The following is a 121896-nucleotide window of genomic DNA, read 5'->3' as shown; positions in this document are numbered from 1 at the left end:
CCCATCTGCTTACTGGGATAGATTACAGCCTCGGATGAAACAAACCATGACCGGTATTTTCAAAATTGTAGTTCTTAGTTTGTATGGCCCCAAAGCAGTGGCGTGGGGGAAAATTCGAAGCCCGAAATAAAAAAAACATGATACATGTATATCAATAATACGTGTCTAAGAGTCAGATATGGATCTATGACAACGTGTGATTGTATTATCGTATAGTAAATAAAGGTATTTTCATTTCATATCGAAACCAAAATGATTTTGTTGCTATATTAGTATCAAAATAATTTATATATTAGTATCAAAAATAATTTAAATGTAATGAAGACTTTTTTAATCACAAATCTCTTGGTGTATATAAATATAAGATAACTAACATAGGAAATCCTAAATGTGTCATATATACATTTAAGAATGTCACCAATTGTAAAATCATGATTAAAGTAAGCATCACTTCAAAAAAATTGAAATAATATACATTCGAGCATAAAAAGTTTAGTATCTTCAAATGGCTCTCCACATGGACAAGACGGATCGGGGAAGATTTGCCATTAGTATCGCCGTACCTTATTTCACAATTGCAAGTTGTCTGTTAAGATACTTAAATTATATGAACTATATGATCGTTTATGATACTGTGTTATAGACTACATGAACACACAGCAAATGTTAAGTAATTATACGGAGGTGATTTCAAAAATATCATTTTATCCACAGCTTATTCTGTTCAGTTAGTTTAATTCCAACGGAAATGTTCATGCATCAATGTTTTATGAAGATATGTACAAACGTAGATTTGTACCCTTCGTAAATGCACATAGCTGTACTTCTTCCGTATTTGCAAACAGACAAAACGATTACTTGTTACACTGAAGCAGATGACATCTTTACTACCTTTGCGTTACAAAAGAAACTGAGCATATTCTATCCCAGTAGATGGAGAAGAGGATAGTCCCACTGTTGTCTGGTCAATTAAGAGAACTGTTACATGAGAATCATTTGCCAGACATTCTCATTCACAACAAACCAAACACGAATGTCTTTTAAAACACATAAAGTGCATATTATTTTATTATGTAAAGGGTGTGGAGGCGCCGTCATGAACGTTACGCCCAGTGTTGTGTACAGAAAGTTGACAGATTTCGAGGCGGAAGTGTCATAGTGTGGGGAGCTTTCTGTGGCAATGCACGTTCCAGGCTTCTTGTCATCCGTGACACCTCAACGCTGCTGCTTACTGCGACCAGGTACTGGCACCGGAACTTCTGCCTTTTATGGCAGCACATGGACCCGGTTTGATCTTCCAACACGAAAATGCCAGACCCCACACAGCAATTTTGACAAGGAATTTCCTTCAGAATGCGGGAGTCAACGTCATGGACTGGCCGTCAAGGTCTCCCGACGTCAATCCCATCGAACACGTCTGGGATGCTCTTGGCAGAAGTCTGCACTCTCCAGATTTGCAAGATCTTGGCACCATTTTACAGCAACAATGGCGTCGTCTTCCCAATCATGTGTTCACAAGCATCACAAGGTCCATGCGGAGGCGTTGTGAGGCTGTTGTCAACGCACATGGTGGCCAAACACGCTACTGAACTTGTGTGCCATCAGATTTTCGTGCTTGGGACTTATGATTTAAACTGTTGATGTTATTACCGAATACCGTAGGTGCTTGGAACAAATTATGGTTACCACCGTTAATTAAAATCCTTCTTAGGACATTAATGATTAAAAATTACCTTCTCTGATACATTTGTCCGTTGTATAACATATATGGGATTACTTTTAAAAATGTGAAGTTTTTAATTTGACTCAGTATATATAAGCGTGTAGAAGAAACGTCGACAAACTTGTAACTATGTATAAAATAATAAATAAGCAATGTCCTTCATATGTAACTGATCTTATACCACCAGCTGTGTCACAGAACGTCAATTATAATTTCAGAAACCGCCATGATTTTGTAGTTCCATTTGCACGGACATCTACGTTCATAAGGTCTTATATTATAGATACATTAGGCCAATGGAATAATCTATCATCAGGAATGAGGGATAGTCCGTCAATATCTTATTTTAAAGCTGTCGCATCTGAGCAGCATACTTCACCACCTATGCACTATACTTGCGGTAAGAGATCTACAAACATATTGCACACTAGATTGAGACACAATTGTAGCACACTAAATTCCGACCTGTTTTGTGTTAATTTATCTGATACTATTTCCTGTAAATGCGAAGCTCCTTGTTAAAATTCATTCCATTTCTTCTTCGAATGTACCTTATATGATGATTTTAGGGAGACATTACTGACAGCTATCGATTATCTTGGAGGACAAAAAACTCTACATAGTATTCTTTTGGGTTATCCAAACTTAGATGTTTTCCTGAATACAAAAATATTCTTGTCTGTACACAAATTTATAGAAACGACTAACAGATTCAGTAGCTAGCACATTATTGTTTACAAACTGTTAATCATTAATATTGTTAAATCTATATACAACACTAACATGTATAATATTTGTATATGTATGAGATGCACACTGTCTTCACTTTCCAGCACATTGTACATATCCTACATATGAGCACTGTATATATATTGCGCACTATGTTTCCACAATGTGAAGCTTCAACTGTAAATTGTTCATTTTCATTATGCAATATTATGTATAACTGCATCTGGGAGAATGCGGTAATAAGTGCTGCACTTGTGCCCAATCCCTTTGTCTTTTTGGACAATACAATATGTTTAATAATAATAATAATAATAATAATAATAATAATAATAATATGTTCAATAATAATAATAATAATAATAATCAACCAATGTATTATGATCAGGGTCAATTGGTATCCCTTCAGCAAGTTCGAATCAGGTCCTAACACATCTGTTTTGTCATGTATCACGCGCTATACAGTCGAACCGGACAATTGCTTTTTGCAAAATGTTGTCCGGATAAGCGAGTTTTGGGGTATCTGAATACCTTGTTAACTGAACAGAAGTCCTTTCCCAACCTCGATTCTACCGAGGCATATGTGAAATGAATGGCAAAAATATGATTTATGAAGGATCGATCAATTACTAATAAAATACATTGTGCTGTACAGACCTACACAGCATGCTGTGACAGCGCACTGCATTATTGAAACGGCTGAAGAAATGCATATGTAGCCAAGTTTAGACTATGCACTTGTTTTGTGTACAGATGTGACGGCGATAATAATAATAATAATAATAATAATAATAATAATAATAATAATGATAATAATAATAAAAAAATTAGACATCTCAACGTAATAATGTGTTCAAATGTATGATGAATCTGGACAGATGTTTCAAAGTGGATATATTTTTAGGTGATAACGTTTTACGCAATTTACACATATTTGGCCAGATATAACAATTCTTTGGGATGTAAAGAAGTCGTTGTTGGAGAAGTGCTTCACGCCTAAAAAGACAGTGAAGTTCGTCTCCAACAGCAGATGAATTGCATAGTGTGCAGACACGGTCTTCTCTCAGCAACCCTCTCCATCGGCCGGTTTCAATGGACAAATGATGATTGGATGTGGCAAGTACCCCTATTGAAGAAAGAACTTGTAATGTATACAGAGATACAATTGAGGATGAAAAACATGTTTTATTACACTGCCCACAGTACCAGTCTTACAGATGTCACCTACTTTCAAAGTGCAATTCAATCTGTCCTGATTTTAACAATTTTAGTGATAACCACAAGCTAGGTTTTATAATTTCTAGCCCAGAAATGATTTTCACATCTGCCAGAACCTGCAACAGAATTTTATTAGAACGAACACGGGCTTTATACAAATGATTTTTACGATGAGTTTTATTACGGTTTTTAGGATCTTTTTTATGTATTTATATGTCATACGTTTTACCCAATAATTTTAGTCCCTCATAACTCTGCTTAGAGTGTGGCTTGTGCTACACCTTCATATTGTTATACCTTGTAAATATTTAAGTATTTGTAGCAAACGAGGTGAGACTCTAATAAATCACCTGTCTGTCTGTCTTCTCTCGTGCGCATAGCAGATTAGCCAACTGAGCGGATTGCACAGAGAAAGAAAGCTATATCATTATTACTTAAAAGTGTTGAAATTGGTATGTACGGTTTAATTGTACGGTATACATTGTTATAATGTGAAATCTCCGCGGAAAATCGCGTTTTTTAAAAACAGTAGCTGTCGGAAAAATCATCTTCTGCGTAAAAATATTATCAAAGATTTAAAAGTACTCCGAAAAACCGTCGCGGATTGTCCTGTTTTTGATCAGAGCTTTCAGCACCAAACATGCCTTTATTATTATTCATAACACAATACTATTATTGTCTGATCTTAAGTTTCCGGACATCATACGTTTTCTATCATGAATACTTGCACTATAACGAGGGGTGTGGCATCACGCAGAAATTGTAAATACTCCGATCATGGCTTGTGTTTGTGATAACGTTGTCTTTTATAAATGAATGAGATGTTTTACAGTTGTTCATATGAATGTTATTCAGCGTCCGAAAACTCATAACACGGGGATATATGTTGTATTAATGTCTTATGTTTCACAAAAGATAAGTAAGTACAAGGTAAGCTTTTCTCAATATGCTTTAACATGGGAAAGGGTCAGACATTGCACATTTGTAGCAGTGTCGTAACTGCTTTCGGGCGTCCAGTGCGACCCTGCTACAGTTACTAATTGTATTGCCGTTCCTGGTCATCATGGTCAATTACGCCATGACTTTGCCCCTCGCCTTGTCCGCAGCGGCTCGACTCCGTCAAGGAGTGATTGGTCTAACGACGCTTACTCCAAGTCGTCTCTATCAGCATTCATACTCGCATAATAAAAAAACGCAACACCAGCTTTATACTCACATAGTTTTACTTACTCTCAGCCCATCTATCAATACAGGACAGGATCAGACCGGCCAGACTCGTCACTAAGTGGTGAAAACTTACAACGATCGGGATTCGACTCGATCGATTGCAAAACGCGCTCTCCTCTCCTAATGTTGTAGATATCATTTTATAGTCTTCTGGCCTGTCTTTGTCACATGTCATAATACCTCATTTTGATTCGTTAAAAGTTAGATCTGACCATGAACTCGTGTGTGTCGTAATCGGAAAAATACAGCAACCTACGCGCCAGATTGCTCATCTTTCTATTGATTTTGTGACTCTCCCCGGATGCTCCAAATGAAATAAATCTTGAAATTCTCTCCTTGGCCGATAACATGGAACCAATCCAATGACAAATATGAAATGTCAAGAATACACTTGTGATAAATATGAAATGTCTTTTATCTATTGATTCCTTTCGAACAAAAGGTTCTCTGTCACAAACTGTATCTAATGCAACTCCTCATTGCAGCTATAACGGTTTTATTTGTGAGATGCATTTTTAACCTTATGACAATACCAATGGCGGGGTGGGGGCTCGGTGACTTGGTTGATTGTGTGTCATCGTACCTAGAATTCGAAGGCGTAGATCGTTGCTTACAATCATTTCAGTTCAGTTCAGTTCAGTTTAAATTCAAACGGTGGCACATGAGATACATTATAATATAAATTCATAATTTAATAAAAAATATCAGTATCAAGATGACAGGAGAATTGTGCAAATACATACAAATGATCAAATTTTACAATGAAATATGATGGAATTTATTAAGTAACAAAAATCTCATACACGTTTTTGAACAGCTTCAACATTTCTAAATATGGCATTGATGAATTGGACAAGTTTTTCATATCTTTTACTCTAATGCTGGATAAGCATTTTTTAAATATATATACTAGTATATTAGGCCATTCAGAGAAATCTTTAGGTATGTACATAGACTGCCCCTGGTGAAGAGCTTCACGTCTAAACAGGTAATGAAACTCGTCACCAACCGCGGGAGAACTACATAGATTACACAAACGTTCCACTCTTGGGATATCAGACCAGCGACAAGTTTCAATTGGTAAGTTATGGTTTGTGGTTCTAAATTGTAAGATTGGGCACGGACGTATATACGTCTTTGGTTTAGTTAAGGAAATAGTGACGTAAAAAGGACACAGACTGACCATATGGGGTCTAACAGAAGTCTTATTGTACGTAGAGCTTTTATTACGAACACAGGTAGGCACTGACCAAGAGTGTGACAACAAACTCAGGTCGACAGGCTCTTTATATACATGATAATAATTGCATCAACAGAAGTACGATAACCATTGGCTATCGTTCGAATATAAAATGCTGCGTTCTCATTGGACAGTATATGCAATGACTTTACTTTACTCATCTATATTGAAGCGGAGACTTGCCCTGCATGACACGTGGCCTGTCGCCTGGGGCGTCAATCATCCATGCTTAATTACAAATGACGGACACTTTCGCAAAGGACGGACAGACATTTAATTATCTGATAGAACTTTTATTGAGTGACGTCAGTGCGCCAACTGTGCTGGACGATGCGGTTTTACTTTAATGGTTAGGCTTCTAACTTTATATTTCTTTATGCATACAAAGTATGGACATATGCATGCACATAGTAAATATATATACATAAAAGGTGTCTGTATGACATCACCCGGTTGGGTGTGAGTCATTGCTCCGCTGTGACAAAAGATTGACAATATCCATTTAATGAATGAAGGCAATAGAAGTAAAATACACGCAAGTAATTGTATGAATAAATTGACTATACACACCGTCACAAAGGACTGACGGGTCAAGCTGTGAGACTTAATTATCTGATAGAACTTTTTTTTGAGTGACGTCAGTGCGCCAACTGTGCTGGACGATGCGGTTTTACTTTAATGGTTAGGCTTCTAACTTTATATTTCTTTATGCATACAAAGTATGGACATATGCATGCACATAGTAAATATATATACATAAAAGGTGTCTGTATGACATCACCCGGTTGGGTGTGAGTCATTGCTCCGCTGTGACAAAAGATTGACAATATCCATTTAATGAATGAAGGCAATAGAAGTAAAATACACGCAAGTAATTGTATGAATAAATTGACTATACACACCGTCACAAAGGACTGACGGGTCAAGCTGTGAGACTTAATTATCTAATAGAACTTTTATTGTGTGACGTCAGTGCCCCAACTGTGCTGGACGATACGGTTAATGATTAAAATTCTGACTTTATATTTCTTTATGCGTATAAGTTATGGAAAAGTGTATGCACATTGTAACTATATTTACATATAAGGTATATATGACAATATCATAACGCTTTTTAGAGACACTAGATAAAGCATAATATATATCCTAAAAATATATCCTAAGAACTAAGATCTGATAATAATGAGATTTGTTCGAATCCCGGTTGGCCCTGATGATAATTCGAGGTCTGTTAGCGCCATCCGTGGGTTCTCCATTGAGGTTTTCTGATCGGTAAGGGGGCACGGGTGGCCCAGTCTTCTAAGGCGCCGCGACTCGCTGTGCAGAGTTGTGTCCCGTGGGCACGCCAGAAACCTATGATTGTGGTTTCGAATCCCCGAGCACCATACCAGTGCTCGTGGGTTTCAGTAAAGTTGTAAACGTCTGAGACCTGCATCATTTCGGGCTTTCCCCCAACATTAAGCTGGCATGCCGTGATATAACTGGAATACTGTTCAAAAGCGGCGTTAAACCGTTGTTATTCACTTGTGTTTCAATATCTGAAAAAACAACGTATCAATTATTTTTAAGAAGAAAATAATTAACGATCGAGTCGACAGCTGCACTGTTTACGAAAGCACACATACATGACATCCAGAAATCAATGAAGGGCACCAGATGTCGAAAATTTCCACATAAGTACATTCCATCTAAATTAAATCCGCTATTTAGTACTCCCACTGGTATTGAGGTCATTACCCGAACGTCGGGAGGGACAGAGACTGTGATTGAAATTCATACGTTTCTAGTCTGGTTGCAATCTCTGAACCAGAATTGTTTGTTAACTAGGAGTGGCGCACCATGCAAGAGACAGAGACACGGCATTAACAAGAGAAGAGCACAGGCCGTTAACGTCAGGTAGGTTCATCTCCTTGTTCCCACACGTCATATTATATAATATCCGTGTTTGTTGTTTAACGCCGCACTCAGAAATATATCAGCGGCTGCATGTACATTATCATCGAGTAATGACCAGATAATCCAATGATAGATATTGCGAGCAACGATCCACTTCGTCGGGGTGTGATGGCGCCGCTATTAACCAAGACACCGAGCTTACCACCCCCGCGATACGACCAGCATATGTTGCTGGAGATCAACCCCTCCTCGGAATCTCTACGTTGTCCTGTGTTAAAATTTTAATACAATAAGTTCTGTTTGATAGCTGGAAGCTTCAGTGTGTTGGCATTTCCAAGGTACCATGCAGTTTAATCAAACTAAAATTGATATATCTACATAATTATGCACACGTGAAGATTCGGGTTAAAATAGGTCTTCAGCAACCCGTGCGTTACGTACAGGTGACTTTGCTTGTGGTAATAGGCGACTAACGGGATCGGGTGGTCAGATCTGCTGACTCGGTCGATGCATGTCATCGTATCCCAATCGCGTGGATCGATGCTCATGATGTCCGTCACTAGATTGTCTGCTCCAGACTCAATAATTTACAGACCGCTGTCATATACCTAGCATATCGCATATCATATTGTGATCTAATACACCCAGGTTCTGTTTGATAAGTGGTAGGAATGTATATTGATATGCATTGCATATTGAGCCAGTAAAATGAGATTAGTGTAAATTGTACAGAATTGTTAAAAACAGTGTATGCTACACGGGAGATTTATTTAGGATAATGCTTTAGCAAAAGTAGATGCTGCACCATTGCAAGAAAAAACACAAAGACTTGAGTTGGATGTAAGGCCACAGGTTTATATACAGAAAAGTACAAGGACTGGAGAACACTCCCGGGCTGGGAAACGCTAAACACGGCAGACTGTCAACCCGAAGGTGCCCGGACAGAACAGCAAACGCGGCTCCGAGGGTACAAACCATACGGAGCCAAATGATGGGACCCCCCAGGGAAAAGCGCATAGGGGGTCTGCTGTAGGCTCTACAACCACCATTATACAATAGGGCCTAGAGGGTATGCCTCAAAGACCCCCAAAACACCAAAATCACTACTCCCAGCCCCAGAGTGTTACGCCATGATACAAGCCAATTGTCGTGCGTTTAAATGTGTAGAATGTGCTAGTCCAGGATCTTCACCTGTTATGCATATACAAACCCCTGTGACTTGTTCGACGCATTTTTATGCCAGGACACCCCTTCCTCGCATATACTGAATTGTCCAAAACTTGCCACAACTACAATGTAAAGGAAAACAAGCAGCAGTACATGTTCCTGATACATACAAATACTTGCAATTAGATTAACTATCAACTGAGGAAATGTGATACAGATATGTACGTTTGAAATGAGAAGTAATGGGTGGGATGGGAGTAAAAAACGTGTTACTTGGGTGGTTGTGTAGATGAAAAGAGGATGTAGCAACTAAATTCGGCTGCAACATGGGTTACTTCCCTTTGTTTAGAGCATGTGAAGGACAATCCTGAATAATACACTGATAAGGTGCCTTGCACTATTAAACCAGGAAGAGTAGCCTCCCTTGCACTATTAAACCGGGAAGAGTAGCTTCCCTTTGACCGTGGAACACAAATGCATAGGGAGAAAGCCCCTTGAATTGGAATAATGTAAGATTACCAAAATAATGCATTTTATTAATTAATAATAAAATTAACTATCTGAACAGGCAGGGAGGAAGGTATCTCAGCATTACGATTGCCATTCTACAGAATTGTTATCAGATTGTCATTATTTGATAATGTTTGAAAGATGCGGGTTTTATTATATTCTGCAGTGAGTGAAATAAGTTGTGAAAACGCGGGGTTTAAATGCGTCTGGACCAGACAAACCAATGATTGACATTATGTGGCGCGGCCAACGATTCAATGCCGGGGTTTCCCACACAAGGGTTAATGGGATTGTAGGAATGCAGATATCTTAACCATTTTTTGAGTACAGCGATTTAATTTATTTAATTTAACATTAGATCCTGTAACTAATTATTACACATTTCAAGGGCTAGGAATGCTCATTCCACTTATCACTGTTCAACAATGACAATATACCCTCTAAATGTTCCTGGTATTCAAATACGTACAAGAAAAGCAGTCTCTTGGATTTCGGGCGTAGTATTGGTCCCCATCATTACATGTTTGTGTTAAGAGGCGCTTCACATATGAGGTTCGAATCTATTGTGTCACCGCACCTTCGACGGCCTATGTCATTGCTCATGATATCAACCACTGTTTTGTTCTGGCCCAAACTGCCAATCATGCGAAACCCTAGAGACGGGTAAGGTGCTGACAAACCTACAGTCAGCGCGAGTTTTGTATTCGAAAGTAGATAACTTTGGATAACTATCCCCCCTCACCCCCTCATTTGATGACGTCACAAGTGCACCTAGTAACCCCACGTGACTGATGACGTCACATAACCTTGACCTTGGGGTTGGGGTGGGGGGTGTTGTCAACGTCATTGCCTCATTAATATGTAGAATAACTCATTAATATGCAAATGTATGCATGACGTCACAGGTCGATTAGGTTAATAAAGGGTCAACTGACCATATGCAATCATGCAATTAATGACTTGACCATTCGTTAACCGTAGAACATGGGATAGTAATGAATGTCCCTATATGCACATGATACTACGACCGGGGGTTGGGTTGGGTCTTGACTCACGCGGAATGGAATGTCATTGTGAGACCATTTTGGCGCGAGAACATGTGGTGAACATTTGAACCTTTTGCATTGAAGACATTTCTCTGTGGGCATTCGGTGGCGGGCTATGTGTGGTAATATTAAAAAGCCCAGGAACAAGTTTACATAGAAAGATCTCCCGATATTCAATTACGTTAATTAAGGGTCAACTGATTGGATGCAATCATGCACTTGACCATTCGTTAAACGTAGAACAACATGTGTCTAAAAACAAGATGGCCGACGTTGCCATGAACGCTCACGGGTGTCACGTGTCCTCGGTTTGAATCTCGCGCCTGACCTACAAGTTAGTTCTATGGGGCCCCCGTTCCACAAAGCGATATGAGACTAAGTTGATCCGCAAGTGCATTAACTCATTTATAGTCAAATATAATCATGACGTCACAGGTCAGAAAGGGTAATGAGAGGTCTGTTGTTCCAATGCACGAATGCAGTGTGTTAATGAGTCCTTCATTAAGTGAGAACAAAGCATAGTAATGAGTGTCCCTATATGGAAGTGGCTACTACGAGGTCCAAATGTGATTCACGGGGAAAGGAATGTCATTGTTAGACATATTCCATTGATGCATGGATTTCGGTAGTAATGACTGTCACATGTGGCAAAGAGGGGTGTGAGTTGAATTTCCATAGAAACCACATGTCCAGTTCTTAACTCTTCTCGTGTTACCCATTATAAGTTCCTTTTAACAAACAGTTGCCATGACAACTATAAAAAAAAATAAGGGTTAACAGTCTTGACTCCTAGCTAGAGGTTAGCTCGGAGAAATATAGAGTCGGTATCGCGAAACCCGTGTGTTGAAGACTGTAATGTATGCCAGTCTGGTATATGACGTTTTAATACTGTAAAATTCTATTCTTTTTTCTCAAAGATGTTTGAGTTCAAAATGTCGGTTCAGTTTCCTATTTCAATGGAAAAAATACTCGTTTAACCCATACCCAGAATCATTTTCATGGGAAAAAATAGAGTGAAATAACGTAGTTTAGTAGATAACTTCTAAGAGATAAGATTACTTGAGCATTCATTAACAAAGAACAATGGATAATAATGGGTTAATGGGATTGTAGGAATGCAGATATCTTAACCATTTTTTGAGTACAGCGATTTAATTTATTTAATTTAACATTAGATCCTGTAACTAATTATTACACATTTCAAGGGCTAGGAATGCTCATTCCACTTATCACTGTTCAACAATGACAATTTACCCTCTAAATGTTCCTGGTATTCAAATACGTACAAGAAAAGCAGTCTCTTGGATTTCGGGCGTAGTATTGGTCCCCATCATTACATGTTTGTGTTAAGAGGCGCTTCACATATGAGGTTCGAATCTATTGTGTCACCGCACCTTCGACGGCCTATGTCATTGCTCATGATATCAACCACTGTTTTGTTCTGGCCCAAACTGCCAATCATGCAAAACCCTAGGGACGGGTAAGGTGCTGACAAACCTACAGTCAGCGCGAGTTTTGTATTCGAAAGTAGATAACTTTGGATAACTATCCCCCCTCACCCCCTCATTTGATGACGTCACAAGTGCACCTAGTAACCCCACGTGACTGATGACGTCACATAACCTTGACCTTGGGGTTGGGGTGGGGGGTGTTGTCAACGTCATTGCCTCATTAATATGTAGAATAACTCATTAATATGCAAATGTATGCATGACGTCACAGGTCGATTAGGTTAATAAAGGGTCAACTGACCATATGCAATCATGCAATTAATGACTTGACCATTCGTTAACCGTAGAACACGGGATAGTAATGAATGTCCCTATATGCACATGATACTACGACCGGGGGTTGGGTTGGGTCTTGACTCACGCGGAATGGAATGTCATTGTGAGACCATTTTGGCGCGAGAACATGTGGTGAACATTTGAACCTTTTGCATTGAAGACATTTCTCTGTGGGCATTCGGTGGCGGGCTATGTGTGGTAATATTAAAAAGCCCAGGAACAAGTTTACATAGAAAGATCTCCCGATATTCAATTACGTTAATTAAGGGTCAACTGATTGGATGCAATCATGCACTTGACCATTCGTTAAACGTAGAACAACATGTGTCTAAAAACAAGATGGCCAACGTTGCCATGAACGCTCACGGGTGTCACGTGTCCTCGGTTTGAATCTCGCGCCTGACCTACAAGTTAGTTCTATGGGGCCCCCGTTCCACAAAGCGATATGAGACTAAGTTGATCCGCAAGTGCATTAACTCATTTATAGTCAAATATAATCATGACGTCACAGGTCAGAAAGGGTAATGAGAGGTCTGTTGTTCCAATGCACGAATGCAGTGTGTTAATGAGTCCTTCATTAAGTGAGAACAAAGCATAGTAATGAGTGTCCCTATATGGAAGTGGCTACTACGAGGTCCAAATGTGATTCACGGGGAAAGGAATGTCATTGTTAGACATATTCCATTGATGCATGGATTTCGGTAGTAATGACTGTCACATGTGGCAAAGAGGGGTGTGAGTTGAATTTCCATAGAAACCACATGTCCAGTTCTTAACTCTTCTCGTGTTACCCATTATAAGTTCCTTTTAACAAACAGTTGCCATGACAACTATAAAAAAAAATAAGGGTTAACAGTCTTGACTCCTAGCTAGAGGTTAGCTCGGAGAAATATAGAGTCGGTATCGCGAAACCCGTGTGTTGAAGACTGTAATGTATGCCAGTCTGGTATATGACGTTTTAATACTGTAAAATTCTATTCTTTTTTCTCAAAGATGTTTGAGTTCAAAATGTCGGTTCAGTTTCCTATTTCAATGGAAAAAATACTCGTTTAACCCATACCCAGAATCATTTTCATGAGAAAAAATAGAGTGAAATAACGTAGTTTAGTAGATAACTTCTAAGAGATAAGATTACTTGAGCATTCATTAACAAAGAACAATGGATAATAATGAATATCCTTATATGGAAACTTAGGTCACCAATCCCTCATTAATATGCAAGATAACTCATTAATATGTAAATGTATAAGTGATGTATCAGGTGAATTAGATGAATACAGGGTCAACTGACCAGATGCAATTTACTTACATTAACAAAGAACAATGGATAGTAATGAATATCCTCATATGGAAACTTGACATCGCACGCGAAATGGAATGTTATTGCGACTGAATTTTGCCGCCTTTTTGCCCCCCCTCTACATGCTCATTCGGGGGGCTGCGTCTGCTGAGATTATCAGCCCAGGAATAAGAGTGTGATTTATGTCAATATGTACTCAAAACTCAACGGTAGTGTTGAGTGACTGACATTTTCACTCTAACCTTGCTGACAGTATTGAAGACGGAATGAATGAGGAGAATGGAGGTCACGTGCTACTGTGTCAGAGTCGTCTTAGGTGAGTAATAATTTTAATCTAAATATTTTTACAAATTATTTACTGATATGTAATTAGTTACATTGAAATCTGTTTTCTTTCTTTCTCATCTGTCTACCTCTAATGCATATTTGTGTAAAGTATTTTTGTAATGTTATGTATGCATTTGTACACCATGCTTTTGATAAAATAATTCATATTATTTAACAGTTAAACTTAAAACAGATTCTTACTTTACCAATCCATTTGTAGAGTTTAATACCCAACAGAAATTAGATATTCTTCTTCTTTTTTTGTTGTTGTTGTTGATAAAACATCACTCGTTAAACATTTTACAAAGCAAGAAATAGAACACTCATAGTGATTTTATGAAAATTTACTTTTTATGAAATGTAACAAAGTGATTTCTGATACAGACTATACTTTGGTGTGCGAGCGGCGCACAACTTTTGGGTACATGCTATGGCATTGCGATTCCTGGCTGTAGATGTTATAGTCTGTTTCTGCATGATGTATGATGTGTATGAAAAAAAACCTTGATTGAGTTTATTATGTTATCATGAGTCCAACGAATTCTCATTTAGGAAAAAAATAGTACATGTTCAAATTCAATGTTCCCTTTGTTCAAGGATGTGTGCACCACAAATGGCGTCCCATTGAAGAACCATCATAATTAAGAGACATAGTGATGTAGTTACCTTTACCTATGTGCTCTTTAATATAGTCAGACATGATCGATCAATGTATTCTTATATTGTCTTTTTTTTATCTCTTTTTACAAAACAGTTACGATTAATCTTAAGGTTTTAAAAAGGTGATCTTAGCATAGTGTTAGTTAACCATTGTCATGATACATTTCTATGACTCGAGATAAAGTTAGAATATTCTGAATTTAGCATGATTAGTTTTTTAAAACCTTAAGATTAATCGTTTGGTGTATTGTGTCCTCTGTCAGTGGTCAGGAAGATAACCCGATGATCAATTCAACGCAAGCTTCACCAAGTACATATTCGCTGAGGAGTCACGTGATCACCTTCTTTACAGCGCTCAATGGGCATAGTAATATTTCCATATTTAGTTAGTGTACTATGTACACAGTTGTCGACGCATCTAACAGTAGATCACATTGCTTATATTGTTACAAGTGAGGTTTATTTTACAACACTCCGAATGAGTTCGTATATGCTATACACATAACACCTTGTTTTGTCCGTGTTCTATGAGGCACCATTCCACATCTCAGGCTACGTTGATCCATAAGTGCAATAACTCATTCATTGTGAAATATAATCATGACGTCACAGGTCAGAAAGAGTAATGAGAGGTCTGTTGTTCCAATGCAAGAAGGAAATGTGTTAATGAGTCCTTCATTAAGTGAGAACAAAGCATAGTAATGAGTGTCCCTATATGGAAGTGGCTACTACGAGGTTCAAATGTGATTCACGGGGAAAGGAATGTCATTGTTAGACATATTCCATTGATGCATGTATTTCGTGTAGTTATGACTGTCACATGTGGCAAAGAGGGGTGTGAGTTGAATTTCCATAGAAACCACATGTTCAGTTCTTAACTCTTCTAACTCCAGAGGAGGAGGAGGAGGAGGAGGAGGGTGTTTATCCAGAGGAGGAGGAGGAGGAGGAGGAGGGTGTTTATCCAGAGGAGGAGGAGGAGGGTGTTTATCCAGAGGAGGAGGAGGAGGAGGGTGTTTATCCAGAGGAGGAGGAGGAGGAGGAGGAGGGTGTTTATCCAGAGGAGGAGGAGGAAGAGGAGGGTGTTTATCCAGAGGAGGAGGAGGAGGAGAAGGGTGTTTATCCAGAGGAGGAGGAGGAGGAGGAGGAGGGTGTTTATCTAGAGGAGGAAGAGGAGGAGGAGGAGGGTGTTTATGCAGCCTTTACTTTCGACAGGGGTTGCATTTTCAGTATAGTCATTTTCGCTTTCTTGGTTGTCATCTTTTTCTTCTTAGATGCAACCAGTCTCTTCGGCGACCCCTTTGATGCCATTGATTTTCTCCGACATGTTTTTCTCGACTTGGTCTTGCTATGCTTTGTGAAAATGACTGTAGGTCCAAATATATCCTCTGAAACTCTCTTCATTTTGAAAACGGACGTCTTATCTGTCAGCAAGGTTAGAGTGAAAATGTCAGTCACTCAACACGACCCTTGAGTTTTATAACACATATTGACATAGATCACACTCTTATTCCTGGGCTGATAATCTCAGCAGACGCAGCCCCCCCCCCCCCCCCGAATGAGCATGGAGAAAAGGTGCAAAAAGGCGGCAAAATTCAGTCGCAATAACATTCCATTTCGCGTGCGATGTCAAGTTTCCATATGAGGATATTCATTACTATCCATTGTTCTTTGTTAATGTAAGTAAATTGCATCTGGTCAGTTGACCCTGTATTCATCTCTTTCACCTGATACATCACTTATACATTTACACATTAATGAGTTATCTTGCATATTAATGAGGGATTGGTGACCTAAGTTTCCATATAAGGATATTCATTACTATCCATTGTTCTTTGTTAATGAATGCTCAAGTAATCTTATCTCTTAGAAGTTATCTACTAAACTACGTTATTTCACTCTATTTTTTCTCATGAAAATGATTCTGGGTATGGGTTAAACGAGTATTTTTTCCATTGAAATAGGAAACTGAACCGACATTTTGAACTCAAACATCTTTGAGAAAAAAGAATAGAATTTTACAGTATTAAAACGTCATATACCAGACTGGCATACATTACAGTCTTCAACACACGGGTTTCGCGATACCGACTCTATATTTCTCCGAGCTAACCTCTAGCTAGGAGTCAAGACTGTTAACCCTTATTTTTTTTTATAGTTGTCATGGCAACTGTTTGTTAAAAGGAACTTATAATGGGTAACACGAGAAGAGTTAAGAACTGGACATGTGGTTTCTATGGAAATTCAACTCACACCCCTCTTTGCCACATGTGACAGTCATTACTACCGAAATCCATGCATCAATGGAATATGTCTAACAATGACATTCCTTTCCCCGTGAATCACATTTGAACCTCGTAGTAGCCACTTCCATATAGGGACACTCATTACTATGCTTTGTTCTCACTTAATGAAGGACTCATTAACACACTGCATTCGTGCATTGGAACAACAGACCTCTCATTACCCTTTCTGACCTGTGACGTCATGATTATATTTGACTATAAATGAGTTAATGCACTTGCGGATCAACTTAGTCTCATATCGCTTTGTGGAACGGGGGCCCCATAGAACTAACTTGTAGGTCAGGCGCGAGATTCAAACCGAGGACACGTGACACCCGTGAGCGTTCATGGCAACGTCGGCCATCTTGTTTTTAGACACATGTTGTTCTACGTTTAACGAATGGTCAAGTGCATGATTGCATCCAATCAGTTGACCCTTAATTAACGTAATTGAATATCGGGAGATCTTTCTATGTAAACTTGTTCCTGGGCTTTTTAATATTACCACACATAGCCCGCCACCGAATGCCCACAGAGAAATGTCTTCAATGCAAAAGGTTCAAATGTTCACCACATGTTCTCGCGCCAAAATGGTCTCACAATGACATTCCATTCCGCGTGAGTCAAGACCCAACCCAACCCCCGGTCGTAGTATCATGTGCATATAGGGACATTCATTACTATCCCGTGTTCTACGGTTAACGAATGGTCAAGTCATTAATTGCATGATTGCATCTGGTCAGTTGACCCTTTATTAACCTAATCGACCTGTGACGTCATGCATACATTTGCATATTAATGAGTTATTCTACATATTAATGAGGCAATGACGTTGACAACACCCCCCACCCCCAACCCCAAGGTCAAGGTTATGTGACGTCATCAGTCACGTGGGGTTACTAGGTGCACTTGTGACGTCATCAAATGAGGGGGTGAGGGGGGATAGTTATCCAAAGTTATCTACTTTCGAACCACTGATCATAACATTCTGGTACGGATACTTCAATAAGGACAATTGAACAAAATATGCTGATTCATTTCTGTCATGTAACAGACACATCTGGGACTCCGGCTAAGAATAGATCCCCAATAACCTGAACTGGTCGTTCGCGGCGACTTAATGGATCGGGTGGTCAGACTCGGTGACTAAGTTGATGTTGTATCGTGATTATCACGCCAAAGACACGGGCTCGATTCTCCACTTGAATACAATGTGGGAAGTCCATTCCTGGTGTCCCCCGTTGTGATATTGCTAGAATATTGCAAAAGTAATGTAAAATCCTACCCACATTCAATTGTTACTACATGCGATCGTCACAGGGCCACCTGTTGCAAACGTACGTTTGTAAACGAATGAGTTAAAATTTAAAGTCACATCGGCAATATTTCACAGCAATATTGTGACTTTCAAAGGTTGTTATAAAATAAATACATGTAAACTATAAGAACCTGTCAACAACGGACAGTAAAATAACTAGACTTATCAGAGATTAAGATTTAAAACTAGCATCGAACCGTAAAAATACATCACTAGACAGAACAACACATTATAAAAACGAGCTAAAGATCGCCAGCAACTGAAGGTAGATCACCATACTAGGGACCATGGGAACTTACAGTACTTTTGCTTCCTGCATGAACCCCAGCAGGATTTACATCATCCCTTCAGGTGTTAGCGTTTTTGACAATTTAGCCGAATTAAAAGAACACATATTCTGCAATTAAAACCATGGCAGTAATAAATATGCTGTGAATGACATGGACTCATCTCTGGGTGACAATCTTTTTACACTGCTTCAACCCCGTCGAGGTACAGCCACTAACAATCTTATTTATCAAATTTATTCTACCAATATTAAAATATCATTAATTAACTACAAAACACATGTTTGAAAACTTATTTAACAGTTCTATTTCTTTAAAAAAAACAAGGATTAAACGAGTGCTGAGCCACGAAACTTTGAAATATTAATCCTTTGTGATGGAAAAATCGATACAGTCAAACAGGACAGGCTATACTGTGATTCTCTCATCACAAGGGATGCAGAATGGAGGATCTTCACTTTTCAATATATATTCATGGGTATATCTTGAATGGCCAATACGACATCGTCGCATAATGACCTCATCAAATCTGGACTGGCAACCCAAGTAGGTGTAACCGATATTTGGTTTAATTTCATGTAATTTATTAATACTTACTTGGGTGTCCCACTTCTTTTGCATTAGATCTCGGATGAAAGATCTAATCATGGGTTTATAATCAGAGTAGGGGATCAGAAGTGGTGACATAGATTTGCTGAGTGCTGCTTATGCAGCAGCATCGGCCATTGTGTTACCAATGATTCCAATATGACTGGGTAACCAACTGGCTACTGGCCAGTAGCAATATTATTAAATAATTCAAGAATTTGGATTATAAGTGGATGTTTACATGACATATTTATAATAGCCTGAAGGCACGAAAGGGAATCTGAAAAAATTATGAATGGTTTATATTTAGATTGGTTATTGATATATTTTAGAGCTGTTAAAATGCCGTTTGCTTCTGCTGTGAAAATTGAACTGTTAGCTGGCAATCGTGAAGATATTGCTCTGGATCCAATGACAGTGGCACCAGCAACTGCGCCACCATCCTTTGATCTGTCTGTAAGTATAGAGTTATAAGAGTCATAACAAGGTACAACAAGGCGAAAAAGCTCTGTATATTTTGTTTGGATTCTTGAAAAAGTCTAAGCTTAACATTAAAGAGTCCTTGTTTCTATTTGATAGGATGGTTTCTCCAGTCTTATATTATGCATCATGTGTTTGGGGATATGAAAGTGTTCAAGTTATAGAAAATGTGCACTGCAAATTTCTTAGAAAAGTTCTCCATGTTAATTTAAACACTCCAGCAGCAGTCCTGTAGGGGGAGCTAGGACGGTATCCATTACATGTAACAACCGTGTTGAATTCAATTAAGTATTGGCTGAAAATATTAAACATGTCCACAAATAGGTATCCTAAGGCTTGCTATCTGATGTTATATCAGTTAGATGGGGCTGGTAGAGCCACATGGGCAACTAGAATAAAATATCTGTTGAACATACTTGGATTTTGTCTAGTTTGGTTTGAACAGGATGTTGGTGACATAACCCATTTCCATAGAATTTGTAAGGAAAGGTTGCAGGATTGTTGGAAACAAATCTATAAGTGACACAAGTAAGCTTAATAATTATTACATTATCAAATCAGCGTTGGAGCCTGAAAGGTATTTGCACAATATGAAGAGTAAAAATTTAAGAATTGCTCTTAGTCGATTCAGATGTGGTAACCACTAACTGGCTGTTGAAATTGGGCGGTGGGGAGGAGTTGCTAGAGAGGATAGAGTATGTAAATATTGTTTTGATAATCTGAGTGTATCAATTGTGGAGGAAGAAGTTCATTTTATTACATCATGTTACTTATAACAAATTCAGAAATATGCTTTTGCCAAGTATTTGCACCAGTAATCTTTGTACTCTCGACAAATTTGAGAAAGTTATGACAGATAATTCTTTGTCAGAATCTTTAGCACTGTATATTGTTTAATGCACACAGGCAAGGCAGGTTTAGCTCAGAGGTTAAAGGGAGACAACTCTTTATATAGTTTACGAGTGCTTCACATACTTTTAATGATTACGGTAGATCTTTTCTTAATGATTGTAATTGTTGTTTGTAATTTAAAATTGTTGTGACTTGATTATATACACATGTACTCTGGGCTGGAGGCCTTTATTATAGAATAAAAGAGTCTTGAAGTCTTGATAAGAGTCATAAGTGTTTCTTAATTGATTGTATTCTTGTTTATAAATTAGTGGGTTTGTGTCTTATTTCTAAAGTTTAGTTAATGTCAGGTCGACAGTTGGCTTTACCATTTGCCAAGGAGGTGATGATAAAAGTTGAATGGGAGCTGTATCCTGTAGGTTAATTTTAGCAGCTGAAACAACAGATTTAATTCTTATTCCAAGTGGCGGAATAAGAGTTTATTTCTTAGTGTAAAGATCTTCGTAAAGAGGATAGAACATGCATTCAAAAGCTGGATTTGACTGATTAGAATATAATTTAGTGACCTACTGTAAGGATAACTTCGGACGGCGTTGTTTAAGGGATGGCCCATCTGCTTCGACATAGAGACTTTGAATGGGAGAAGTCCTGAAGGCTCCAAGGTAAAGCCCCAGGCCCTGAGGATGGAAAGTATCTAGTTTTTGTAAATAACTCTTACATGCTCAACCATAGACGATGGAGCCGTAATCAAGTTTGGAACGAATCAGTACTCTATACAAGTGTATGAGGGTTGTCAAATACCAGACTGATCTATTATTTACTATTCGTTACATGGAAATGCAAACACAACTGGTTAATGATATAGGGCGACAATTTGAGGGATCTGTGTGATCCCGGCCAGGTTTTGGTATGGGGACCACAATGGCATTATGCCATGAAGGAGGAAAATTCCCCGATGTCCATATTTGATTAGATATATCTAAAAGTGTCTCAAGACATGATTCAGGCAAATGCTTGAGTAACTGATAATGGATATTATCATCACCTGCTGCAGTATCTTTAGCTTGCTCATGACCGGTATGTAGCACATGCAATGAAAATACTTCATTGTAATCTTCACCATTATCTGTTTTCCTTTCCTGATGTTTCTGATATCTCTGAAACTCGGGAACATAATTTGATGATGAAGAATTTTTGGCAAGAATTTCAAGAAGTTTTTTTCCAATGGCAGATGTATCAGTTATTAATTTGTCACCGTCTTTAAGAAGTTGTACAGACGATTTGGAACCTTTACCTTTTATTTTTTAACCATATTCCTCAGCTTGGACATGGGTGTGCGTGAATTAATTTTGGAGACATGATTGACGCTTATTATGTTTATAAGCACGTCGTGCCTTGGCACTAGTAATTTTAACATTATTCAAGTTATGTACTGTAGGATGTGTGCGGAAATATCTTCCCGCTTTCTTCCTACACTTTCTTGCTTGTTTGCATTCAGTGGTAAACCATGGCTTATGAAAATTTGGATTTGCAGTGGACTTAGGAATTTTGGTCAGCAATATCATGGAGTTGACTCGAAAACAACTGGATAGGACCTGGTACATTTCTTAAATTGTCAGGTTTCAAGTTTTCAAGACCAATTCGCCTCAGTAAAATTCCACCGAGATAGGGTGGTTCATAATCCGGTTTTACAGCTTTTAGTACAGTGGGGAAGTGATTACTTATGTCATCATGTACATACCATTCAAATTCAATGTAAACATTTGAATCTGTGAGGGACAGATCAAGGGCAGAATAGGTTCCAGTTGCAGGATGTAAATACTTGTTTGAATTATCATTAAATACACATAAATTATTATCAGAAATAAAATCTTCAATGACTTTCCCCTTATTAAATTGTTTGTATTTGTACTTACCCATAGAGGGTTATGCCCATTTAAATCGCTCATGATGATGCAGGGCTTAGGGAGCTGATCATATTGATTATGAAGATGAGACTGTCGAAGTGCAGATGAAGGTAGTATATATAAAGGGCACAAAGTAAATGCAATGGGCAAGGTAAGGCGAATAGCAACAGCTTGAAAGTTAGTATTCAGATGAACAGCACTGTGAATGACATCATGCCTGGCTAATATATAGTAGCGCCTCTAGTCGCTTTGTCACCCAGAAGAGAAAATGAATGATGACTATTGTATCGCCGTTTCAAAAAGAGTTGATTGCACGATCGTCTCTTTTATGAACGCTCTCCTAAGGGTTGCTCATCTTAGGACCACTCACCTCACTGTGTCAGGATCGACATTCTGGTTGGCCTGGTTGCTATCGGAATCGACATTTTTAGGATTGACGGTCAACGGATCGACACCCTCATGATCGACTATTTGGAGATGCACCTTCTAGGGATCGACGTTCTTGTAAGGACACAGTCGATTCTTCACGTAACACTGCTGTTTGACGCGACTCAGAGGATGGTTCCTATACAGACTCGGTCAAATGTTCTTCTACTTTTGGTCGCTCCAAGTTCTCCAGTTGCATTAACTGGACTTTCTTGGGATCCCTATTGGCACAGCGATTTTGCAAACCACCCATGTGGCTGGGGGAACTAACCCTTGTACTTGGAATCGTATCCTCCGCCGGGTTTTCCTTGTGCTTCGTCCTATCGTGACTTCCGCTCCCGCACTGTCGTCAGCATCATGAAGAGCCCCACTCCTTTCATAGATGTTCATCTCTGTCGGTCGATCATGTGGATCGCTGTTCTCCGAACCGCTCCTGATTATCATCTCCGTTTCCGGTTTGGGTTCCTCCTACCTCGTCTGTGCCAACCCCTCCTGTGCCGCTCCCTTCATCCACACAACCGCTACCTACCTCATGGGACCATCGAGACCATGCTGACTATCAGGTGTCGAACCTAGAGTTCTGAGTGACCTCTGCCCTATCCTTCGAGGCTACTGGTTGTACCTCCTTATGTTAATTTGGCTTCTGCGCTGGCAGAGGATACTAGTCTAGGCAAGGATACAGTATTCAACACCTGGCGCAGGGATGTGTCAGGATGACTTACATTGACGTAACAGTGAGTAGATCTATAATGATTTTTACATCGAAGTAACTGCATCGCTACTTTTATTTCAACCTCGATGTCGTGACGGCACTCAGCCCCCAAGACGGGGTTCCCGACAGCTTCCTCGCTGATGACATTCAGCCGTACCATTACTAACGTCTGTCCCCAGTGCATATGGGTCCACGCCTACGTGAGAGCGACCAGCAGCTTCAGACGTCCGCAGGGTACCCTCTACGGAAATTTCGTCCAAGCCAGATTCGACAGCTCCAGCGTTGACGATCCTAGTGTTTCCTGACCATCAACCGACAGTCTTTTCTTGTCTCCCGCGCTTTGACATGTTGTTCTGGTCGGCGTCAAACCCACCACTTTGTTCCAAGGACACAGCCGCTCCCAAATCTACGATTGCAACCTTAACCCAGATTGATCATTCGAATTCGTCAACAAGGATCGACGTAGCTAGGATCGATCGCGTGATTCTGACAGGGGATCGAACTTCTCAAGATCAACGTTCGACTGATAGATCCCAAATTGAACCTACCGATTCATCACGGACCACGCCTGCTCTTCATGATAATCACCATCTTTCAGAAGAAGATTATTTATACATTCTTTGGATATGATAGTTGACCTGCTACCATTCCCTTCTACAGCTATGCAGATCGTTGGCGTCTCTGGGATTGGTCCAGCCTTCGTATGGAATATCAATAAATGGGCTCCACTAAGTCAACGTCCCTCTTATCACTGACGCTCGACTTCCGGATTGATCATTAAGATGGCATCTCCAGGTTCAATGCTCAGCTTCCAAGGCTCGTCTCTCCCAACCCAGAGTTGCCAATGAATTGGGAGTACCGGGGCATTTTCAAAATGTTCCAAAAGAGACATTCCATGATAAATAGGGAGACAAACTTCAAATTATTATGGCAAGGAGGAGAAGAATATGAAATGTCACTCTTCTATAAAATAATTAACCAACTCCTGACTGGGTTTTCAGTCTTAATCCTCAAAATGTTTGTAATGCGAGAACCATAATCAACAACATCAAGATACAGGCTACAAACATTAGGTGTACTACCAATCTTATTAAAATCAGATCTTCGTTCTCACTCCGCTACACGTAGATTAGAGGACATTGGGGGTCACGTCACAAATATCTATCGCGACACTTGACCGACCAATGAAATGTCTTGCACGAAGTTGACATTAGCCAATCAGAAAGCTTTCTCTAGTTTTACGGCAGAAGTTTCAAACTTGCGCCCTCCGATCCGAAGTACACTTCGAAAACTATTTCAATGAAGTCCTCGATTCAAAATTTGAAAAACTGGAATGTCTAAAAGATGGCTGAGATTGTATGGCAGTACTTCCCACGGGTGTTCGAAAGCCTCTTACGTTTCAAATGGTTATCCCATTGAAGTGAGACGATAAGAAATACTTCAAAATCGTCTTTATGTAGTTAATTGATGCATCTGACCGTTTCTGGTCATTAGCTGACATTATTAAACCATTCATGTGTAATCCGATGTGCTTTTTTTCCCCAATGACTAATTTTCTCATTTTCACGGTGTATACAAAAGAACTGTGCTCCGGAGATCGTAAATTACAGCATAATTAAAATTATGTTCTGAATATGCTTATTCATGAACAACGACGACATCTCAATTTAAATGTACAAATTCCACATTCTACACACCACACTTTTGATTGTTTGGATGCTCATGTTCACTGGAAATATTTGGAATAGTTATATTCCGTATTTTGAATTAACCCAGTCCCCTGTGTTTGTTTTAATTAGTGCACCGTACATAGCCAAATGTGAAACGTTTGGTAGCAAAGTCAAAGCAAAATCGGAGTAGTGTGTCGGCGAATTTGCATCAAGGCTGTAGTATTTTTCAACCGTTTAATGGAATTCAATGTACAGCCGTAGCTCTGGTCACTCATATATCTTGTGTCCTATGGCTCAAATCTATTTGCGTCTGTACCGTGTTCCACTGACCTCGATAATCTGTTGGATGAATGCACAGCTCTCTACAGTCGCATAGTTAACACCGAAGGCTATGAGGGGTATTTAGGTCATAATCAGCTCCCAACAGCCACTGCCTCAAGCGATATTGTTTACATAACAGATCAGTTTGATGGCTACGTCACAGGTGCTCCAAATATTGAAGCAGGGAAAACAAATTTCATAGAATCATTTCAACAAGCAATATTGATATCCCCGTCACTTTTGGTAACTTTTAATGATGTCTCCATTGCAATTTTTACGGATTTTGATTCGTATGCATTATTTGACTCTCATCAGCGGAATGGTTTGGGTCAGATTGATCCGAATGGACAAGCGGTTTTACTTCTGTTAAGTAGTATGGATGAATTATTATGTTACATCTTAACAGTATATCAGGCGACGATGCTTGTCGTAAGAGGCGACAAACGGGATCGGATGGTCAGGCTTTGGTTGATGCATGGCACCGATCCCAATTTCGTGGTCTGTGGTGCACCTTATCTAATATGACTTTCTTGCCATATGGAGCCCTTAGTATTTTCATTTACATTATTATAACCAAATGCCAAGTGTAAAAAGAATGTGATCTATCATTTGAGTATGTGCATCTGCCAATGTTGTTTGCAGTTTTGATATTATTTCCACATGTTTACATTTGTTCCAGAAATTGCTTCCATTTCATTCGATCTACTTTTTAAATAAAGACCCAGGTTAGAATAGGTCTACAGCAACCTATGCTCGCCGTAAGAGGAGACGAACAGGATTAGGTAGTCAGGCTCGCCGATTTGGTCAATGCATAACATCATATTCCAATTGCGTAGTTCGGTGCTCTTGATGTCAATCACTGGATTATCTGGTCAAGACTGAATTATTTACAGACCGCCGTCATATGGGATACTGCTGAGTGCGGCGTTTAACAAGAAACTATTTTTAAATAGACCTACCCTATGCAAATGTATCAACCGTATTGCCAAATACTCAAAAAAAATATTATTTTTTTCCACAACAGCATTGTGTTATTTGTGGTTAATATAATTATGCTCCTTCATGCCTTTCAGTAACATCATATTTATGCGTTTGTGAGGCATCACATGTGGCGGGGAACTTTGATGCTCTGCATCAATGTTTTCTTGTCAGTAGTAAGGTTACAATAAAACACCGGACACAAACAAATCTTAGTTATTGGCTTGCACAGCGGATCTTGGTTTTGTCAAATTGTAAACTGTCGCTTCAGGCTCGGTTGTAGTGATCTAGATGCAGATATATGTAAGAGGTTCATTTCTTATAATACAGCTTTGCTTGTGGTCACCTTCCTGAAAATGCCTTCAGTTCCTTTTACACGTGCCCAAAATATATTGACATGGAAACGTTTCATTTTACTATACTTGTATGCTTGGCTACTTGTACTTGTGCGGAGTTATGCCGATTTTATAGTGCTAGTCCACTGATATACCATGTCGCAACCACGGGTCCTTGTGTCGCTACTTAGCTATTTCTGGATCAATTCATATCACGGGTGTCATAAATTCACTATCCTATTATTTATCATTTACTTCAGTGTGAAAGAGTCAGTCTGTGTGTTTTTTTAAGTTGATAAAAGAGATATTTCTATTGCTTTGAAGATAACACTGGCTACGTCATTCGTGAAAATATCTCCTTCACCCGACACTCGATGAGAGAAACATGTTATTTCATTCTACACATGAAATCTCCTCGAGGCGGTCAACCAATTATTTGACATAAATCATAGATAAAACGTGAATGTATAAAATTCTGAGTAAAGGCCTTCAAGCGAATAACACTACTTGGAAGAGATGAAAAGCAAATATTTAGAAAATGCACAATTTCATATTATACAGATTAAGGATACACTAATTACAGATACATTCGAAATGTGTAAAATTCTGAGTAAAACTTTCCAAGAGATCAACACAAAAAAGTTAAGAATAGATATAAGCCCTAACCGATATATTGAAGATATTACGAACGCTTCCGGTAGAGATGCTGACAGAATCGGATTCTTTGTATTTACAACGCAGCAATAGTCAACGATAACGATTCATCATTTTTATTTCAGTTGACGGAGAATACGGCCAAGATGCGGGTCTTTATTTGTTTAACATGGCTGACATTGTTAACAAATGTCCAATCCGTGCCGGCGTGGTATAAAGCACCTAGAGAGGCAATACTGGCCACAGAGAGACGGCAGTCCATCGGGGGGATGCTGACTCTCACCTCTGAAGAGGAAGCTGTCAACAAAATAATAATGGCAGCCAAACAGACGGAGATCAACAGTGCCATCTATGACCACAGCAACTTCATTCCCGCAGTCCACTTCTTCCAAGGCCGACACCTAATGGAACAAAGCAAGGTATTCAAGATTATACAGCAAATGCCCAAAGGTAAATGCGAATGAGAGGTTTGGTCGTTTCCTTTGTCATAGCTTCGTGTCTGTGTAAGTTATAACACTGTTATGAAGCAAGTGCTTGATAACAGTGTTAGAACCCACATGGAAACGTCTCTCCTAATTATCCACCGCCCCAACTTAGTTGGCGGGGGATATAGAAATGGGTTCCGTCCGTGTGTGCGTGTGTGCGTGCGTGTGTGCGTCCCGAAATCGTTTCCGGAGCATAACTCAGAAACCGTTAACTATTTCTCTACGAAACTTTGCATGTCTATCAGACTCATGCTGAGCTGGTGCCTTTTGCTATTTAGGAATTTTATAAATTTTTATTTTTTTATGATTTTTATGAACTGTGATCCGGAATTGAACCCAAAGGTGGATAACTCTCAAGTATTCTTGTTGACGCAGACCGCCAATAAATGATAATTAAGAAACACATGCACTTGATATTTTAATATCTTTTAACGGCCCTCTTATGCCAAATGAAAAAATATACTTCATTATCTTCAAATGAAATATTCTTTCCGTGTATGGGGGCGGTCGGGTAGCCTAGTGGTTAAAGCGTTCGCTCGTCACGCCGAAGACCCGGGTTCGATTCCCGACATGGGTACAATGTGTGAAGCCCATTTCTGGTGTCCCCCGTCGTGATATTGCTGGAATATTGCTAAAAGCGGCGTAAAACCATACTCACTCACTCACTCACTTTCCGTGTATGATATATACAGCCGCATCTGTTTTTCCCGAGATTATGACTTTTGTAGACCTTTAATATGATGCCACATCGTTTCAATTATGCCACATCGTTTCAATTATGCCACAGGTGCGGCTCTACACTTACACTACGGCTCCATTACAAGCAATGACTGGCTGGTGAAGAACGTCACATATCGTCCCGACTGTTACATGTGTGTGAAGCAGAAAGTTATCACAAAGACAGGGTTTTATGTTACACCTCCGTCAGATAAAGGTAGGTCGTGGTGGTGATGACGTCATAATTAAACAAACTTAGGTCCATATGTTCCATGTGACAATCTAATAGTAATCCGAACCGCCACCAAAATGGGCCTACTTCCGTGGACCGCCTCCGTGGTGTAGTGGATAGAGCGTCCACCCGGAGAGGGGAAGGTCAGTGAGTCGAACCCCGGCCGCGCCATACCGAAAGACGTTAAAACATAGCACTGCCTGGTACTCGGCATTAAGGGGATGAAACAAGGACTGGTCGGCGCGGATTCAGTATACTGTATCTGAGTGGGGTATCCATGTTAAACTGCGTATCTCAGTGGACTAGCTAAATAAAACCACACACACACACACACACGCACACACACACACACACGCACGCACACACACACACGCACACACACACACACACACATACGAGCATACACGTCGCTATATAAGTTGAACGCAACGTTACACCTCGTTTCACCTCGCCTACCTCGATACGTGGGCTGTTTGTTTAAAAAAAGTGATATTTATTTAGTCAGAAACTGCTTTGAGACATATGGTTTTTTTCTGTAAGAAGGAGTCAACATCACAGCAAACCACGTATCAGGCAGGTACAAGGAACAATTATTTTGTTGTAAAACCCATGGCCAAATTATGTTTTTTTCAAGTAAGTTCCCGAATAAATTATTTAAAAAGAAAACGAAGACTAGTCTTGAGTTGAATCAGGCGAGAAATACTTTTCTTAATGCTATCGTGGATTCATTTCAGATTGCAAATGGCTTCGGATTTCAGCTGAACGTGCCAAGAGCAAAGATATTACCGAATTCGACCAGTGGTAAGCTCGTTAAACAGAACTACATCAACTGAAATATTGTTTTAGTCGATGCAACATTACGATATAGGCAGCTTCTGAATCGCATTCCTGCGGCGATTCCGGACAAGACCAGATTCCAGTGTAAACCATAAATGTCCGGATTGTCACAATTTGTCAACTGTCTGATTGTTGGTCATTGTGATCCACCTGATTGATCGTCATTGTTACCTGGCTGGTTGTATGTCATCGTGACCCGGCTGCTTGCGTGTCATCGTGACCCGGCTGCTTGCGTGTCATCTAGATCCCGCTGGATGTGTGTAATCTAGATCCCGCTGGTTTTGAGTAATCTAGATCCCGCTGGTTGTGTGTCATCTAGATCCCGCTGGTTGTGTGGCATCCAGATCCCGCTGGCTGTGTGTCATCTAGATCCCGCTGATTGTGTGTCATCTAGATCCCGCTGGTTGTGTGTCATCTAGATCCCGCTGGTTGTGTGTCATCTAGATCCCGCTGGTTGTGTGGCATCTAGATCCCACTGGTTGTGTGTCATCTAGATCCCGCTGATTGTGTGTCATCTAGATCCCGCTGGTTGTGTGTCATCTAGATCCCGCTGGTTGTGTGTCATCTAGATCCCGCTGGCTGTGTGGCATCTAGATCCCGCTGGTTGTGTGTCATCTAGATCCCGCTGATTGTGTGTCATCTAGATCCCGCTGGTTGTGTGGCATCTAGATCCCGCTGGTTGTGTGGCATCTAGATCCCGCTGGTTGTGTGGCATCTAGATCCCGCTGGTTGTGTGTCATCTAGATCCCGCTGGTTGTGTGGCATCTAGATCCCGCTGGTTGTGTGGCATCTAGATCCCGATGATTGTGTGGCATCTAGATCCCGCTGGTTGTGTGTCATCCAGATCCCGCTGATTGTGTAGCATCTAGATCCCGCTGATTGTGTGGCATCTAGATCCCGCTGATTGTGTAGCATCTAGATCCCGCTGATTGTGTGGCATCTAGATCCCGCTGGTTGTGTGTCATCTAGATCCCACTGGTTGTGTGGCATCCAGATCGCGCTGGTTGTGTGTCATCTAGATCCCGCTGGTTGTGTGTCATCCAGATCCCGCTGGTTGTGTGTCATCTAGATCCCGGTGGTTGTGTGTCATCTAGATCCCGCTGGTTGTGTGTCATCTAGATCCCGCTGATTGTGTAGCATCTAGATCCCGCTGGTTGTGTGTCATCTAGATCCCGCTGGTTGAGTCATCGTGACCCGGCTGATTGTGTGTCATCAAGATCCCGCTGATTGTGTGGCATCTAGATCCCGCTGGTTGTGTGGCATCGTGACCCGGCTCCGTGCGTGTCATCGTGACTCGTCTAATTGTGTGTCGTTGTCACCCGACAGTGCTGTCGTTGCACACAGAATAGACCTTTGGTTTGATAACCTGTGATAACTTTAAGCTTAGACACATATTTACCGCTCACAATCACCTCTTTATATATAACGAATTGGATGTAGCGAATATTTGGCTTAAACGAACAAGGTACACAATGCATTGGTAACACGAACTACTATAATGACCGACTGGTTTCAAAGTTACACCTAACCTGACCTGACCTGACCTGACTTCCGGGTTGGAAATGGTCACCAGCAATCTATGCTGGTCGTAACCTGCGATGTAGTGGATGAGATGGTGACACTCGGCAACTTAGTTGATTGCGTGCGTCATCGTGCCCCGACCACGTCAATCGTTGCTCAATACATCCTGTCATCACAAGAATCTCTGGACTAAACCTGATTTAGCATGTTGACGCCCAACAGATGGAGAATTGCTGAACGAACGTGGCGTTAAACAACAGACAAAGAAACACAAAAACCTAACAAAAACATGTTTTTTTTCTATTGCAACAGGTTATACAACAATCTGACTCTAACTGTAGACAACCCAGAAGTGGTATACCCAAATATCAACGTCATCTGGCGTCGATTTGAGCAGTATTTCAAAACAGTTCGTGGACTCCTCAAGAACGCGCCTGTGATGAAGGATGCTCTATACGAGACACTGAGAGAGTTCCACGTGGATGGCGTGCAGTACCTGGAGATCCGTATTGGTCTTATACGTGTGAGTTCATCATTGGTCTTCATTACTGACTATCAAATATACCTTGTATGTATTCTACTATACACTGGGAAATTCCTCGATTATTTGGCAAATCAGAGGTATCAAATCACAATAGCCACCGGTAGGCAATTTTAGATAATTAAATGTACAAGTATAGGTTGCAAAATGTGGTTACTACAATAGTCAAAGCATATGTGGCTATACATTCTGAGCAGTGAAACACGATAGAAATTTACCAAGTGTGTATATTTTAAGCTTTGGGGGACACCAGAGAACGTGAAATTTGGCGCTTTTCAATTGTCACAATGAGCGGGCTGACGTTGTAATAGTAGGTGAGGTGAGGTGACATGACATGGGGTTTAATGTCGCGTCCAAGATTATTGCACTTATATAGCGACGTGCATGTACGTATGTGTGTTTGTGTGGCTGCTTGTACTAGTCCGGACTGATGCCGATTTATAGTGCTAGCTACCATGCCGCAGTTTAACGTGAATACCCCACTCAGACACAGTATACTGACTCCGAGCCGACCAGTCCTTGTTTTAGCCCCTTAATGCCGAACGCCAGACAGGGTAACAACAAGTACCATATTTTAACGTCTTTTGGTATGACGCGACCGGGGATCGAACCCCGGACCTTCCGCTCTCCGGGCGGACGCTCTAGCACTAGACCACGGAGGCGGTCTCGTTGTAATAGTAACGTGCAATGCAAAACTGAACCTTGCGAAGCTTGCAAAGTAGACATCACGGATTCCCACTTAACGTTGCGCTGCTTCACAGTTCCAGTGCATGTTTTATATGCGAGGAAGATATAATGATTGAAAAACAATGATGTTTGAGAATATAGTAAAAGGTAGTAATTAGCAGATAAAGCATGTACAGTCGTTACAATGGGACAATGGGACACAATAGTTTATGGTTATTGTTGGTGTTTCCTTAATTCATACAAACACCCATTGCGCGTTCGGTTCGAAATTCCAATCATCGCGTTTAAATCTACAGGTAACCAATTTTACACTGAAAAAACACAGAATGTTTATCTTCACTCTGTCATAACAAAATTTAACGCGAACTCTTTTGGTCTCAGCTAAAATATTGAGTGAAGCGGCATGGGTTGAGTCCAGTGTTTTCAGTGGGTTGTCTCTTTGAATTCTGGAAATACCGATAATAGCCACTAGAAAAGTTGCTGTATATTCTCAAACAATTGGCGGGGGTGTGGTGTGTGGATGGGGGGTGGGGTGGGGTGGGGTGGGGGATGGGGGGTCTGTTGGGTGTGTGTGTGTGGGGGGGTCTTTTAAACAAAAATCTATGTTATTTATCACCCACATCTAGCGCAAAATCAGTGATATGACCTATCGAACTCACTCACTCACCCAAATAAGCAAGGAACACGTAAAGATTCGGGGTAGTATAAATCTTCAGCAAAATATGCTTTCAGTAGAGGCCGACTATGCTTGTCGTAAGAGGCAACTAACGGGATCGGTGGTCAGGCTCGTTGACTTGGTTGATGCATGTTATTGTGTCCCAATTGCGTAGATCGATGCTCATGGTGTCAATCACTGGATTGTCTGGTCCAGATTACAGTCCGCCGTCATTGAGCTGGAATATTGCTGAGTGCAACAAAGCCATGTGCATTTAACTCCAATTCTTCTAAATATCGTGTTGCAGCCGTATGAAGTAAACGGGACAACCCATGATACCACGTGGTTCGTGGAGACTTTCCGTGACGTTGTCAACCAGTTTAAACAAGATTATCCGGACTTTTCTGGCGCCAAATTGATCTTAGCTGGACGAAAGTAAGATTTGTTAAATGGGTGATGTGATTCACCCAACATTACATGATTTTGAAGTTTCTGGAACATTGTCAGATATGATTTGAAATGACGGTTGAATATACCCCGATTCTTGTTGCATCGCTTGCTTAGGTTACCATAATCACTGACTTATGAAGGTCCGGGGTAGAATAGGTCTCAGCAACCCATGCGTGCCGTAAAAGGCGACTGTGCAATCCCAATTGCGTGGATCGATGCTCATGATCACTGGTCCAGACATGATTATTTACAGACCGCCGTCATATAGCTGGAATATTGCTGAGTGCCACGTTAAACAACATACAAACAAACCATGATCACTGTACTTGGCCATAAACAACTTTAGGAAGTAAAAATGTGATTTGAGAGTGTATGCATGCTGCGTTAAAAGAAGAGGAATAACCCTGACCTCATGTTTGAATAGATCCGCAATAGTGTCGGCTGAATAAATAGATCAATTATAAGTTTGAAGAAGTACGTATTGACTTATTTCCTTTTGTGAATGATGCACTTTCATTAATTATGTATTCATAATACACAAACGAAGTCCCACAGTATCTTTGAGGCAAAGCATTGTACGAGGGTTGAATGAGTAGTGCTGGGCCCCACGTATGATGAATGGCATAATAGTGACATCTCTTGCTATGGCCCTTGGAGAACACCAGCATACAGATATGAGACCCGTGAAGATCGGGGTAGAATAGGTCTTCAGCAACCCATGCTTGCCGTAAAAGGGGACAATGCTTGTCGTAAGAGGTGACTAACGGGATCGGGAGGTCAGGCTCGCTGACTTGGTTGATGCATGTGATCGTATCCCAATTGCGTGGATCGATGCTCATGATGTCAATCACTAGATTTTCTGGCCAAGACTCGATTATTTACAGACCGACGTCATATAGCTGGAATATTGCTGAGTGCGGCGTTTAACAACAAACAAACCAACCAACCAAACAAACATAAAGATATGAGTAAAACACTAGAGAAGGATGTCAATTCCTATGCCACCGTAAACAGGTGGGCGTGGCAAGGAAAGAGCCTTGGTGACGACCCCGTGATAGAACCCGGAATTATGTTCAAAGCGGCGTTAAACCCAACTCAATCACTCGCTCACTCCGCGATAAATGTTGCGGTTTGTGCTATGTAATATTCTGAGCGTCTCTCTCGCAAGAACCAGGGAGCCGTTGTTCAAAACAACCTTAGCGCTACGACTGTCGTAAGTCTATGTTAAGGTATGGGAGTTATGATCACCTTAGCACTAAGATCGCTTTGTACAACAGCACCCGACCAGGTCGTTTATTTTGCGTTAACGAGAACTAAGATATCGTTTTAATGAGATTGAATATTGTTCAAAGCGGCGTTAAACCCAGCCCACTTAAACTGTTTTCAGGGTAAATAGTGCTAGTGCAATACTGCAAGATGTCAAAGTAGTCACGGACCTGGTTAAAAGATTCCCGGACGTTATCCTGGGATACGATCTTGTCCAACAGGAAGACGTCACCCACACCTTGCTGTATTATATATCAGATCTGCTATACCCAGAATCTCACTCGAGTAATCTCCCCTACTTCTTCCATGCAGGGGAAACAGGTAGGTGTGTCTCCCTTACATATGTATTATCGCTTTAGCTTTAGTTACAATGTATCCTACTCATAGCAATATAGGGAATACGAGATATCCAACACACCGCCCATTACGTAAGATGAAGATCGGTGGTCACAAGGTGTGACTTTCTGGACTGATGGTATGTCATTTGAACCGGTGTTCGGTCGTGCCAGCAATTAACCACGTGTGAGTCTGGCCCATTATTTTAGCTTCCCCTTTAGCTTCCCCTGGAATATTGCTGAATTCCGCGTACAGAATGATCATTAAAATTGAAAAGAATGTGTGTGTGTGTGGGTGGGTGGGTGAGAGTGTGTGTTTGTATTTGCGTGTTGATGTCCGCAGATTCAAGACATACACAAATATTATCTGGATGAGGGCGGCAAACCATTTTTCCAACATTTTTGTGAACGGATTATTATTTTTCTAAACACACAAGCCACCCCCCATCCCCCACCCCACCCCCGTATCACCACCCCTAGAATACCAAATCGCGTGAATCCATATTGGAACTGGTTTCGTCCACGTGACTATGACATGCCACAACCTAGTCTTGCCTTTTTGACCCGAATATTCAGTTCAGAAGACACCTTATTCCAGTTAAACATACAACAAGTTGGTTATTTTATAGTTGTATAATGCAAACTTTGTGCCTCTATTATCCAGTGTTCTATATCACCAATGTATAATGATAAATACCCTGAAGGGGCGGTGGGGTAGCCTAGTGGTTAAAGCGTTCGTTCGTCACGCTGAAGACCCAGGTACGATTCCCCACATGGGTACAATGTGAGTAGGCCCATTTCTGGTGTGCCCCGCCGTGATTTTGCTTTAATATTGCTAAACTCGGCGTAAAACCATACTCACTCACTCACTCTGGACTCATTCACCACCAAGTTTCGTTGGAGGAAATGCCGTCACCATCTCCATCTCTGTTTTCAGGTTTAAGTTTAGGCCTACTTTAGTGTAAATTTGATCGTTTGTTTCTAGCGTCGTGTAAGTCGTTTTGGGCTCAGCAGCGAATGGGTCCAGGGTTTTTATCATAATAGAATGGAGATAAATTACACTCTCATTCCAGACTGGCTCGACATCCACGACAATAACCTCATCGACGCCATCCTCCTCAACACATCAAGGATCGGACATGGCTTCGCTATTCCTAAACACCCAGAGGTGATGAGGCTAATCAAGGAGAGAAACATCCCGATAGAGGTCAACCCTATCTCTAACCAGGTAACATTAACGTCAACACTCAGTCTGTCTCTAACCAGGTAACATTAACGTCAACCCTATCTCTCACCGGGTAATATAGAGGTCAACCCTATCTCTAACCAGGTAACATTAACGTCAACCCTGTCTCTAACCAGGTAACATTAACGTCATACTATCTCTCACCGGGTAATATAGAGGTCAACCTTATCTCTAACTAGGTAACATTAACGTCAACCCTGTCTCTAACCAGGTAACATTAACGTCAACCCTGTCTCTAACCAGTTAATATAGACGTCAACCCTATCTCTCACCGGGTTATATAGAGGTCAACCCTATCTCTAACCAGGTAACATTAACGTCAACCCTGTCTCTAACCAGTTAATATAGACGTCAACCCTATCTCTCACCGGGTAATATGGAGGTCAACCCTAATCTAACCAGTTAATATAGACGTCAACCCTATCTCTCACCGGGTAATATGGAGGTCAACCCTATCTCTCACCGGGTAATATGGAGGTCAACCCTACCTCTCACGGGGTAATATGGAGGTCAACCCTAATCTAACCAGGTAATATAGAAGGGTATATAGACGTCAACTCCATCTCTAATCAGGTAATACAGAGGTAAACCCTGTCTCTAACTAGGTGATATAAACTAAGTAAAGATAAACTTCTAAATGGCTCTCAAAGAAGGTAATATAGACGTAAACCATACCTCTAAGCAGGTACTTTGACGTCAACCCTATCTCAAACCAGGTAATATATAGACGTCAACCCTATTTAACCCTATATCTAGCCAGGTAATATGGAGGTCAACCCTATGCCTAACCAGGTAATATAGACGTTAACAGGTAACATAGACGTCATCTACACCTAACAAAGGAATATAGACCCCTCATCTAGTACCAGATGTTTCACAGCTGTGGTGGAAGTTAAAGGATATTTCGATAGAGGTCAATCCTGCAGGCCATTTTCAAATACCCAAGCCCCTGTTTCCCTGAAAGCCTCACATTGTAAGAAAAAACAATGTGCCCTATTCTTGCAGACGGAGTGTAGTCAAATGTGAAAAGTCAAATTTAAATTTGAAGACCATACCATAACTGTCCAAAGAATTCAGTTCGTTATTTTGACATATTTAAATCACACACACACACACACACACACACACACACACACACACACACACACACACACACACACACACACACACACACACACACACACACACACACACACACGCAATGTGACTGGAATCATTGCTTCCTCCTTCAGGTACTGAAGCTCGTCTCTGATTTGAGAAACCATCCGGCGGCCATCTTGATCTCTCAGGATTTCCCAGTGTGCATCAGTTCGGATGACCCGGCGCCCTGGGAGGCCCTTCCACTGTCACATGACTTCTACATGGCGTTCATGGCTCTAGCTGCATCGGATGATGACCTCAGGGTTCTCAAACAACTGGCAATCAACTCAATGAAGTAAGCTAAGAAGGGTATCTTCCACAGAGGACTTGAGGCGAGTTATATTGTCCCTTAGACCTGTGCGTTTCTCAATCCGCGACCAGTTCCGAGGGAAATAATAAAAGGACAATTTGAAAATTAAATAGATGAAAAGACAACTTTAAGAATACAACAGATACGTTATCTGTTGCATACGGTATGTGAAACGAGGTTGACAATTTCAAGTCTTGACAGCAACAGTAAAAATCTGATTACCGGTATATATTTTCGAAGCGCATGTTCACATAACTCAGCAGACTGAAATATAGCTGTAGAGTTACTTTCTTTCTTCGAATATCTTTCTGGAGAATGTGTTAACGAAACGGCATATTCGTTGAATCTTTTTTCCTGAATTGGATAACAAATAGCTTGACTAATTGGTGTTTGTGCAGTATGGTAATGTCGATGAGGAAAGCATTTTTGACAAACCTGGAACAAATCGTATTGATATCTACTGCATTGCCAACAACAAGCTCAGTTAACAACACCGTTTGCCCTTTTATTATTAACGGAATCGGAACATAAAAAAGTTCCTTTGATGAAAGCCATTAGTTGGAGTATGCTGACGACAAAGCAAGTATAAAAATTGATCCACGAAGAAAAGAAACACTGTAAGGTCGTGTGGGTGACGGTGTACGTACTTACGTCTATCAAGAGATTGTTGCAGGGAACTGTCACGTCATCATATACATGAGGGGGCACGGGTGGCCAAGTCGTCTATGGCGCCGCGATTCCCTGTGCAGAGTTGCGTCCCTTGGGACGCCAGAAACCGATGATTGTGGGTTCGAATCCCGGTTCACCCCGATTATGTTTCTATGTTTGTCAGCACCATACCCGTGCTCGAGGGTTTCACTGAAGTGGTAAACGTCTGAGACCTGCATCACTTCGGGCTTTCCTCCCACATTAAACTGGCACGCAGTGATATAACTGGAATACTGTTAAAAGCGGCGTTAAACCCAACTCACTCACTCACTCATATACATGATGCTAATGGTGTTTTGATGTATTCATGTATTTTTATATTTCAAGCTTCAGTGGAATGACGAGCCAGGAGAAAGCTTCAGCACTTCGGCTATGGGAAACGAAATGGAACTCATTCCTCAAACACGTTCTGCGCTCGCATACCACGCCCATTGTAGGGTAGCATGACTGTGTCATGCCGTAGTGTTACTATGTGTCTTGTCATAGTGTTACATTGTGTCATGCCGTGGTGTTACCATGTGTCTTGTCATAGTGTTACATTGTGTCATGCCATAGTGTTACTATGTGTTTTGTCATAGTGTTACATTGTGTCATGCCGTAGTGTTACTATGTGTCTTGTCATAGTGTTACATTGTGTCATGCCGTGGTGTTACCATGTGTCTTGTCATAGTGTTACATTGTGTCATGCCGTGGTGTTACCATGTGTCTTGTCATAGTGTTACATTGTGTCATGCCATAGTGTTACTATGTGTTTTGTCATAGTGTTACATTGTGTCATGCCGTAGTGTTACTATGTCTCATGTCATAGTGTTACATTGTGTCATGCCGTAGTGTTGCTATGTGTCTTGTCATAGTGTTACATTGTGTTATGCCATAGTGTAACTATGTGTCTTGTCATAGTGTTACATTGTGTCATGCCGTAGTGTTACCATGTGTCTTGTCATAGTGTTACATTGTGTCATGCCGTAGTGTTACCATGTGTCTTGTCATAGTGTTACATTGTGTCATGCCGTAGTGTTACCATGTTTCTTGTCATGGTGTTATAATGTGTCATGCCGTAGTGTTACCGTGTGTCTTGTCATGGTGTTACATTGTGTCATGCCGTAGTGTTACCGTGTGTCATGTCATGGTGTTATAATGTGTCATGCCGTAGTGTTACCGTGTGTCATGTGGAGGAGTTTTCTGTGACCTGTACGGACGTCAGAAGTTCACAACAGGATTGTGCTTTTCAGATAAATCTTGTGGCCCAAAACTGTAGCTAAAATAAAAGTATCTATGTCTAACGCCCAGAGCATTTACTCATTTGTTCCACATTTTCAGGAGTCTACACTTTGCAATGGCCACATTTGCTCCAGCTTCCAAAGCGTTAATTTCTGCCATTTGTAAAGATAATTGTTTCAGGGTCATGTATATCTATGCATCTCAGGACTAGCAAAAGGGACGAGTTCAGCTTCAAAAACTAAAAGATAATCAGGGAATCTAAACTCCTCAGAGATGGAGAAATCGGGTATTCAAAAATCCCCAGCAGTACGATAATTGGATGACTTCTTTGATGGATCAATGTATGTGTGTGTGGAGTTAGAATAACGTTCAGACAGAAATTCTTGAGTTATTACTTTTATTATGTTTTTGTTCATTTTCTTATTTACAATTAAGTATTGGAGAAAACACTTTCCCTCGGTTTTGGTAGACAGAGCATGCCCCGGGGAGAGGGAAAAAACAGGGGGGCGAAAAACTCGGTTTTGGTAGACAGAGCATGCCCTGGGGAGAGGCGAAGCCCCCCTGGTTTTTCCCTCTCCTCAGGGCATGCTTTGTCTACCAAACCCGAGGGAAAGTGTTTTTCCATGCTTATAAACCGAAAAAAGAAACTTAAAACAACATTTATCAACATTTTTATGTTTCGAACATACTTTCCATGAACCTTAGGAAACGCGCGTAAAATATCTGTTGCTGGCGTAGGGATCTTGAAAAGGACATTCTAAAAATCAATAAGGCTTATGAACATCTCTGTAGCCTCGTGGTACACTCCCTGGGCTACAGATATGAAGGATGCGAGTTCGATCCTCGGGAATATAAAGAAAACATTTGTCATTTGATTTTACATTTCATTACATGTTACAATCTGAACGGAAGTTATATTAATAAAATCCCTGGGATATCATAGCTAATATGACTTGAATATCCTATAAAATCATTACAACGTCCCTGTTAATGAGATTTAGCCGGACTGGAAGGTGAAACCTCACAATAGGTTTTAATGCCTATAGAAAGAAGTCTCTTACTTAATAGCGATCCCAATGAATAGGTTTATAAATTGAATTCAAAACTCAATCCTGGCTCGAGCAGAAGCCACCGGGTCAACTGGGTTACACTTGTTAACTATGCTGAGCCGCTAGTCTCTGTGTTTCAACCTAAACGGAATTTTGCTGTGGGACCAGTGACACATGATGTATTCCACACAGGCATAACAATCTCTGTGCCTGCTCTGGGTTTTCAGTTTTAGGTTGGTTGGTTTGTTGTTTGACGCCGCACTCGGCAATATACCAGCTATATGACGGCGTTCTGTAAATAACCGAGTTTTTTGGCCATACAATCCAGTGATTAATATCATGAGCATCGATCCACGCAATTGGGACTGATGACATGCATCAACCAAGTCAACGAGCCTGACCACCCAATCCCGTTAGTCGCCTCTTACGACAAGCAAAGTCGCCTTTTACAACAAGCCAGTGTGGCTGAAGACCTATTCTACCCCGGATCTTCACGGGCCAAGTCTGTTGTGAGTGACATCATGTCTGTTGTGAATGACATCATGTCTGTTGTGAGTGACACCATGTCTGTTGTGAGTGACACCATGTCTGTTGTGAGTGACATCACGTCTGTTGTGAGTGACATCATGTCTGTTGTGAGTGACACCACGACTGTTGTGAGTGACATCATGTCTGTTGTGAGTGACACCATGTCTGTTGTGAGTGCCATCATGTCTGTTGTGAGTGACACTAATGTCTGTTGTGAGAGACACCATGTCTGTTGTGAGTGACACCATGTCTGATGTGAGTGACATCATGTCTGTTGTGAGTGACACCATGTCTGCTGTGAGTGACATCACGTCTGTTGTGAGTGACACCATGTCTGTTGTGAGTGACATCATGTCTGTTGTGAGTGACATCATGTGACACATGATGTATTCCACACAGGCATAACAATCTCTGTGCCTGCTCTGGGTTTTCAGTTTTAGGTTGGTTGGTTTGTTGTTTGACGCCGCACTCGGCAATATACCAGCTATATGACGGCGTTCTGTAAATAACCGAGTTTTTTGGCCATACAATCCAGTGATTAATATCATGAGCATCGATCCACGCAATTGGGACTGATGACATGCATCAACCAAGTCAACGAGCCTGACCACCCAATCCCGTTAGTCGCCTCTTACGACAAGCAAAGTCGCCTTTTACAACAAGCCAGTGTGGCTGAAGACCTATTCTACCCCGGATCTTCACGGGCCAAGTCTGTTGTGAGTGACATCATGTCTGTTGTGAATGACATCATGTCTGTTGTGAGTGACACCATGTCTGTTGTGAGTGACACCATGTCTGTTGTGAGTGACATCACGTCTGTTGTGAGTGACATCATGTCTGTTGTGAGTGACACCACGACTGTTGTGAGTGACATCATGTCTGTTGTGAGTGACACCATGTCTGTTGTGAGTGCCATCATGTCTGTTGTGAGTGACACTAATGTCTGTTGTGAGAGACACCATGTCTGTTGTGAGTGACACCATGTCTGATGTGAGTGACATCATGTCTGTTGTGAGTGACACCATGTCTGCTGTGAGTGACATCACGTCTGTTGTGAGTGACACCATGTCTGTTGTGAGTGACATCATGTCTGTTGTGAGTGACATCATGTCTGTTGTGAGTGACATTATGCATGTTGTGTGTGACATCATGTCTGTTGTGAGTGACACCACGTATGTTGTGTGTGACACCACGTCTGTTGTGAGTGACATCATATCTGTTGTGAGTGACATCACGTCTGTTGTGAGTGACACCATGTCTGTTGTAAATGACATCATGTCTGTTGTGAGAGACACCATGTCTCTTGTGAGTGACTCCATGTCTCTTGTGAGTGACACCATGTCTGTTGCAACACCATGTCTGTTGTGAGTGACATCACGTCTGTTGTGAGTGACACCATGTCTGTTGCAACACCATGTCTCTTGTGAGTGACACTATGTCTGTCATAAGTGACATCACGTCTGTTGTGAGTGACATCACGTCTGTTGTGATTGACATCGTGCATGTTGAGTGTGACACCACGTCTGTTGTGAGTGACATCATGTCTGTTGTGAGTGACACTATGTCTGTCATGAGTGACACCACGTCTGTCGTAAGTGACATCACGTCTGTTGTGAGTGACACTAATGTCGGTTGTGAGTGACACTAATGTCTGTTGTAACACCACGTCTGTTGTGAGTGACACCACGTCTGTTGTGAGTGACACCACGCCTGTTGTGAGTGACACTGTCTGTTGTGAGTGACACTGTCTGTTGTGAGTGACACTGTCTGTTGTGAGTGACACTCATGTCTGTTGTGAGTGACACTAATGTCTGTTGTGAGTGACACTGTCTGTTGTGAGTGACACTAATATCTATTGTGAGTGACACCACGTCTGTTGTGAGTGACATCACGTCTGTTGTGAGTGACACCACGTCTGTTGTGAGTGACACTGTCTGTTGTGAGTGACACTAATGTCTGTTGTGAGTGACACTCATGTCTGTTGTGAGTGACACTAATGTCTGTTGTGAGTGACACTGTCTGTTGTGAGTGACACTAATGTCTGTTGTGAGTGACACCACGTCTGTTGTGAGTGACATCACGTCCGTTGTGTGTGACACCATGTCTGAGGGAGTTGATGGTAGATGAGTAAGATGGTTGGTAGTTGAGGTGGTGAATTAGTGATTGTGTTGGTTGGAAGAGTCCCGAATGAGTGACCGGTTGGGTTGATAGATTGATGACCAAGTGGCAGGTCATCATGTCGTGAGTATTCGAAACCTGCACACTCCATTTGAGGGGTGAAGTAGTTAAAGTGTTCGCTAGCCACGCGATAGAACTACAGTAATCTAAAATCTTCATGAAACAAAACTCACTTATTCACCATAACGACTCCTGAGTCGATGGGGTCACCAGTCTCCCAGGGACTGCACGAGGATCAGATTGTCTCAATGTCAACCTGGCCGATTGTTTGTCAACATGTCCTGCACGCTTGAAGGTGTTGCCAACAGTTAGTATGGTTCAAAAACGGTCTGTGAAATTGTTGGAATAATTAAGCCTGTTTACATTTAAATGGAGCATCAACACTCTCTCCATATTCACATGACCCGTGAAGATTCCGGGGTAGAATAGGTCGATTATTTACAGACCGCCGTCATATAACTGGAATATTGCTGAGTGCGGCGTTAAACAACCAACCAACCATATTCACATGAAAAACCCGGGGGCATCCATCTTCCCAAGGCAAGGGCATTAACTGACTAAAAAGTATTTAAGTCCAGTTTACACGTATGCCGAACGAGGCTGGAATTTCCAGGTTCGATCGTAGCGCCATCAGTGGCTATTACGAGTCTGTATTACATTGTATGTCCATCCTATTGACCAATCAGATTGCACTTTTCATACCACATGCAATGCAGAATGGCGGCGCCCAGTCAGGACGAGCTGATCGATAATCAAGACCTATATTGTAATAAAACGGTACTTACTCAGCGAAGTGCATCAAATCCCTTGAGCACCTTCATTAAAAGCATGAACAGATTTCCAAAATATCTGTCGACGCCCAGTTGACGGTACACATGCTTTGCAAATCCTGCAGTCGACCGAAATCTAAACGTTGAAATCAATGTCGTTTACGAACTCGTTCTACCAGCCAAAATTGAAACTGGACTTTTACAGTCAGTTAACGCCCTTGCCTAGGGAAGATGGCAGCATCGTACACAAGGGATGTTATGAAGCATTCCACCTGTAGCGGGGCGGTCGGGTAGCCTGGTGGTTAAAGCGTTCGCTCGTCACGCCGAAGACCCGGGTTCGATTCCCGACATAGGTACAATGTGTGAAGCCCATTTCTGGTGTCCCCCGCCGTGATATTGCTGGAATATTGCTAAAAGCGGCGTAAAACCTCACTCACTCACTCCACCTGTAGCAGCAAAACTGCAGGTGCGGAATAAATCAAAGGTCACTTACTTACTCATTTAACAATGTATCATACTGTGCGTTATTTAGGCCGGTTCAAAATGTACAGGTCCTGCTACATATATCCTGCTGTACATTCCACGAATGGTTGGTCGATCAAAGTCCACAAAACACACAATTAGAAACGTGGCACGTATTTATTACACAAAAACATTTAACATTAACAACATGACAAGATATGTAAATATGAAAAACAATTTGAATCCGGAAACATGCAGGATGGAATGTTACTTTGATATACTGACGGTACAAATTCAAACATAGTTTTGAAATTTTAATATATTTGAGTCATGTCGATTTAGACACTGCAGTGGGTTATTATGGAAGTATATATAGTAAGTACACAAGCGCATGTACACATCTCTAAATGTTGGGATTTCTGCAAGATTAGGACTTGGTACTATTTAATAAATTTTCTCATTCAAACATCTAATTTTTCGTTTATGATTTTTGAAATGTCGTTTCAGTGCCCCAAACCCTGTAAAACCTCATATGCCAATCCAGGATGAAGCCACTAAGGAACATGAGGTCATCGGCGTCTAAAAATAGCAATTTTCATCGAAAACAAATAATAATCAATTTAATTACATCTAAAAATGTAGTAATGATGAAAATCAATAATACATATTTAGTTCAAACATTGCGGACAAAATACGAAATATATTTTACTTAATGGTACTGACCAAGTATGGTTTAAAATTGTAATGATTTCTACCAAATCTTAATGGTTGGCATCTGGGTAATTGCTTAAAAAAAACCTTCAACGAACTGGTCTTTACTAGCATCGGTTATGATCAAGTGAGCTTCAATTGTAATGCCGTTCAAAAAGCGATGGTGTTTTCAGACATAGTTTACAGTATCGTAATAAGTTCAAATAGAGCGATGATGTCTTTTTGAAGTCTGAACTTTGCATTTCAAAAATCCAAATGCTGTACAGCTAACGAGAAGCCATCGAGCGACACAAAAGAGTGGCATACTTAAAGTAACATGTGACCTAAATACGTCAGTGGCATTCCCGTCCTGCACGGGACAACAGTGTCATATTTATCACTGAAAAGTTAATGTGTCAATATACGCAGATTAGGCAGCCCTTGCAATGGATGTTCGATGACTAACTTTAACTTAACAGGATAATAGAACAGATGTTGGCATTTGTACGTTATTGCTTGACCAGTCTTCGCATAATAAATTCATATTCAAATTAAACTGGGTTAAATCTAAACGTGAATTTCAGTTTTCCTAAAATTAAGTTCACGTTTGTTATGTTCATTACTTTTCTGATTGCCCCGCAAACGTGCAGCGTTTCATTCCCAGCTCGAATTATTTGTTTGTTTGTTGTTTAACGCCGCACTCAGCAATATTCCAGCTAAATCACGGCGGTCAATAAATATTAGTCTGGACCAGACAATCCATTGTTTGACAACAGGAGCATCGATCCCCACAACTGGGATACGATGACATGCATCAACCAAGTCAGCGAACCTGACCACCCTCATGTCAATCACTGGATTGTCTAGTCCAGCCTGAATCATTTACAGACCGCTGCCATATAACTACAATATTGCCGAGTGCGATGTTATTCAACAAACAAATATACTACTCAAAAGAAGATAAGGATCACCTGATTCTTTCATATTACTATAGTTAATCTCTCATGTCATGACAGATTAACTTTACCATTATGAAAGAATCGGGTGAACCTTAACTTCTTTTGAGTAGTATACATACAACCCCGTGAAGTAGGGTCGACGCGATGGGCCGCGTAACTTAACCATGGATACATGAATCAGCCGTTACTTTATTGGGTCCATACTCAAACATCGGGTATGGGCAATTGTTAACCATGCTAAATAAATACGTTTGTGTTCCATTAATCAATCATGGCCAAAACGAAAGCGATTAATATATACTCTTGGCATATAAGTAAATGCGTAACGAACAATCAAACAATCAACAAGTAAATCAGATGGAATAAATGACGGGCGTGATTATGACATGGGGGTATTAATCCAGGCTAGGGGTTCATCTCACTGAAAACAACGTGAAACGATACTCTGAAAGAAAAGCAGAATAAGATATATGCAATGGGATCAAATAAACACTTGTCAACACACGCCCCTCGTTTTGTTTTAGGCACGTGGGCCTCGTTCTCACAATAGTTCAGGGTCGTAATATCGCGAGAACAGGATTTCCTCCTCCTGCGCATGTGGGTCAAATCTGCCTGGTTGTTTATGTCATGACCAGATTTCAAGTGTTTTCAAACTTATACATGTCAACTTTCAGTGAGTTGGGTTTAAAGCTGTTTGAAACGACATCTCAGTCTTATCACGGCGTGTCAGCTTAATGTGGGAGGAAATCCCGAAGCGATGCAGGTCAGGCGATGCAGCCAAGTAACATGATGAGGGTAACTCGGTGCAAGCCGGCGAACAGTTTTTTTCAGGACATCCAAAATTGACCAAACAAAATCAATAGTAAAACGATGTACAAGTGTCAGTGGAAACAGTAGAAATGTTGACGTGTCAGTAGAGCGTAACGATGTAATGAAGGCACTCGTGTGTATCACAGGTGGAATAGGAACCACCTTTGGGGTGCGTGGCACCTGTCTGGATAAGTAACTGGAGTGGCGCTCTGCAGTGCGGTCATTAATGCATTAAGGCAGTTTTCCCATGAGGCGTAGATCAGCATTCATTCCAGAAATTGTCCAATATTTTAACATGACTTAACTAAAATAAACACCCTGGAACTTAGAGATACGACCTGGCTTTTCTCGTAAACATAACTAGATCAGATAAACACCCGGGGAGCATAAACACAAGTTTATTCATACAATCAGACCTTCACTTCCGAAATAATACTAACAGGCAGTACCATGTTGTCCGAGACGAACCCGGAGAAACAAAGCAGCTTTGTGGAGCACTTCCCGCGAGATATGCGATATCATTGTTCCCTTCAGATGTCAGATCAATCCCGTTATTGGCAGACATGGGAAATGACACTGATATGTAATATGATAACATGCCCCAAATAGCTTGGCTTTTGTCGGACCACAAATATATTGCAGAGATAAAAACTACTGTATGGCAGATTTCAAAGCAAAATTATATTTTCCCCGTCAAAAAGTACAATTATTTACTCGGCGTCCATAGAATGGCGACTACAATCAAATGTTGGAACCCCACCCCTGAACATATTTAATAATCTGGCCCTAACATATTCTTACTGTGAGTACATTCACAACTGTATGTATTTACTCCACCATCCGCTCCTACGCTGTATCTGTAGGTCTGCAGGATGTAGTAAATCCTTTGAAACAGCCTGTTACATGCACTACATTATTACGAGGTCCATATGAACGTAATATGCGCCAAACACGGGCATAACATGAATGAATAATACATTACCCTGTATATTATGACATGAGATCTTAGTTGACTTAAAGTAGCCTTTGAAACGCGGTTCTAGTGTGCAACTGGCACTTACAGATGATCATTAGGATGATTGGAAGACTTTCGTAAAGGGCCTTCTCCATGACACCATGGAATCTCAATATAGCTTTGACTTATGATAAGTCTGTACTAACATGAGAGTGAGTTTGGTTTAATGCCGCTTTTAACAGTTATATCACGGCGTGTCAGCTTAATGTGGGAGGAAAGCCCGAAGTGATGTAGGTCTCAGACGTTTACCACTTCGGTGAAACCCACGAGCACGGATATGGTGCTGACCAACCTAGAAACATAATCGGGGCGGACCGGGATTCGAACCCACAATCATAGGTTTCTGGTGTGCCCAATGGACCTGTACTAACATGACTTTCGGGAACGGCTACTGTTGTGAACTGGTTGACACGCATGAGAGGAGACGTATTTGTAAAACGTAGGCGCCACGGATGATCGTACAATGCTTTTCGTTTGACAGACAGTTTGATTTTTGTTCGTAGGGCACAAACGCAACATACAATCCTGGCAGCCACGTGAACGACAGACACAAAAACAGATTCTGAATAACATTATTATATGTTTTGAAAAAAATCAAACTGAAGGTTGAATTTCGACAAAATGGTGGGATCGTTGTCGCTCTGGACTTGCCGAGTGATCAATGATGTTGGATATTTGACAGGTGGCGATAGATTAATGTTGGGTTACTTTTGGAGATAAGCGGCCGGTGTTGTGTGTGAACTCATGTTATCGTACCCCGACTGCCTGGGCCAACGTTCACATTGTGGAGCCTAATTATCCTTTATAAAGTTCATTATCAAATCTTGCTGACCTGGGCCCCGGTTCACAAAGTCATCTCAGCGTTACGACAGTCTTATGTCTGTGTTAAAGCATGGTAGTTGCGACATGTTGCAATTTATCTGGGTTTTTAGAAGGTTCCGACAGCAACCGGGCCAATCATTTAATGTGGAACCATTTCCAGTCCTTAGCCATTCAATATGTTGTCTATTTTCAGGCTTGCGGCATTTTCTCTAATTTTGGTTTTACAAACTTTGTCCCGTTATTTCTGTTAACGTTGTGAACTTGTGTCAAAGCCTCGTTATATCTCATCATTATTGCTTTCTATATCACTGTTATTGCTTGTAAGCCTATGTTAAAGTATGGGTGTTACGATTATCTTAGTGCTAACATCGCTTTGTGCAAGTGGGCCCAGGTCGACTGGAAATAAAATTGTCAAGCCCGAGATTGTATAGACAAAAAGTCCTTTCGACTTATTTGAGCGACATTGTGAATCGTAGTGTTACAATATGGATGAATTACTGCCGACGTGACATAAAACTATACTCACTCACTCATAACACATTGCACTTAAGGGATGTGATACCTTGCATCAGACTCTGGACAAAAGGAGCTCATATCTTGTATCGTACTCCACACACTTGAGCTGCATTTGGCATGGCAATCCACAAAATGGTGCTCACAATTTGCATCGCAATTGATAAATGTGAGAGATATATACCCAAATACTTACTCATCCCACCAACCAATACCCCAATGTAAGCTCCATGTAAATCGTGAGACTTTGGTCACCCAGCAATCGTCAATTAATACCTCTTACCAACTTGGAATGAAGGCTTTCAGATCATATGGGTTACATGGTGTTACTTTAGACTTGGAGAAACAATACACGTCTTCCTTCCGACCCCTGTACCACGCTGCGATGCGGGCCAGGCCGCTCCGGCTGATGACGAGGACGTCACACGTGGACAATATCAACTGGTCTAGTATCACCTTAGCAAAACCATCACACACATTGGCACCATTCGTCCTTTCAACATGGACAATATTGCCTTCCATGTCAATGATTGTGCCGGGAAATTCTTTCTTTGCGGTCTTCCGGACGTCTTCGGAATCTGAAGTCACGAATATCCTGTATTTCTTTATATCATTGTACGGCTTGAGGAAATCCCACACTGCTTTCACACTCTCGAATGTATTGAATTGCTCAGTGTCAGTTGGGACGGTGGGGTTCTTGCCCAGACGGACCTGCGCACAGGCTAGCTTTACCCCCTTTTCTCTAGGTATCCGGGAAGTGAAGTTGGAAAGCCTCTGAACAAGGTTAGGCTTCAGTTTGAATAACTTTCTGAGAGTGTCTGTATACACATCCGCCACTCGTAACTTCCGCATCCATTCCGTTTGGTTGGAGTAACGCGGGTTTTTTATAAGATACTCTACATATTCCATATTACTTGTAAAATACACCACATCCTCAGGGAAATTGGATATGAGATCAATGGAAGACATTTTCTTTCGCAAACTATCTGCGTTCTTGTCGATCTCCTTAACATGTTTCACGCTCAAGCCTTCCAGTTCCCTCGGAGTTATCTCCCATGGTTTTAGGTTCCCCGCTAGGTGCGTAGAAAGATCACATGGGGTCGTTATCCTGACCCTGAACTTCCGGCCCATGAGTTGGGCCAACACGTAGGCTGAGACGATGCCCTTCTGTCTGTCGGCCCATCCACCGCAAGGGAAACTGCCATCACATACGTACACAACATACTGGTCCGTGCCGTTTTTCCGGACAGCTGACACAAAGCCTATTCCGCCAGTGTAGAAATGTGTGTAGAGAAGCAGCATGGCCCCGACACAGAGTATCAGCAGCCATAGTGAACGGTACTTCATCTGAAACCACAAAAGTAAATATTTACTGAAGATACGAGCTGGTCTTGAAGGTTCCACACATCTCAAAAATCTTTTTGGCCAATATTTAACCCCGAATATTTAGCCTTGTCTTTGGCAAATGATGTTCAAATTGACAACACCTAGCGGTGAATGGGTACCCGATAAGATAAGATTAGAAGAGTGAATGCAAAACTTCCTAAAGCCACGTACGCATCTTTGGATTTATATTCCTCAGGAAGATGAGAATACAGAATGTTACTGAGTAGTAATTATGCTGCCTATGAGCAGCGTGTGTTAAGTGGAATTTGGGGCTGCTGGGATATTTGTTCGGTCACTGCTCAATTACAAATAGTTTACTCTATGAAAGGTGGAAACGTACACATTTTCACACATGCACCGAATATCCAGTCAACAATTTTTTACTTTTTTTTATTATTTTGTAAAATTTGCTTCAAAATGTTTCTCCAGCATTTTCTCAAAGAAGTTATTCTATTAACAAGATTAAAGTAAATTATAAGAGCAGAGAAATAAGACATGTACATTATAACATACATAATCTCGTAATAGGAGACTACGTTTGTCGTAAAAGGCGACTAACGGGATCGGGTGGTCATGCTTGCTGACTTGGTTGATGCATGTCATCGTATCCCAACTGCGTGGATCGATGCTCATGATGTCAATCACTGGATTGTCTGGCCCATACTCAATTATTTACAGACCGCCGTCATATAGCTGGAATATTGCTGAGTGTGGCGTTAAACAACACACAAACAAAACAAAAAAACAAATAATCTATATTAATTTGAATTTAAAATTAGCAAAGATTAGACAGTCAGATAACCCCCTCTCCCCCGGCGTGTTTAAACATGTCAATTAACGCTTGAATATGGAAATAAAACACACCTTTGCATGGTAATTTTGCAATAACATCGAAGCAGGGAGCTTCAAGGGTTGGTACAGAAAATACACCAATATTGAAGGTGTCGAATCATCTCAAACCGAAACTCGACCTTCATCATACGCAAATGACAAAAAAATATGTCTGGGGTCACGACCCAGGTAAACCGTTTTCACAAGTGACCCGTTAAGATCCGGGCTCGTATAGGTCTACAGCAACCCATTCTTGTCGTAAGAGGCGACTAATGGAATTTGGTGGTCAGGCTCGCTGACTTTGGTTTCTGCATGTCGTCGTATACTAATTGCTTGGACCGATGTTACAGGCCGGCCTCACAAAACTGGAATATTGCTGAGTGCGTCCAACCAACAAACAAACTTAAAAATGTATTAATGCGACAGTTAAATTGTTCATACAACACTCCGAAGATATAGAGAAAAATAGAATGGGCGTGACTTACCGGGATAGCGAAAACAACAACAGATTTATCATTTATAACGGTCTACATAAATCGTTGCACACGACACGACACAACACGAAACATGACACGCATCCCCCAATGTCAAACACAGGTCAGCTGACATAACGCAGCTGCACATGCTAGCTTTATAGCAGATCCTTTGAAGACTTCCTCCAGGCAAAGAAATAAATATACAACCTGAATGTATTACTCCTGTGAAAAAAACATGGCGTTGTCGCATCCGCCAGCCGGACAATGTCTCAGTCGTAAGCTTGTCCGACTCGTACCCGACTCACCTATCCAATCCCCCGGCGCAGTCTCAAACCATTTAAAAGCCAATAACGTCAGCCACGTACACACACCATATAACACTATTCTCGGTAATGAAACACCGCTTCATCATATATCCTCTACATGACGACAGATCAACAACCGGTTTGTTTGAGGTGCGGCTATAGTGTTTGCCAGTGTTGAGATAAGATATCTTCCCTATACAACGGACGCCCATATACATATCAAAGTTAACATAAGCTGTGTATATTCGCCTGTTATGCAAACAACCATATTCAAAATCGTGCTAAAACGGAAGATATAGTTTGAGGGTAGGGACAATGTTAAAGAATTAATCTACATCGATCACCAAGTCATTGAACACCAGAAGGCTAAGGGGTCGTCCATTGAATGACAGAGACCGACCATTTGAAATTCGTATGTGTGTGCGTGCGTGCGTACGCGTGTCCGTTTGTTTTTAGGTTTTGTTTTGTTTGTTGTTTAGCGCTGCTTTCAGCAATATTCAAGCTATATGGCGGCGGTCTGTAAATAATCATGTCTGGACCAGACAATCCAGTGATTGCCATCAAGAGCATCGATCTACGCAATTGTTTCCGTTTGTGTGTGTGGTGGTTGGAAGAAATTGTCCGCCACAAAAATACATTGTTCCAAGATTTTTCTATTAAAAACAATATTTAGGCTAATATGTTTAATCAAAAATACATCTGGGTTTGCCACTGTAGCTGAAACATATCCAAACTCTCGTTTGTTATGATCACCGAAAGGGTTTTGTCCTTATATGTACAGAATACGTTCTACTCTTCTCCAGTGGAATGTTTGATAACCAAGATATAACTAACATCGTGTGATCTGCACAATAATGCCTTATATCTTAAGCTTGTCATTAGGTGACCTCCTTTAATTGCCACTTGTTGGGGGAGGATTACTTTAAGCATATCATCTATTTGTTATATCCTTCTATTCATTAAATATATTAGCTTATCTGACTACAGTAAACTACGTTTATAACGAACACTCTTATAACGAACTGATCGATATGACGAACTAATTCTATAGTCCCGTCTATTTGTTGTATGTATGATGAATATACGCTTATAACGAACTGCAGAAACATAATCGGGGCGAACCGGGATTCGAACCCACAATCATAGGTTTCTGGCGTGCCCAAGGGACGCAACTCTATCATAGCGAATCGTGGAGCCTTAGACGACTGGGCCACCCGTGCCCCATTACGACGTAACTGCTTGGTGCGGGAGGAATGTTCGAAGTGATGCAAATATTAAACGTTTACCACAAACGAGCACGGGTAGGGTGAAGGTGACAAAGAAATATATGCGGGTGAATATGGGATTCGAACCCACGAGCATGGGTTTGTGCCACGCCCAAGGGGGAAGCACTGTGAGTGAGTGAGTATGGTCTTAAGACGCCTTTAGCAATATTTCAACAACATCACGGAGGGTGACACCAGAATTTGGCCTCACAGATCGAACTCGGGCCTTCGGCGTGAGGAACGAACGCTTTAACCACTAGGCTACCCCACCGCCTCGGGAGGCACTGTGAATTAAAGGGTATTACAGAGTATTAAAGGCGCTTAACTCGACATGAACATTCTACCACCCGAGTATCTCAAGGGTCTGTATATGTCATCACTCACTCACTCACTGACTGACTGACGGTGCTCATACAGACCAATGGACTCTTTTTAAGACCTGTCATAGAAGAACACTTGTTTCCAAGGACCACTTCTATTTATCAGCAGGAACATCCAGACTGCACACGGAGGTTGTGCTCAGCACTTTACACTGCGTTTTAGCACACATCCACACAAAGTAATGAAGCTTACGTTCTGCTAGGCTGCTTCTTGTTCCAGGTGGTCGGGAGGGGGGGGGGGGGGGGGGGGGGGCAGCAATGTAACATTCATGACTTAGTCTCGTTTATTTTGGGAGATCGTGGCTCAGGTGCCACTCAAAGAAATTCAAGCATATAACCTATAATAGACGACACATGCTATTTTCCTGTCTTATGTCGGCGATTTTACTTATATTCCAATATTTTTCAAGTACTGCCAATAATATTCCAGCACTTCGATGGCAAAACGTCAGAATTAAGCACTTTTCATCGAACAAGCCTTAATCCAAGCACTTTTCAAATTTGTGCGAACCCAGGAACTATCGTCTGTTGGACTCCATATATGCAGATGCCTTCCATGAGGGACAAATATATAATGTACAATTTAACTGTATCATATTGCGTTATGTAATTTTGAACTGATAAGGTACATCATTTGTGACTTGTAACTTGTATACACAGGTGAGCCAGTGATAGAGAAAAGTTTTATGCCGCTTTTAGCAATATTCAAGTAATATCACGGCGCACCGTCTCAACTACAACTGGGAACATCCGGTAGCAGAAGGACATACCTCCCCCGTCAGTAATACACGTACTAAGAAAACATCACACCACAATTCTGAACGTAGATCTATGCCGAACTCACGTTTAGAAGAGGCATTTTTGGTTGTTGGGTTCCCGCTCATACGTGCTAAGTAAGCTGGTTCCCGGCTCCCTATGCGCGTCGCCAACTTTCGCTATATTGTGATGTGAGAGACGGGGTCCAGCTTACGTGCAAGGTTACCGATGCTGGAGAGGGAGATCGTGACGTCACTTCCGCAACGAAGCTTTCGTGGTGCATGAGTCCAGGCCGAGGGAATAGATATACAATACGGTGGGTAATCGAGGACGTGTGATACGTGGAAAAAAGGTACAAGTTTCATCTTTAGAAATATCGTAATATGTACATATCTACGAAGCTGAATATAAACGTATCTTAAAGTGAGGCTTGTATAACAGAGCACCAAACGAATCGTTAACGTGCACACAAAGCACTTAAGCAGTTTGAAATGTTTGATCTCACTCGACAAAGTTGGGTGTGATGCATAACACCACACATCACCATGGAGATAACTGATAGTATTCTTATTATTCACGGTTTAGCATGATGATGTGCATGGCAGTGTTGATACCGCGTGTTGTACTTGACGTTGCTAGGATACGTATACTGCATCGACAGTTTTGGAATACTACTGATATAATCACATTAACAGTCGTCGCGGTCGTTCTCATACGTAGATATTGTCCGTGACATCGACTGAATATCACGAGTGAGTTTGATTTTACGCCGCTTTTAGCAATATTCCAGCAATATCACGGCGGGGGACACTAGAAATGGGCTTCACACATTGTACCCATGTCGGAAATTAAACCCGGGTTTTCGGCGTGACGAGCGAACGCTTTAACCACTAGGCTACCAGACCGCCCCTGAATGACACGAATCCGTTGCGTAGTAAAATAGTTCTGTGAGTGAGTATGGTTTAACAACGCTTCTTTTAGCAATATTCCAGCAATATCACGACGAGGGACACCAGAAATGGCCTTCACACAATGTGCCCATGTGGGGAATCGAACCCTGGTCATCAACATGACGAGCGAACGCTTTAACCACTAGGCTATCCCACCGCTCAGAGAGCTGGCAGGAGTGGTTACAATACGCGACCTGAGGGCTGTGGCATCATTGTCCGACGGTGCGAGTCGTTCCTCATTCTGTCAACCACTGGCTAGTTTAGTCCAGGCTAGAGATTCTCTCTTCAACTGGTAGCTTCTCCGAGCGCCCTCTTTCTATGCAACCCGTGACGATCCGCGTTAGAATTGGTCTTCAGTGGCCATGCTTGTCGTAAGAGGCAGGATCGGGTGGCCAGGCTGGGTGACGTTGTTGGCGCATTTCATCGTATCCCTAATGCGTACATTGATGCTCACGATGTCAATCACTGGAATGTCTGGTACTCGATTATTTACAGACCGCCGTCATAAAGCTGGAATATTACCGAGTGCGGCGTTAAACAAACAAACTAACATTTCAGATCATTGTGATATAGCTGTACTATTGAAGACTTCCACATTCAGTGCCACACACGTATAATGGTTTGTAACGGAGACGGAATAAATTAATTTCACTGTACCGCAAGTCGTGCCGGGCTTATCAAATGTACGCGTGTTGTCAGACCGAGCGGAAATTCCTGACTGAAATATTTCTGATCCCTGATGACACACGTTATAAACCTGTGTCATGTTAGTTTTATCGTATGCACGAGATCAGTTCTGTAGATAAAACTTCGAAATTGAAATCATTTTGCCAAAACCAACTCCATGGTGAAAGTGAATCAGTTTCATTAACAGTGAGCGAGTGACTTAAAACAGTCACATCGGCAGTATATCAATCATATCGTACATGTAGAAGTTTATACACAAACAGAAAACTAGTAGAACTTATAAAAACCTGTCAACAAAGGACAGTAAAATAACTAGACTATCACAGATTGCTATTTAAAACTAACATGTAATTACAAAAAATATCACGAATCAACACAACAGCGACAGTTTGACCCCAAGCGTGTCATTCAACAAGCATGTCAGTTACATGTACAGTTAGATAAGAGGGCGTGGACTATTAACTAACTGTTGAAACCCAGGTCTTCAGGAAACACAATACAAAGGAAATGAATCCCCGGCGGTGACGAGTAGAACGCCATTTGAAATTGGAAATTAAGCCACCTATATGACATTGTCAACATGACAATAATTACAAAATGTGGTAATATAAACAGTTAGACCTCACCTCATCTCCGAGCCACAGCGTCCTGATCACCCCACGATACAGCCACACACAAATGCGACGGTGTGTCGAGGACTCCGTAGTGTTCGCGGGCATCACGACAGGGACAACGATACAATTTCAGCCGAACCGTGCGCTGAGTCAACATACACACAACCGACTGTGCGATTGGACAAGTCGGCAGAGGCCATTTGTATCAGTTTCTCTGTGCTGTTGATATGCATCACTGATGTATTGGATTCATTTTACAGCAATTTGACTTACAAACTTTATTTGGAATGAGTGAGTGAGTGAGTTCGGGTTTACGTCGTTTTTAGTATTAGCCCATCCACATCACGACGGTAGATACGAAAAATATAGTACAATAGACTTCGGTTAAAACGAACACGCTTATAACGAACTGACTGATATAACGAACTTACTGTTCGGTCCCGACTATTTGCTGTAGTTATGCTGTTTATATGCTAATAACGAACTACTATTATAACGAACTAAAATTAGTAGTCCCTTTGAGTTCGTTATAACCGTAGTTTACTGTACATAGATAACACAACAGCCTGGCCCAAACATCCCAACACAAAAAGACTCACCAAAACACCCCAATACAGACAGCCTGGCTCAAACATCCCAACACAAATACCCTGACCCAAACATCTGAGCACAAACAGCCTGACCCAAACATCTGAGCACACACAGCCTGACCCAAACACCCCGACACAGATAGACCCGTGAGAATATATTAAAAACGGAGTCCAGCTCACGTCAAGAATGATTTGGCAAGTCTAGATTACCCGAAATTAAGGATTGTTCTGGGCTCCATTAGGATATTTTTCATTTTTTTGGACCAAATGCCAGTCTTAGCCTGACCCAAACAAACAGACAAAGACTGACTTAGAACCTGACAATGGCCGTCTGATAAAACTAGCTGTACATTACCGCGACATGTGGAACAGATCAGATATGTTTAGCATCGGTGTAATGAAGAACGTAACGAGTTCCAGTCAGCTGGGAGACTTGATATAGGCTGATATGGGGAGACCACTGAAGGTTGGTTTAAATTAAACAAAGACTCCTTTGTCTTTGACCGTGATCTAGAGTTTGTGGTTTAACGCAATATTCCAGCTCTATGACGGCGGTCTGTAAATAATCGAGTCTGGACCAGACAAGACAGTGACTGACATCATAAGCATCGATCCACGCAAATGGGATACGATGGCATGCATCAACCAAGTCAGCGAGCCTGGCCATGGACACCCGATCCCGTTAGACGCCTCTTACGACAATTATAGTCGCCTTTTACGGCAAGCATGGGTCGTTGAAGACCTATTCTACCCCAGATCTTCACTGGTCGACCGCGGTCCAACCAACTGAATTTGAAGACTTTGGAGAAACTGTATGAACTTAACTAAATATTTACTAACATCAAGACTGATTGCTTATCCGTTTATGAACTGCGATATATGTTTTATGCAAGTTTTATACAGTATGTTACTCTGTGTATTTGTATGTATAATGTACTTGTGCTTTGGGGCTTTTCGTTCAGCGAAACGAACATCTAGAAAAGAAAAAACTATATCTTGATCAGGGCTGTGTTTGCTCATAATAGGCACATCAACATGGGCAAATAAAATTTAGGTGATTGATAAATATGCTTGAGATGGTCCAAAATGATTGGTATACCCAGTGTCTAATCATCGAAATGGCTAATTAGGTCCTCGTTGTCTAACATACACTTAGCCAACCTGGCTGCCAAACTGAAATTCCGATGCCAACAAACTCTACACAAAACGTCAGCTACATACATAAGCCATAACTGGAATGTTTGGAAGTAGTGATACCCCCCATTTATCCCGACCAAACCAATATTGAAATAGTCGCCCCGTATCCATTGTCATCGACAGACTCTTTCCAATGACTCAATAAACTTACAAGTTCAGGGCCCCGTTCCACAAAGCGATCGTAGCGCTAAGATGATCGTAACTCTCATTATTAAGCTTAGGCTTACGACAGTCGTAGCTCTACGATCGCTTTGAGGAACGGTACCGAGGACTCCGTTCCACAAAGCGATCTTAGCGCTACGACTGTCGTAAGTCTATGTTAATGTATTGGGAGTTACGATCCACTTAGTGCTAAGATCGCTTTGTGGAACGGCGCCCTCGACATCTCATGTTTTTTCTGAAGTTGTAAGGCGAGGAAGCGATCGTGTAGGCAAACGCGGGATTGTCGGGCGTGTGTAGCCGGGGCTACGACCTGAGACAAAGGTGTAGCGCGTGGAGATGACGAGGCGGGGATTCCGTGCTCGGTTGTTTACTACGTGCTTTACCTTCTTGTTTCCCTGCTGGGCTTGAGACTGTCGTGTTGACAGGTATCTCGGAAGAGATCAAAAATAACTCAACCCACAAAAAGGATGTGTTTGCCGGCACGATTTAAGATCGGATATGAATATTAACTTTGTTTAGACGATGAACAACATTCAAATGGTTTAAATTAGCAAGGATAGATTCTCGGGGCACAAAACAAACATGTTTTCAGTATGAAGGATGATCATTAATTCCATGAATTTTGGACGGGGAGGGGAGGGGTTAATGTCGCTTTGAACAGTATTGTAGTTATATCATGGTTTGTCTGTTTCATGTTTGAGGAAAGCCCCAAGTTCTGCCATCGTCGATCACATTGGTGAAACCCACAAGCATTGGTATGGTGCTTACAGACCAAGGCTCGAACTTGAGAAGCTCGGACTCGGATCCAGTAGATCCAAGAGAGGCAACTCTATGTAGAAAGTTGCGGTGCTTTAGAACATAGGGTCAAAGATTATCAAAATCTGAGGCATTATTTAAACGTGTTGTGTGTAATAACAACGACGTTATTTGATTGGGCAATGATTAAGTTTCGAGTATCGAGTATCCTACCGTTTAAGATGGACATGTACACATATGAAGTTCTGTACTTGGTGTTTCCTGTTCGGCGGAAATACCTGTCGGAATGACCTTTTCTTTAACGACCAATATCGTCGCAAAGGGCAAGAACAGGAAAGGGAATATTTAGGGTTTTATTACACTCACAAACCAACACCGGTGAACTTGTTGTCATTTAAAATGTAGGAAAATGTAGTGGTCCCGGAACATAAAGATCAACCTATTGTTAATTTACAAATGACGGAAATAAATCAGTGAATAAAAGGACCAGACAATCGTGTGATTGACATCATGAGCATCGATCCACGCAAATCGGATAAGATGACGAGCATCGAGCAAGTCCACGAGCCTGACCACCCGATCCTGTTATAGTCGTCTCTTTACGACAAGCATAGTCCCCTTTTACGGCAAGAATGAGATGCTGAATACCTATTCTATCAAGGTTATTGCACTTATATAGCGACGTGAATGTGACCTGTGTACTAGTCCGGACTAATGCCAATTTTATAATGCTAGAGTTTATAATTCTGTGATAACATACCGCAGTTTAACATGAATACCATTCAGACACAGTACACTCCGAGCCGACCAGTTCTTGTTTTAGCCCCTTATTGCCGAGGCAGGTAACAAGTACCATCTTCTAACGTCTTTTGGTATGACGCGGCCGGGGATCGAACCCCCGACCTTCCGCTCCGGGCAGACCCTCTACCACTAGACCACGGTGTCGATAAACACCCCTGTCACGCGTGTCATCAGTTCAATGAGGCAGGGAGGTTAAGTAGGCCGTAGACGATTGCAGCTGTTGACAAACCAAGAGACAACCGGGATCGGGTGGTCGGGCTCGCTGACTTGCTTGATGCATGTCATCGTATCCCAATTGCGTGGATTGATGCTCATGATGTCAATCACTGGTTTGTCTGGTCCAGACTCGATTATTTACAGACCGCCGTCATTGAGCTGGAATACTGCTTAGTGCGGCGTTAAACAACAAACCAACCAACCAACCAACCGACCGTCTCTCGGATAGTTGTGTTTATCGGTTGCCTGATTCTCTTAGATAATATACAAACTGCCTGAAGCTAGGGGCATCATATTCAAAAGAAATAGCGAACTACTAGTCGCGTCAGGGAACGCTTGTCTATCTGGCTGACAATAAAATGTTTCATATAATCAGAGTAGGAGGATCCTTCATAGAGGGCACCTGCTAAATATTTGCTACATTTAACCAACATAACCCTTAACAGCCGAGTACAACTCGGAAAAAAACATACCCCGCGGCCATTTTGGCGATCTCCAGTCTATGCAAATCAAGCACCTATGGAATTCAATCAAAAAGGAGTCGTGTGATGTATATTGACATTGCGTTTAAATGTACGTGATGTACAGAGCCTAAACAAACCATGTTTGAAATGTAAACTTGTGCGGAAAAGGGCAAATGTATTTATTGAGTTACCCATGCATCGGCAGTTGCGTATTGTGCGAAAACAAACGTTTAAGTTTTAAACCAAATTATATTTTAAAAAAAAAACTAAGTACCCGAAAAGAAAACAGGTATAGAAATTTCAAGTGAATTGATTCATATATACTTGATTCATATCAAAAATAAATATTCATTATTAGAGTCTTTTATTTACCTTCGTGATGAAGTGTGTCGGAGTGAGACGCATCCTAACGAAGAAACAGACACGGCCATTGAGGCGACCACCTGGACGGATGACCAGTGTAAAAGTATCACCCAAGAATTCAGTTTTAAACATCCGCCTCCAGTTTCGAGGGAGCTTGCTGGCCTTTGAGCGACGCTAAAACGAGGTGCCCCTGATTTGTCATCTGGAGTACACACTGTCGCGAATCTACGTTTCTGAAGCGCAGTTTATTGCTCTTGAACAATGAGAGCTAGCCATTTGACTTATACATTCTGCCTCATATAGTTCACGGAATAATTAATGGGATTGTTTTGCCACTGTATACGTGTGCGTGCGGATGTGTGCTTGTACTTTTCCGGACCAATGCCGATTTTATAATGCTAGCCTTCTGTGATACATACCGCAGTCTAACATGAATACTCCACTCAGACACAGAATACTGACTCCGAGCCGACCAGTCCTTGTTTTAGCCCCTTATTGCCGAGCGCCAGGCAGGGTAACAGCAAGTACCATCTTCTAACGTCTTTTGGTGTGACGCGGTCGGGGATCGAACCCCGAACTTAAGCTCTCCGGGCAGGCCCTCAACCTCTAGACCACGGAGGCAGTCACCACGGTGTCGATAAACAGCCTTGTCACGCGCAATCTCTTTAAAATCAGATCTAAGTTCTCGCTGCCCCAAAACAAAGATCTGAGGACATCCCATCCCATTACGGGTCACGTTGACCTTTCGCGAACTTTGACCGACCACTGACATGACTAATAAGAAGTCGACATCAGCCAGTGAAAAAGCAGCTTTCTCGAGCGTCACGGCACTCGTTTCAACCTGACGACTTCCGTCTCACACTACGCTTGAAAAATATGTTTACACAGTTATCGATTAAAAGTTTGAAAATTGAACAAACTAACATTCTGGAATGTCTAATATGTGGTTGAGATTTTATGGGAGTGTTTCCCACGTACTTTGCAACGCCCTCTCCGTTCAAACGTTTATCCAACGGAAGTGTGAGATAGACGTCGATAATTTTGACGGAATCTGTCGAAGGGTATGTAACGGTCGTTCGGAATACCCCGTGTTAACGTTTTCGAGGTTGCATGATTAGCAATCTCATTAAAATCAGATCTTAGTTCTCGCTACCGCTAAACAAAGATCTGAGGGCATCCCATTAGGGGTCACGTCAGACCGACCTTGCGCGAACTTTGACCGACCAATGGAATGACCAATCAGGAGGCAGCTTTCTCGTGCTTTACGGCACTAATTTCAAATAGGTCCACAACGCTTCGACACATATTTTGACAAATTCTCGATTAAAAATTTGAAACCTGAACAAAAGAACATTCTGGAATGGCTAAAAGATGGTCTAGATTGTATGGATTCATTCGTTAAACCCGTAACTATCGTTCGGAATTCCCCGTGTTAAAGTTCTCGTGGTTGCATGATAAGAAATCACATTCCGATTGTCACTTTCATGATCTGGTAAGTGACGCTCTGATTGGTCGGATGAAGGGTCGTTCTGACGTGACCCGTAATGGGATGTCCTCAGATCTTTGTTTAGCGATAGCGAGAACTAAGATCTGGCTTTAATGAGATTGTGTCACGCGTTTCATCAGCTCAATGAGGCAGGGAGGTTACGGAGGTCGTAAACGTTTGCAGCTGCTGGCAAACCTTAGATTTGAACACACGACCAAAGCATCATATGACGGCTCAATGTGAATACCGAACGGAGTGCCTTCGACCACTAGGTGACGGATTGCGACTTATCAGCGTCGGAATATCTGCCTGTCCGATCGTCTGAAACGATTTCGGGTAGTTAACTTTTGGAAAAGGCGCCCTGATGGTCGTGTTTATCAATTGCCTGATTCACTTGCCTAAAGCTTGAGGCATCATATTCAAAAGAAATAGCGAACTTCCTGTCGGAGTCACGGAGTGGAGTTAAACACACACACAATACAATATGTTTTTTAACTATTGGTCTGACAATACATTCATTGTCAAACAACCAGGTGGATCCTACTTAGAGGTGATCTACCAAATATTTGCTACATACAACCAACCGCTACAGTGGAGTACAACTGTAAAAGAAAACACTCCAGCTCCGAGGGAACGTTCATCACGGCCTGGTAGCCTTGAGCGTCGCATAGACAGGTGACGCTGTTTGGTCAATCGGAGTTCATTCTTTCGCGAGTCTGACAGTCACCTGGGCTTTTCTACCATAATGAAGCGCAGTATATCGCTCTTAACCAATGAGAACTCAATTGCCATTTGATCACGTGGTGTACGTCTGATTTATATAGTGCACAAAATAATTCCTGGGATTGTTTTGCCCACGTGTACGTGTGTGTGCGAGAATGCGTGCGTGCGTGCGTGCGTGCGTGCGTGCGTGCGTGCAAGCCTGGACTAATGCCTGTTTTCGAGTGCTGGCCCAATGAGATTCCATGCCGCGGTTTAACATGAATACCCAACTCAGACACTGACTCCAAGCCGACCAGTCCTTGTTTTACCCATAATGCTGAAGGCGAGACATGATAACAACATTATCCAAAAATTTAATGTACTTTGGTACGAGGTGACCGTGGATCGAACCACCGACCTTCCGCACTCCGGGGAGACGTTGTATCCACTAGACCACGTTGGCGGTGGATTTTACACAGTTATTAGCTATAATCCAGCCAGATATGGGACACCACAAATGGGCTTCACACATCGTACGCATGTTGGGAATCGAACCAGGCCTTTGGCGTGTCGGAACAGCCTTGGACAACCAGGCTTCCCTATCGCCCGTCGGCAAATGAAACTATCACTGTTAATTACAGTCGATGTGGTGGATAGAGCGAGATTAAACAGACAACACAGGTAGTACAACTTTACTGTTATTGTTAATTGTTATTGTTATATACCTAACATTATCAGCCGCCTGGGTATTAACAGGAACAAAAAATAAATATTCGAAAATCGCACAATGCCTTTTTACCCCAAAAAAACAGTCTCAGTGCAATGAATAAACCTGTATCCATGAATAAATGGGTCAATCTTACAAATCAAATATGGCGGCCGTAGTGGCCATGTTAAAAATCAGTTGGGAATTCTTCTAGATCAAATACACATCTTAAGTTTAAAAACATTAGAGGTTCTAGAAGAGACGCTAAAATGCAATATGTAGCCGTGCAGCAAAAGGATTTTACAATAAACTACTCAAAATAACGCATAGCGATGTTGCAAATATTGACCACATCGTTATCGTATATCAAATTGTCGCGAAAAGCTGCAAAATTGCCAAGAAACATAAAGCCACGCTTCAAAACATCAAATTATACAATGAAAAGAACAGCTGGACCTTCGACTGGACACACTGTCTAAAGCTACGCAAGTGGTATTATATGCTATCCTTAAAAGGACAGGAGAGACGTTAGGCACGACAAGCTCGCTACTGGTTTACAGGTTAATCATGAACATCAAGGTGTAACGGAGACAGTAGATAACAACAATGTTAAGCCGAGCATCGTTCCAACTTAAGTCATTGTTTGAGTAGCGCGACTGACAAATAGCCCCTGTAAAGAGCTTATTCAAACAGTATTCATTTCTGTGGGGAAGATATCGGTCACAAATGTCCTCCTGATGACGTCCACACTTTAAGCTGTACAAGTAAACCCCATCGGGACCCATTTCAGTCGACACCGTTCGCAATGGAGTCGAGAATTACGAAAAGTTGGATCAAGTGAACCATTGAAAAGTTAGCGGAATGAACGGGAAAATATAACGGAATGCAAAACGAAATAAATTGCAACCCAACCCCCTGTGATAGCATTGATGCGTGTAACAGTTACTTAGAATCTTAAGTATAAGTATGAGTGAGTGAGTGAGTTGTGTTTAACGCCGCTTTTAACAGTATTCCAGTTACATCGCGGGGTGTCAGCTTAATGTGGGAGGAAAGCCCCAAGTGATGCAGGTCTCAGACGTTTACCACCATTGTTGAAACCAGCGAGCACGGGTATGGTGCTGACAAATCTAGAAACATAATCGGAGCGAACCGGGATTCGAACCCACAATTACAGGTTTCTGGCGTGCCCAAGGGACGCACCTCTTCACAGCGTATCGCGGCTCATTAGACGACTGGGCCCCCTGCCCCCTTATAAGTATTAGAGTTAAAAATAATAACAGAAGCGCAGTGATCGCAATGTGTTGCTATGGTGACACGGATCGTCTGACCCTTGTCTCCCAGTTTTGAACCTGGATACGTGTCACAGAGGCTCAGAGACTGGTTGAAGGCGTTTCATCGTTGCTCATGATGTCAATCACTGGTGGAATGTTGCTGACAAACAAAATTTATTGACACTGAGTTCAAGGAATGATAGGCAAAGCATTTGGCATCCCGTGGGTTAGTGTGCGTGTATATTGTGTAGGTCAGGTTTCGAGTGCTTGTTAAGTTTGTGTGTAGGTAATGTTTTTTTGTGTTAGTTTGTTTCCTTATCAGAGTGATTGAGTTGGAATTTATCCCGCTTTTAGCAATATTTTCGCAAACGGCGGGGGACACCAGAAATAGGCTACACACATTGTACCTTTGTGGGGAATCGAACCGGGTCCTGAGCGTGACGAGCGAACACTTTAACCACAAGGCCCAACCCCCCTTAACAACTTATGCTGGTCTAAGAGACGAAGTAATTGATTGGGTGGTCAGGCTCGGTGAGATGTGAAGATGTTAAAAAGGAAAGATAATTTGAGATGTTTAACATCAAAACGCATCAAAATCGATTATTTTTCTGTCCTAAGTTTATCTTTTAAGTGTTATACTCATCCAGTGAACATCCGGGGTAGAATAGGTCTCCAGCAACCCATGCTTGCCGTAAAAATCGACTATACTTGTCGTGAGACGGAATCGGGTTGTCAGGCTCGCTGACTTAGTTGATGTATGTCATCGCATCCCAATTGCGTAGGTCGATACTCTTGATGTCAATCACTGGATAGTCTGGTCCAGACTCGATTGTTTACAGACAGTCGTCATATAGCTGGACTTTTGGTGAGTGCGGCGTTAAACAACAAACCAAACTAAACCCTGTGCATCCTTTATTTCCCAGGTGAGTTTTGTTTTACGCCGCTTTTAGCAACTATTTCAGAAACATCCCTCGCCTTCTGCGAGACTAGCGAACACTTTAACATATATATTATGTTCAAACACATCAATAATATTTGCACATCCATGTATTGACATATGGCGAACGATAATTTTTATGCACAGTGCTATCACTCTTATAACCATAACTATCTGAAAATAAGTATTGGCATTATTGATAAAGATATATCCGATGGAGCAAGGCACTGAGAAGCTAATCTCTGTCTTCCAGACTCCAGAGATACTTTTAATACATAATTCACAACATTCCACTCTCATCCCCTTTCCAGCTCTAGCGGCATATACCCACCCCATTTCCAGCTCCAGCAGCATAAACCCACCCCTTTCCACCTCTAGCAGCATACACCCACTCCATTCCAGCTCTAGCAGCCTATACCCACCCAAATTCCAGCTCTAGCGGCATATACCCACCCCATTCCAGCTCTAGCAGCCTATACCCACCTCATTCCAGCTCTAGCGGCATTTACCCACCCCATTCCAGCTCTAGCAGCATACACCCACCCCATTCCAGCTCTAGCAGCCTATACCCACCTCATTCCAGCTCTAGCGGCATTTACCCACCCCATTCCAGCTCTAGCAGCATATACCCACCCAATTCCAGCTCTAGCAGCCTATACCCACCCCATTCCAGCTCTAGCAGCATACACCCACCCCATTCCAGCTCTAGCAGCATATACCCACCCCATTCCAGCTCTAGCAGCCTATACCCACCCCATTCAAGCTCCAGCAGCATATACCCACCCCCTTCCAGTTCCAGCAGCATACACCTAACCCCTTTTCAGCTCGAGGGATCATTCAAAGAATTATTTTTACTTAACCTTATACACAACTTATTTCAGGAACTAGACATGTATGTTTTTCTACTGAGAAGCGTACTTACCCCTTTGCGCTTGGCGGGGCTGCGTTGATCTGTAACGAGATACCGAGAACATGAAATTTCCATGGCAACAGATAGCTATCATGTATATGCATATTGCTCATAAATTTCAAGCGCTCTGTGACACCCGTTCCCTGTAAACCATCGCCACACTGATAGCATAAACAGTCCCGCAACAGCTTATTGCGTACATTATCGATCCTGTTTTGCAGCGACTATATAATCATCATTATGACAAACATACGTACCTAAACTTAACAAATAGCTAGAACAAAATAAATGTTCCCGTTTCTGCACTGACGAACGGATATTATATCGAAAAGAAAATGCTTGAAAGAGTTACTATGCTTGAGATTGTTGAAAATAATATTTAGGCTTATAAATTTAATTCACAAAATATTTAGTCTCCATGCAAAATCCCATAGTATTTATACAGTCGAAGGGCTACGACTCTCAACAATGACAGAATGTGTCCATTTGAATTGCCGCTATTAAGTGTGCCTGGAGGGACTACCTTAAGTAGAGCCTGTGGGGAAGGAGGACGGGGAGGGGAGGGGGGGGGGGGGGGGGGGGGGGGGGGAGGTCGTGTTGCGCTGTGTTGCCTCTCTGCGGAATTGCACCGTCTCTCTCTCAAGGACAGCCACACCCGTCTGGTACAAGTCACCATAGAAACACTACTATCGCATGTGTACGCGTTTTCTTAGCCGTCGCGACAGTGAGGTCGCGTTTCCTCAACCACACAGTATTTCAAAGGTCAGGGGTTACTGGTCGAAGGTCACATTTTAATTACTTTAGTCTGGCTACAAGCGACCAGTGCACTGGCCTTTGTGACTACACGGAAAGGCAAATATCGCGACTGTTACCTTCTTTGTCGTCCGCCATTTCGGGAGAGCGGTCTGCTCGTGGTTTATGAAACGTCCATGCTTCTTGCCAATCTGTTTACACCCCAGGCCGTGGAATTCCACATCCGCTACAGTGTGCCAGCCGACCTCATCACAGCGGAGAAAGGAACGCGTGCACAAACGAAAATAGTTCCTCATGTAGGAAGACGTCACTCGCCATCATCGATTGCAGCGAGCGCAGACGTGCTGTTGGGTTGAATGGAGGAAGCCGACTCTCTGCCTCGTTCATTAACGAGCGTTCCGAAACCATTCCTTCAGCGCGTGTGTTAACCGAGTATCATATTTTCGATTCATCTTTTTACATATCAGTGATATATTGAAATGCTTTCACTGTAATCATTATCATGAATGAATGGATATTTGAGTGAGTGAGTGAGTGAGTTGGGTTTAACGCCGCTTTTAACAGTATTGCAGTTATATCACGGCGTGTCAGCCTAATGTGGGAGGAAAGTCCGAAGGGATGCAGAATGGGTATTTGAAGGAATTAACCGAATTAATAGTTGGGGAATGATTGGCAGAATGAATGAATAAAATATAAGAATTTGAGTTGAATAATTGATAGTTATAATGAATAGAATGTTGTGAAATCCCGTTAATCTGGTCAGTGGATTCCAAGTACAAATATTGAGATTATCATATGTCCTGATTAAACAATGGCCGGATAAACGAATGGTTGTTACTGTAAAAGTTCCCTAGTGTATCGTCATTCTAATGTAAAACAAAAGGCCCATTGTATAGACGTTTATCAGGGGGCTTTTTCTTTAACACGTTTTGTTCAATGGTTGTTTTTAATGAAATCCCTTGGGCGGGGAATTAATGTAGCCCTTTGAGTATGTTTCAATGAAAAAATATGGCACACTATAAATATACGTTGTCGATGTTGTTGTTGTTGTTGTTGTTGTTGTTGTTGTTATTGCGTCTGTCCCCGTCTTTTCTATTTGTGACAGTCAGTAGGCAAGGGTGGAAGGTGGGGATATGGATGTAGCGAGTGAATGTTGTTTAACGCCGCATTTAGCAATATTTCAGCTATACAGCGGCGGCCTGTAAATAATCGAGTCAGGACAAAACAAGCAGCTGAAGCCTACGCAACAAGTCACTTTGACTGATCACCAAATATATTTTAGTTGTCTTAAGTGAAGAAAAGAGATAAGATACCGTCCGTGGGGTGCATTGTTTGTTTGTTCGTTGTTTGACGCCGTACTCGGCAATATTCCAGCTATTTGACAGCGGTCTGTAAAAAAAACGTTAATTTTGTAGCATGTATGTCCACATGTTTGTTTATTTGAAATTTCAAGCCACGCATTTACGGAAACAAAACATACAAATCATGTGCGTGGAATGTTGATGCTATTCTTTTCCAGCAATAAGAGATACTGCAAAATCGTCTTTATGTAGTTAATTGATGCATCTGACCGTTTCTGGTCATTAGCTGACATTATTAAACCATTCATGTGTAATCCAATGTCCTTTTTTCATCAAGGACTAATTTTCTGATTTTCACGGTGTATACAAAAGAAGAACTATACTCCGGAAATCGTAAATAACAGCACAATGTAAAATATGTTCTGAATATGCTTATTCATGAACGACGACGACATCTCAATTTAAATGTAATATGGCTGAATTCCACATTCTGCATACCACACTTTTGATTGTTTGGATGCTCATGTTCACTGCAAATATTTGGAATAGTTCACCCATACCCATACCGATGATATTCCGTATCTGAATTAACCCAGTCCCCCGAGTTTTTTTAATCAGTGCACCGCACATAGCCACATGTGAAACGTTTGGTAGCAAAGTCCTAGCAAATTCGGAGTAGTGTGTCAACCGTTTAATGGAATTCAATGTACAGGCGTAGCTCTGGTCACTATCATATATTTTGTGTCCCATGGCTCAAATCTATTTGCGTCTGTACCGTGTTCCACTGACCTCGATAATCTGTTGGATGAAGGCACAGCTCTCTACAGTCGCATAGTTAACACCGAAGGCTATGGGGGGTATTTAGGTTACAATCAGCTCCCAGCAGCCACTGCCTCAAGCGATATTGTCTACATGACAGATCAGATTGATGGCTACGTCACAGGTGCTCCAAATATTGAAGCAAGGAAAACAAATTTCATAGAATCATTTCAACAAGCAATATTGATATCCCTGTCACTTTTGGTAACTTTTAATGATTTCTCCATTGCAGTCTTTACGGATTTTGATTCGTATGCCTTATTTGACTCTCATCAGCGGAATGGTTTGGGTCAGATTGATCCGAATGGACAAGCAGTTTTACTTCTGTTAAATAGTATGGATGAATTGTTATGTTTCATCTTAACAGTATATCAGGCGAACATGCTTGTCGTAAGAGGCGACAAACGGGATCGGGTGGTCAGGCTTTGGTTGATGCATGGCATCGATCCCAATTGCGTGGGAATTTACAGACTGCCGTCATATAGCTGGAATATTAGTGAGTACTGCGTCAATACCGAGTGCGGCGTCATCATCATATGAACTCAAACCAGTCAGTGTTACAAGTAAACCACATTCCACAACAGTTACTGACACTGGATAAAAAAAACAGTACATAGAAAAAGACCAATTAACTCAACTCATCATGATCACAGTTACTATTCTTTGAAAGAAAGAAATACAAAAAAGAAACTGACCCAAAAACGTAATACAAGAGACGAGGAATCTCCGTTGTTGATTATTTATACGTGATAATATTTTGAGTATGTGCATCTGTGGTTGTGACAAAAAGACCTAATTTAGTATGACTTTTTTTGCCGTATGGAGCCCTTAGTATTTTCATTTACATTATTATAACCAAATGCCAAGTGTAAAGAAAATGTGATCTATTATTTGAGTATGTTCGTCTGCCAATGTTGTTGGCAGTTTTGATACTATTTACACATGTTTACGTTTGTGCCAGAAATTGCTTCCATTTCCATCGATCTCGTTCTAAATAAAGACCCAGGTTAAAATAGGTCTTCAGCAACCCATGCTTGCGGTAAGAGGCGACGAACAGGATTGGGTAGTCAGGCTCGCCGATTTGGTCGATGCATAACATCATATTCCAATTGCGTAGTTCGATGCTCTTGATGTCAATCACTGGATTATCTGGTCCAGACAGGATTATTTACAGACCGCCGTCATATGGCTGGAATATTGCTGAGCTCGGCGTTAAACAAGAAACTATTTTTGAATAGACCTACCCTATGCAAATGTATCAACTGTATTGCCCAATACTCAAAATAAATAATATTTTTTTCAACAACAGCGTTGTGTTATTTGTGGTTAAGATAGTTATGCTCCTTCATGCCTTTCAGTAACATCATAATTATGCGTTTGTGAGGCATCACATATGGCGGGGAACTTTGATGCTCTGCATCAATGTTTTATTGTACATTCTTAACGAAAGGTTAATTCGTTAGTGTTTACAGTTCGAAACAAGACGATTGCATATATTTTATGAGCGCTTGTTACTCTAAAATGTCACTGATATACAGGGTGCTTCGGTGAGATGTTAGCATTACAAGCATTTTTTAATTTTTGTTGTTGTTGCGTTACAAGCAGTGACTATCCGAAATCAATGAAATGTGATTCTACATGTATCTTAATACATTTCTTATATATTATATATGTTACCCTAAATTTAGCTGTTTCAGAGTTGTGTTTGTGAAATGTTTCGGATTTTCTAGAAACCTATATTTTCTTAGAATTATTTGACGTAATAAGTGTGTTCATGTAGGTGTTACGAGTTAAAAAGTTATGAAAATCAATATAGAGAAATTATTTCTTGCCTTTATATATATATATGTATGTGTGTGTGTGCGTGCGTGCTTGCGTGCGTGCGTGCGTGCGTGTGCGTGCGTGTTTGTATGAACAGCCAAAGACAATATTGCGATTGGTTTATTAGGTCTTGAGCCGACAGTCCTATTCAACGTGAAGGGTAGGTGCCCAGTCAAGAACCAGGTCAAGTTCAAGTTCTTTATTTCACAAAAAAACACGTACGGTAGTACATTGTACAATTCAGTAATTCTATCAGTACCACTCAGCATTTGTCAGGGGCCACATATTTGACTAAATATGGCTATTTTGATTCTTAGAAATTGTTGAGTAGTATATATATATATATATGTAATATATAAGGCAGTTTCACAATACCTTTGCGAACTCTTGAAGTCAACAAATACACTATACATTTTTATTTTTTTTCTGACTGCGGGATCCACTTATCCGAGTCCCTAGTCCCGTAGCCACACTGCTAATCCTATCATTGATAAACCTATGAAATATTGAACGTTTTCGGTCTAGACTGTGGAAAGGTTAAGTCAACCACTGCAACAGAGCAATCTCTTTTAAATCACACACACACACACACACACACACACACACACACACACACACACACACACACACATCACTAATGTATCTGGCAATTTCCCATGTATATGGTGTGCATGAACACTACCAATTATATATCTTGCTCGTGATGTGTACACTCCATTACCATTTGGTATTCCTATACACTAAATGATAATAACACCAATTAAAGTTTCACTGGTGGATAGCTTTCTTCAAAATCTGAACACCAGTAACATTGACACAACACTTAAAAAACGAACACTTGATTGTTACCCATTACAGGTCGCTGATCACTGTAGATTCAGTAGGGAATTGACAATGAACCATTAGAACCATGGGTGTACCAAATATATCATTACACTTCACTAATGGGATGGCTTTCACATCACCTACCTCTTAACATCAGCGCACTTATATATTGTGTGAATATGGATTAGAAGACAGTTATGCTGACATCCATTTGGTTGTTCGTTTGTTCAAGTGATCTGACGTGCCTTATTAAGAATGGTCAATATAGACATAAATCCTCTCATTACCTTATGATAAAAACCTAGGTCTGCATCAAATGATGCTCTTGTTTACCAGGCAATGTCAATATAACAATGGCACTTCGTTGACGTCAATAATTTGCTAATATATGGCATTGCCGATCTGCCAATAGAGTACTGATTTACACATTAGTTAAATATCGCTTCATCTTAACTTTGAAAATGAAGGTATAAATATCACGTGTCCATGCATTCGGTTGTCTTTAATAAGAATTACCAAACACAACGCAGCATGTTAAAGAAGACATTTGTTGTGATGTTTCCAGTGATTTTGTTGTTATCAGCCTGTGTTTACAACGTAATGGCTGACACCCAAGAAAGACAAAAACAGCTGAACTCGTATCTTGAAACCCGCTTCAGTCCCGACGTTCCTCCCATCGACCCACAGACCAATGCCATTGATGTACAAATTGCCATTGGGCCAGTGCAGGTTCAGGATCTGGTTGATGCTACCCAAGTACTTAAATGCAGAGTGTTTGTGGTGATGAGTTGGAAGGACACATCACTTGCCTGGAATGGTTCGGACTACCCCAACGTTGTTCAGACAGAAGTCGCTCCACACAAAGTTTGGTCTCCTAATGTGATGTTGTTAAATGCAGCGTTTTGTGATGGTCCTTTATCGACACTGATGCCCATCACATTAGTCATGGATGTTCTCTGTATTGGCAGAACATAATCATGGTGTATACAATCTGTAAGACTGATCTGTCCAGATATCCCTTCGATAACCAGACGTGTGACATAACATTCTCATCAGCAATAGGATATCTTATCACTCTCCATCCTTCGGTAATTTCACAAACTCGGGGCCTGAAGATAAACGCTAACGGAGAGTGGGAAACTATCAATATAACACAGTCGATTCATTCACGTGAAAACGGGACATCATACCAAGCCGCGATCTTTCACATCCATCTGTCCAGAAAGTATCTTTTCCACATTTTGAATCTCATCTTCCCGATGTGCCTTCTCTCCTTTCTCAACAGCTTCGTGTTCCTGCTTCCGAACCTCTGATTCTGTTTCTAACCTGTCTATCTACCAGGTGGCTGTCCACATGCAAGGCTTTCTCGCCATCGCTGCCACCATCTTGGTTCAGAACATCTACCACCGACAGCAGAAAGCTATGGAGGAAGGTGCGCATGTTCTATCAAACCACACAAAAGCCGTACCTCTTGGCCCCACTGACAATATCGGATCTAGCACCCCAAAGCTTCTCAAAGATGGATGCAGTCAACCTTCAAATGGTCAGAACAGGATCAGGAAGCCTAATGTACCACTGGACATACTTCTGGATGGTATTTTCTTTATTTGTTCTATTATTTTTTCCATTATTAGCTTATTGTGTCTTCTTCTGGCTTAGAAGCTGTACTGATAGAGCAACATGACCCATTTCAAGGTCTGCAAGTCTGACGTTTGATAAAGGACATATTTGCTTTCTAGGAACTTCGGGTGTTATGGGACCATATAATACTATATTTTGTTTCTTATAAAAACTGTCCAAAATATCATTTAACAAAGAAGGCTTGGTCAGACCACAAAGCATTCTGCAGCCTTAACGGGGAAACTGTGCCCCTTGTCTGGTGCCCACTTCCAGTCTAGATCTAGACATTGTAATTAGTTCCATGTGTGATATTTAAGCATTTTCTCAATATAGTTGGGATAGTATTTAACAGATATATATATATTATGAAAATAGACACTAGACAAACAAAGTGGTGTTTAATATTTTGAATTAATCTCGCTTGGACTGCCAATATTGGCCCGAGTCTAGTTCTCCTTCAATGCAAATTACATTTACAGAGGCTGTCCGTGTGGTCTGCTCTGCAAACTTTCTTGCTTTGCTTCACATTACCATCACCTAACCGAAGCAAGGGAGTTAACTGCCTGTAAAAGTCAAATTTCTACCCCTGCCAAACTAGGCTGGAACTTATATTTTGGCTGGCCTAACGAGTATATGCCCAGTCAAATAAAAAATCGTAAACATAATGCTGTGCAGATATCGGTCGATTGCAGGATCGAGCACATGTGCCGTCAACTGGGCGTTGACATATATTTTATATGTTTTTAAACAATGTGCTCAAGTGATTTGATGCGCTTCAGTATAGTTCGGTTTTGATTATTGATCAGATCGTTTTGACTATATGCCGTTCAATCGGAACGACATAGAATGGATATACTCGTAATAGTCTCTGGTTCGGCGGGAGTGTTGAAACTTGACTTTTATCCCTTGCCTTGGAAGATGCATTACCGATTGACAGTGATTCAGAAACACATGTTTACAGTCGGAATTTTGCAATTGACTGTGCTTTTAGCAAAGATGTTTTATGATTAAAGAAATGCGTTTGTCGCTTTTATTTACGTTATTGTGCGTGTTGTACGTGTCCCCCATCGTTATATTGCTCGAATATTGTGAAAAGCAGCGTAAAACCATACTCACTCACTCACTCTTGATGGAGAAAGATGACAGGAAAAGAGAAGAACATGGTTTACCCAGTTTGGAAAGTCGTCTCTAAAAAGTGACAGATCTAGTCACAACATGCACGCAACGCTTCTGTAGTTTAATAATACAAACATTACCTAATATTCAACCAGTGTTATCGACAGACATAGTTCACATATTTTGAGCTCATGCGGTTTGCTTTAGCATAATCGTAAATGACGTTTTGGTAAGGTAGCTCAAGATATCGGTAGCGGGGGAACATCCCTGACCAATGTTCACACTTGTATTCATGTTTAATTCATTATGCTGGGAAGTCGCCTTTCGCTTCACAATCCTACATTACAAACGTAACTAATTTATAGATGATTAGGTCATTTTACAGGTCAAGGATTAATTTACTTCATTAAGAATCACTATGCACCGTAGCGAGACAGTGTGGAGAGCTAATATGCATTATGTTCGCATTGTAAATACCTGAACATTATGAATGAATTATGTTAAGATATCTATCAATTGTTGATTGTACATACTTTAGGACATATTAAAAAGATGAAACTTGGCAAAACGGATCATCAAGGTTGAAATTAAAGGGCCAAATGTTCTTAAAGTGAAACACAACACTAGTCTCTGAGAAAATGGCATCACAAGTCAGTATCTCGTGTGTCCGCCATGTGCATTGATGACTGCCGTGCAACGTCAATACATGGAATGGATGAGGCGATTGATAAAGGCCATAGGCACTTGTAACCACACTCTGAGAAACGCCTGACGCAGTTCAGCTGCAGTTGTCGGCCTTGGTCGGACGTCCTTCAGCCGTGTTTGAATCTCGTCCCACAGGTGCTCAATAGGTTTTAAATCGGGACTGAGGGCAGGCCACTGCATGGTTCTGATGCCATTCTGCTGGAGGAGGTCTCTTGCTGTATCATGCTGAGATTCGTGGTTCCGGCGACGTGCCAAATGAGATATGGCGTGTGGGTCTCAAGACTTGATCAATGTACCGATCTGCTGTGACACCATTGCCTCTCCCTGGACCGAAGTTCTGGAAGACAACAGGGCCGACCCTCTGTGCAAGACCAATTCCACCCCACCATGATGCTCGGACCACCCCACGAGTCTCTCTCAACAACACAAGCATCCGAATAATGTTCAGCGCGGCATCGCCAGACTCTCTCTTCCGTCTGCTGTTGATATACAGTAACGGCTCTCGTCTGAGAAGAGGACTCTTCTCCACTGCTGGTGGCGCCAATGCTGGTGCTGTGTTGCCCACTGAAGACGGTCCCGGCGATGACGTGGTGTCAGAATGGGTCCTCGGTGTGGCCTGTGACAGTGGAGGTGTCTGTTCGTCAATCGTCGACGCACGGCGTCCGCACTAATGTGTCGCTGATGTGTCTCCATGGTCTGTCGAGCAGTTTCCGCAGCAGTAACAAAGCGATCTGGAAGATGCTGTCGCACAATCTGACGATCCTGACGTCGGGTGGTGACCCTTGGTCTTTGTGCCGTTGCTGGAGCCTGTATATGGTCCTTACGTGGACTTGAAATGCATTGGCTGCTTGCCGGGCGGTTTGTCCAGCTTAAAATCGTCCAAGGGCTTGGTGTCGCTGATTTCTTGTCAATCTTGGCATGTGGTAGCAATTCAATAACGAATGAATGTTATCCGATCAGGGTGGATTTTTATAGGGCAAGAAATGGGGGAACGCATGTGCATTTCAATTTGCTCTGAACTCACGTGCATCGGGTTACCATGGCCGTTGCCCTGATGCGTTTGGGCGATCGGTTTTATTGTCATCTGCTTTTGGGATTTTTAAATCAAATTTCATTTTTACGGACTAGATACAACTTTGAGAAACTTGGACAAAAATTTCCCCGATATTTAAATGACAACTTTTCATGCAATGTTACTTGGGGTGACGTTTCTTTTGCGGTTCAGTATATATATATTATCATTACTTACATGTTATCTGACGCTAATGGGTAAATGTAGCTTAAGGGTACAGTTATGATTGCAGTGCTAAAGAGTATTGAACTGTTCCACAAAATTGAAATCTGAAATCTTATGAAGCAATATGTAAGACATGAACAACATGCGACATGTGAATAATGTGCTTACTTTCGCAGGCTATATAACTACGTAGGCCGTTTAACACCCGTTACAAAATGAAATTAATATGCTATGTCTACAAACGGGAAACAAGTAACTGTGCTTCACACAAATTTCAACAATACAGTTATTCTGAAATTAAATTCTGCATCTCCTCGACTTTAAAGGTCGTGATTCACAATTTGCACCAGAGTGTTTGTTGGGAGCATGATGTTGTTTTTATATGAATAGCAAACAATGATTGCTTGGCTATCAGGTACTGATACATATATTTTTGTTATATCGTAAATAACGTTTACACAGTCCGTAAAAATCCACGTATGCGCGTCGTGGGTATGCTGTAAACAGGAATGGCGCGAACGAAGTTGCCAGACATCTCAAAGTTCACCAAAACACAAAATTATATCTCATGGCTTGCCATGTGTGACCCCTCCCTCGTTGATGTCTAGGGCGGTGGAACGAAGTCTACTACAGGACCAGAACCAGCCAGTAACGCTAGCTCGGTTAGGCCAATCTTTGGTTGACATTCGTTACAACATCCACTGGATTATTTTCAATCATCTGGTGTCTTCAATGCTGCACCGCTGCCTTGCCTGTATCAACGCAGTTGGTGGTCACACCCGATACAGACGTTGTTAATTGAGTTGTTACATCCCCGTCTTTTAGGGCTTGTCACATTGTTACCTGGTATGGATTTAGTTAATGAATTTGTTATGATAAAACATTGACCAGACGAATGACCAAATATTATGTTGTTATTTTCAAAAACATAACATTTACATGTAATTTGTTTCTTAAATCCATGAATAACTTGCATTACGCCAACATCGAAAGTAATTATTAAAGTTTCCTATACAGTTATACATTCTCTCTATTTTAACTCTATGTATGGCGGGTGCACGGGTGACCAAGTCGTCTAAGGCGCCGCGATTCTCTGTGCAGAGTTGTGTCCCTTGGGCACGCCAGAAACCTATTATTGTGGGTTCGAATCCCAGTTCGCCCCGATTATGTTTCTAGGTCGTGAGTTTTACCGAAGTGGTAAACGTCTGATGCTGCATCACTTCGGGCTTTTCCCCCACATTAAGCGGACACGCCGTGATATAACTGGAATACAGTTAAAAGCAGCGTTAAGTACTTTTCAGTCAATCCCACAGGGAAAAACAGTTGTAAAAGCATCTTCTATTCATTATCTATTTTATAGTGTTACACTAGATTACTCGTAACTGTTCAGTATTACCTCTTTGACCATACTGTGTAGATTCCATTACCGGCTGTTTTGATAACTGTAGCTTCTTAACCGTTGATGGTTCTGTGGAATCGATGTACAGCGTTAATTCGTTCACCTCCCCATACCTTTGATGTTGTAATGGTTTTACTGGTTGTATTAGACGTGGCGACTGTCGATGGGGCAATAACAATGTGACAATGGTATTTCCTTAATTGAAAATGGAGATACGAATTTAATGAGCGTGGTAATGCTTGCAATGACTATTCTACAATAAACATCACTTAATTTCATAAGTACACAAAATGAGTAAGAATAAACATCGCGTGCCTATGTACCTCCGGCTATTTGTGCGCTGGCAGAGCGATGATGGGGACGATGAAGCTGCTGAAAATGTGTGTTGTGCTTGTGTGGTTGTCATCAATCTGTGTTCATGTTGTGGCTGACACCCGAGAGAGTATAAAACAGCTGAACTTTTATCTTGAAACCCGCTTCAATCCCGCCGTTCCTCCCATCGATCCACAGACCAATGCCATTGATGTACAAATTGCCATTGGGCCAGTGCAGGTTCAGGATCTAGTTGATGCTACCCAAGTACTTAAATGCAGAGTGTTTGTGGTGATGAGTTGGAAGGACACATCACTTGCCTGGAATGGTTCGGACTACCCCAACGTTGATCACATAGAAATCGCTCCACATAAAGTTTGGTCTCCTAACGTAGCTTTGGTCAATTCTGCCTTTGGTGATGGTCCTTTATCGACACTGATGCCCTTGATGCTGTTAATGAACGGATCTCTGTATTGGCAGAACATAATGACTGTTTCTACAATATGCAAAACCGATCTATCTAAATATCCATTTGATAATCAGACATGTGACCTTACATTTACATCGACCTTCGGATATTCCATTATCCTACATCCATATGTGGATTCAAACACATATGGTTTAAAGATAAATGCTAACGGAGAGTGGGAAACTATCAATATAACACGGTCGGTCTCTCCACAGGATGATCACCAACTACACCAACCTGCGACGTTTTTTATCCATCTGTCCAGAAAGCCTCTTTTCCATATTTTGAACTTCATTTGTCCGATGTGCCTAGTCTCTTTCCTCAACAGCATCGTGTTCCTGCTGCCAGCAGGCTCTGGAGAAAAGGTGGGCTACGTCATGGCCGTCTTTGTGTCGAACGCTCTCTTCCTAAGTCTCATCCACGACATCATGCCATCAACCTCTGATACTATTTCTTACCTGTCCCTCTACCTTGTTGGGATTCAACTCCAAGGCTTTCTCGGAATTGTTGCCACAGTCGTGGTACAAAACGTATACTGTCACCAGCAGAACGCCAAGGAGAATGGAGCACACGTAGAACCAAATCGAACACCTGCTGGATTGAAGCTGACACAGGTTGTGCCTCTTGACTCGCCTGACACGGTCGAGGATCTCAAAGATCAGACTAGACATCAGTATTCAAGAACGAGGGCATGCATGAGATTCCGTAATCTCCCATTGGACAGGGCTTTGGATGATATTTTCTTCATATGCTCCTTTGGCTTTGCTTTGATCATCTTTCTCTTGCTAGTTGTATAAATGGTACAACCATATAGTTTAGTATTTTAGTGCGTGGCTTTCTAAAGAAATATATAATCTCAGTTTCAGTTTCGTTTGACGTAGGATAGCTGCACTCAGCAATATTCCAGCCATATGACGGCGGTCTGTAAATAATCGAGTCTGGGCCAGAAAACCCAGTGATTGACATCATGAGCATCGATCCACGCAATTGGGATACGATGACATGCAAGACAGCGAGCCTGACCACCCGATCCCGTTAGTCGCCTCTTACGACAAGCAGAGTCGCTTTTTACAGCAAAAGTTGCTGAAGACCTATTCACGGATGATTTGACGTAGGAAAATTACTGGGATGTTTTCTACTTTATCAAACATTGATTATTTATATGATATGAAAAGGCTCGAGGGTGAGAGTTTATTTTATCATCCGATTACCCGGAATCAATTATCACAAAAATATTTGATTAAGTTGGTGAGAACATGAAATTGTGATCGTTAGTACGCACGGAAGCTAAAAAAACCATTCACATGTAGCACTTATCTTATTCGACTAACTTTTGCGGCCTTACCGATTAGTTAACATGTGCGAAACCAATATGAAATCACTGTCATTATATATACATACGGCTATTAATCCTAAACATAAAGTTAACCAAGTTCTCTGAAGAAGATTAGGATAAGAATTACACCTGTTGAGAAATACCCGTGAGCATCGGGCTGCTAATGTAAGACAGATATTGTCTAAATGTGGTTATGGCTATGTATGGAATGAACAAACTTACTCAGTTCTATTAACTCTTGCACACAAAGTTAAAGGATATGTTCGCAAAACTGATGTCAATCTTATTCTTCATCTCATAGATTTCTGTATACTGTGTTCCATGTATCATCGTACCCGACAACGAGTAACGGGGTCGGGTGGTCAGCACATGTTTTATAATAACGTTAAAACATTTAGACATTTACATGTTCTTCATAGGAGCTTGGAACTGAAGTTGGACCGTCTACTGATATGACCAGGAATACGAGAATATGTACACAGCGCAACCTTCATAGAGTTGAAGATGTGTATCATTGCATGTCCATTCTTAGTCCTGCACCATGACTATGAAATAAACATATCTAGAAACGCATACAAAAACAAGTCTAGCCAGCTCCAGCTAGCTCTATTACACATGAAATCAGCTTAGGGAATTTCAAGAAGGATATTGACCATGTGTAATATAAGATTTCATGGACTAAATGTAAGTCTAGTCCATTTTATACTCACTGTAAAGGAAAATATTCTCGCCCATGGGCCAAACCTTTTTCTCGCCCATGGGCGAAATATTTCAATATCGCTATAAAATCGTTGAATTAAATCGTTGAAATGAGTTAAATTTTGTGTATGATACTTGATGGAATACAAGTAAAGTATTTGCGAAACAAAAACATGAGTTTTGTGTAATGGAAAATATTCTCGCCCATGGGCCAAACCTTTTTCTCGCCCAATGTCGCTATAAAATCGTTGAATTAAGTTAAAATGAGTTAAATTTTATGTATGATACTTGATGGAATACAAGTTAAGTATTTGCGAATTATTAACTGTTAAGAGCAATATAATTTTCTTTTGAAATCTTGAATTTTATCAGATTTGTATTCAAATTATCTAATAGAAAATTATTTGTTTATACCGTTAAGCGTATCGTGTGGACTCGAACTCGGGTGAGAATGGGTTCCCAACTGCTTGTCGTGAGAGGCAACTTAATTTAATGGGGTGGTCAGACTCGGTGGCTTGGTAGATTGCGTGACATCGGACCCTGACTTTGGCCAAAATTAAACTGCAGGTTTTTATCTGACCTAGTCTCTGTTTATCACAGACAATCGTAATATTGCTGGAATGTTGCTGCTGTGGGGCAAAACAACCAACACACGCACAAACAAAACCTTGAGGACAACTTTCCCGTATGGTGCTTAAACCTAAATTAATGATTTACGTAACTGACAAGAATACACCAACCATAAAACAAGCTAATCTTATATATAAGCGTTTCGTCATTAATATGTTTTTACTTGAATTAACATCCATATGAAGTCACTTCACTATCGGGTTTAATGAGAATATATAAAACGGCACAACTGACATACGACTTTCTTGACCTTTAGGAATATTCATCATAAAGACCAAACACTCTTTGCTGAATTTTGGAAATCTCTACGGCTCTTTGTGTTCATATATAACCTCAAATGATATCAGTAACGCCTATCTCATTACAGGAGGCCGCTGTTGAATTTTAAGTATTCGTTTTCCTGAGACTGAGTGTCAAAATCTGTTTACGCCAACTTTGTAGTACATGCACTTAAAAAATGATTGAGTCATCACAAACTTTTATTCCTGATTGCACGTTGTTCCCTATCGCAACTGAGTATGCAGATTCCATTTTAGTATCAACCGCAATGCATCATGTTCTTCTAGCTGAATAAATAAAAACGTATGTGTCCAATTTTGTTTTGCGTTTTCGTAATTGAATAAAACTATATTCATTGTTATATGACATGCATAACCGGTATGTGTTTCAATAGAAATACATTCTGTCGAACTTACAGGTGTTTAAACATTCATTCTACAATGATTTTGAAAAACTGGATTCTGACTGGTCAACCACAGGTTGCAATTCACAATAACAACCGCTGAAAAAGTTAGTTGATTTGGAGATCACATCAACGCGGAAGTAAACCGTAGCAATGATCTGCGTGACTTCAGCCATGAACGGTGTAGACCTAAAACTTGCAACACCATGAACAGTAAATTGTATTTCGCCTATCACGTGTTTGTTTGTTGTTTGACGCCGTTCTCAGAAATATTCAAGCTTTATGACGGAGGTCTGTAAATAATCTAGTCTGGACCAGACAATCCAGTGACTGACATCATGAACATCGATCCACGCAATTGGGATGCGATGACATGCATCAACCAAGTCAGCGAGCCTGACCACCCGATCCCGTTAGTCGCCTCTTACGACAAGTATAGTCACCTTTTACGGCAAGAATGGGTTGCTGAAGCTTAATACATTGCATTGAATAAAATGGGATATTACAAATGTACTCATTCTTGTATTATGTCAATTATTTCCAACGTGCCATGTGTACACTTAGTTCATACAGTGTGTTTCACTTTTAGTATCTGTATCCCCATACCTTTACTGTCTACATGGATGTATACCTATTTCTGTATCACTGTGACAAGTGGGAACTCAAGGTTCCTACGCATAATCTGGATGGTTTCTGAAACCTGGATCCTGGGACTTGCCCACGTGGTGAAGATACAACGTCTGTACCTTACACGTGTGCCGTGCAAGGCTGAATTTGTTTGGATTGGATAACTGTGACCTTGGTCGCATCGGGACTACCTATTTTATTCATAAACAATCACAGAAACGTCATTCACTTTACACCTTTTTACTACTATGAGCTAGAACTGAAGGAATCTCACGAAAACGAGAGACATTTATAAACAGTATATTAAACCAAACAAGAAATGGGCATCACACATAGTACCCATGTCGGGAATAGAATCCGGGTCTTCGTCGTGACGAGCGAACGCTTTAACCACTAGGCTACCCGACCGCCCCCCTAATTATTCAGATCAGGGATAGGCAATATAGTAGATAACAACGATCCGGACTCAGCCGCACAATCAAACTGGTCGTACTCTGTAATCACATTATCCCTGTAATTGTCGGCTTATGGGAGAAGCAGTTTGTGATGGGATCCATTCTGTCACGGAATACACGCGGGGATTACGATGAACGAAATAAAGACATAAATAAAATAATGCTTATGGTGGCGTCACAGATGGATGATCATCTCCCTTGGGAGAAACACCTTTCACTGACATAGGTGCAATGTGTGATGCCCATTTCTGGTGTCCCCCGCCGTGATATTGCTGGAATATTGCTAAAAGCGGCGTAAAATCAACCTCACTTACTCACTCTGAATTATTAGAGGCCGCTCAGTTGTAATATAGTTGACTCACAAAACAGTCACCCTTTCAAGGTAACAGTTGAGTTATCAAGCGCCTCTCATACCTGCTATCCCCAATCAGTTCCGTATAGATTCCATTACCTGTAATTTGCCTTTGAAATTGGATGTATACTTAATTGAAATTGGATGTATACTTAATTAAAATTGGATGTATACTTAATTGAAATTGGATGTATACTTAATTGAAATCGGATGTATACTTAATTATGCTGTTTGTGAAATTCAACAAATGCAACATAACCAATGTCCTAATAGTGACAAAACTCATTTCTGGTACCGCCTTAAGTTAGTCGGACAGTACATGTTATCAGTTTGGGTAGAAGATACTATTTTGTGCCAAATAAACAATGAAATCTGTATCATGTAACCCCGCTTACAATTTCACAAAGCTTTAGCACATGAACTTCTCCGTCATTATAGGTGGCACAGACACAATAATATTTGCAGAATTATCAGCCACAGAAAGAAGCTAGTTTTGTACATAAACACTAATTGAAAGAACATAATAACATCCAGCTTAAAATCTCCACGAACCTATGTAATGTGGGGAAATTTGTACCCATGCAGAGATGCAAGTGATGAAGATGCGCTGCCTCCGAGTGGCGTTCCTTGTTGTTGCTGTTGTTGTTGTTGTTGTTGTTGTTGCACCTCTAGAGTCTCTCCGATGTTCCGCCTGACAGTCTGAAACAAATTTGGAAGTGAAGGATATGGCATCATCAAGAAGTGAAGGATATGGCGCTACTTCTGGATCAAAACGAGTCTGAAGGAATGAATGTGTTATTTATAGATCTATTTTCATAGAGGAGGTGAGGTGAGGTGAGGTGAGGTGAGGTGAAATGGGATTTAACATCGCGTCCAAGATTATTGCACTTATATAGCAACGTGCATGTACGTGTGTTTGTTTGTGTGGCTGCTTGTACTAGTCCGGACTGATGCCGATTTACAGTGCTAGCCCACTGACATACCATGCCTTGGTTTAACATGAATACCTCACTCAGACACAGTATACTGACTCCAAGATGACCAGTCCATGTTTTAGCCCCTTAATACATAGCGCCAGACAGGGTAACAACAAGTACCATCTTTTAACGTCTTTTGGTATGACGCGGCCGGGGATCGAAACCCGGACCTTCCGCTCCCCGGGTCATAGAGGAGCGTTTACCGATATATTGATATATTTTCACTATCAAGAACAATTTGACAAACATTTGTTTTTCACCACTGCCAAGAACAAATATAGCTGGCACATTGAGTTTGGCGTTACACAATAACCAAAAAACACAAACATACATATTTATATGTTATTACCATTTTTCATTTTTAACTTAAAAGGAATCTATTAGCACCAGCATTTAAAAATACACGTGAATACGTTTTCACATTCTAGCACTTAACACTATTTACACATTGAAGACATAAACAATTGACAATTACACGATACGATTCCCATTGCCTAATTCCTTGATAGTTATGTTTACATTCCATTTCCACCTTTTGTACAGGTAACCATTACAACAGCGAACGTGTCCAGTGGAATGCGTTAATTTGTTTGTTCGCTTAAGATAATAATCGGCACCGACCAACCTCATGGCATTAAAAAACATTCATCATCTGATTGGTTTTTGTTCACGTGGCGCATTAATGATTTACGAAATTCAGTTTTGTGTACATCTACACCAAACAGTTCACCATGGATGAGGATATGGGAAATTGATTGGCACCGACCAAACCCACCTTACAACACTCTCATACATTCATTATCTGATTGATTTCGTCAATTCATGTGAGCACGAATGATTTAAGACAAGTGGCTTTGTGTAATCTATACAAAACAGCCCATCATGCTTGATGTGGAAATATAATTCTGTACGTACATTTTAGTGATACAGACGGAGGTTGTGTTGAAAATGAGCTGCAGTACACTCACATTCCTTGTGGCTACATCTCTTGTGTCACTCAGTGCTACTGATGTTGAAGCTGACCGGAGGCAGAGTCTAAAGACCCTCAAGTCTCATCTTGAGACTCTTTTAGATCCAGAATTACCACCGATATATCCACATACGAGTGCTATTGACGTAGCTATTACAATCGGGCCAGTGCAGGTTCATGATTTGGTTGATACAACCCAAGTTCTCACACTGGGAGCCAATGTGATAATGCATTGGAAAGATATGGCTCTAGTTTGGAATACATCTGACTATTCGGACATCAGTAAAATAGAGATATCTCCAGACAAGGTATGGCAGCCTAATGTGGTTTTGGGAAACAAGGCTTTTGATGACGGTCCCTTACGGACAACGATGCCCATTCAGTTGAAAAGTGACGGCTCAGTGTCTTGGCACAATGTCATGACGATTTCAGTGATATGCAAGACCTTCCTCTCAAGATATCCATTTGATAGCCAGATTTGTCCAATGACATTTACCCCAGGAAAGGGATATGACATAATCCTGCATCCATCCGTCAATTTTTTCACTCATGGTTTGAAGGTAGACACTAATGGAGAGTGGGAGACTGTCAACGTTACGTCCTCAACATCAACCTTTGCCAATGGAGGTACATTCCAGGGTGCAATATTCTACGTTCATCTGTCCAGAAAATACTTGTTCCACATCTTGAACCTGGTTTTCCCAATGTGCCTACTATCTTTCCTGAACAGCTTCGTTTTCCTGCTGCCGGCTAGCTCGGGGGAGAAGATGGGCTTTCTCATGGCTGTGTTTGTGTCAAACGCACTGTTCCTCAATCTGATCCACGATTCCATGCCGTCAACGTCTGATACTGTTTCTAACCTCTCTCTCTACCTCGTCGCAATCCAAATTGAAGGTTTTCTCGCCATCGCTGCCACCATCTTGGTACAGAACGTTTACCACTGCCAGATGAACAGGAAGGAGAGCGGTGCAAAGATGACACAGGTTGTGCCTCAGGATTGCCTCCAGAATGCCATGGCTGGTCCTATCACTGCTGAGACCCTTACCGTGCATACGGATCACCAACATGGGGCGACAATGAAATACTCAATAAAGAGAATCCCTTCACTGGACAGAAAGCTGGATTGTGTTTTCTTTGTATGTTTCACTGTTTTCGCCATTGTAGGCTTATTGTGTCTCATTTTTGGATAAATGAGTACGTGAAAGTGACACAGATCCCGCTTCAAAGCAAACAGACGCTCGCTTTTTCCAAGTCAACAAAAGTCACGTGATATTGCACAAAGTTAACCTCAGATCCATCGAACAGCTGTTTTCTAACAATTTTGAATTTTTTTTATATTCTTTTACAATGTCATATTAAAACATGCCAGTAAGATAAATGCGTTGTAGGAGTATCACCCGGGGTACATGGGGTTTTATACGTCTGGCTCATGGCCTAGCGCAGGACGCATAAAACCACATCTACCCCTCATGATACTGCTACGAATTATATGACACCTTCTGATACATGATGGCGTGAAATCTGAAAATATCCTCACGCATTCTTGATGATATATTCTTTGCACACTGACGTCAAGGCATCCTTGCATTTAATGGCTAATACATTGTTTCTTCAATATGCTTGACACTATACGTTATTTTCGTTCGTTTTATTTCCAGATTATTTCTTCACTTTGATATTTTAACAACGTGAGACAAATTGTCTGACATGACACTTCTCGTTACTTTTTGTTTACTGCATTTGTTATTAAGGGATGTGTTTGGATTCCTATTCAGGTGGAGTGTAAGATATCGCTACTTACTTTTGTCCTTAAATTGCTTTCAAATGTTCGCTTTGCAGAGTTCCGTCTGTGTGAGAACCAGAAAATATGATTATTGGCATGTGTTTTATCACTGCATTTGTTACGAAACATTAAGACTAAATATTATGTTTATATCAATAACATAACATTTACGCCACTCTCTATGAATCACAGTAACTTTTTTCGCTATTATGTTATATATTTATGTGCAGATGTGTAATTTGTGTTGTTTGTTTTAAGTAATTATTAAAGTTCCATATACCGTGATATATTTAACCTCGTTGTATGGTCTATGGTACATAAATTGACATGGTTTAAATGATAAGCAAGAAAGCCATGACTGTGCGTTTAGAAGATGCATTAGAAAGGTTTTTTGTTGATGGGACAATAACAATCTTACAATTGATACTTCGTAATTGAAACTGGAAATACTAATGGTGTAACTGTTTGTTTGTTGTTTAACGCCGCACTCAGCAATATTCCAGCTATATGACGGTGGTCTGTAAATAATCGAGTCTGGACCAGACAATCCAGTGACTGATATCATGAACATCGATCCACGCAATTGGGATCGATGACATGCATCAACCAAGTCAGCGAGCTTGACCACCCGATCCCGTTAGTCACCTCTTACGACAAGTATAGTCACCTTTTACGGCAAGAATGGGTTGCTGAAGCTTATTAAATTGCATTGAATAAAATGGGATATTACAAATGTACTCATTCTTGTATTATGTCAATTATTTCCAACGTGCCATGTGTACACTTAGTTCATACAGTGTGTTTCACTTTTAGTATCTGTATCCCCATACCTTTACTGTCTACATGGATGTATACCTATTTCTGTATCACTGTGACAAGTGGGAACTCAAGGTTCCTACGCATAATCTGGATGGTTTCTGAAACCCTGTTTTGGATCCTGGGACTTGTCCACGTGGTGAAGATACAGGTGGTGAGATACAACGTCTGTACCTTACACGTGTGCCGTGCAAGGCTGAATTCGTTTGGATTGGATAACTGTGACCTTGGTCGCATCAGGACTACCTTTTTTTATTCACAAACAATCACAGAAACGTCATTCATTTTACAATTTTTTATAACTACGAGCTAGAATTGAAGGAATCTCACGAAAACTGAGAGACATTTACAAACAGTTTATTAAACCAAACAAGATATTCACACGCGTCAAATTCGCTTAGCATTCTATATTGGTTATGCATCGGGATACTACAGACAATATGAAATTTATTGGTTATGCATCGGGATACTACAGACAAAATTTCCATTACCATGTGAACGATGTCATAGCTGAAGTTTTGCTGAGTGCGACTATAAGCTACAGACATTACCTTGTGTGACTACAGATAAATGTGGTCTATGTGAGCGTGATACACCCGCCCACATTCCCTCAATTCAAAGATCGGGGGAACGGGTAGCCCAGTCGTCTAAGGCGTCTCGATTCGCTGTGCAGAGTTGCGTCCCTTGGTCATATCAGAAACCTATGATTGTGGGTTCGAATCCGGTTCGACCCGATTATATATCTAGGTTTGTCAGCACCATACCTGTGCTCGTGGGTTTCACCGAAGTGGTAACCGTCTGAGACCGCTTTCTTCCCACATTAAGCTGACACGCTGTGATATAACTGGAATACTGTTAAAAGCGGCGTTAAACCCAACTCACCCACTCACTCACTCAATTGGATACCATACACACATCAATATGTTGTGGCTTGGTCATTAGTGAAAGGGGGCACGGGTGGCCCAGTCGTCTAAAGCGCCGCGGTTCGCTGTGCAGAGGTGCGTCCCTTGGGCACGCCAGAAACCTATGATTGTGGGTTCGAATCCCGGTTCGCCCCGATTATGTTTCTAGGTTTGTCAGCACCATACCCGTGCTCGTGGGTTTCACCGAAGTGGTAAACGTCCGAGACCTGCATCAGTTCGGGCTTCGAGTCCGGATCGTTGTTATCTACTATATTGGCTATCCCTGATCTGAATAATTTAGGGGGCGGTCGGGTATCCTAGTGGTTAAAGCGTTCGCTCGTCACGACGAAGACCCGAAGGAAATTTCTACCCATGCAGAGATGCAAGTGATAAAGATGCGCTTCCTCCGGGTGGCGTTCCTTGTTGTTGTTGTTGTTGTTGTTGCACCTCTAGAGTCTCTCTGATGTTCCGCCTGACAGTCTGAAACGTAATTCGGGAGCATCATCAAGAAGTGAAGGATATGGCGCTACTTCTGGATCAAAACGAGTCTGAAGGAATGAACGGGTTATTTATAGATTTATTGTCATGGAGGAGCGTTTACCGATATATTGATACATCTTCACTAGCAAGAACAATTTGACAAACCATTTTTTTCACCCCTGCCAACAACAAATATAGCTGGCACATTAAGTTTAAATAATAACCAAAAAACACAAACATACATATTTATATGTTATTAGCATTATCATTTTTAACATCCCTTGGGAAACAAAACTTAAAATGAATCTATTAGCACCAGCATTTAAAAATACACGTTTTCACATTCTAGCACTTAACACTATTTACACATTGAAGACATAAACAATTGACAATTACACCATACGATTCCCATTGCCTAATTCCTTGATAGTTATGTTTACATTCCATTTCCACCTTTTGTACAGGTAACCATTACAACAGCAAACGTGTCCAGTGGAATGCGTTAATTTGTTTGTTCGCTTAAGACAATGCAATGCTGGACAATGATCGGCACCGACCAACCTCACAGCATTAAAAAACATTCTGATTGATTTTTGTTTACGTGGCGCATTAATGATTTAAGAAATTCAGTTTTGTGTACATCTACACCAAACAGTTCAACATGGATGAGGATATGGGAAATTGATTGGCACCGACCAAACCCACCTTACAACACTCTCATACATTCATTATCTGATTGGTTTCGTCAATTCATGTGAGCACGAATGATTTAAGACAAGCAGCTTTGTGTAATCTGCCAAACAGTGCATGATGCTTGATGTGGAAATATAATTCTGTACGTACATTGTAGTTAAACAGACGGAGGTTGTGTTGAAAATGAGCTGCATTACACTCGCATTCCTTGTGGCTACATCTCTTGTGTCACTCAGTGCTACTGATGTTGAAGCTGACCGGAGGCAGAGTCTGAAGACCCTCAAGTCTCATCTTGAGACTCTTTTAGATCCAGAATTACCACCGATATATCCACATACGAGTGCTATTGACGTAGCTATTACAATCGGGCCAGTGCAGGTTCATGATTTGGTTGATACAACCCAAGTTCTCACACTGGGAGCCAATGTGATAATGCATTGGAAAGATATGGCTCTAGTTTGGAATACATCTGACTATTCGGACATCAGTAAAATAGAGATATCTCCAGACAAGGTATGGCAGCCTAATGTGGTTTTGGGGAGCAAGGCTTTTGATGACGGTCCCTTACGGACAACGATGCCCATTCAGTTGAAAAGTGACGGCTCAGTGTCTTGGCACAATGTCATGACGATTTCAGTGATATGCAAGACCTTCCTCTCAAGATATCCATTTGATAGCCAGATTTGTCCAATGACATTTACCCCAGGAAAGGGATATGACATAATCCTGCATCCATCCGTCACTTTTTTCACTCGTGGTTTGAAGGTAGACACTAATGGAGAGTGGGAGACTGTCAACGTTACGTCCTCAACATCACCCTATGCCGATGGAAGTACATTCCAGGGTGCAATATTCTACGTTCATCTGTCCAGAAAATACTTGTTCCACATCTTGAACCTGGTTTTCCCAATGAGCCTACTATCTTTCCTGAACAGCTTCGTTTTCCTGCTGCCGGCTAGCTCGGGGGAGAAGATGGGCTTTCTCATGGCTGTGTTTGTGTCAAACGCACTGTTCCTCAATCTGATCCACGATTCCATGCCGTCAACGTCTGATACTGTTTCTAACCTCTCTCTCTACCTCGTCGCAATCCAAATTGAAGGTTTTCTCGCCATCGCTGCCACCATCTTGGTACAGAACGTTTACCACTGCCAGATGAACAGGAAGGAGAGCGGTGCAAAGATGACACAGGTTGTGCCTCAGGATTGCCTCCAGAATGCCATGGCTGGTCCTATCACTGCTGAGACCCCTACCGTCCATACGGATCGCAAACATGGAGAGACAATGAATTGCTCAAAAAAGAGAATCCCTTCACTGGACAGAAAGCTGGATTGTGTTTTCTTTGTATGTTTCACTGTTTTCGCCATTGTAGGCTTATTGTGTCTCATTTTTGGATAAATGTGTACGTGAAAGTGACACAGATCCCGCTTCAAAGCAAAAAGACGCACGCTTTTTCCAAGTCAACAAAAGTCACGTGACATTGCACAAAGTTAACCTCGGATCCAACGAACATCTGTTTTCTAACAATTTTGAATTTGTTTTTATTCTTTTACAATGTCATATTAGAACATGCCAGTAAGATAAATGCGTTGTAGCAGTGTCACTCGGGGTACATGGGGTTTTATACGTCTGGCTCGTGGCGTAACACCTAATGCAGGACGAATAAAACCACATCTACCCCTCATGATAATGCTACAAATTATATGACACCTTCTGATACATGATGGCGTGAAATCTGAAAATATCCTCACGCATATTTGATAATATAGTCATTGCACACTGACATCAAGGCTTCCTTGCATTTAATGGCAAATACATTGTTTCTTCAATATCCTTGACACTATATGTTATTTTCGTTCGTTTTATTTCCAGATTATTTCTTCACTTTGATATTTTAACAACGTGAGACATATTGTCTGACATGACACTTCTCGTTACTTTTGTTTACTGCATTTGTTATTAAGGGGTGTGTTTGGTTTCCTATTCAGGTGGAGTAAAAGATATTGCTACTTACTTTTGTCCTTAAATTGCTTTCAAATGTTCGCTTTGCAGAGTTGCGTTCCGTGGGAGAACCAGAAAATATGATTATTGGCATGTGTTTTATCATTGCATTTGTAACGAAACATTAAGACCAAATATTATGTTTATATCAATAACATAACTATGAATCACAGTTACTTTTTTCGCTATTATGTTATATATTTATGTGCAGATGTGTAATTTGTGTTGTTTGTTTTAAGTGATTATTAAAGTTCCCTATACCGTGAAATATTTAACCTCGTTGTATGGTCTATGGTACATAAATTGACATGGTTTAAATGATAAGCAGGAAAGCCATTACTGTGCATTTAGAAGATGCATTAGAAATGGCTTTTGTTGATGGGACAATAACAATCTTACAATTGATACTTCGTAATTGAAACTGAGAGATACTAATGTTGTTACTGTTTGTTTGTTGTTTAACCCCGTACTTGCAATATCCCAGCTATATGACGGCGGTCTGTAAATAACCGAGTCCAGACAATCCAGTGATTGACATCATGAACATTGATCTACGAAATTGGGATCGATGACATGCAACAACCAAGTCAGCGAACCTGACCACCCGATCCCGTTAATCGCCTTTTACGACAAGCATAGTCGCCTTTTATGGCAAGCATGGCCGGGTTGCTGAAGACCTATTCTACCCCGGATCTTCACGGGTCTGGTGTTACTGACGCCAGATTTTCACTGTAATTCATTCAAACACGGAAATTGTCACAGACACAAAAATTGTCACTTTAATACCGAATGTTGGCAACCCCGTGCCTCCATACATACAAAGACTCAAAAGTCTGATCAGGTCACGTGGCAAGCGGTTCCCTTCATCTTGTAGCGCTTGTATCAACTCTTGTCTGTTGGCGGGAGGGTGTGGTCGGACACTAACTCGCCTGTCCATGACGTCCCAGGGGTGTTCTATGGGTGATAAGTCAGGAGAACATGCCGGCCACGGTAGGACGTTAATGTTGTTGTTGGCAAGGAAGTCCACTACGATACGAGCTGTGTGGGGCCTGGCGTTGTGGTGTCGGTGCAGAACACCTCGGGGTTGTTGCTAGAGATAGGGCAGCACTGCTGGACGTAGGATGTCATCTCTAAAGTGTTGCGCATTGAGGTTTCCATTCATGGCGACCTGTGGCGTTGTCTGGTCTGCACAAATTCCACTTCACACTTTAACGCCACCTCCACCGAACGACTTCTTGAACGCAGCTAGCAGCTGTCCGTTCACTTCTGCGACGGTAAACACGCTGTCTGTCATAAACTCTAAACTAACATAACATGCTTTCGTCCGTAAAGACCACCGGTTGCCAATCCCGATGCTGCCACCGTCGCACTGTATTATTTTCTATAGGTCCATGTATATGTTACATGGAAAATTGCTTGTTTGTTAAGGTGGACCTGAAAGTGACAACATCACCCCTGCATAGGTATGTAAATAACTAAAGCTAAGATGGCCAGTTCAAGTGATCTCACAAGTGTGTGATTGACACAGGAGGATGACCCTGAGGAAGAGACGATGGAGCTCATCACCTCAGAAGATATTTCGCTGACCCAAACCCGGTTGTGTTTACCGTTTCATCTAACACAGCATAAGTAAATGAGCCGAATTTCATGACCTAGTTCAGTCCATAACTAACTTTAAAATATAACATGAGTCAAACACCCGAAGCCAACATTAAGTGTTACCTCTATCGCAGAGATGTCTGACGCCATTCTATTTTTAAATGACTCAAAATATAACCAAAGACTAGCCACTAGCCACAAAAAGTAGTAATTTTGTGTTGGTATTTGTATTTCTAGCAAGGGCCGAAATATCATTAAATCCAACATGGACACCAATATGAAGGACGAAAAGACGATGTGATATTATGTAGAACGAAAATAAAGTTTTTAAAGAAATAATGTGACTACAAGCTTACGTCATCATTATGATATTAATAATATGATTAGTTTAACTTCCATGATCTAACAAGACACAAAGCCATGCCTAATAGAAATTAATTATATTTACTCTTTGGAAGTAAGATATACATTCAGGATATAAAGAAACAATCTTGTTTTTGAGTTTAAATCACGTCTTATATGTATCTGTGATAATCATCACTGCTGTATATTTCAAGTAGATGCAAGTGATTAGATACACATACATTATTACTACTACATGCATCGATAATCCTGTCACACTAAGTTGAACCCTTTCATTTACTATTCATCGTCACTGGTATATAAGTTCCAAACCCGATTGCAATAGGACCTTATTCATAATGATATGATCACATTAAATTCGTTATGGCTGTAACGATACACTCCCTTGTGATAAGACACATCTCCCGATAGGTAAGTTGCAATTGTTTGTTATTTACTAAATATACGCATCTCTGCACAGCGAATCGCGGCGCCTTAGACGACTTGGACACCCTTGCCCCGTAATCATAAAGAGAAACGTACATGCCAAAGTTCAGCTTCCTCGGTGTGGACAAATATCCTGGAAATGTAACCATATGTGGTGCTTCAGGAGAAGGCAAAACAACAGCAGCTCTTGTGCTGGGTTCACAGTATAGAAAAAGGGGGTACAAACTTGCACTGGCGGACAGAGCTGAACAGTTTGTTTTGGACAGCTTCTTGAGTTCACGATTTGCATTAAATAGGTATTTGATTTATTACTTGCTGTCTAAAACATTTTTTTTAGAATTTCAATGTCGTGTGTGAATATAGGCAGATATCTTCGCGATCCACGTCACAGCATAATCCAATTGAGTTTAACAAAACAATACTTCAAACATGTCAAAAGTTGACACATTAATTCAATACCATGCAACGGCCCACCTTAAGAATTCAGGGTTACTTTCTAAAAAGTTATCGTAGGGCTGAGGTTATCAATAACTTCCCAATACCTGGACATGCAAGTTTTAAACGGCAAGTAATAAATAAAATACTAAACTCGCTTTCGTTTAGTTTTCTATATGTATGACATCAGTCCAACATTTGTGCTGACTCACTGCAGTGACAATTTCATATATGAGCGAGTGCAACCACAAACAGTGGAGGAAAGCAAAATTGATTATCATCTCCACCTTATCTATGTCTCCGAAGTATATTACGATATCCTAACTACTCGATTTGCAGAATCAATAAAGCAAGGGCAGTTTTCGGAATCAGTGATACACCCAATCCTCCGACAAGAAAATGTAGCGCTTCAGTTGCTAGAAAAACTGAAACCTGAGCGATCGATAGATGGCTGTTGGTTGCACAAGACAGACACGGCGGGTTGTTTTCTGTTCTGGGCTGTTTGTTCAAGAAATATAAAATGTAACTGGAGAAGAATTTACTCAAACAGAGATCAGTGAAGCCATGCCAGATTGCTTGCTTTACTACTGATGAAGACAAGAGAAAAATCATACATGCATGGACACAAGAAAACATTAACGGTACTAAAAAACATAACAGCAAACTATTTAAAGATGAGGTGAGCTGAGGTGAAATTGGGTTTAACGTCGCGTCCAAGATTATTGCACAAACGTGTGTGTGTGTGTGTGTGTGTGTGTGTGTGTGTGTGTGTGTGTGTGCGTGCGTGCGTGCGTGCGTGCGTGTGTGTGTGGCTGCTTGTACTGGTCCGGACTGATGCCGATTTATAGTGCTAACTCACTGAGATACCATGCCGCAGTTTAACATGAATACCCCACGCAGACACAGTATACTTACTCCGAGCCAACCAGTCCTTGTTTTAGCACCTTAATGCCGAGTGCCAGACAGGGTAACAACAAGTACCATCTTTTAAAGTCTTTTGGTATGACGCGGCCAGGGATCGAACTCCGGACCATCCGCTCTCCGTGCAGACCACTAGACCACGGAAGCGGTCATTTAATGATGAAGTGAAGCAAGTTGTAATGAACTTGATAACGAAGGAATGACTCCACCTATGTTTGCAGCATCTCAGTGATAACACAGTGCTATCAGCTATTGTACACAATATCAAACAAGAAAGCCTGAATACTGCTGCGGGTGGCATTAAACAACAAACAAAACAAACAAATACACATATTTGGATCATTTTACACGGTATATGAATAGTCTTATAAAACACCCCTTGGGACAATACAGTCTAATCAACTAATGGTATCAGCGTTGAAAATCAGGACAATCCATGTAAATACGTTCTAATAGTAATTGAGACTTACACATTAAATCCAGTTGCATCACCTAGTTTATTGATAGTTAATTATGTTTACATTCCATTTCCCCCTTTTGTACAGGTAATCGTTTCAAAATCAAACAAGGATAGTGGAGTGCGTTAAGTGGGTTCTTTAATATATGGGACAATGACTGCCACCAACCCACCTCACAATAGTATATATATATTCAATATCAGAGTTCGTCCTTCCATGGATAAGCTTTGTGCACATCTCCAAGAAACGGTCCACAATGCAAGGTGTGGTTAGGTAATACTGCGTGTAATTTTGAGTGATACAGACGGAGGTTGTGTTGAAAATGAGCTGCATTACACTCGCATTCCTTGTGGCTACATCTCTTGTGTCACTCAGTGCTACTGATGTTGAAGCTGACCGGAGGCAGAGTCTGAAGACCCTCAAGTCTCATCTTGAGACTCTTTTAGATCCAGAATTACCACCGGTATATCCACATACGAGTGCTATTGACGTGGCTATTACAATCGGGCCAGTGCAGGTTCATGATTTGGTTGATACAAACCAAGTTCTCACACTGGGAGCCAATGTGATAATGCATTGGAAAGATATGGCTCTAGTTTGGAATACATCTGACTATTCGGACATCAGTAAAATAGAGATATCTCCAGACAAGGTATGGCAGCCTAATGTGATTTTGGTGAACAAGGCTTTTGATGACGGTCCCTTACGGACAACGATGCCCATTCAGTTGAAAAGTGACGGCTCAGTGTCTTGGCACAATGTCATGACGATTTCAGTGATATGCAAGACCTTCCTCTCAAGATATCCATTTGATAGCCAGATTTGTCCAATGACATTTACCCCAGGAATGGGATATGACATAATCCTGCATCCATCCGTCAATTTTTTCACTCATGGTTTGAAGGTAGACACTAATGGAGAGTGGGAGACTGTCAACGTTACGTCCTCAACATCAACCTTTGCCAATGGAGGTACATTCCAGGGTGCAATATTCTACGTTCATCTGTCCAGAAAATACTTGTTCCACATCTTGAACCTGGTTTTCCCAATGAGCCTACTATCTTTCCTGAACAGCTTCGTTTTCCTGCTGCCGGCTAGCTCGGGGGAGAAGATGGGCTTTCTCATGGCTGTGTTTGTGTCAAACGCACTGTTCCTCAATCTGATCCACGATTCCATGCCGTCAACGTCTGATACTGTTTCTAACCTCTCTCTCTACCTCGTCGCAATCCAAATTGAAGGTTTTCTCGCCATCGCTGCCACCATCTTAGTACAGAACGTTTACCACTGCCAGATGAACAGGAAGGAGAGCGGTGCAAAGATGACACAGGTTGTGCCTCAGGATTGCCTCCAGAATGCCATGGCTAGTCCTATCACTGCTGAGACCCCTAATGTGCATACGGATCGCAAACATGGAGAGACAATGAATTGCTCAAAAAAGAGAATCCCTTCACTGGACAGAAAGCTGGATTGTGTTTTCTTTGTATGTTTCACTGTTTTCGCCATTGTGGGCTTATTGTGTCTCATTTTTGGATAAATGTGTACGTGAAAGTGACACAGATCCCGCTTCAAAGCAAAAAGACGCACGCTTTTTCCAAGTCAACCAAAGTCACGTGACATTGCACAAAGTTTTTTCTTTTACAATGTCATATTAAAACATGTCAGTAAGATATATGCGTTGTAGCAGTATATCTCGGGGTACATGGCGTTTTATGCGTCTGGCTCGTGGCGTAACACCTAATGCAGGACGAATAAAACCACATCTACCCCTCATGATACTGTTACAAATTATATGACACCTTCTGATACATGATGGCGTGAAATCTGAAAATATCCTCACGCATATTTGATAATATATTCATTGCACACTGACATCAATGCTTCCTTGCATTTAAAGCTTAATACATTGTTTCTTCAATATCCTTGACACTATATGTTATTTTCGTTTGTTTTATTTCCAGATTATTTCTTCACTTTGATATTTTAACAACGTGAGACAAATTGTCTGACATGACACTTCTCGTTACTTTTTGTTTACTGCATTTGTTATTAAGGGATGTGTTTGGTTTCCTATTCAGGTGGAGTGTAAGATATCGCTACTTACTTTTTTCCTTAAATTGCTTTCAAATGTTCGCTTTGCAGAGTTCCGTTCCGTGGGAGAACCAGAAAATATGATTATTGGCATGAGATTTATCATTGCATTTGTTACGAAACATTATGACCAAATATTAATGTTTATATCAATAACATAACATCTACGCCACTCTCTATGAATCTTTTTCGCTATTATGTTATATATTTATGGGCAGATGTGTAATTTGTGTTGTTTGTTTTAAGTAATTATTAAAGTTCCCTAAACCATGATATAGTTAACCTCGTTGTATGGTCTATGGTACATAAATTGACATGGTTTAAATGATAAGCAGAAAAGCCATTACTGTGCATTTAGAAGATGCATTAGAAATGGCTTTTGTTGATGGGACAATAACAATCTAACAATTGATACTTCGTAATTGAAACTGGAGATACTAATGGTGTTACTATTTGTTGTTTAACGCCGCACTCAGCAATATTCCAGCTATATGACGGCGGTCTGTAAATAATCGACTCTAGACAATCCAGTGACTGATATCATGTGCATCGATCCACGCAATTGGGATCGATGACATGCATCAACCAAGTCAGCGAACCTGACCACTCGATCCCGTTAGTCGCCTCCTACGACAGGCATAGTTGCCTTTTACGACAAACACGGGTTGCTGAAGACCTGTTCTAACCCGGAATCTTCACGGGATGGCCAAGCTGTGGCTGGACCATATCACTAAAGACCTTACATAACTATATATATGTACCTAAGGATTAGTAGAGAGTGCTCGGGTTAGTTTAAGGAGCTATTATTTAACTAAGTTTAAAATACGCATGTTAAAATACACACTATTTACATTCTGCTACACACATACAGGGAATGAAGATAATAGAAATATCATGATATTTAACAGTAGTGTATAGAAGAGAGTCTAACAGTCAAATACATTTTTTTACACTTTATTTACACTTGCCTCAATCTGGTAAAGTGAGCATGGTGAATGAAAACCTTTGGAATTTGTTTCCACAATACATAATGTTATGTATGGAGTCGCGGATTTGGGTTCCTAAAACACGAATGTTGACGAGACATTTCACTTCAATATTTCCTCTCTACAATTAAGAATTGAACGTCAGTTTGCATGGGTTCATTGAAGTGTGAACGATTTAAAAGCGCTGGTTAAACTGTGTGAACCTCCGAGCTTGCGTTGTTTCCACAATACATAATGTTATGTATGGAGTCGCGGATTTGGTTTCCTAAAACACGAATGTTGACGAGACATTTCACTTCCATAATTCCTCTTTACAAATTGATTTGATTTTCATCATTTCTTGAAGTAAGCAGTTTAGGCAAAAGGTACATTGTATACATTGTCAATTGACGCGATGATGTGTACATGCCACGCCGTTTTTTAAAGGGCTCTTTATTTCTATTTTTTCAACAGACTGTAACACACAGTGAGTGATATTTAACAATGCCTAGACTTAATGATAATAAACAATGATACGAATCATGATCTTGACAATATTTATAATAATGCAGCTTATATAGCGCTAAACTTCACACAATAAAGTGCGCTTAACAGTCTCTATTTTGTTATAAATAGTATATGATTAAATGTCTTGCAGTGCCAGTAACAATAAAACAAACTGCAAGAGAGAAAAATAGAAACATTGTCTCTTTTTGTTCAATTAGTATTTGGAACAATCCAAGGATGAGAAATATATTATATATTCAACGATTATGTTTATATTTTCGAAACAGGCTGCTTCCTGTCTATTATTGACACAGTGTTATTCACATTGTTAGGCTGGTTATTTATTTTTGTTGCATCTCCAAACAATTTTATGATAAATTAACCAACGAAACTTGCTGTTCGTAAGCAGTACGGTTAGCAGGTCCAGATGGGCCGCTTTTACTTCAGGGGGAGATAACTCTCATACCTGGTGCTCGATGTAAATAAGGAAGTGTTGTGAAAGGCGAGGAAACAGCTGCCTGGTCGTGTGCAGGAGGTGTGAGAATTCCATGGAAACGGTATGCAGGTTTGTCACAATGCTCTTTCAAGGTTTCGTCGGAATATCTCAAGACAAAAGTGTTCTTGCGATGCATGCCAGTCAAACACATCACTGAAACTGAGCAAGACTTTCAGCTACCCCTGTTGTAGTCTTTTTCTGCAGTTTCTCCGACACTTTACCGATTCAAATACTTTGGTATAGATTTGATACTGTAAACGTTTGATTTACACAAGTGTATCAGCTGTCGCTTTCAAGTGTTATTTGCAAGTAAGTCAAATTTAATCACTTGTTTCCACATCAAGTTATGTTATGAATTTGTCCTATTGATTTTATGAATAGGGTCTTGTGATGCTCAATCTTAGAATCGAGATGCGGTGAATTCGCCGGGGTGGAGGGTTATTAGGGGTCACAGGAGGGTTAGGGGCACTTTTGTCATGAGTCTACATTTGACGCTCCCTCAATCATGTTTTGTTTACTTTATAACGTGGGAAGTGTGAACACCCTGAGGGGTCTGAATAACATATGTCAAAAAGCAAAATATGTTCAAAAGTAATTTTAATGATTCTCTTATCCTGATTGCTTTGTAAACTGGCTCCTGTTTTTCTTCAAATGAATTTACATCACAAATCCATGACATTCTTCTTATTATCAATATATCTATGTTGGGGTAATCTTGGCTAGCTTACCAGGAATTAAAACTGCTGGATTACACCTTGAACCCTATATATTTCTATCAGTTAGGGCTGGGACAGGTAACTCGGGTACTTGGGTCGGGTGGGTACTGAGAAGGACCCAGGTACCCACAGGACTACCCGGACCTGTGGTTAGTCATGTAGGGTGCAGGCTCATCTCAGCAAAATGTCGCTGATTTTTAGGGGAAAACGACACCTCATTTGGCGAAAATGGCTACTGATTGTCGGGCCAAAACAGCCCCTCCATTTTTATTAACGATAAGAATGATTTATGTAGTAGTATACATGCTTTACTGTGTTATGTTGTAGTATATGTTTTCCTTGGGCCGGGACACTGTCTGTTATCTTGTTTTATCATTTCACAATTATTTGTGTTTGCAAGTGACCATGTGAGTTTAATTTCATGTATTTCAGTACCAAGGTAAAAAAGAATATGTTGCTGTTTTAACCAGGCAATAGTGTTTTCACTTTAGGCAAGGTTACATTTCGCCAATTGGTACTGTTTTTGCTATGACCTGTCACGTGATATATTGTTTAATGACAAAAATATCTAGAACTCCATTTTTCACTACAAGTCTCTAATGTTTTTTTCCGACTATGCACCCATTCCATCCTCTCCAGGGCTACAGCCAAACTATGCCCAAATGGACATTTTGTACACATCCCTTGAGACCTACTGCGGGTACCTGGGTATGGTTGGGTAATGGGGTTTGTGGGTACAAGGGTAGTAAATTTGGACTCGTCCCAGCCCTAGTATCAGGTCCTTTTCATCTCTTTGGAGGAGAATACCAGTACTGTTTAAACACTGATCATGCTGATGATTCATTAACATTTCGGAAACCAATCTCATTAATATCAGATCTTAGTTCTCGCTATCGCTAAACAAAGATCTGAGGATATCCCCTTACGGGTCACGTCAGAACAATCTTTAATCCGACCAATCAAAGCGTCGCTTACCAGATCATGAAAGTGACAGTCAGAATGTGTTTTCTCATCATGCAACCTCGAAAAAGTAAACACGGGGTGATCTGAACGACAGTAATGTCCCGTATGACTGATTCCATCAAAATTATCGTTTATCTCGCGCTTCCGTGGGTCTAACATTTGAACTGAGGAGGCGTTGCACAGTACATGGAAAGTACTGTCATACAATTTCAACCATATATTAGACATTCCAGAATGTTCATTTGTTCAGTTTTCAAAATTTTAATCGAGAACTGTGCCAACATATTTTTCAAGTGTATTCTGAAATGGATGTTGCCAGGTTGAAACGAGTACCGTAAAACTCGAGAAAGCTGCTTTCTGACTGGCTGATGTTTGTCATTTCAGTGGTTGGTCAAAGTTCGCGAAAGGTCGTTCTGACGTGACCCGTAATGGGATGTCCTCAGATCTTTTTAGCGGCAGCCAGAATTTAGATCTGATTTTAATGAGATTGTTCTGAAACCACTTTAGCTATTAAGCAACCAATCAAAACCATTATTGATACATGTTTTGATTGTCTCCTCAATTTTTCTGCAAATGTTTGAAAATGACTGAATCTGCTGAAATTTTTGTCAAACCATTGACTACCAACACTAATCTAAAAGATGAATTTTGGAAACATATTTTACAACCACCTGCTGTACTAATTTTGGGCCAGATATTTTTTAAACCAAATAATTGATCATGATGTTAAAAGGCATAATTTATTCATCTTTTAATTTGAAATTTAACTTGGATCCAGTCACCACGACAACGAGATAGAAGGACATCGCTGATGGTAGGATGCGTTTGACAACGTGTGGATTGGGATGCAGAAGGCCGAAGCGTTTTCTCATCATCTGTGTGCTGCTGCTGCTGTTCCTGGGATGCTTCTACTTAGCCCAGGTCGTCCACGAGATCATCCGCGACATGAAATGCTCCGAGCAGGAGTCAAAGGAGGTGCTTCAACAGTATGTGAGTATAATGTAGGTCACACGATACACCATACTCACATCTGAGACATTACACACAACTGGCAACGGATAGTAGGTGAATGGTTGATGGGTAGTTTGGGTTGGTATGCCCCCCAGGGAGCAGAGAATACTATCAGAATTTAACTGATCTGTTGACTGGGTGCTTTGATCATAAATACTGCTGTATTCCATGGACAAAAATAGAATAAAAAATTCTGCAGTCAATTTTTGTAAATTCCGCAACCAAATTTTGAAAATTCTGCACTCAATTCTGCACACTTTTAAGCTTAAGCTTTTGTGAATTTAGTAGTTTTGCATGTGTTTTGATTGTGGCAGGCTTTTTTATGACTTATTCACAGCTTTTTTTGTCCATTTTTTTCATGACCCTCAAAAATATATGTATTATTTTTTTATGACCCACCCCAAGAAATTGTTATAGTTTTTAGTGACCCTCCCCTGTTTCCCTCTGACCCACTTCCCCCAATAATTAATGACTGGTCCCTAATGTTGTCAACAATGATTCAGTGTGAATATTGCTTTAACTAAGCAATCAGCATACAAAATCACCAATATGCACATGTAAAAATATCTGAAAATTATTACACTCAATGTTTCTACTCTCATCAGAGCTCCAGATAAGCTTTTAGTGTTGTGGGTATTTTACCCATGCATTTAAAAATCATCAGTAATTCTATCTTGGTATTCAAATTTCTGTTACCCACTAGTTTTTACACATGTGGGTATTTAAGTTAAATATTTAAAAACACTATTCATTTAGTCCCTGCAAACTGTTGTCATGTGGTTTCTTGAGCTTTATGGGACTCAAAAATACCACGATACTTCCACAAGAAAGTGTGATGGCAAATGATCATGATGTAACTGTCATCGTGGAGTTTGGCAAGGTTGACGGATAGACACAATTTTATGGATAACAACTTCTTTAATACTGTAAAAAGCGACGTTTCGGTATAGATCCTTATACCGTTGTCAAGCAAGACTGAATGAGGGACATAGTGCAGAATATATATAGCAAGTGGAGGATTAACAGTAGAGGATTAACAGTAACAACAAGGGCATACATGGGTGGGATAACATAGGTGAGTGTCACAACAAGGATGATGCTATCACAACACGATGGACAGAAAACACATAGCTAGAAGCCATATTAAAGAAGTTGTTATCGATAAAATTGTGTCTATCTTGTCAACCGCCAACTTCTAAGCAATGCCTATCAAACAAGGTTGACGGACTTCCCGTTTATAATTTCAAAATAAATTGCTGATTTGCTAATCAAATATGCAGGGTTACTTCACAATATTTTGATGATACGCATCATAAGTTCTATTTTTGTAGCGTATCTGTAATGTTCGTTGCGTATTTGATATGCTTGGATTTTATTTTACTGCGTATTTCTGCATTTCTGATGCATATTTTACGCAGATACACAGCTTATCTGGAGCTCTGCACATGGATAATATTATTATATAATGACTATCCTACTTCCCATCTTCCTCAGTGTCAGATGTACCACGACAAGCGTATAGTTGGCGATCTGTGCCCTCATCTTTGTGACAATGACCGAACAATACAATATAAACAATGCACAAACTATCGTCAAGGAAAGCGAGTTTTCATCGTCCGTTGCCATGACTACTGTCAAGAAGGAGATACAGTAAGCGCAGTCCTGAAAACAAATCACAAGAACTTCTCCGACTTTCTGAATGAGGAATTCTCCTTCGAAAGAGAAGATCAAGAGAAAAACGGTCCATCAATTGATCAACTGCAGACCATGATTAAAGACACTTTGCAAATGGACCTACATATGAACTTACCAGAAGGAACGGACCCAATAGCATTCATGTGGAAAGACAATTATTTAGACTATTATAACAAAAATGATAAAAGCAGCCAGTTTGCTCTAGCAAGATCAATATGGTCATTGGTTCGTCAGTGGGAGTATTTGATGATGAGAGCCAATCAGGAACATCAGTTTATGCCACACATCTATGGGACCTGTGGGCCGCTGTATCTAATGGAGTACGCCCCTCCAGGGGAGATGCTTGGACATGATGTTCAGTTCACGAACCTCCCCTGGGTTGATAGAGCCAGGGTGGCCAAGAGCATTCTGGGTATTTTATGGTCGATCCAAGAGGATATGCATGAGCCTGTACACTTGTGCGATGTGAAGGGAGAGAACTTTGGGGTTTCGGAGGCTGGTCAGGTGAAACTGATTGACACGGACACAGTGTTTTATGACAGTAAGATGATGGATGAGCTAGCCTTCGGGAACTGTTCCCGGAACAAGGAGTGTGATTTCTTTGACTGCCGTGGATGGTGTGATCCCGGGACGGGTCAGTGCGCCAAGGTGCGCATCAACAACAACCTACAGGTGAGTGGTGCTAATTCACGGAGAGAGTTGTTGAGTTTAACGCTGCTTCAAGCAGTATTTCATTTGCATCACAGCAGTTCGGCTTATTTAGGAACCGAAGTGGTAAACCTCTGAGACACGCGTCACTTTGGGGCTTTCCTCTCACATTAATCTGACACGCCGCGATATAACCGGAATACTGTTAAAAGCGGCGTAAACCACACACACACACACACACACACACACACACTCCCACTCACTCACTCTCACTCACTAGCTCGCTCGCTCACTCACTCACTCACTCACTCACTCACTCACTCACTCACTCACTCACTCACTCACTCACTCACTCACTCACTCACTCACTCACAAATATAATTATGGCACATGGTATAAAACCTAAAAGATACATAGAAGCACAAACACCCGGAGTGATACTGCCACAACTTATAAGGTCACTTTGGTGTACAGGGTAATAGGTTCATTTCAAGGTTATTATCAAAAAACATATGAACGATTAATATTTGTACCAGTGTGTATAAGTTACCAGTGTGAATAAGATGTGTCTGTTAAGTGCTTGATTATGGACTTAAGTGAATGAGTGAGTATAGTTTTACACCACTTTTAGCAATATTCCAGCTATATCATAGCAGGGGATACCAGAAATGGGCTACACACATTATACCCATGTGGGAAATCAAACCCAGTTCTCTGGCATGACGCTTTTATCACCTGGCTACCCCTCCGCCCCTGATGGACAATAAAGTGATGAAAGTTGGTATGTTGGTTGCCATCAGTGAGATCGTAAATATTGCTCTGCTTTTATTTTCCAGAGTGTGTGTCAGGATGTGTTCCTTGGCAAACTCATGGACTCCGTCGGAGGTCTACTAAGGAATCCCCCTCGTGCCATCAAGGCTCAACTCAAATCAATCCTGGACAAATGTGCTTTCAGTCAGACCTCCGAAGATGGTATCCCTGTCCAAAAACCATCAGAGGAACTGTACTGGCGCCTATATAACCTTCTACAGAACAGCATTGACAGCCAGAGTTAGCAGATTACCATGCTTATTCAAATACCCTCAGTCCCACTTTGAAGTCAAGGATAAGGTTGACTTAGGCTTATTTAACACACCATTTAACACTCACCATGATCACCTGTTAATACATATGGCCGCTATGCAGTGCATGATTACATATGGCCGCTATGCTGTGCATGAATACATACGGTTGTTATGCAGTGCATGAATACATATGGCTGCTATGCAGTGCATGAATACAAATGGCCGCTATGCAGTGAATGAGTACATGCGGCCACTTTACAGTCAGCCCCAGTTGTATTCCACAATTCCGCAGTCATGGAATATTTTGCAGAAATGTCGAATTGGTGCAGAAATGTACCTACCTTGAAGAACTGGTGCAGAAACTTGCATTAAACAGCTGCAGAATTTGTCAAATGCATTGCAGAATTTTATCATGTGAGTCAAAAGCTGGTTTCAAATTTGTAAACAGATATTTATTTTGTTTTGAAGTGAAGTTGACTTTTGTATTATTGCTTACTGAAAGTGCATGTCTGTACACCAGTAATCGCTAGATTCACTTCAATGAGCTATTCTAGCCGCGATTAAGTTCGTCTTGTAAATGCCTGCCTCAGGTCAAAACTACAAATAGTCATGAAAACTAAGGTTGAAATCTGCAGAATTGTGTCCAGAATGGTCAAATTTTGTTGCAGAAATTACAAAAATTTACCGCAGAATTTTGATTTTTGGGCCAAAGAATACTGCGGAGTAATGTGTATATTTAGTAAACTGATACAATGAGGTCGTTTATTACTCATGGAAGGTCAATTCTACCATGCATTGAAATATGATGCAATTTGATTGGTTAATTTGAAACAAATTTGAAATGGTCATTAAACCATGTTAAATGATAACCTCTTCAGATCACATCCCTGCACTGAATACATGCAAAAGAAAAAGAGTTGATAAAAAAAACACATTTTAGTCATGGTAGAATGGAGATAAACCAATTCTGCTTTTAAATTTGGATATGTTTCACCGTGCTTAATCAACAATTAATGAACCACCTACCATGCCTACTGGTAAATATTTTAAAGGCTTCTCCATATATGAAATTTGCTTGAATATTACTGTTAGTACTCACTGGTCTCAGCATCGCTTGCTTCTCTGTTGTGGAAGTGTGGACTTTGCTTGATTCATTCATTGAAAATAGCATCACTGCACTGCAAAGAATGCATATATGGTTATGCCTTGACCTACATAACTAGGGTTCAGGGGACCCCCAGTAGTTAATTTCAAGAGTCCTAACAGGTTTGTGTGAAGTGTACTGGACTGTAAGATTTGATAATTACTTAAATTACAGGAACTTTATATTTATTGTCAAAAATTTGATACAATCAATATCACTGTGCATTCTCAGGAAGCAGTTTATATCTTTCTGTGTTCATTCTATACATTTGTGTGTACTAGATGCACATTTCTGAGTCTGTAAATCCCTGTGTTTATTCACGGTTGATGGAGGAATTAAGTGTAGACAGGTTTCGACAATGACAGAATAATAAAATTATGTATGATGAATGTTATTGCCATTTGTTGGAATTGTAACACTTATTATTGATTTTCTATTTATAACCTAAAAATGTCCCAGTCAGCATTTTCATACAAGTGAAATGTATTTTCATCAGTCTCATTGACATCCGATATAATACCTCCCTGTGTGAAGATCTGAAGACACCTCCGGAGGTCATAGACTTTCTAATCAGCCAATCAGCATTGAGTCTTCTAAATTCTTGGTATATGTTAGCAAAGCATTCAGACCAACGTATCTGATTTCTGTATCTCAAAAACAAATATTATCAAAGAAATCCAAATGCGAAAATTTTAAGCCATGCTATTGTAATGTTGTTGATATTTTATACATTCTGTCATGTGTGAGAGCCATGGCATCTTTACACAGTGTTAGAAATTGGCACTAGTCCTATAGTCCTTACCAAATGCCCAATAGTTAAGGTATCTTAAGGACTAGTAGAAATTTGCCATTTTTAAGGGTTTTGCTTTATGTTGTCATTATAAACAGTCAGTTTCTATCGCTGTTTACCCAAAAGGGTTTCGGTACTATGAAGGGTGTATTTGTTTTTCGCAGCGGAGATCAAAATTTCAGAATTGAGGCAGTTTTGCCAAATTGTTTTGGGGTGCTGGCATTTGATTAGCTTAAGAACCCACCGTCCTTCATTTTGATTGGGTAGGAAGGTCGCTCCGGGTTCCCCTGACGTCACCTACCATGGAGGAGTTAAATTTTGGCACAGGCAGGTATCGTATAGGAGTGAGTAAAAATCTAATTTGAATGAGATTGGTATTTGCATTTGTTTTAAGTTGAAGTATTACACTTATACATCGATTATTTTGAGTATCATATCTCCATTGTAATATGGTAAATGACCTGGATTTCCAAGTGATGTCACACCTCCATTGTTCTTGTCACTGTCTTAGCACAGGAGCGTCATGAGCGTCATTTGATTGGATGGTTATTTTTAGCATCATGTAATTTGAATGGGACAAAATGAAGCTATGGTGTCAAATGGGTCACATTATTATGGTGATATGATACCCTAGCTTACCAAGGATGGGTCTGGTGTCAGATACACATGATTTGCATGCTTTTATATTTACATCATCATGCTTGTATATCTTCAAGGCTTATTGGGTGTTGTGTATTTTGTTTTGAGAATGTTCTCATGTTATCTTTATGTTTTCTTGCCTATCGGATGTTTTATTCATATATATTCACCTTGCCATTGTCCCAACCAGTTAAAGAAAATCCACAAATGTCATACATGGCTTGTAGTTAGATATTTCCAACGACTGACTGTTTCAGTTAGAGTTCTGTTTTCTATGATTGATGGACAGATGACACATATGAGCAAAAGAATGAAATGATTGATGGGGATAATGATTGGAGCACCACATAATAAATGCAAAATGTCAGAATTTGGCAAGAATGTGGTGTAATCAATCACAATTTCCTTAATAACATAACTCTGAAAGTTAACCACACAATCTGTGATGTCGTGCAATATGATGTAATTTCCCTTCAACTGCCTTAATGTTTATCATGTTTATGTGTAAACCAGGAATAATACTCCAGAACTATTTGTCGGTGGATAATAACTCTAAGGCGGAGAACCTTATATGCAGTGTACATTATTGCTAAAATGTAGGTCAGTGTGTCTCAAAGTAGACAAATTTTCTCAAAAACTATTTAAGTCAGAAAAGTGAAATTGTGCACACTGCTGCCACTGGTCATGATCTCAAATGAGTTTGAAAATTGTTATGGATCTTGCTCCTTTTTTCTCAACTTAGAGCAATTTCTCAGAAACTACTTAAACTACATGAATGAAAGTTTGCATGCTTATCTAAGAGATTGGAAAATTGGTCCCATCATTATTTTTTATAGAGTTATCATCCTTGATCTGTGCTTTTCAAATTAGTGTGTACTGTGTGAAATGGGGAAAAGTTTTCTCAGAAACTACTGAAGTTACATGAATGAAAATTTGCCTACATGTCTAAGTGATACTTGTCAAGACTGAGTTTGAAAATTGGTGCTGTCAAATTTTTATATTTTACAGAGTTCTTGCCCTTGATCCATGTTATTTTACTTAGTGCATAGTGTTTGTAATGGGTACAAGTTTCCTCAAAAACTCAAGTTTGCATGCTTGTCTATGAGATACTTGTTGAGACTGGGGGAGTTCGAAAATTGGTGCTGTAAGTAATTTCTTTACAGAGTTACGGCCCTTGATCCATGTTATTTTACTTGATGCATGTGCTGAAGTTAGCTTATCTAAGAGATTCTTATCAAGACTGAGTTATTCATTCCAGAGAAGGGACCTTTTGTATGTAATAATTTCACATTTAATCATTTTTTCTGTTGACATAAAGCAGTCCAAGTGCCTATTTCTTCCTACGGCTTGATGGGTCTCTTTCAATAGCTTATATTCGCTACTATATGAACAAACAGAATTCTAATGTGTCCCATGACAGCGAATAGTGATAATGCGATTTTCTTGTTGTTGTTATTATCATTATTATTATCATTATGTTTTATGAAAACTATATAATGGTATGTTCTTGTTATTGGATGCATGATTTTTATGCAAGTCGGCCATTTACGCTTGTCGGCCATTGTACAAGATGACAAGTGTATTCAATAATTTATGTGAAAAAAATTAAACACCACTTGTTATGTGTTTTCATACAACATAATACACATTTTGAAATCCAGAAACTGATATCATTATTTGATTGACGTATTCCGTCACTCTTACTTGATTATCTTTCTCTTGCTTCCTCTGTTTCTTTGCTCGTTTGCTGTGAAAAACGACTATGTTTGACGTAAAAGGTGACTATGCTTGTCATAAGAGGCGACTAACAGGATCGGTTGGTCAGGCTCGCTGACATGGTTGATGCATGTTTACGAATCCCAATTATGTAGATCGATGCTCATGATGTCAATCACTTTATTGTCTGGTCCAGACTTGATTATTTACTGACCGATGTCATATACATGTAACTGGAATATTGCTGAGTATGCGTTAAACAACAAACAAACAAAACTTTGCATTGTATTAGATGACTCAGTCCTTGCAACCATCTGGAGGAAGATACAGAGGTTGTTGTGTTCTTGTATCATCTTAGTCCACAGATATCCGTAGTATCTTTGACATTTATCCCCATGATATCAACATCCTTTGTAGATATTTCCTATAGATTCACAGGGATATATGACTATATAGAAGTGATGCTAAACTTTTTTAAGGTGTATACGTTGTCCTGTGCAGTACGGAGGCTGAAGGGGACATGTAAACAACAACGTATCCAAGGCACCCGTATGCAGAAATGTATCCTGGCCGAATTTGTATTAAAGCAATGATTGTACAATCCTTTTCATGATTATTAATTGAATTGTTTTAGAAACTATCGGTATTTCATCATTTGGTGAACATTTTGATTTGGAATTTACACATCTAAAGCATTACATTATCATTTCATGATTATGAATTTGATATTTTTAGCAACTGTCTTTTAGCTTGGGTAACAATTTCGTTTTGTATTTGCATATTGTATTTACATTGTACAAATCAGTTCAACTTGACATTATTATCTCAAACTGGGTCTACTTGAGGTATGAACGACTTGGTTTGTATTTTCTATTTACCAACTTGTAGTCAGCAAGTTTTATGAGAATATAAGTACTTAACAAGGAAATGGAGGCTATTTTAATTATACCCTTTAGTTTATGTCTCTCAAGACGTTGAAATGGCATTTTTTAGAGATTTAACTCAATTGACACCTTCCTGAAAACCTATATCATGCACAGTCCAATCTAAGGATGTTTCATTTCCTTTGTACATTCATTTGCAAATCTTTGCTTCTGACCCATCAACTGACCACCACCCTGACCAACAAGGAGGTGGACTTGAGGAAGGGTCTGATGGGAGTGGTCATTTGTTCTGGGTCAGCATGTAATACAATCTCAAAATGATGAGATCTTGGTGCTCGCTACCGCTAAACAAGGATCTGAGGACATCCAATTATAGGTCACATTAGAACCTTTCATGAACTTTGACTGACCAATGAAACGATTCACTAGAAGTCGACATTGGCCAACAAGAAAGCAGCTCTCTCTCGAGCTTTATGGCACTAGTTTCAAACTGGTGACTTCCTTTCCATACTAAGCTTTGAAAAATATTGACTCAAAATTTGAAAATTGAACAAAAGAACATTCTGTTATTTCTAATAGATGGCCTAGATTGTATAGCAACAGGCTATACAAAGTCTCTTCCATTCAAATGTTTATCCCTTGTAGCGAGAGATAGACGATGATTTTGATGGATTCAGTCGTACAGCAAGTAACTGTCGTTCAGAATTCTCTGTGTTAACGTTTTCGAGGATGCGTGATTAGAAAACACATCCGACTTTACCCATCTGGTAATGGAATGTCCTCCGATCTTTATTTAGCGGAAGTGAGAACTAAGATCTGATCTCAATGAGATGGCATGTAATGATATTATTACTTAGACTGTAAAATGGTCTCAAATGTTTTTAGACCTTACTTACAGTAAATGGTTGAACATGGCAATGTTTATTATTTTTTTCTGATTCTTTTTCATGGAGTTAATGTTTTAGAAACATCTTGCACTATTAAACCACCTTTTTGGGTGTTATCAATTACAATAGTACAGCACTTCAAGTAAGACTAACTGTGCCAAGTCTAATTTTGGTTTATTGTCATTCTTTAGGATTTATGTTAAAGCAGTCAATTTTATTTAACACTAAGATGTATTTCAACATTATCCTTTGATTTTGGATAAAAATCTGAATTTGTTAAGTTTAGCGATGGGGATTTTAATGGCCGACAAAATCAACTTTTCTCAACTAAGAAAAACTCCTAACCTATATAATGCAATAGGATGCACCAGGCATATGTGAGGACTTGTCAAAAAATGTATTTGTCATTCTTCATGACAGCAGGATTTTTAGTACTAAAGGGAATACAACATTTTTGAGGATTATGTTAGTTTGTTTTTGTTTGTTTTCTTCTGTTTTCTTCTTTTTAATGTCTTTTTCTTTTTGTTTATTTTTGGGTTGTGTGTGTCTCAATGCTTAATTAAGGAAGACCTAAAAGGGCTGTTGTATAAGGTTATACCAAGGACTTTTTATGTGTGCGACCTACTACTTGAAAACTACTAAATAGATTCTTTTCCAACCTGGTGAACACTTTTTATACCTATAGGAGAGGTGGACTGAAAATTTGATATCAATATTTGGATTTTCTGAAAAAATACAGCTTTTTAAAAATTCTTTTACTTCGATTCATTTTTACTGAAACATTTGTGTGACCTATAACTTGAAAGCTACTGCATGGATTCCTCTCAAATTTAGGGAACAGTTTCCATACCAATAGAAGGAGCAGAGCAAAGTTTGATTTTCTGAGAATATATTCCTCTTTTTGTGTTTTTAACTATGTTGGTGTCGAAGTCAGGGTATTAGTGAGCCCTGCTCACTTTTTGTCATGTTTTATCCTACATTGAACTTTTCAACTGGTCCCTAAGGACCTTACACTTACAGTGTTGTGGCACTGCTTTATGCCAGTCCATTTAACCTGTCAGGTTACTGATCACTGATGGTTTGTTGGGGGAAGCTTTTTGCTACATCTGTAGCTTGCGTGGCGGGATGCTTATTGAAGGATGGGGATGCTCTTGATTTGTTGAGTATGTCATTGCAAGGGTACCCATGTGTTTTATGTTCAGATAATTCCTGTTAGTCCAGAAACTGATATTTCCTCAGATTTACTGCTGGAAACACTACAGTATCCAAAGTGTCACTCATCGTTCATGGACTCATTAATTCAGAAATTTGGGGACACCGACAGTTTGACGTAACAAGACATAGTTTGACTTGTAGCTTGAATATTTTCAGGGTGTTCTCATGGTAACCAGACATCAAATATTGCATCCAATATGCACAGGATATGAATGGATGCCTCATGATATGCAAAAAAGTATGTGTGTTTGAATCAATCGAACTGATTTAATTGTAGCATGTACACAAAGTAACTGACCATTGCTGACCGTCCATTTCCCATATTCTGCACTGAAATCACTGTCCATGGGTTTCAGAACAACATATCGTGACTGCATAAAACTCAAGAAGTCAGGTGTGCCACTTGTTGCCAACCTATAGACGTCCAGTAGATCTCAGTCGGCATACTGGGACTCACTTGTTACAAGTCCCCATGACTCACAGATAGACCCAGCTAAATCCCTGTTTTTGTTGATGTTAGCATTACGCTTTGTGGCAGTAGTGACCACAACTGGTTGTATGGTAAGGTGCAGATTACAGGGATTGTAGGGTTATCAACCTCATTACAATTCAGATGTTTTACTCTGATATGATACGTCTCTGTGGGATGATACCTCTCTGTGGGAAGATATGATACGTCTTTGTGGGATGATACGTCTCTGTGGGATGATATGAAACCTCTCTGTGGGAAGATATGATACTTCTCTGTGGGAAGATACTCGTATGATACCTCTCTGTGGGAGATATGCATCAACCAAGTCAGCGACCACCCAATCCTGTTAGTCGCCTCTTATGACAAGCAGTCACCTTTTACGGCAAGCATGGGTTGCTGAAGACAAATTCTACCATGGATCTTCCGGGTTCATATAGTACTGTTTAATGTTAGTTCATAGAAATTAGCCATCAACTTGTGGATTGCCATCTTAGTAACTTTAACAAGTTTTCAAAACTGACCATCTTTTAGCAAAACAGGCCATCTCGGACTGTCAGACAGATGGGTATTTTACACAATGGTACAAGTTAGCTAAGCAGTCAGAGCACCATATATGATTTCTGTATCTCGAAAATGAACTTGGTCAGTTCCTAATGTAAATAATAAAGGCCACACGGTATATTGTTAAGGATTTATTACACTCTGTCGTTTCTGAGAATATGGCATATCGTACCACTGAAGGAATATTGCTGTTCTGTGTTAAAATCGAAATTTCCGAATCAAGGTGGTAAGGAAATGAAACAGAATCATATTTAAATTTTAGAAGTAAGAACCCACTTATCCATATTTTAGATTGGGCAGTCAAAGTTTGCTCAGGGTTCATCTGACATGACCAATGTAGGGGTTATCAGATCATCACACACAGAGATATTGTATTGGAATAAAGATATGATTTTAATGAGATTGAGATCATTCTGGTTTAAATCATTCCATTGAATTTTCCATCTTGCTTTATATGCTGTTGTGCTTGTTTTATATTGTTTTGTGGTTTATATATGGAGGCAACATATTTTTGTTATATTGAATATTTATATCTTTGAATAAATATTTTGGAAATCACCTGCCATCATTCATTGTTTGTTTTCTGAATACCATGCATAGCTGGGTGGAGGAGCTAGGGTTTTGTACCCAGTAAACAGTCACTATCAAACAAAAGTCAACAGCTGACAGTTCTATCACGAAGGATCTTGCCACCTCAAATTCAACTCAGGTAATCTACAAAGGATAACTCTAAGGAAGCCAATGGTTAATGAAGGACAAGGCTAGTAACTATTTTCCACACTAGCTGAGAAAAATATAGTCGGTAGAATAGGTCTTCAGCAATCCATGCTTGTCGTAAAAGGTGACTGTGCTTGTCATAAGTGGCGACTAACGGGATCGGGTGGTCAGACTCGCTGACTTGGTTGATGCATGTCTTTGATCCCAATTGCAAGGATCGATAATCAATATGTCAATCACTGGATTGTCTAGTCCAGACTCAATTATTTACAGACCACCGTCATATGGCTGGAATATTGCTGAGTGGGGCGTTAAACAACAAACAAACAAACAAACAAACAAACAAACAAACATAGATGTACATCCTTGACTGATCCATGTTCCCGGGGCAAGTGTATCCGCTAGCCTGTATCAAAGCCTGGTTTCTACGTGACTTTGATAAATAGGATAGTGAATGCTCTTACCTCGGGACATTGTGACTGGCATAACTTACAGCACAAGAAAATAATTTGTTGCTGTTCTCTCTTACTGAAATCTGAATCTTTGAGCTGTTACTTTTTCCATGAAGCAAGAACCCAAAAAAGTACGAGAATCTGTACTTTACTAAGAAAGTGTTATCCCAAATATAACATTTGTTACATTTGACCACTTTCTAAATGGCATTGTGTATTCATAGCTTTCGGCCTTGGGAGCCGTGTGTTACGACGTAAATTGTAATAACGCAGTAAATTGTAATAAACTGCGGTAAAATGTAATAACACTGCGGTAAATTGTAATACATACTGCGGTAAATTGTAATAACTTCACTGCGGTAAATTGTAATAAAAACTGCGGCAAATTGTAATAACTTAAACTGCGGTAAATTGTAATAAAACTGCGGTAAATTGTAATAACCACTGCGGTAAATTGTAATAACTTCACTGCGGTAAATTGTAATAAAAACTGCGGCAAATTGTAATAACCACTGCGGTAAATTGTAATAAAGATTATTGATTTGCAAATATACAAAGAAACTTGCATGAAGTATAAAATGTGCGACCAAGCTGTTTGGAAATCCCGTGCGCGAAATACGCATCAGTCGGAAAGCGCACGTTAAATCTCCAAATTAAGTAAGTAAGTAAGTAATGTTTGGAAATCACATTCCGGACTTTGAAATGATTGATTGATAAACACTAATGAACATTAAATTCTGGATATTTGCGTTTACTATGAACCAAATTCAAATTCCATGAACAATTCCAACCTCCAGCATGTTCAAGAAGGAAATTAAAAAAAAGCGATTTTGTTTCAATTTGTATCATGTTTATTGAAACACAGGTTCGTCAAATTGTAACAAACTGCGGCAAATTGTAATACCAAGTGCGGTAAATTGTAATAACATCTCCTAATCCTTCCTATTTCAAACTGAATTTAAGTTCCAGTGTTTGTTGGAACTTAACAAGATCAATTCCAACCTCCAGCATGTTTAAGAAAATATAAAAAAAGCGATTTTGTTTCAATTTCTATCATTTCTATTGAGCACAGGTGCGGCAAATTATAACAAACTGCGGCAAATTGTAATACCAAATGCGGTAAATTGTAATAACATCTCCTAATCCTTCCTATTTCAAACTGAATTCAAGTTCCACTGTTTGTTGGACCTTAACAAGATCAATTCCAATTTCCAGCATGTTTAAGAAAATAAAAAAAAGCGATTTTGTTTCAATTTCTATCATTTCTATTGAAACACAGGTGTGGCAAATTGTAACAAACTGCGGCAAATTGTAATACCAAGTGCGGTAAATTGTAATAACATCTCCTAATCCTTCCTTTTTCAAACTGAATTCAAGTTCCAGTGTTTGTTGGACCTTAACATGATCAATTCCAACCTCCAGCATGTTTAAATAAATAAAAAAAAGCGATTTTGTTTCAATTTCTATTATGTTTATTGAAACACAGGTTCGGCAAATTGTAACAAACTGCGGCAAATTGTAATACCAAGTGCGGTAAATTGTAATAACATCTCCTAATCCTTTCTTTTTCAAACTGAATTCAAGTTCCAGTGTTTGTTGGAACTTAACATGATCAATTCCAACCTCCAGCATGTTTAAATAAATAAAAAAAAGCGATTTTGTTTCAATTTGTATCATGTTTATTGAAACACAGGTTCGTCAAATTGTAACAAACTGCGGCAAATTGTAATACCAAGTGCGGTAAATTGTAATAACATCTCCTAATCCTTCCGATTTCAAACTGAATTCAAGTTCCAGTGTTTGTTGGAACTTAACAAGATCAATTCCAACCTCCAGCATGTTTAAATAAATAAAAAAAGCGATTTTGTTTCAATTTCTATTATGTTTATTGAAACACAGGTTCGGCAAATTGTAACAAACTGCGGCAAATTGTAATACCAAGTGCGATAAATTGTAATAACATCTCCTAATCCTTCCTATTTCAAACTGAATTCAAGTTCCAGTGTTTGTTGGAACTTAACAAGATCAATTCCAACCTCCAGCATGTTTAAGAAAATAAAAAAAAGCGATTTTGTTTCAATTTCTATCATTTCTATTGAGCACAGGTGCGGCAAATTATAACAAACCACGGCAAATTGTAATACCAAGTGCGGTAAATTGTAATAACATCTCCTAATCCTTCCTATTTTAAAGTGAATTCAAGTTCCAGTGTTTGTTGGAACTTAACAAGATCAATTCCAACCTCCAGCATGTTTAAATAAATAAAAAAAGCGATTTTGTTTCAATTTCTATCATGTTTATTGAAACACAGGTGCGGCAAATTGTAACAAACTGCGGCAAATTGTAATACCAAGTGCGGTAAATTGTAATAACATCTCCTAATCCTTCCAATTTCAAACTGAATTCAAGTTCCAGTGTTTGTTGGAACTTAACAAGATCAATTCCAACCTCCAGCATGTTTAAATAAATAAAAAAAGCGATTTTGTTTCAATTTCTATTATGTTTATTGAAACACAGGTTCGGCAAATTGTAACAAACTGCGGCAAATTGTAATACCAAGTGCGGTAAATTGTAATAACATCTCCTAATCCTTCCAATTTCAAACTGAATTCAAGTTCCAGTGTTTGTTGGAACTTAACAAGATCAATTCCAACCTCCAGCATGTTTAAATAAATAAAAAAAGCGATTTTGTTTCAATTTCTATTATGTTTATTGAAACACAGGTTCGGCAAATTGTAACAAACTGCGGCAAATTGTAATACCAAGTGCGGTAAATTGTAATAACATCTCCTAATCCTTCCGATTTCAAAGTGAATTCAAGTTCAAGTGTTTGTTGGAACTTAACAAGATCAATTCCAACCTCCAGCATGTTTAAGAAAATAAAAAAAAAGCCATTTTGTTTCAATTTCTATCATTTCTATTGAAACACAGGTGCGACAAATAATAACAAACTGCGGCAAATTGTAATACCAAGTGCGGTAAATTGTAATAACATCTCCTAATCCTTCCGATTTCAAACTGAATTCAAGTTCCAGTGTTTGTTGGACCTTAACATGATCAATTCCAAACTCCAGCATGTTTAAGAAAATATAAAAAAAGCGATTTTGTTTCAATTTCTATCATTTCTATTGAAACACAGGTTCGGCAAATTGTAACAAACTGCGGCAAATTGTAATACCAAGTGCGGTAAATTGTAATAACATCTCCTAATCCTTCCTTTTTCAAACTGAATTCAAGTTCCAGTGTTTGTTGGACCTTAACATGATCAATTCCAACCTCCAGCATGTTTAAGAAAATATAAAAAAAGCGATTTTGTTTCAATTTCTATCATTTCTATTGAAACACAGGTTCGTCAAATTGTAACAAACTGCGGCAAATTGTAATACCAAGTGCGGTAAATTGGAATAACATCTCCTAATCCTTCCGATTTCAAACTGAATTCAAGTTCCAGTGTTTGTTGGACCTTAACATGATCAATTCCAACCTCCAGCATGTTTAAGAAAATATAAAAAAAGCGATTTTGTTTCAATTTCTATTATGTTTATTGAAACACAGGTTCGGCAAATTGTAACAAACTGCGGCAAATTGTAATACCAAGTGCGGTAAATTGTAATAACATCTCCTAATCCTTCCAATTTCAAAGTGAATTCAAGTTCCAGTGTTTGTTGGACCTTAACATGATCAATGACAACATCCAGCATGTTTTAGAAAAAGAAGACAAAGCGATTTTGCTTCAATTTCTATTATTCTAATCAGATGCGGCAAAACTGCAAAAAACTGCTGCGAATTGAACGGAAGGAATATATGTGCGTTGAAAATGTACAAGTATTCTACATGGAAGTCGAACCCTGACATTCCTATACTTCACACTGGTACCACCATCGAAAATATATAAGATTACATGTTTTGACATGAAACACGATCCTTCAAATATCCCATACATTTATAATGTCCCCATTTAATTTAATTTTGAACAGCCCTCCCTGAAAAGACTAAAATGACACATGTCCAGACATTAAACTCACATATGAACTGTTCAAAAAGAGGCAATGAAATTGTTGATATCCAAATATTCGATAACGGAAAAGAGAGAGATACAGAATGATGGACAAAATGAACGATGAACCAACCATGTGACAACGATGCCAGAGATGTCAATTCGACGAACCCTGGTGTTTCAAAATCGTCAGTCTCGCTCAATATATGATGGCAATGTCTTTTTAAAACTACTTTTTCCAAAATATGTCTATTATTGCATACCATTCGAACGCATTCTCTTCTAGAAGTAGCCA

At 40.5% G+C, this 121896-nt stretch overlaps 4 protein-coding genes across 10 annotated transcripts; 3 read left to right on the top strand and 1 right to left on the bottom strand.

Annotated features, from left to right (window-relative positions):
- The first annotated feature begins 7832 nt into the window (after positions 1–7832).
- LOC139448834 (adenosine deaminase AGSA-like) lies at positions 7833–39268 on the top strand. Its single transcript, XM_071230364.1, has 10 exons — positions 7833–8030; positions 27763–28087; positions 28910–29056; positions 29806–29872; positions 31742–31952; positions 33620–33747; positions 35150–35349; positions 36437–36591; positions 37842–38044; positions 39095–39268. The coding sequence occupies exons 2-10, from the start codon at positions 27784–27786 to the stop codon at positions 39207–39209; spliced, it is 1530 nt and encodes a 509-aa protein (XP_071086465.1). The 5' UTR covers positions 7833–8030; positions 27763–27783; the 3' UTR covers positions 39210–39268.
- A 5881-nt stretch (positions 39269–45149) lies between these two features.
- On the bottom strand, positions 45150–68990 carry LOC139454283 (uncharacterized). 5 transcript variants are annotated; one of them, XM_071235901.1, is made up of 3 exons: positions 68868–68990; positions 68008–68036; positions 45150–51131 (listed from the first exon to the last, which is right to left on the bottom strand). In XM_071235901.1, exons 1-3 carry the CDS (start codon positions 68884–68886, stop codon positions 50064–50066), a joined length of 1116 nt encoding a protein of 371 aa, XP_071092002.1. In that variant the 5' UTR covers positions 68887–68990; the 3' UTR covers positions 45150–50063. The 5 variants fall into 5 exon arrangements, with proteins under 5 accessions (XP_071092002.1, XP_071092005.1, XP_071092001.1 ...); XM_071235904.1 differs by lacking the exons at positions 68008–68036; positions 68868–68990 and adding an exon at positions 62403–62488; XM_071235900.1 differs by lacking the exons at positions 68008–68036; positions 68868–68990 and adding an exon at positions 61993–62115.
- A 29306-nt stretch (positions 68991–98296) lies between these two features.
- LOC139453704 (neuronal acetylcholine receptor subunit beta-3-like) lies at positions 98297–99508 on the top strand. Its single transcript, XM_071235180.1, has one exon. The coding sequence runs from the start codon at positions 98297–98299 to the stop codon at positions 99506–99508; it is 1212 nt and encodes a 403-aa protein (XP_071091281.1).
- Positions 99509–102019: 2511 nt separating this feature from the next.
- On the top strand, positions 102020–108471 carry LOC139454282 (divergent protein kinase domain 1C-like). Of its 3 annotated transcripts, none has more exons than XM_071235898.1 (4): positions 102020–102099; positions 104488–104699; positions 106215–107087; positions 107900–108471. In XM_071235898.1, exons 2-4 carry the CDS (start codon positions 104529–104531, stop codon positions 108116–108118), a joined length of 1263 nt encoding a protein of 420 aa, XP_071091999.1. In that variant the 5' UTR covers positions 102020–102099; positions 104488–104528; the 3' UTR covers positions 108119–108471. The 3 variants fall into 3 exon arrangements, with proteins under 3 accessions (XP_071091999.1, XP_071091998.1, XP_071092000.1); XM_071235897.1 differs by having other exon boundaries at positions 102025–102091; XM_071235899.1 differs by lacking the exon at positions 102020–102099 and adding an exon at positions 102273–102339.
- Positions 108472–121896: the final 13425 nt, after the last annotated feature.

The sequence above is a fragment of the Haliotis cracherodii genome, unplaced genomic scaffold (assembly GCF_022045235.1).
Source record: "Haliotis cracherodii isolate W230 unplaced genomic scaffold, xgHalCrac1.p SCAF_10, whole genome shotgun sequence".
Lineage (NCBI taxonomy): Eukaryota > Metazoa > Mollusca > Gastropoda > Lepetellida > Haliotidae > Haliotis > Haliotis cracherodii.
The sequence above is the reverse complement of the archived record's forward strand: the minus strand, read 5'-3'. Positions and strand labels throughout refer to the sequence as shown.

What these genes read in the sequence shown, in the direction of transcription:
- LOC139454283 (XM_071235900.1), bottom strand. Translation starts at nt 62,115, where the DNA reads ATGTTTAAAACTGAATTCTTGGGTGATACTTTTACACTGGTCATCCGT. An exon ending in CGACACACTTCATCACGAAG is followed by an intron (nt 51,132 to 61,992) that starts GTAAATAAAAGA and finishes TTGTGGTTTCAG; the next exon opens with ATGAAGTACCGTTCACTATG.
- LOC139448834 (XM_071230364.1), top strand. Translation starts at nt 27,784, where the DNA reads ATGCGGGTCTTTATTTGTTTAACATGGCTGACATTGTTAACAAATGTC. An exon ending in TCCGTATTGGTCTTATACGT is followed by an intron (nt 31,953 to 33,619) that starts GTGAGTTCATCA and finishes ATCGTGTTGCAG; the next exon opens with CCGTATGAAGTAAACGGGAC. An exon ending in TCAACCCTATCTCTAACCAG is followed by an intron (nt 36,592 to 37,841) that starts GTAACATTAACG and finishes TTCCTCCTTCAG; the next exon opens with GTACTGAAGCTCGTCTCTGA.
- LOC139453704 (XM_071235180.1), top strand. Translation starts at nt 98,297, where the DNA reads ATGAGCTGCATTACACTCGCATTCCTTGTGGCTACATCTCTTGTGTCA.
- LOC139454282 (XM_071235898.1), top strand. Translation starts at nt 104,529, where the DNA reads ATGCGTTTGACAACGTGTGGATTGGGATGCAGAAGGCCGAAGCGTTTT. An exon ending in AGGAGGTGCTTCAACAGTAT is followed by an intron (nt 104,700 to 106,214) that starts GTGAGTATAATG and finishes CATCTTCCTCAG; the next exon opens with TGTCAGATGTACCACGACAA. An exon ending in GCATCAACAACAACCTACAG is followed by an intron (nt 107,088 to 107,899) that starts GTGAGTGGTGCT and finishes TTTATTTTCCAG; the next exon opens with AGTGTGTGTCAGGATGTGTT.